This window comes from Macaca mulatta, chromosome 4 (assembly GCF_049350105.2).
Source record: "Macaca mulatta isolate MMU2019108-1 chromosome 4, T2T-MMU8v2.0, whole genome shotgun sequence".
Taxonomy (NCBI): Eukaryota; Metazoa; Chordata; class Mammalia; order Primates; family Cercopithecidae; genus Macaca; species Macaca mulatta.
Genome location: NC_133409.1, coordinates 68827319 through 68971497, shown reverse-complemented (window position 1 = coordinate 68971497; position 144179 = coordinate 68827319). Strand labels below are relative to the sequence as shown.

Sequence of the window (144179 nt, the reverse complement as noted above, 5' to 3'; positions counted from 1 at the left end):
GGGGCGGGGACAGGGGCTGGTGAAATGCAGATTCCTGATCACCACCTGAGATCCTGTGGTCTTCAAGGCGGCATCCGTACAGATGACCCCGGGTGATTCCAGCATACACCGCACATTTGGGAGACTGACTGAGGAAGGTTTTTCAATACATTCTGACCATTCCTGTCTCTTCCTGCCTTCTTTACTGCCTCGTGGTTGCTTAATGGGCTTTCTTCCCAGAGCTGAAGGTGAGATCCTTGAGGACACATTTTGATTAATGAAAGAAAGAAAGAATCAGTCAACGAAAGAAGGGCAAAAAGGAGCAAGGAAGGAAGGAATCAATCACATGAACATGAATCCCAAGAAGAATTTCAAGCTGCTCTCGCTCAACAGCTTCCCCCCTCTCCTCTTAGGTGATACAGGAAATTCACATGCATCCTGGGTTCACATGATCCGGAATCACGTGTCTCCACCCTACATCCTCCCAATAGGTTCCAAGTCAAATCTCTCTGTGGCCTCGCCGTCTGCCTGCAGCCTTGTCCATATATTTCCACAGCACCTTCAGATATCTTTTTCCACTTGTGCCATGAAGTGGAAATTAGGAAACACCAAGATTATTCTGCTACAGACATATTTGCTAGCCTTCTCTTTAACTGCTTGACATGGGGAAGAGTGCTTCAGTTAGCTTGCTATTGAGTGGGACAAGAAAGCCATGTAGTCATAAGCATGTGCCTTTTAAAAATCAAATCCTACAGTCAGTAAGAGCCTAATGGATGCAAGGTCAGCGACTGCTCTGTGGCTTCTCTCCAGAAGGTGCTTTGTGTCCCCAGGCGTCTGAACGTCATAGCATTAATCGGTTCTCCAAACTCTCAATCTTAGGTCCCTCTCCTCTCTTCCAGTTTCTTTCTTTCCCGGCTCTGTTTCCTGGATGTCAGCAATAACAAGGACAAGGGTCGGGCAGGGGACCCAATGGGAGAAAGGAGTGTGGAGGAGGAGGAGAAGCGCTGGGGTGGCTGTTTCACCTTCAGCACTCGCTCCAGGCTGCTCTGATGAAAAGACCCAGGAAGGCCATTCACTGCAGACTTTTCTCACCCTGGCAAGCTGGACAGCTCGAGAGCAGAACAAGGACGTGGTTTCTCCCCTGAGACCATCATTTCAAGACCTATTTGCCGTTTGAGGCTACCCACGTTTGACCCTGGAAGATGTGTGTGGCTATATTTCACCTCAAACCCTAACCTCAGCAGCTGTGCTGTTTGGTTACTCAGCCGAGGAGCAGCGGGTGGCCTTCTGCTGTTACCCACGAAGGGGTCAAGCTAGGCCGGGCCTGCTGGGAGCCCAATGGAGATTTACTGGCAGTGATGCCTCCAACACTTCTTTTTCCAGAGTGAGAGCAACAGCAGGTGAGGCAGCCATGCCCTGCCTGTCACTTTCCTCGGAGAAAGAGAAAGGAAGCCATATGCTGACCTTTTGTGTGCAGAAGTAGCACAATCAGAACATATGTCCAGGAGCTGCAGAGATGCCGTACGCATAGCATAGCCTTTGTCCAAACACTTTTTCAAGAACAAAAAAGACTTCATTAATGCAACGCACTCCCTCATGTCCCCCAGACGCCAGCCAGCCTCTTGATGATTTCACCAGCCAGTCTCTTTGTTGTCTGAAGAAGGCTGTGGGCCCTTCTGTCTATCTTCCAGATAGTGGAGGCCAGATGGGCAATAGACTAAGAATAGGGGCTAGCACTGCAGTGGTTTTGTTAAGTTAGCTATACAAAATAGAATTATCTGGCTGGACACAGTGGCTCACGCCTGTAATCCCAGCACTTTGGGAGGCCAAGGTGGAAGAATTGCTTGAGTTCAGGAGTTTGAGACCAGCCTGAGCGACAAAGCGAGGCCTCCATCTTTACAAAAAAAGAAAAAGAAAAAAAAAATAGCTGGGCATGGTGGTGCATACTTGTGATCCCAGCTACTAAGGAGGCTGAGGCAGGAGGATCATTTGAGCGCAGGAATCAGGGTTGTAGTGAGCCATGATTGCACCACTACACTCCAGCCTGTGAAACAGGGTGAAACCCTGTCTCAAAAGAATAAAAGATAAAAATTTGCTGACGGAGTGATGAATATTGCAATAGAAAGCAATGATGTTATCCTAGGTTGAGTCTCTGCAAGAGAATAGATTTGTATCTGCAAGATGAGGGCCCCGCTCACATGTATGTAGACGTGGACAGACAGGCTGACTCATTCTCAGATTGTTTTTAAAAGCCTGTGGCTTAGGAAGGGAAAGGACAAAAAGAGGGAAAAGTGCCCAGATTTGACCGTGTGGGGTACAAGTTTAGGTGAGTTTTGTCTTTCTTCCTACGGGATAGATTTTCCAATATTCCTATAGGATAGATTTTTCTAGTCTCCCATGGCAAGCATTTGTTACCATTATAATCAGAAAGAAGATGACACAGTGTCCCAACACTGGATATACTATAGTCTACACCATGCAAATGAATTAACTCAGTGTCAGATGCCTCACCAAAGGTGGGGAGAACAGGCATGGTGGAGTCATTCCCACAAATCAAGCAGTTGGAATCCATGAAGAAACTGTCTTCTGCAGCATCAGAGCACCTTCTACCAGGAACGTGCCTGAACTCGCCTGGCCCTGGAGGTAAAGTTTAGAAGCAGAGACTGGTTAGGAACCAACCAGTCACACTGAGATACCAGCTAAAGCCGGGTTTCCAGAAACCTCTTTAGAAGCTTAGGAACCTCAATTTTATTGACCATCAACCATCCAGTCTTAGATAAAGGGTCAGGGAGCAACATTTGAAGAGGAAGAAAGGGAGATGAATGGGCTCCCTCTGGCCCATCTGATTCTGTGGCTCTGACCCAGAAAACTGGTCATTGCCAGCTCTTCTCTTGGGGCTTGCCCCAGCCTAGATTAGCAAGACATTTCTGCAAATTGTGAATGCCTTGAGTACAGATTTGCTGGGATGTGGGGTTTGGGGAGGAGGGTAGAGTAGAGGATGTGTGTTCAGACCTTTCTAGGTAAATATATTAAATCATGTCTGCTTAAAATAGAAAGCTAATGAGAATGTTCCCTCTTGCCAGCTTCCAGCATTGATCTTTAAGGGCATACACTAAATAAGGAATATCTAGGTCTTCTTCAGGGCAGCCAGTATTGTTACCAGGGCAGCCCTAATGAAGTCACTGGGAAAGTTCCTTTTTCTGTTTTCTTTTAGTCCCTTTATCTACAGGCACAGCTGCTTAATGAAACCAGAAGGCCTGGGATGGCACCAGAGCTTACTGACCCCTGACCAAAGAGCAGAGGAAGATAAGACTCCACAAAACCAGCACAAACCCGAATAGATGACCCCTAGTTGCCTTCAGATCATTAACATATCATTATAATGCTAAAATTTCCTCCCCCAAAAGAAAATCTCCACCATTTTGTGTACAGGTGATATATGAAGATATATATTTATGAATTAGGCATATCTGGAGTCCCGCCCTGCACATGCAAACACGCTTCTCCTGCCATGCACCTGGTCCTTAAAACCCCACACCTTCTACTGTTTGGGAAGAAGCTACCTTTCGAGTGAGAGCCGCCTTTTCCATTCCTTGGCTACTGAATAAAGCCTGATTGCTTTTTCCAGCTGGATGTTCTTTTTTTGTGACTGACACAAAGTGGTGAAAGAACCCAGTTTATCAGTGACAATATGGTGGCTCTTTATCGATCCCTACCTTCTGCTAAGGGCTTTCTTATATTGCAAACTGGATTTCCCAGACTCTCTTGCAGCTGAGGTTTCCTTTGTGACTGTGAATGGCCACCCAAAGGCACTCATGCAGCCTTGAATTAGGAACTCAGTTAAGTGGAAAGGGAGGCAGGGCTCACAGGAAGCTTTGTAGCCAACAGGTTTGGTGTTAGCTTTTAATTCCTGGATCACAGCTGGGTCAGCGTGTTCCTGGAACCAGCCATTGCAATGGCTTCTTCCTGATCCTTGGAGTGTGGCTAAGGAGTAGGACCCTGGAGCCCTGCAATGGTGCAGTGGCTTGCTGATCCCCAGATTTCTGGAGCTCCTGGTCACTGCACCACTGGGAAAACTAATCTGCCTCTTGCCAGCTTCCAGCATTGATTAACTCTAGAGAGTTAATCTAGAGATTCCTCTAGAGAGCTCAGAAAAATAAAATAGTTCTCTGGGGAGCAAAGTGGGGTTCAGAAGGCTTTGAGATATATATTTAATCCACTCAATCTCTATGTTTCCTCATATAGAGTAGTGCATTTGACCAATGAAAAGGCCTTGTCAGCAGCTGATCTGAATATACACTGAACATGGATAAATATTAATACCAAATTAGTGCAGGGAGACATATGGTTCTTAAATGAATGGAGACTTTTCTAGTTGGAATTCAATGGGCCTTGCTTTCAAAACAGACTCCTCTCTCATGCACCTGTGAGTCTCTCCCAGGGATTCTTCCTAGATGTCATTTATTCATCTGGATGCTCCCAAGACAGAAATGCCAGGCACATGGGGAAAGCATTGTTAGATCAAGTTTAGCCTAAAGCTGCCTCCTTACATTTTTAAGTTTAGCCAGGTTTCTCTGTACATGGTGAACTGTAATCTAGCTGGATGTACACAACTATAACCTTTGTGCCACGTACCGAGTTTCAGCCAATCACAGGTGGCCAAGTGTTTGAACCATGTTCAAATAAGGCATAATGCAGACCTGTAATCCATCCTGCTGTTTCTGTACCTCACTTCCGTTTTCTGTTTGTCATTTTTCTTTCTCTGTTCATAAATCTTCTTTGACCATGTGGCTGGGCCAGAGCCTCTCTGAACCTATTCTTGTTCAGGGGCTGCCCGATTTGCAGTTTGTTCTTTGCTCAGTGAAACTCTGTTAAACTTAATCTGTCTAAGGTTTTTCTTTTAACAGCATCGCAACTCTCTGATGCCATCAGACAGTCATTCATCACATTCTGCCAATTGTCAGCCTTCAGAGCAGAAGGACGTCGTGGACTTGCTCGTGTGCCAAGGCTGAGGTGGGCCCCATGCCCCCTGCCCCTTTAGATGTCCAGCATGCCTCCCCTTACACAGCACTCAACACACCCATAGGAGTCTCACGACCATCCCAGTCACATTACTTCCCTCATTTTTCTAATGGAAAAAAGAAATGAACTAATCAAACAACAGCAAAACCCAAGTCCAGAGTTAAATACCTTGGCCAAGGTCACACTGCAAGGTAGATTCAGAATCTGTCAGCTCTTTAGCAGCCCCCACTTCCTGCAGAATAAAGTCGAACTGCTTAACTTGTGTGCAAAGTCCTTCATGATCCAACCATCCAGCTTCCCCTCCCACCTCACCGGCACCCGCCCCGCTGCAGGCTCCAGCCCTGCTGGAGTCACTGATGTCTGAGACTCACTGTGCCCATTCTCAGCCAGACGCTTGACTCATGCCATTACCTTTGCTACATCATCCTCCTCCCACCTCCAACTCCACCACCTCCTATGCCTCCTCATGACTCATGCCACTCAGCCTTCGGGTCCCAGCACCCCATTGCTTTCATTGGTCAGTCCATCCACAGGCATTCTGCTAGGCTTATTCTGTGTGCATGGTACCGAGTGCGGGGAAGGCAGCAGTGAATGAGCAGACCTGTCCCTAACCACCAGAGCTTCCAGCTCAGTAGGAGATGCAGTTAAATGGACAGTGCTGAGATGCTGTAACAGGCAATGTGATAGAATAAGAACAGGGTGTGTGCAAGTCATGACTCTCCAGGGAAACAGGATGCGTGTGTGTGCATATAAAGCAATTCATTATAAGGAATTGGTTCACATAATTATAAAAGTGGGCAGGTCCCAAGATCTGCAGAGGGAGTCTGCAAGCTGGAGACCCAGGAAGTGTGGAGCAGATGCTTCAGTTCGAGTCTGAAGGCAGGAAAAAAGCTGATGTCCCAGTTTGAAAGCAATCAGGCAGGTGGACTTTTACTCACAGGGGGTTCAGCCTTCTGTTCTCTTCAGGCCTTCAGCTGATTGGACGAGGCCCACCTGCATTGGGGAGGGCAATCAGCTGTCCTCAGTCTCTTAATTTAGATGTTAAACTTGTCCAAAATCATCCTCACAGAAATACCCAGAATAAGATTGACCAAATATCTGGGTATCCCATGGCCCAGTCAAGCTAACATAACATTAACCATCATCGGGTGTTGGGGGGACACACAGCTAGAACTCCAACTTTGGAAATGCTTTCATGATCTCCCTGCCCCCATAAGACTCCATCCAGGGTCTTTTCCCTGTTTCCATAGCCTCATCACAGGCCATATGATATCATTTCATCGTATCATATCACATCATCATACCATATCATATATCATATCATTATACCATACCACATCATCACATATCACCATGCCATATTATATCATATATCACACCAAATCATATCATACATCATATCATCATATATCATATGTCATCATATATCACATCATATCCTATTGTATATCATACCATACCACATCATCATATATCATACCATAGTATATCATATATCATACTATACCATCATATATCATCATATCATATCATATATCATGTATCATCATATCATATCATATACATCATATCATCATATTATCATATATCATATGTCATATGTCATCATACCATATCATAGCATATACCATACCATACTGCATCATCATATATCATAACATAGCATATCATATATCATAATACCATACCATCATATATCATCATACCATATCATATCATACATCATATAATCATATATGTCATCATATAGCATACCATATTATCATAGCATACCATTTTATCATATATGATACTATATCATACCATATATCATACTATATCATATCATTATATATCTATCATACCACATCATATCATCACATATCATCATACCATGTCATATCATGTATTATATCATATCATCATATATCATCGTACCATGCCATCATATCATATCATATATCATCATTCCATACAATTTCATGTCATACTATATCACACCACATCGTATCATTGTATATCATGCCATATTATATCATATTCCACATCATATCATCATATATCATCATACCATGTTGTATCATGTATCATATCATATCATCATATATCATCATACCATACCATCATATCATATCATATCATATATCATCATTCCATACAATTTCATATCTCATACTATATCATACCACATCATATCATCATATATCACCATATTATATCATATTCCATATCATATCATCATATATCATCATATGTCATTATACCATATCATATTATGTCATATCATATATCATTCCATACCATTTCATCATATATCATACTATATCATACCATATATTCTACCATATCATCATATATCTTACCATATCATATTATCATATCATCATACCATATCATATTATCATACATCATTATACCAGATCATATCGTATATCATATCACACTATAATATCATACCATCATATCATGTCATATAATCCCAGCTGGCTTGTCTTTCTTTCCCACTGCACTGTGAACTCCTTGATGTCTTTGCAGACAGACCGACCTCGGAATCAGACCAACTCTGATTCCAAGATCTGAAGACCTTACTCTGGAATCAGACCAACTGGCTAACATCCTGGCTCTCCTGATCTTAGTTGTATACTTAAGCAACTTCTTTATGACCTGGAGCCTCAGTTCCCTTCTCTGTGAAAAGGCACAGCAGCAGTACTGGTACCCACCAGCCTCACTGGAATGTTGTGGGAATTAAATGAAGTAATGTATATGAAGCACTTACTGCTGGACCGGGACATTGTAGGTCCTCAGGAAATAGAAGGAATTGCTCTCATTCCCTGCTGAACTCCAGCCTCAGCACACCTCCCCGCTTAACAGAATCTTGATTAAACGCCCACAGCACTACTCTGTCCTGCCAGTAACTGGATGTGTCTGTACCCAACAGAGACTCAGCACTTCATCCTTCCAGAACTCTGCTGGCACTGCACAGTTCCCTACAGACAGGCTCAGGGGAAGGGAATGTGTCTGATCATGTCTGCAGGAAGAGGGTGACAAGATGGTCAGACATTTGTGGAAAGCTGGCGGGGGACTTAGAGCAGCTGGCCCAAGAACTGTTCCCAGCAGGGGCAGAACCAGTCATCTTTAGTGACCTGTGCCATCTGGCTTGATCTTTAGTTAACGGCAAGGCTGACTTCAATCAGGCAATTGATTTCTGGCCAATCTCTTTCAAAAGGAGGAGACCTCAGGACAACTCGTGGTCAGGCATTTGATCTCACTTCAAGGAGAAACATTGCAGAATGGATCCACAGTGAGTAACTCCATCTTTTCCCATCATTAAGGATTTTACTCTCTTTCTGAGAACTTTGGAACCAACTCCTTGAACACTCTGAACTCAGTGTTGTACACATGGAAGGGTTCTATTGTTCTCCCACGCTCTTCCACCAGAGGCCACAGCACAAACAGGCCCTGCCTCTCACTAGCCTCTAGCCTCTGTGTATCTCAGTAACTGCATCTACTTGATATAGTGACAGTTGCTTCCCTATACATTTCAGGGTGATATCTCGTGAAATGATGTTTCATCCAACGGAGCCACGTGTGAAGATGTGTGGGCGGGCATGCAGCATTCCCTAAGTGCTGAGCTGGAACGTTGCACCGAGGGACTCAGCCCGAAGTCCTTGCATAATCCAAAGTCAGTTTTACATGGAAATAAATGTAAAGAAGGGAAATAACTTCTCAGAGCATGTAAATCAATAACCATGTAATAATGCTTTGTAAAAATTATTTTGGCACTATCTCTGATATTTCACTGAGCCTCCTCTCCTCTAAAGGTAATAGTATAGTGTGCGTCATGGTGTTGGCCTTCATCATAGTTTTTTATTTCTAGTTTTCTTTCCAACCCATATTTTCCCACTAGCCTCACCAACTAAACGAGGACTTATTGTAAGATATAAAAAAGATGTTGAAATAGAACAACAGCAAATGTTAAAATAACAGCACATGGCCCTCAACATCAGTTGGCTAGAGTTCCTCTGCACATAAATACCTTGAAACCAGGAATGTATTCATCAGTTAAAGGGCATTACTTTGGGCCCAAGATATAAGCACAGTTTACAGTTCACTGGGACCAGTATGAAAGCAGGGTGTTATAGGTTGAACTGGGTACATCCAAAATATGTTGAAGTTCTAACCCCCAGCACCTGTGAATAGGACCTTATTTGGACTTAGTGTCTTTACAGATGATCAAGTTAAGATGAAGTCATCAGGAAGACCCTAATCCAACATGACTGGCATCCTTATAAGAAGGGGAAATGTGGACACAGAGATAGACACTCATGGAGGGAAGATGATGTGAAGACACAGGGAGAAGACACCTCTCTACAAGCCAAGGAACGCCTGAGGCTAGAAGCTCAGGGAGAGACATGGAACAGATTTTCCCTCAGAGTGCTCCGGAGGAACCAACCCTGCCAACACCTTAATTTTGGGCTCTGGCCTCCTGGACTATGAGACAATAAATTTCTGTTGTTTAACCACCCAGTTTTTGGTACTTCGTTTATGGCAACCTGCAAACTAATACACTAGGCTACTCATGATTGTTTTAATTTGGAGGGAGTCTTTTCCAGAAGACAGAATCTTATTAATTATTTATCAATCTACTTCCAATGTGTACAATTATTCCTGGTAACCCGGGAATCTGGAAAATATCTAAGGAAGAACAATCTGTGAAGTCTAGATTTCCTACAAGTGAAGAATGTGGGGCTCAACACAAAATAATTTAGGGCATATGTGTACATAATAATAGGACTAATAGCTTACAGTTATTGGGTATTTCTATGTGCCAGGCATTGTGTGAGTTAAGTACTTCATATGAATCAACTCATTCAATTTGTACAACCACCCTACGTAGAAACAATGATCACCTCCATTTTTCAAATGAAGGAAATGGAGTACAGAGAGGGCTAGGTACTCACCTAAAGTGGCACAGTTGGAAAATGGGGAGGCGATACTTAGAACCAGACAGTCAGCCCCAGAGCACATCTCTTATGGCTGGAAAGGCCTGGAAGCCACCGGTTTTACAAGTTATGGTTAATACTATGATGAGCATCTGTGAGATAATAAGGTGGGCTAAAACATATTCCTTGGACACATGGTTACTGATGACCTACCATAGCCAGGCACTGTGCTGGGTGCTGGGATCCAAGGCTGAATGTGATGCAGACCCACCTTCAAGGGACACATTGTCAATGGAATACAGACCATTGCAGAAATCTTCAGTTTCATTCTTATCCCTCTATGTGTTCATTCTTGGTTCTGCCAGCCATAAAATTAAGATTTTTTTTTTTTTTGAGTCTCACTCAGTCGCCCAGGCTAGAGTGCAATGGTGTGTTCTCAGCTCACTGAAATCTCCACCTCCTGGTTCAAGCGATTCTCCAGTCTCAGCCTCCCGAGTAGCTGGGATTACAGGCATAATTAGAAATCATGCCCAGATAATTTTTGTATTTTTGTAGAGATGGGGTTTCACCATGTTGGCCAGGCTGGTCTTGAACTCTTGACCTCAGGTGATTTGCCTGCCTCAGCCTCTCAAACTGCTGGGATTACAGGTGTGAGCCACCATGCCCGGCAAAAATTGAGACTTTTACTAGGAGAATTTCCATGGTATAGTTGTGGTGGTTAGCTTTATGTATCAACTTGGCTAGGCTATAGTACCCATTTAATCAAACACTAATCTAGGTATTGCTGAGAAAGTACTTTGTAGATATAGTTAACATCTATAATCAGTCAACTTTAAGTAAAGGAGATTAACCTCAGTAACATTGGTGGGTAGGCCTTATCCAAACAGTTGAAGGTCTTAAAAGCAGAAACTAAAGTTTCCCACAAAAGAGAAATTCTGCATCAAAACAGCATCATTAGCTCTTACCTGAGTTTCCAGCCTCCCAGCCTATGCTACAGATTTTGGACTTCCCAGCCTGCACACTCGCATGAGCCAATTCCTTAAAATAATATATTTTTATAAATACACACACTTGTGCCTATACAAATGTGTGTGTGTGTGTGTGTGTGTGTGTGTTGTGTCCTATTGGTTCTGTTTCTCTGGAGAACCCTGACCAATACAACCAATAGTCTAGTTAAAAAAAAACACACGATTAAGTAATTTTTAAGATTTGGGCCTGAGTCTCAGATTCATCACGTACCAACTCTAGGCTCTTCAGAAATTTCAGGAAGGTCTAAAATTGTCTTTGAGCTTTAAATTCTTCATCTATAAGGGGACAATAATTTTAAAAAAAAAAACAATATTTGCTTCACCTGCTTCACTGAGTTGATATCAAATGACTTAAAAAATTTAAACAATGAAATGCCACACTAATGTCAGTTATTAAATACCAAGGGTATGTTTTCCACAGATGATAGCCAGGGATTTCTTTTTCTTTCAGAGTTTGCAAAATTGGCCTCTAAGTGGAACAATAAAATGAGGTGCTCATCTTCAGGTGGATTGAATGCAGACCACACCCAGCTTGCGGACACTGTGGGCCAGCTCAGGAGGTAGTCACTATACTGCCACTGCCTGGGCTGTCCTTGCCCCTGGCACATGGAGGACTAAGGAAGACAGATACAGGGACCCGTTCCTGTTAGCTCATGGCTGGCATGGAGACAGAAGGAAAGGAGGTATTTTCCATTTGTCCTGCAATGTCTTTAGGAGGTGAGTGACCCGAGTCAGCATGGCTGCTCCTCAGTCCTTTGGTGGAACTGTGTCCAGGACTGTGGCTGCACAGAGTGTGTGTCCGAGGCTATTCCTTCCCAGCAGCTGAGCAGGCCACTGAGTGATTTGAGAGGCGAGGAAGGAACCACCTGTACCTACCACATAGCCTGAAACAGGCCTTCAGAGATGTGCATGCTGTTTGCTGAGGTAGGCACAGTGTCATCTGGGAGAAGTGGTACCCAACTGGTGCCTCCTTGTAGAGGAAGAGACGTGGGGAAAGTCAGAGACAGATCCAGAGCACAGAACGCCAGTGGAGCCAGCAGAGTGTGTGCCTGTGAGTGTGGCATCCCATGCATGCGGCATCCTGTTAACACAGAATCCTGTGCACAAAGCATCCTGCGCATGCCCCATCCTGTGCATACACCATTCTGTGCATGCGGCATCCTATGTATGTGGCATCCTGTGCACATGGCATCCTGCGCATGCCCCATCCTGTGCATACACCATTCTGTGCATGCGGCATCCTATGTATGTGGCATCCTGTGCACGTGGCATCCTGTGCATGCTCCATCTTGTGCATGCATGCAGGGGTGCAGGATGGAAGGGGTGGGTGTAGGCCAGTTGTGCAAAGCTGTCAAGCAGCAAGCAGCCCTCCTTGCTGTGTCTGGGACTTGCTCTAATTATCCCCTTGTCTACACGACCCAGAGGCCAACACTGCCGATTTTGCCAAGTTCCTCTGGCTGCCTGGTGGTGACTTTCCTGTTTGCTCCCACCTCATGCAGTACAGGGAGCTCAGCGGCCACTGTTTGTCAGAAGCCTTTGTGGTAGCAGCCTCCAGTCTACCCCTCCGCCTTAATGAAACCAATGACACCACACCTGTAGGGCCGTGGGGCCATGTCACATTTCCCTGGTCCTCCAGGATTCCAGGCTTTATTCAAACCAACAACTTGATTCTGAGAACAAGGTGCTTTCTTCTCTAATCCAAACAGAGTCAACCGATTCCCCTCCTGTTATTCTAATTTAAACATTGTCCACTGTGACCAGCATGAGCTTGTTGGAGGCCCCACTGCCAATGACCTGGATTATTTCATTTTTGAGAGTTCCTGACTATATATTTTTCCTTACAAATATTGATGCTTTATTCATGGCTTTGTCAACATTTTCTTTGTTTTTCAGGACTGCCTCCATTGCCCATACATTTTCTACCCTAGATAATCATAAAAACCAGAAGCCTTAATTAGCATCTGCCAAAAGTATGCCAAAGAATTCCAGCATGCCGTGACTATGTGTTCAGCGAGAGCTGCCTGTCACGTCTGTCCTGAAAACAGCATCTGTTCTGGAGCTGAAGCTCCTGGAGGCAGCACAGTTCCCACACTGGACAGCCTGACAAGGCCACACAGGTTTCTGGAAGCAGTGATGATCTCATTGTGAAGGATTTTTTTTTTTTTTTTTTTGAGATGGAGTCTTGCTCTGTTGCCCAAGCTGGAGTGCAGTGGCACGATCTCGGCTCACCACACTGCAACCTCTGACTCCCTTGTTCAAGCAATTCTCCTGCCTCAGCCTCCTGAGTAGCTGGGATTGCAGACACACGCCACCACACCCAGCTAATTTTTGTATTTTTAGTAGAGACAGGGTTTCACCATGTTGGCCAGGATGGTCTCGATTTCCTGACCTAGTGATCTGCCTGCCTCAGCCTCCCAAAGTGCTGGGATTACAGGCGTGAGCAACCGTGTCCAGCCTGTAGAAGGATTTTAAATGGAGCGAGTGGCTCTGGCATGCTGCTCCTCGAACATAATCAATAAAAACCTGAGTTCAGGCAAGAAGTGCTTGTAGTATAAAGAAATGGTGCAATGGGCAAACTGCATGTCAAAAAAAAGGCAGAGTGAGAGTGGTGGGGAAAATGGTCACAGACAACCATGGAGAAGAGGGAACTGACAGATTTTGCTGCTGCAAAATCACCTGGGAGCATTTGACAATATCTAGTCAATGTAGAGATATGGAGCATCTCATCTCAGCAATTCCCAGAGCAGGGTGAGCACACCGTGCAGGCCCAATCCAGCCAGCAGCCTGTCTTTGTATAGCGCTAGAGTTAAGAATAACTTTTAATATTTTACAGGGTTGTGAAGAAGGAGGGTGGGGAAGGGGTGACAGAGCTCGGATGAGACCGAAAGCTTAAAATATTTACCCTCTGGCCTTTTACAGAAAGCATTTGCTGTGGAGTTTCCCAAACTTGCAAGATCGTCTTAAGACTCACCTGTGGGCATTGAATGGCTCGTGGGTGGTAGATCCATCATGGAGTAGGCTCAGGGATCTGCGTTTTTAACAATGCCCCTCCCCACCCCCACCACAGGGGTCCTAGGATCAGGTGACTTTGGGAAGCACTGCCAGAAGGCAAATTCTCACTGCTGTGGATGCCAGGTGTCCCGAGGCCCATCCTAGCACTGTGTCAGGAGAGGCCAACACATCCATCTGGGAGGGATTAGGCCTCCCCCTTAGAACAGAGAAGGTGGTCACAATGCTCAACACAGAAGACTCACATGTAAAAAGCAAGGTGATCAGACGCATAAAGTATGATACTATTTTATGAAGTTTCAAATGCATAGGTACGGACCCCTTCAGAAGGAGTAAAAAGAAAAAAGATGCAAGGTAAGGATTCATACCAACTTCGGGTTAATAGTTACCTCTATGGAGAGAGAGGAAAGGGTCAGGGCCAGGTACCAAGAGGGTTTCTGTCTCATCTATAATGTTTCATTTCTTAAGTGAAATGTCAAGCAGAGAGACAGAAATAGAGACCTTTCAATATTATTCCCTAGATTTTTCTGTACATGAAAAATATTTTATTATAATAATTTTTTTAAAATTACTGCTTGCCTGGCACAGTGGCTGTAGTCCCAGCACTTTGAGAAGCTGAGGCAGGAGGACTGCTGGAGTCTAGGAGTTCGAGACCAGCCTGGACAACATAGCCAGACCCAATCTCTACAAAAACATTTTTAAAATTAGTCAGTTGTGGTAACATGCGCCTGTAGTCCCAGCTACTCAGGAGGCTGTGGTGGAGGATTGCTTGAGCTCAGGAGTTTGAGGTTACAGCGAGCCGCTGCACTCTGGGCAAAAGACCAAGACCCTATCTCTAAAAAAAAAAAAAGTACTGAGTAATTTATAGCTCTTAATTGCAGGAAGCTGGAGTCTTTTAGGGCTAATATGTGGAGTGCTGGAAAGAAGCTCCATGTTTTCTGGTGTCTTTTTAAATGATTGTGTATAAAGTGATGAAAATTTTGTTTAAATCAACTGACTTTTGCTAATTGATTTGGAGGAAGGGTCAGCAGCGGGGACGCATCCTCTATCTTTTCTGCAAGACCTCCTCTTATATTATAGGAGGGATCATCACTTCCATCAGGTTCTGGAGGACCAGGAAATGCCAGTCAGCATCTTTATTAAATACCATGGACAGGTGGAGGCAGATTCGGGGGAAAGGTAAATATCCAGGGCTGGTGAGAAGCAGGCGGTGGTGCTTTAAGAGAGAGAACAGGCTCTGCTCCTAGTTGCAATCCCAACAACAAAGACACATCAAGAAAGGAAAAAAATATGCACGCTGAGACAGCAGAGGAAGAAACGGTAGAGCGGGTGCTTCCAGACAAAATCGAACAGATTACAGCTACCAAAGAATGGTGAGACCTGCAAAGAAAGCCTCGGGGCCAGGAACAAGGATTCTGCTAATTGGAATACAGAATTTAAGAGGTGAACACAGCACACAGCCCCAAAGGGACTGCCTGCAGGTTTAAATAAAGATGATCTTCCCTAACTTTGTCCTTGATTTAAAAAGCAGTGTCCCTGAAAAATGCTTGAAAAAAACACATGTGCCTCTGTAGGTGGGTTTCTTGTCCTCTGAATCTTAGATATGATAGGTCATTTTTCCCACCTATAATTTGGCCCTCTGGGATGGTTATTGGATTTTGGATTCTTGCTCAACTACCACTCCCGCACCCTGGCCAAATATGACCCCAAGAGGGAGAAACAATGAAAACACATTTCAATATCAAAAAGTAGAAAATGTAACACACAAACAACAAAGATATTAAAAAAAATTTTTTCCAGACCCTTCAAACTCTTGACTATGGAATTTGAGAGCTTGAGAATTCTGGGGTGCGAACACTTGTCCTAGGGGACAGATGCTCTAGTCCTGCTTCTAGAGACATCTAATCATGGCGTCACAGACTTAAGGTGTGCCGTCAGCTTCACTGAACTTCCTCTGGTTTCACACTCATGGTTTATCAAATCAGATGAATGATAGAAACAGCCCCATAAGGACAAAAAGGAGAAAAAGGAAGAAGGTCCTTAGTGGTCATTACTTTTCAAACTGAATATGAGAAAGAAAAGTATTCTAAGTAACTGCACGCAGGATCTTCCTAATTATGTAATAGTAGTAAGGTGCTTTATGTATCTATGCCCTAACCCACACATGAACTCTAATCTTGCTGTTGTTTACATTTTACAGATGAAGAAAACAAGGGGCAGATACCTAAGTCAACACTGGGAATCACATAGAAAGTAAAAGCAGAGCTGGAGCGAGATTCAGATTTTTTTTTTTAAGATAGGGTCTCACTGTGTTGCCCAGGCTGGAGCGCAATGGCATGATCTCAGCTCACTGCAACTTCCACCTTCTGAACTCAAGTGATTCTCCTGACTTAGCCTCCCCAAGAGCTAAAAGTGCAGCTGTGTGCCATGGTACCTGGCTAATTTTTGTATTTTTGGTGGAGATGGGGTTTCACCATGTTGCCTAGGCTGGTCTCAAGCTCCTGACCTCAGATGATCTGCCTAACTCGGCCTCCCACAGTGCTGGGATTACAGGTGTGAGCTACTACATCCAGCCCTAGATTCAGATTTCAAGATCACTGCTCTTGATTGACTGACTGACTGATTGACTGATTCATTGATCGGCAGGCACCACATCTTTGTAGCTACTCAAGCTTCCAAACTAATGAACATGACCTTTCCCCTGTATGTGTTTACACTGTGCCAAACCTTTACACATTAATTGCTCATTTGAGCCTTTCTATCCTGTGGAATTGTCAGGGTAAGTGGTCCTAAGTTTATAGGTAAAGAGAATCCCAAGAAGGCCAGACAGATTAAATCACTTGCTCAGATACCAGGCTGGGCTATAATAGGCCCAAGTATTCTTTTCACTCTGTCAGTCTCCTGTAGACCACTAGAGGCCCACAGAAAATCACAATGAAGATGATACCCTACTCCCCTGCCCCTAACCCCCTTGCAATGTGTTCTGGGCAAGACCCTTCCCTGCAATATTTGCATGGCTTGATTAATGTGTTCTGTGGAGGAAATATTCAGATCAGTGTACCAGAACCACAGACTGCTTCATCTAGCACCTAATTTAGGGCTTGCCTTAATACATATATTATATATGGTTTGGCTGTGTCCCATCTCATCTTGAATTCCCACGTGTTGTGGGAGGGACCTGGTGGGAGGTAACTGAATCATGGGAGCAGGTCTTTACTGTGCTGTTCTTGTGATAGTGAATAAATCCCATGAGCTCTGATGGTTCTATAAGGGGGAGTTTCCCTGCACAAGCTCTCTCTTTGCCTGCTGCCATCCATGTAAGATGTGACTTGCTCCTCCTTCCCTTCTACCATGATCGTGAGGCTTCTCCAGCCACGGGGAACTGTAAGTCCATGAAACCTTTTTTTATGTATAAATTATCTGGTCTCAGGTATGTCTTTATCAGCAGCATGAAAACGGACTAATACAATATACATATCACAAGATAGGAGGCAAAAGACATGATCACCCATGCCTCCCTACCCCAGGTAACAGTCTAACTTGGAGTGTAAGTTCCATATATAAGCACTAGCTATACACAGTTTAGCTGAATTGGCTTTGTAATCAGATTGCTGGCCTTGCAATAGAAGTTTTATCATCTACTGAACGTATGACCTTACAGTACTTAATCTCTCCAAGCCTCAACATCCTTATCTTTATAATGGGAATGACAGTCCCTTCCTGAGGCAAGGGTAACTATGAAGATTCTGTGGACAATAAACTCAAGTGCACAGTACCTGGCATGGTAAGTACTCAATAAAAGGTAGCTGATGGCCCCATTACTTGCAGCTTGAGCTTGCAGATTCTTTTCTTTTCTCTTTTCTTTCTTTTTTTTTTTTTTGTGACAGGCTCTCACTCTCTCACCCAGGCTGCAGTGCACTGGATCAATCACAGCTCACTGCAGCCTCAATCACTGGGCTGAGGTGATCCTCCTAGCACAGGCTCCCAGGGCCTCCCAGGTAGCTGGGATTATAGACATACACCACCATGCCGGTTAATATTTCATATTTTTTGTAGAGAAGGGGTCTTGCCATGTTGCCCAGGCAGGTCTCAAACTCCTGAGCTCAAGCAATCTGCCCACCTCAGCCTCCCAAAGTGCTGGGACTATAGGTGTAAGCCACTGTGCCCGGCTGGGAAGAGATTCTTGATAAAACCTGTGTGTAGTCATGTGAGCCAGACAGGCCAAATGGGTGCTGCATGGGGTCATCCAAAATTAATAGTAAGAGGGAGACCCCGGCTCTTCCTGGGCCTGTTCTTGCCACAACTGCTTTGGACCATTCTGCAGAGAAAAACTAAACCCGGCCCTTTTGTCAATATGTTACAGAGGGAAGACAATTCCACCTCAGCCCCTCATTCTTCAACACATCCTTATGGGTGTATTTACCACTCCACACTGTCAAGGGCCACCCTAATCTTTCCTGCTGGGGCTGGATAGTATTTTTGTCCTATTTTTTCACATTCCCCATAGTGACCCTTGTAGATCAAGAGATTGGGTTCCCAGAGGCTGCGCCTCAAGCCTTGTAGGTACTGAAACCTCATCCTGTGGGGGCCTGCTGACTTCTTCACTTCTAATAATCTGAGCTTATTTCCTCAATGAGGAAAATCAGTGGCACTACAGCTTGGCCTTGGGACCACAATTTAAAAAGAGTCCGGGCCTGCACTTTGGGAGGCCAAGGCAGGCAGGATTGCCTGAGCCCAAGAGTGAGACAAGTCTGGGCAACGCGGTGAAACCCTGTCTCTACAAAAAATACAAAATTTAGCCAGCATAGTGGTGCACGCCTGTAGTCCCAGCTACTCAGGAGGCTGAGGTGGGAGGATCGCCTGAACCTGGGAGGCAGAGGTTGCAGTGAGCCATGATTGCACATTTGCACTCCAGCCTGGGTGACAGAATGAGACTCCATCTCAAGAAAATAAAATTAAATAAATAAAAAGGGTCAGGGGAGAGATGGGGCTGCCACCGCATTATTACAAAAACCTGGAATGCAGCATTGTGGGCAAGCTTCATCCATCTCCTTGAGGAGACTCCTATCTGACAGCTACAGGTAATTTGAAAGCTTTTATGAAGCCCTGGGTGGAAAACCAATGAAACTTCCAAACTCAGGCAATTCAATAGAAGCGTCTGAACAGTTAGTCATAAAACATTCTTTCCTAATCCACAGAAGACATTAGCATTTATTTTTCCAATTACCAATGAATAACCCTCAAGGGCTTTTCCCTAAAACTGACAACACAAAAATAATTACTCTCTTAGTAATGAAGTGAGTATCCGAGGGAGACGGTTGGGTTGATGAATTATGATCATTTTAAAGCTCCTTCATTTCTGCATGGTTTTCGCCGGATTAATCATCACTGAACGAAACACTGAGTTTATTTGTTGTTGGCAACAAAATGGGAAATTCAGCTCTTGAAGGGTTTCTGCCTTCAGGCTCTGGCCTCATTAGAAACATGGCTTTGTCTGTTTCATCATATGGTTGAGTCATTCTTCATCTCAGGTGGTGAGAGGGTGAGCGGTACTTAAGCAACAGCAGTTTCTGTTCCTAAGGTTAAATGTGCAACTTACTTTCTCTGTACAATAGCCCTAAGAAGTATCTTTAGTGTTTCTTCCAAATAAAAAGCGTAAGTTAACGAGCAGTACCTTGGATCAAATGACTCTCATGATAAGACACGAGGAAAAAGAGGAGAAAGAGCAATTGCCTTCCTTCTAAAAGTTATATTTTATGGATTTTACATTTCCAGCCCAAATAAAATGCAACAGCTTTGTTTCCTTGCACAGCTATGACACAATAAAAGAATGCATGAAGTGTTTTGTCAAGGAACAGGGCATCATTCTTACTCTTCCCGCCTTCTCTTTTTCCTGGGGATAAGACGACAAAGTATGGACTTTTCTCCCATCCATTGCTCTGTATTGCACAGCAGTATTCACATGTCTGTCTTAATTTGTTTGTCTGATAGCTTAAACAAGATGATGGAGGCACAAAGGAGTGGGTTAGGGCGTTGGCAACTGAAGTTGACGTGATGCTCAATGGGTTGGAGGCAAAGCTACACCAAGGGCTCATAAGCATGGGAACCCACAGGCAGAGCAACCCAACTCGGAGCGCATGGAGGATGGAGGGAGCTGGAACCCACCTCCTGAACAAGCCAGTGTGTGCCTGTGAGCAAGTGGGAATGGGTCCATGCAAGGCTTTCTGCCAAGCAGGCTGTTACTTGCTGCTGGGGCGGTGTCCTGGGGAGAAGTGATCATCTATGGAAGGAATTCAGCAGAGTGAATGATGTGGGAAGGAAGGAGACCAGGAAATCCAACCAAGGTGAGGGCTGAGGCTGAAGATGGGAGGCAGAACTTGACCCTGGCTGTTCTTGGGACACCTGAGCCCTGGCTCCCTGGGTGGCTGCAGTCTACTATGGGTCTGGGCTCCAAGGCTCTGGGTCCTGGCTCTTCACCTGTTCTAGGTATGGATACTTTGAGACCCTCCCACACATGTTCATGCCTGTCTGCTGCTCTCTGGCTCTCTTCCTTCCAGCATCCTGTCTTGGGATCTCCATCTCTCTCCGTTTCTCTATGTGTGGCTCACTTCAATCTGTCTCTTCTTTCTCTCTCTGTAAGTTCCATCTCCCACACAGTTTCAGAGATTATGAGGACTTCACTAAGTCCACATGAACTATAATTTTAAGACCTCCTCGATTAAAGATTTAAGTAGGGAGTTTCCAGCTCTCAAAGGAGAACAGATGTTTGAGATAGAAAATAAGATTGGGGGAAAAAAAAAAAAAACCTATGCTTTTTTTTTGAAAATCAGTTTGAGAGGTTTTGGTTAATTCTCTCATTACCAATTACAGAAAGAGGTGATTCTCTGTGGCTCTGGGGTATTCTGTGAGGATGAAACACTATAGATTACACATATTGATTCCCCATGTTGAGATTACAGCCAAAAAGAGCAAGGTGCTATCCTAAGTGCTGTAGAAAGATATTTAAGAAAAGACAAATAAACGTATTTGTCCCTTATCCATGAGCTATCAGAAAGAAGGTCTGAGTCAGGAATGTTCCCTTTTAAAAATCCTATCAGCACCAAAGGAATAATTTTGTGCTACTAACAACAGAAAACCAAATAGTAAATCACTCACCCTCAAGCATCTTGTGACCCGGAGGGTGTGTTGGGTTACACTTTATGTAAATCATTTAGTGACCTGATGAGAATCAATCTGGTAGCCTCAGATATTCCCTGACTTCAATTTCTATTTTTGGTAACTGCTGGGTGGGCCGTGATACTGCAAATAAGTTCACAAAACTACTTCTAGAGATTAACTGGGGAATTTCAAAACAGCAAGTGACGATGTACTATTTATTACTATGTAGACACATATTTTAAACAGAAAGATTCAAGGCAAGAGTCTTTGTTTGTCCTCTCTGACTCACTCTACGGGGTAATTTTTACTGTAAACTCCTGGGACAGTCCATCACTCCATCTCTCTTTCATGAGCCTTTTCACCCCAGGCAACATTCGCTTCATGTTGCTAACAAGGAGGACAAGAAAAGATGACTTTTGTGAAAGTAAATTCTTTCCACAGAACGACCACTTCCAGGCATGAAATCTCTTTAAAGGAAACTTCTAACCCTATGCATTTGAAAATGATTAATCAAGTCAGAGTCTAAATATAAGAAAATGTATATTAATGACAAAAATGATTCAAGTCCTATTGAAAGAGATCAAGACAACTGACCATTGTCAAGACTTGTGTAAGGTCTAAGGTTTTACACTACTGTAAGCTAACAAATTAGCTTGTCAGTTTCATAGATGCTGGTAGAAGACGCTACACTCCTGAATCAGAGAGGAAGGACAGTTACAGCAATAGCAGTGGCTAGATTATTGGCATTTCTTGAGTCCCAGTTCTCCTAGGGTGTTGCAAAGAAGGACAGATGACACCTGTGCATGCAGTGCGTCACATCCCAGGAGAGGGGCTAAGCACTTAGGGAACTCAAATATTTTATAATAGACAACTCTGTTCTGCAAGGAGATACTATCTCTAACTTCCAAGGCTGTTTGCTATACATATAAATATTCTTGGAAAGAGGGTCTGGAACAAAGGCAGTCTCTGCTCACAAGACATGCAAACATGAGACCCATGTAGAAATGTCTCCTAACAACTTGAACACTGAATTACGATTAAGTCTATACAGCGCCTATGTTTAGAATGCACTCTTTACCCCCTGTGCTTGCTGGAACTAATTACCTCCTAGAATCCACTGGAACAAGGTGAGCCCAAAGAAGGCCACCCCACTAGTTTCATTTACGCCCCACCGAGGAGACTGAGAGTGAAGGAAACACACACCAGACACTAATCTGCCCTTATTTATCCAGTTGACTCAATAAAACAACAGAAAAGCAGGTTTCTCAAGGACTTTGTTTGTAGCTGTTCTAGTATCAGTACCTTATTGAAACGTCTGCTAATGTGTTGTGATGGGAACACCCACAGGGCCACGAGAGGTAGAGAACAATCCAGTCTTGAAAGAACAATCCATCCCCAGGCAAGATGTGCCAGTCAACAAGAGAGAACTGGTTGGCCTTCATGGCCGCACAAGAAGGCTATTAGTGAATCATTTCCAGCATTTGTTCCTGAGTGGGGGTGGGAGGGAACTCCAAGAAGCCTGCACTGTTCTTTCTCACTCATAGAAGACTGAGAAAACACTCCATTTTTCACAGGCAAATTACAAACACACAGTGGGTTGTACCCCAAGCCCACAAGGATATGAGACTAGTTTCTGAGGAATAATTCTCCAGGACTATTTGGGTTAAAATTAATTCAAGCAAAGAGAAACCAGTAAGGGAAAATAGTGGTATGCTTGTGTCCAATTTGAAAACGGCTTTCAGAAAGTTCCAACTACCCGATAGGAGTTTTGTTTTCATAGACAACAGACAAGGGTCCCCGCCATCCACAGCACTTCTCTCTTAGGCTATGCAGCAGCATTGAAGGGTGCTGAGTCCTTGACCCTGAGCACCCAAAGACAAGAGTCAAAGGAAGAAGTAGATAGGGGCCATAGTGGCACAGATACGACTCATGGCTACACAGGCTCACTCTCAAAGTGGCTAGATTCCAGGGAAGGTTCCCAAGAAGCAGAGGGACGCCCCAGAACCTTTCATTCAGAGGCAAAAATGGGGTGGGAGAGTAGGGATGGGGATGTGTCCAGCAGCTGTGGGCCTGCCACTCTCTTGCTAAACAGCAGTCATGTCAAAAACAGCTTTTGTTTCCAAAAGCTGATTCTGCACAGCAGACCATCTTTTATGGAGACTTTAGGTGATTGTCTTAGGCTGTTTGTGTTACTATAAAGAAGTACTTGAGGCCAGGTCATTTATACAGAAAAGAGGTTTATTTGGCTTGTGGTTCTGCAGACTGTATAGGAAGCATGGCACCAGCATCTACCTTTGGTGAAGACCTCAGAAGTTTCCAATCACGGGAGAAGGAGAGCTGGCTTGTTACATGGCAAGAGAGGAAGTAAGACAGAGAGGGGAGGAGGTGCCCAGTTCTTTTTAACAACCAGATCTAGAGGGAACTAACAGTAAGTACTTGCTCAGTCCCAGGAGAATGGCACCAAGCCGTTCATGAGGTATCTGCCCCCATGACCCAAACACTTCTCACCTCCAACACTGGAGATCAAATTTCAAAATGGGATTTGGAGGGGACAAATATCTAAACTATGGCAGTGATAAATAAGTGAAAATCCGTTTAATTCCTGTGTTTCAGGAACTGAAAATCGCCTTGTCCTGAGCTGCTCTTTCTCAGGAAACTGATGACTGGATACTCCTTGCTCAGCTGCTAAGCCCAAGTCCAGGAGCTTTACGTTATGGGAAAAGGCAAGAGGACTCTGGACAAGGAGGGCCAGCATCACAGGGCCTGGCTGCACTGCAGGCGGGGAGCAGGGAGCCCCTCCATTCCCAGGAGTGAGGAAGAGCCCCACAGGTGGCTGGGACCTCCTCCATCCGCAAAGCCTCCACCCCTACCCTGTCAGCTCAGGGACCTGGCTCATTTTAAATGTGGTTACCAGGGTTCACTCTTGTGAATGGGACTAAGAGTAATCCCCTAAGAGTGGCAAGAAAGCCTAATTTTTATGGGACTTTGGAGCCAAATAGGTTTGGGTTTGAATCTCAGTGTTGTAGCTGTGTGGACTCAGGTAAGCTGCTAAGCCTGAGTTTATTTTCTTATCTGTAAAATGAGAATAATGGTACCTGCCCCGTCAGGTTAATGTCAGGATTAAATGAGGTGAAGCATGCACTTAGCACAGTGCTAACTTTTATTATGATCGTCACAAATGGAAGCCACTCCATGAAGTTTACATTGAGATTTCCCAATGTTCAAGTGAGCACAAAGTTGGCACTAGAAGTTGGATAATTTGGAGCCATCACCCTAGTGAGGAGACTCTGTAAGAGAAACAGCCAATGTGCTAACGTCACAGCTGCCACCTGCTGTAATAGCATAAACATGGAGAGCTGAGGTCAAGCTAATGCATCTGGCCATCCAATGGCACAAGAGTGACCCAAAGGCCCAGTGATGCGCAAGCTGGAAAGTTTGAAAACAAACACCCCAGCTCTTGTCCTAGAGATGCTGATTTCACTGGTCAGAATTGACTGAGGCCCAGGCTTCCAACGTTTTTAAAGCTTCCCAGGTGATTCAAATGTACACTCAGATCTAAGAACCAAAACTCTAGCTGGGAAGAAAACAGTGGAGTTCTTGAATCTTTTGTCATATTCATTCAATTGGCACACACACATCAATCTCTTTGATGGGCCAAGCCTAGGACCAGATGCTTGGAGAAGTCCAGATCCTCAGCCTCAAAGATCCTAGATTCTAACAGAAGACACCAACAAATGGATAGACAATAATGATACTGTGGATGCGTCTACAATGGGGTATAGGCTGGAGCTGAGGGGGAACACACCTAGGAGGGGATCTAACCCAGCTCTCTGGACAGAGCCTGTTAGCAAAGAGGGTGTTCGGGGCCAAGGCAACAGATTTTACAAAGCATCAGAGAAGAAAATACATAGAACATGCCAGAAACTCCAAGGAATTTGGCAGAACTGGGCATGAGTACAAGGCCAAAAGATGAGGTGGGAGAGGCAGAGACAATATTTCTCATAAGGCATGCAGAGGGGTTTGGTTTCAAGCAGAGGGTGGAGTTATCAGACTATTCTGGCAACTGGGTGGAGGATGGATCAGAGGGAGACAAGCCTGGACATGGAGAATCCAATCCCAAGGTGGTGGCAGCAATCCAGGAAAGTTGGACACAGGATAGATTTGAGACATATTCACAGAGGACAAGCTGGGTGACTGGGAGCACACTGGGGAGTCAAGGAAGAGGCCCAAACTTCTGGCTGGAGCACTCACAGGGATCAGGGAATGCCGGGCCCTGACAATGGCAGGAGGGAAGGTGGCGAGGGGGTGTGTGGTGGGAGCAGAGGCCTTTGGATGAAAAGTCTATTCTAACTTCATCTGAGACCATCACACGGGCTGGTCAATTAAGCCTAACAGAAATCCTGCCCATTCTGTATTTTTCTGACTTCCATGGTGCAAGGCATTCTAACAATAAGTGAAATAGTTTACTAATTTGAAATGTTTATGAGGGTTCTTGTCAGACGAGAAAGGGGAGTTTTAATTAAATGAAAGGAGCTTGGCCTAGGAGAGTGCCAGGCTGAGCACACAGAGCTCATCTTCTTTCTCAGCCCAAGAATGTAGCCCAGCTCCTTTGGGTTCACCACCTGATCTGAAGATGCCTGAGGAGAGGGCCAAGATTACATGCCTAGAAATACTTTGAAAATGAAAAGCTAGATAGACACAGGTGCTTGGTCTTCACCTCTGCAGAGAAACTGACAAAGCAAAACCATCATGTTAATGTGTTGTGCAAGCCACACATGTCAACAGGCTTGTAAGCAGCTCCATTTATTTGAGTAAATATCTTGTAAATAAATCATTGGTAAACAATACAAAATTAAATACATTTTCAAAAGCTTGCCAGTATACGCAAAATTCACAAACATAGTTTTTTTAAAAAAATTAAATATGTTCAGAGCACCCTTGATATAAAATGCCTGACCCCCATCCTTGGACAAGGCCATCTGGAGACATCTTATGGTAGGTGGGTTTCTGTGGGAGGCAGCAGGGAATTCCTGGAGGGAAGGAATTTCTACTCTCACCTATTACCCATCCCACATCCCATCTGAATTTTGATCCTTCTCCGAAGAGCTGATAACTGAGAGGGCTAGAACATACCACCAGGCCTAGCTCCAAGCACGGGGATCAGGGTGCACAATTAGGGCCAGGAGCACCCAGAGTCCTCAACACAAGCCATTGAGAGAAGCCAGAAATGCAATCTCCACACTTCCAAATCAGCAACGTTGGCTCCTAGAGCGACTGTCTTGAGAGAATGTGAGGCTTTCTCACCTTGACACTTAACACTCGGTTTACACCCACTGGTCTGATGCTACCCAGGCACAGAAGCTACCAGAATGTATTTCTAAGGAAGAAGACACTCGATCTGCTAACTTTCTTTTGATCTGCTTTCCTGGAGACAGAATAATACACAGTACCCGGTGGAAAGCAGACGATTCATTTCCACACAATGCTTCCTTTTTCCAATGCAAAATATCACTTAGCTAGAGTGGGCATTTCTCTAGAAATCAAGTTAGTTCTTCAAATTAAGGGTTCATACAACTTTAAAAGACCACAAATGAGACAATAAGCACATGACGTGGCAAAGCATTCCAACCAATGAAATAATAGAAATTCCATAAATTAAGCCCTTGACCAACTTAACATTTCTGTAGTGTAGCACATTAAAATAACGGATACACTGAATTCTTTCACTTTGGTGCATAAAGTGAATGTTGAAGTCAGCAGCACTCAATGAAGAATGCCTAGTGACCTCTTGAAAACACGTGTGCTGGGACCTCCAGTTAAAGGACGACCACGGGTTTATTCCATCCATGTGAAATATAACTCACATCAACATTTTAACTTAGTTGTGTGTAGATATATACAAGTATGAGAAATTTGACAGCTGAGTCAAATGTACAACTTAAGAAAAAAATATTACCAAACTACTTGTAAGAAAACTATCTTCCCTGTATCATAAGGTACTAAACATCTGAGTCCTTGCAGAAAACGCAGCCTGGCACGGCCCTTCAAGTGTCCACCTGCTTTGATAACCCTTGGTTGGGCTGTGGCTAGAGTCATGATATCTTTGCTATTAAAATATTACATTAACAAAAACCTTTAAAACCAAAAATGGAACGCTCTTGAATAAATGTCTAATAGAACCCCCCACCTTCACACCAAAAAAAGAAAAAAAACAAAAAACAAAAAACGTTGTTCATAAGGACACCTATTATTTCACAAAAGTCTTCATGAAGTACAAATCCCAGGACCCTTTCTTCGTTTCCAGGAGAGTTCCACCCTGTTCCAGAATCATACAGTCTTCTTCTGTGGAGGGCTCAGTTTCCTCATGCCTCTTATCCGAGAAAGCAGCTCTTTGATAAATTCCTAAAAGAGATCAGAAGAAGTTAATATGAGGGTCACTATTAAAATTCTGTGTTTAAAAATCTGCTTAAAGTAATTGATGTCAACCACAGTTAACCTTAGTTGATGAATTTGGTTGAATGTGTTAACCCCCACTGGTATAATACAGGAGTTTTAAAAACAAGAGTACTAAAACTTCACACCACAATGCCTTCTTATTGTTCTACTTTCTTCAGGGGGGAAACCAGGCTACTTTCACTACTGACATGACCTACTTGGCCCCCGAGGCATTTTTGTTGAGATCAGAGCTATTTAACATTACCACGAAAATAAATTACCTGGTGATCTCACAGATTCTGAGTGAGCCTGTCCAGGTTGGGGTCTGAGATTCTGCATTTCCAACTAGCTCGCAGGTGATGCCAGTGTTAGTCTTTGAACCTCACCAAGAATAGCAAGGCTGGACTAGTGGCTCTCAAATTTGAGTGTGCATCAGAATCACCAGGGGGACTGCTATGGTTTGAATGTGTCCTCCAAATTTCATGTATTCGAAACTTAATCCTTGAATTAATATGTTGATGGCATTTGGAGGTAGGGCCTTTGGGAGGTAGTTTGGATTAGATAAGGTTATCAGGGTAGGGCCCCCAAGGTGGGACTGATGACTTTATAAGAAGAAGAAAGTCCTGAGCTGGCACACATTTGTCCTCTCACCATGTGATAACCTCCACCATGACATGACGCAGCAAAAAGGCCCTCTCCAGATGCCAGTGCCATGCTCTTGGACTTCCCAGCCTCCAGAACTGTGAGCTAAATAAACCTCTATTAAAATAAAATACCCAGCCTGTGATATTCTCTTACAGCAACAGAAAATGGACTAAGACAGGGACTCATTAAAACACACAGTGCTGGGATCCACCACCAGTTTTTGTGATTAAGTAGATCTGGGCGGGACCTAATAAGGTACATTTCTGACAAGCTCCCGAGTGACACTGATGCTATAATCACTGGAGAATACTGCACACCACTGGTGTGGATCACACTAAGAGTCTTTGGACTTTTTTGACAGCAAACTATAGGTAAAAAACCAAATGAAAACAAAAACACACTTTATGTCACAATCCAGTACCTACAAACACATATCTGAAATTAAAACTTACAGGATACTTACTACATGCCACGCACTCTGGCATTTCTATTCTACTCTAATTTCATTTACAAAGTAATGCTAGAGAAGACTCACTAAAAGGATTTCATGACCTCTAAATTGATCAGAACCTAAAGATTGAAAAATGATCCAGAATGGTTCCCACTTTACACAATCAGGAATCTGTCATTGTTGCCTCCTGTTTTAAAATGTTTGGCCGCCAAATAAGTCATATTTATTAGGTAACAACTACCTGGTCTTCCTGTTTTACATCTGTCAAATACAAAGCTAACAGCCAGTCAGACTTTCTGATCAGCAGTGACAGTCAGTAAGTGACAGAACTGAGCACATTAGGGACTATCTGAGAGCAAAAACACCAAGAAACTTTGCTGTCCATGGAGCCATCTGAAAAAACAGCTCTCAATCTCCCTTACCAATTATAACCCTCACTCATGAGCTCCCAGACCAAATGAGCCATGCACTACTCTCTGGCTCTAAAGCACAGTAACCCTAAATATTTAATATTTTATTAGCATCAAAATTTCTTTTATGAATAATCTTTTCCCTATTATAAAAGTAATATGGGTTTTTTCTAGAAAACCTGGAAAATACAACCAGCAACAATGCAGTCCTCAAAATTAACTACTATTAATATATTTTCTTCTATGGATATTGTTTTCACCTAATTAAGATCATGCCATATAAATATATCCTTTTTCTTCACTTAGCATTATGTCAGAAGCATTTTCCCACATTAAACAATCTTCCTAAAAATTAATGTTAGTGGTTATATAATCTTTTTGTAAGGATGTTATACAATCTACTTAATTCCCCCCACTACTGGATATTTGGATGGCGCCTGACTTTTCAAAATTATAAACCATGCCATAACTAATGTCTTTGTGCATAAATCTTTGTCTGTAGCTTGGATTATTCCCTTTGGAGAGCTATCCCAGAAGAATGTAAAGTGACTTAAATATTTTAATCACCACCATTTCTGAACTTGTACAGAATGGAATACAAGTGAAGTAAAATGGAGGCCTTATTTTAACTTTCTGAACACTGTCTATTCTGATTTAAATAATTTTCTAGGATAAAATCATGCCACATTTTCCTATTTATATTCAATTTTCATTTTGCACATGTAAATGCATTTCCTATTGCCTTCTGTGTTATGTAGTTTAACCAATACATAGTATTCTGCACATACAGTTTCAGTTTTGTTGTTTTCGGAATCTGTTATGCAAGTGACTACTACAAAAAGTTTCAGTATTTGAATGTAAGCTTGTTTTTTGTTTGTTTGTTTTTGGGTTTTTTTTTTTTTTTTTTTTTTTTTTTTTTTTTTTGAGATGGAGTCTTGCTCTGTCACCCAGGCTGGGGTGCAGTGGCATGATCTTGGCTCACTGAAAACTCTGCCTCCCGGGTTCACGCCATTCTCCTGACTCAGCCTCCCGAGTAGCTGGGACTACAGGCACCCGCCACCACGCCCGGCTAATTTTTTTGTAGTTTTAGAGGAGACAGGGTTTCACTGCATTTGCCAGGATGTTTTTTCTTTTCTTTTCTTTTTTTTTTTTTTAAAGCAAAGGTCAAAAATCACAAACCCTATAATTTATTTTGTTAATAACTTGTAATTTTTCTGCACTATCTTAATAACACATTTTCACAAAGTAAAGACTAAAATTACATAAGGAATAATCGACCCTACAGACCTTTCTCTTCACAACAATCAAATTTAAATTTGGATAATTAAAATCAAATTTGGTAACCAAAATCAAATCAAATTCAAACTTTCTCATAAAGCTAACCATGATGTACATAAATCTCAGAGATTAAAAAGTTTAAATAAATGCTATTTGCCTTGTGCATATGATATATTCACATTAATGAAATACTCATTTTAAATTTTATATTAACATAATTTATACATCTATATCTTAATACACTATATTGTACATAACATGCATATTTTAAACTGTTCATTAAATTTGCATAATGGGGTGTTCAGTCGAGTAAGTTAAAAAATAGCAAGACCAATATTTATTCTTCATACAGAAACTTGGCAGTATTACTTGCACAGAAGGATTTTGTTGATTACAGATGATTTGCAAAGAAAATTCAAGGATCTCTAGTCAAGAATACTTTGATGGCTCTTGGCTCCTATTACTCAAAAGCACTCTATTTCAGTAACAATGTATCTCATTTGCTCCTAAAATACTATCACTCTGACTTGGGTTACACTTACTCATTTAGTCAGAGAATGGCTGCTCCTTTGAGGAAGTCAGCTCTGAGTTAAGACCTGAACTAACAGAGAGGGGCCATCTTGGGAAGATCTGGGGGGCCTAGGTCACAGCACATGTGCAGAGTCCTGCAGATAAATAAGCAAGGAAGTGGAAGTCCCTGGCACAGAATGACCGGGGTGACTGTGGTGGACCAATACCAGAGGGCTGGGCCCAGTCACCAGGGCCTCATAGGCACAGTAAGGTGACAACAGAGTATCGCAGTGGAAAGCTCTTGGACGCTCTGGAGTAGGGCAGCAGCAGCATCTGATTTATGGCTCTGGAAGATTCCTTTGGCCACTGTGGGTCTTATGAAGATAACAGTGAATCACAGACCAGTTTAAAGCTACAGCAGTACTCCAGGCAAGAGACGCCAGGGGCTTAGAGTATGTTGATAGAAACCCAAATGGAAACAAGTGGGTAGACCTGGGACCCATTTAGGAAGCAGAGCCAACAGACCTTGCTGCTGGACTGAGTGTGGGAGTAGGGTGTGGCGGGGAGCGGGGACAGGAAAGCAGAAAATTCAGGTCACTGTTCCGCATCAACTGGAGGAAAAGATAGTGCCATTTGCTGGGACGTGGGATAACTGGAGGGAAAAACAGCACACTTACAGATTTGTGATGAGATGTCAGGATGACAAATATGACTTTGGACCTCAGCTCATGGTTGAAAACATTAACATGGACATCATCGGCATCTAGATCAGTACCTTTCAACTTACATACAAAACCAAACCAAAAACAAAAAACAAACAAAAAAAATCTATGTGTGAATGTGTGAGCCCTAGAGATACCAGCCTGAAACAAATATTTTGTGAAAAATAGAACTTATTTTATTCTGAAAAAATAAAAGTCAAGACCACCAAATGTGTTCCTACCCACAGCTTGTAAACACACAGTGATCTAGACCTGGACTATTCAATACGGTAGCCACTAGCCATATGTGGCTATTTCAATTGAAATTAAATTAAATAAATAAAATTTGAAATTCATATGTTAGTCATGCTAGCCACATTTCAAGTCATAGCCACAGATGGCTAGTGGCCACCATGTGGACAATGCCAATAGAGACTCTATTATTCCAGAAAATTCTGTTGGGATGTACAGATGCTGCTGCTTTAAATTATAGGACTAGGTGGGATAACCTTGGAGTTGAGTAGAGTATAAATAGAGAGGAAGATAGGGTCAAAGGCCCTCTAACAAGTGACATTTGCTAGAGGAGTTGCAGCCACAAGAGCTAGGGGAAAAAACCCAAGAGAATGTGCTGTTCAGAAGCCAAGAGAGAAAAGTGTTTCTAGCAAAAAGAGGTGCTCACCTAAGTCAAGTGCAATGAGAAGTTAAGTAAATCAAGGACAGAGACAAATATATTGGATTGGGCAAGAAAGGGTCAGTGTGTCTTAGATGAGACAAATTTGAGTAGAATGGTTGGGGAAGAGGCTACAATATTCCCAGTGATTTTTTTTTTTTTTTTTTTTTGTAAACAGCTTTATTAAGGTATAATTGAAATGCCATAAGCTGAACATATTTAAGGCAGACAACCACTGCAAGCATACTATCTGCATGATCAACATCATGGACACATCCAACACTTCCAGAAGTTTCTTCTTCATGCTTATGTGCAATCCCCCTCTCCTCCCATTCCCAGGAAAAACTGACCTGTTTTCTGTCACTCCAGATTAGTTTTCCTTCTCCAGAGTTTTACATAAATAGAATCATAACACTGTACTTTTTAGTGTGGCTTCTTTCACCCTGCACTATTATTTGGAGATTCAGCTACACTACTGCATGTGTTAATAGTTCATTTCTTTTTTGTTGCTGAGTAGCATCCATCATAAAGATGTACCACAATTTATCTATCCACCTGTTGGTAGAAATGCGGGCTGTTTCCAGTTTGGGGCTATTATAAATAAAGTTATTTAAAATATTCATGTACAAATCTTTGTATGGAATATGCTTTCATTTCTTTTGTGTAAATATCTCTGAGTGGAATGGCTGAATCACTGATCTATTTATTTGTCTATGTTTATACCCACACCACATTGTTTTGAAAAGTATGGATTTATTTATAGTAAATCCTGAAATCAGGTAATGTTAGTCTGCCAACTTTGTTGATCCTTCTCAAAATTGTTTTGGCTATTCTAGGTCCTTTAAATTTCCTGAAGAACTTTAGAGCTGGGCGCGGTGGCTCATGCTTGTAATCCCAACACTTTGGGAGGCCAAGGTGGGTCAATCGCCTAAAGTCAGGAGTTCAAGAACACCTGGACAACATGATGAAACCCTGTCTCTACTAAAAAAAATACAAAAATTAGCCAGGCATGGTGGCAGGTGCCTGTAATCCCAGCTTCTCAGGAGGCTAAGGCAGGAGAATTGCTTGAACCTGGGAGGCGGAGGTTGCAGTGAGCCAAGATTGTGCCATTGCACTCCAGCCTGGGTGACAGAGTGAGACTCCATCTCAAAAAAAAAAAAAAGAGGAATTGTAGAATCAGCTTGTAAATTTCCCTGTTTGGGTTTTGATTGAGATTGCCTTAAATCTGTAGATCAATTTAGGGAGAACTGACATCTCAACAATAATGAATCCTCTCACCCATGAACATGATTTATCTCTACTCTCAGTTAAGAACTAACTTATCTCAGCAATGGTTTATAATTTTCAGTGTACGAATATTGTTCATCTTTTGTCAGATATACTCCTATCTAATATTGTTGATGTTATTGTAAATATTTTTATTTCCAATTGTTGCTGGTATAGGGAAATACAATAGATTTTCATATATTTATCTTGTATCCTGCAGGCTTGCTGAATTCCTATTAGTTCTAGGAGATTTTTTGTGGATTCTATTGAATTTTCTACACAGTCGTGTTGTCTATGAATGAAAACAATTTTACTTCTTCTTATTTAGAAGCCCTGTATTTCTTTTTGGCCTAACTGTACTGGCTAAAAGCTGCAATACTGTGTTGAATAAAAGTGGTGAGGGTGAATACCCTGACCATGTTACCAAACTTAGGGGGCAGCACTCAGTCTTTCACCGGTAAGTATGTTACCTGTAGGTTTTGTGCAGATATTCTTTACCAAGTTAAGGAGGTTCCCTTCTATTTCTAGTGTGCTGAGAGTTTGTATCAGGAATACAGGCTGGGTTTTCTCTAATGCTTTGCATCTACTGACATGATTAAAGGGGTTTCTCCCCCTCCTAGTTTTTTAATGTGGTGAATTACATTGATTTTCTAATGTTAAACTAATCTTGCACTCCCGGGATAAACCCCACTTGATCATGATGGCTTTTTTACATATTGTTGGACTCAATTGGACAGAATTTTCATATCCATGTTCATGTAAAATACTTGTCTGTACATTTCTTTTCTTGTAATATCTTTATCTTTAGTATCAGGGTATTGCCAGCTTCATAGCATGAGTTGGGAAGTATTCCTTCCTCTTCAAGTTTCTGGAAGAGTTTATGTAGAGTTGGTAGGATTTCTTTCTTAGATATCTGGTAAAATTCCCCACTGAAGCCATCTGGGCCTATAAGGCTTCTTGTTGTTGTTGTTGTTGTTGTTGTTGTTTCGTTGTTTTGTTTTGTGTTGTGTTTGAGGGGAAGTTTTGTATCAAGTAATTCTCCAGAAGACATCAACAGAGTGTCCTACGATCCTACGATTCGATTCAATTCTGACCTTTTTTTTTTTTTTTTGAGACAGAGTCTCACTCTGTCATCCAGGCTGGAGTGCAATAGCATGATCCCGGCTCATTAAAACCTCCACCTCCCAGGTTCAAGTGATTCTTGTGCCTCAGCTTCCCAAGTAGCTAGGACTACAAGCACATGCCACTATGCCCGGCTAATTTTTATATTATTAGTAGAGACAGGGTTTTGCCATGTTGGCTAGGCTGGTCTCAAACTCCTGGCCTCAAGTGATCTGCCTGCCTCAGCCTCCCAAAGTGCTGGAATTACAGGCATGAGCCACTGTGCCTGGCTGATTCTGACACTGTTTACCTGGAGTTGGAGTTATAGTTAGATGCCACAGGTTAAAGCATCAGGCCCACAAGCCTGACTCCAGCTTCAGATGCCAATTCTAGGTCCCAGGTTGTCACCTATACTTCTGGCTGAACAGCTATAAATTGGGGTTCTCATGACCCTCTCTGTGGGTACAATAATTTGCTAGAGCAACTCCCAGAACTCAGGGAAACACTTATATTTACTTATTACATTAATAAAGGATGTGATAAAGGATACAGATGAACAGCAAATGAAGAGACACACAGGTCAGTGCTTGAGGGAAGGAGCATGGAGCTCTCATGCCCTCTCTGGGCTCCTCTCCTAGCACATACATATGTTCAGCAACCCAGTTTTCTGAACCCCATAGTTCTTCAGGGATTTTTATGTGGGCTTTATCATATAGGCATGATCAATTATTAACTCTACCTTCAGCCCCCTTCCTCTTTTTGGAGGATGGCGGTAAGGTTGAAAGTTCCAAGTTTCTAATTGTGGCTTGGTCTTTCCGGTGACCAGCATCCACTTAGGCACCCACCAAGAGGTCCCTCATTAGAACAAAAGAGACTCCTATCACCTAGGAAATTCCAACAGATTAGGAGATCTGAGGTCAAAGAACTCAGTCAAGAACTGAGGTCAAAGATGAAATATTAGAACAAAAGATGTACATAGCACCTGATTGCTCAGAAATTATAAGAGTTTTAGGAGTTTTGTGCCAAGGACCTGGAGCAGAAGGCGAATATGTATTTCTTATTATATTACAATGTTGAGGCAGGAGAATAGGGTCTGGAGGCAGGGAACCTAAGGCTGATTTGCACAAACTGACTAGAAGTGAATCAAAAGGAAAACCTTAACTTTCCACACTCAGGTAACAAAAATATCAGAGGCTATTCTCTTTGCAACCCTCCCCACTTTCTGCATTGCAGATGAAAAACGGAAGGTACCTCTGATAGGTCCCCTCCTGCAACCAATCAGACTGGTCACAGGCCTAGTCTTCATCTGCACAGGGGTGTAACTGAAAATTCACTTCAGGCTCTGATTGGCTGCCTTCTGCAACCAATCAGACTGGTCTCAGGCCACTACTTCATTTACATAGGGTGTAGCCAAGTAACCAATGGGAAACTTCTAGAGGTTTCTGTAACCAGCACTCCTGAGCCACTTGCTCCAGCCCACTCCCACTCTGTGGGGTGTACCTTCGTTTCAACAAATCTGTGCTTCCATTGCTTCATTCTTTCATTTCTTTGTGTGTTTTGTCCAATTCTTTGTTCAAAACGCCAAGAACCTGGACACCCTCCACTGGTAACAATATCATGCCTATTTCAACTAAGTTGTCAGATTTACTGGCACAAGCTTATTCATAATATCTATAGACTCTGTAGTGATGTTACCTCCCTCATTCCTAATATTAGTAATGTGTCTTCTCTCCTTATTTCCATTTATCATTATGGCTACAAGTTTATCAATTGTATTGACCTTTTCAAAGAATCGGCTTTTGTTTCACTGATTTTCTTTATTGGTTTTCTTTTTTTCTTCTTCTTCTTTTTTTGAGATGGAGTCTTGCTCTGTTGCCCAGGCTGGAGTGCAGTGGCACAATCTCGGCTCACTGCAACCTTCACCTCCCAGGTTCAAGCGATTCTCCTGCCTCAGCCTCATGAGTAGCTGGGATTACAGACATGCACCACTCCGCCCAGCTAATTTTTTATATTTTTGGTAGAGATGGGGTTTTACCATGTTGGCCAGGCTGGTCTCAAACTCCTGACCCCAAGTGATCCATCCACCTCAGCCTTCCAAAGTGCTGGGATTACGGGTGTGTAATTACACTGCGCCTGGCCTGTTTTTCTGTTTTCTATTTCACGGATTTCTGTTTTTTTCCTTTATTATTTCTTTTCTCCACCTTGCTTTGGGTTTAATTTGCTCTTCTTTTCCTGGTTTCTAAGGTGGAAGTTCAGGCCATCGCTTTGTGACCTTTCCTGATGCAGACATTTACTTCTATATGTTCCCACCATCCCCCAACCCCACCAGGAGCACTAAGCATTGTTTTAGTGGCATCTCACAATTTTTGATATGATGGGGTTTTATTTTCATTCAGTTTAAAATAGCTTCTAATTTCCCTTTTAATTTTTTCTTTGGAGTGGGTTATTTAGAAATGTGTCATTTAGTTTCTAAGTATTTGGAGATTTTCCAGATAATCTTTCTGTTACTTATTTCTAATGTAATTCCACTGTAATCAAAGAACACACTTTGTATGGCTTGAATCTTTTTAAATTTGAAAATTGCTTTCTGTCCCAGAATATGCCTGTCTTCGTAAAATTCTGTGTGCATTTTATTAATAACCAGTCTGTCTCCAAGCCAATGTTTCACCACTACCTTTATACAGCCTCCTCCCATGTAACTTGTACATGCACTGAACATGCTGAAAGGATGAACACGAGTGTTCCCCTGTTGCAGGATATTCAAGTGAAAATGATCAGTTATTTAAGGCAATTTTCTAACCACAAAGGACATGATCTTTTGCAATATTCTAAAAAGGGAATCCATTCTTTTTTGAAGTTTCAGTCCCTGGCTAAAAGGATGGGTGAGGATCAACGAGGAACTCCCTGGTGGATGTGGTTTCTGTGTGGGGATCTGACATTGCTTATGCTCGACTGCCAAAAAAAAGAAGGAAATCCTGATTGAAGGCCTCCACTTTGTGGCCTCTTTACATGTTCCCATATTTAATCCAATGTAGTAGAGGTTTTACAGTTCAAAAATACTGATATTCTAGTTCATTACAAGTCATTGCCTAAGATCACAAAGCGAATATTTGAATCCAGGCTTCTTGATGCCAACTGACTTTGATAAGTATGTACTGAGCCCACACTCTAATCTAAGTAGAGTCTATGCCAGACTCTACTCAAGTGCTGAGATGCAGAGCAGAAGGTGGCACAGGCTCTGCCTTCCAGGAGCTCCCAGGCCAGCTGGGAAAGAAGACACAGAACACAGGCCCTGCCACCATATGGCATGAGGTGCAGCTGGGGGTGCACGGGTGCCCTGAGGGCAAAGGACAGCCCCAGTCAGGCCAGTTCAGGCTCCTCCCACACTGCCTCTCACAGTCAAAGACTGCAGAAGGCAGCCAGAGCTCTGAGAGCCCTCGAAAGACCTCTGTGTTCATTTAAAGGCTACAGAATCCAGAAATGACTGCTCTGGAAGGTCCAGCTCCCTCCCCTTCCTTCCTCCCTCCCTCCCTCTCTTCTCCTTCCCCCATCACTCCTTCCAAGGAAATTTTTATTAACTGACTGCCTCTCCACCAGTTTCTAAGATCTGGCCATTCTAGCTTCCTAGCAGTTGAAATACAATTTCAGCTAACTGCCATAATTTTTAAAAGACAAACAAACATTTGCCTTGACCTAGCTTTCAAGACAAGTAGTATCTATTTTCCACACTGCCTTAGTAGCTTTTGTCCAGATATGTCTCAAAATACTACCTAAGAGGTCCTGGGTCCACACCTTAGAATCTACCTCTCAGCAGAAGCATTCTGTGGGCTGCTGTGCCGAGCCCTGGGCAGGGACAGAACTGCAGGTGGACACATTGTCACATGTACTGCTTGTGATGAGGCTGGGGCCGTGTCCTGAGGACTATGGATCATATAATGGTGCAAGAAGGAGAGAAACAGAAGAGAAAGGTTTGCCTTACAAATATAGGAGGACCCTTTGAAACAGATGCCTAAAAAAACCTAATGGGTTTGTTCCTATCAGGAAGGAGTCATCCAATCCACACATACATGGTAAGAAGCAGTGTAGCCACATGCCTACGAGAGGGACTCTGGAGTCAGATGACTTGGGTTCAAATCCTTCTGCACCACTTAGAGATGAGTCATTTTCTCCATGCCTCAGTTTTCCTCAACTATAAATAGGAGCAATGACAATAAGACCTCACCTCAAGGATGCTGTAAGGATTAAATGATGAGATGAATTTTTGTATGCTACATGTTTGGAAAAGTGCTTACATAGTAGTAAGTGCTGTACAAGTGCTTGATACTGTCATCATCATTATCATCATCATCATCATCAGACTACACTGACCTTTCCAGTCTACACATTCAAATCAAGAATATGCTACTCTGGGCCAGGCATGGTGGCTCATGCCTGTAATCCCAGCAGTTTGGGAGGCCAAGGTGGGCAGATCATCTGAGGTTGGGAGTTCGAGACCAGCCTAACCAACATGGTGAAACCCTGTCTCTACTAAAAATACAAAATTAGCAGGGCATGGTGGCACATGCCTATAATCTCATTTACTCAGGGGGCTGAGGCAGGACAATCACTTGAACCCAGGAGGTGGAGGTTGCAGTGAGCTGAGATCACACCATTGCACTCTAGCCTGGGCAACAGAGCGAGACTCCGTTTCAAACAAAACAAAACAAAAAAGAATGTGCTACTCTGACCACAGTAAGAAAAATGTAGCGTATTTCCCCCCTGGCCCACCCCTGCCCATTTTCACCATGGGGAAGGTTTGACATTGAAGACAGAGGAGAAGTATGTTGTGTGACACCAAGTGAGACCCTGGGTGCTCAGGCTGGGGCACGGACATCACGCTGGGCGCAGCACACATGTGTGTCTTCTAAGGAAGCTGTCAGTGTCCTGCCAGTGTTTCTCCCTCAGTGATTGTCAGTTTTCCCAGCTTAGACAACAGAGGCTCTAACCGCTGAGAAAATCCACAGCAGACTCTCCATCCCGCCTGGCCAAGGGCCACAGTCCCTGTAGCTCCTTCCTCAGATTCCTGCCTGGGACCGCTCCTCCCCACAGCCTGAGCAACAGCCCAGGACCAAAATCAGCCACTCCAGAGCCACCCAGAATGTTCTACTTCCCCTCTCAAGGGACTACAAAGGAAAGCATATTTATTCTTCACATCATGAAGTGCTCGAATTGCACTTGATTAGGTGGCATTTCCCAACAGCTCCCTCCTGGCTAAACACACACACACACACACACACACACACACACACACACACACAGTGGCACCAACCACTTCCCTCCGCTTTCAGCTCCTCCTCCTCATGCGGGCTCCTCTGAGTCTTTGGATGTGGCCGCTGTCACACTGCAGGTGAAGTTTCACCCTCCCACTGAAAACAATGAAAAGGTCCTCTCTTCAGTAAACTCCTGGGCCCCTACCTCTCACCTCAGTCCTGAGCACTATTTTGGTATCTGAGAATGCACCACATGTACCTTTTTAATGCATTCACTCACCTGAGACTTTTCTTTCCCATGTGTGTGCATTTCTAGTTTGTTTGGCACAGTACCGTGCTCTCACGGGTACTGAATATATCTGTCAGGGATTCAGATACAGCACATACTTACTAGGCACCTTTCATGTGACAGCCACTCTCTTTATTTTCACATACTGTCTCATTTGATCATTACAAGTATTATAAACCAGGCTCAGAAGGGTTTAGAGGTTTGTCTGAGGTCACACAGCAGCTCAATGGTCAGACCAAGATTCAAACCGTAGGTTAATATAAAGGCCAAAGGGACCTGGGATCAGCGCCCTGGGGTGGAGGGCACAATTCCCTTTGCACCATGCTGCCTAGGGTGAATAGTCTTTATTATTAAGCAACTGGGTTAGGTAATTGTAGTCTAATTACAAACTAAACTAAAATGACCGAAAATGCGTTATGATAAACACAGCAATCCTTCATTTTCCAGCATTGGAGGAGGGACGAAAGACGTGCAAAGGTAAGTGTCCACAGCTAGACTGGAAATTCTCCCCTGAGTACGACAAACCTTTTCCTCCAGTTCTGCCCACAGCCTCTTCCCAAGGGGACCATAAAAATCTCCAGATCCCTCAGTAGTTCCCTTCTATTCTAGCTGTCTTATAAATCAGAAAAGAAGAAAAAAATGAGGCAAAGCAGGGAAAAAAAGAAGAAAGAAGGAGGGGAAGGAGGAAAGGGAGAAGAGAGGGAGTGGAATGCTGACTTTTCTGCCCACTGAAATTCTACCCAGACGCCCCCAGAATCATCAAGGTTCTCCTCATTGGCACGTCCGGTGTGCCCAGCCAGGTCCCTTGACACTGCTAAGGACCCCTTTCTTTCCTTTTGTCTTTAAGTTATCAACTTCATTGAGGAGTAAGTTAAGAACAATAAACTCCATCTATTTAAAGTGTATCGCTGAGGAGTGGCAATGATTGGTTATACCCAGGAAATCACCATCACTATCAAGATGCAGCACATTCCCTCCCTCCAGCTGGGTGCAGTGCCTCACACCTGCAATCCCAGAATTTTGGGAAGCTAAGGCAGAAGGATCACTTGAGGCCAGGAATTCAAGACCAGCCTGGGTAATAAAGCGAGATCCCATCTCTACGAAAAATTTAAAACATTGGCCCGGTGTGGTGGTGCGCACCTATAGTCCTAGCTACTCAGGAGACTGAGGCAGGAGGATCATTTGAGCCCCAAAATTTCGAGGCTGCAGTGAGCTACGATTGTGCCCCTGCACTCCAGCATGGACAACAAAATGAGATCCTGCCTATTAAAACACAACAAAGAAAAAACATTTCCATCACCACCGAAGATGTCTTATTCCCCTTTAGAGCTCATCTGGTCCCAAACCCAGTTATCTGTCACTATAAATTAGTTTGTGCTTTATATAAATGAAATTATTCCTCTTATGTATTCTTTTTACTTTCACTCTATTTCTTTCACTCTATTTCTGAGATTCACCAATACTAGATACTATTGTGTGCATCCATAGTTTGATTCCTTTTTTTTTTTTTTTTTGGAGACAGAGTCTCACTTTGTCACCCAGGTTGAAGTGCAGTGGCACAATTTCAGCTCACTGCAACCTCTGCCTTCCAGGTTCAAGCGATTCTCTTGCCTCAGCCTCCTGAGTAGCTGGAACTACAGGTGTGAGCCACTACGCCTGGCTAATTTTTGTATTTTTAGTAGAGACAGGGTTTCACCATGTTGGCCAGGTTGGTCTCAAACTCCTAACCTCAAGTGATCTGCCTGCCTTGGCCTCCCAAAGTGCTGGGATTTCAGCATGAGCCACCACACCCAGCTGTCTTGATCCTTTATATTGCTGAGTAGTACTCTATTGTATAGCTAGACCACTATTTGTTTATTTATTCATCTGCTGATAAATGTTTGGGGTTCTGGTCATTGCAAATTAAGTTGTTATGAATATATTTGTACAAGTATTTTTATGGTCTTTTGTTTTGTTTCTTTTGAGCCCATATTCAGTAGTGCAATGACTGAGTTGTGGAATGTGTATGCTTACCTGTTTCTGAAATCCCCACACAGTTTTCTAAAGTGATTGTGCCATTTTACACTCCCACCAGCAGGGAACGAGAATTTCAGTTCTTCCACATCTTTCCCAACACTTGGTGTTGTCAGTATTTTTCATATTAGTCATTCTAGTAGGTGTATAGCAGTAAAATTTGAGGGGGAGGTTTTCAAGGAGCTTGCCTACTTCCCTCTGCAGCAGGGTCTCCAAGAACATTGGTTTGTTCCACATTGTTTTGTTATAAGGTAGGGGAAAAAATAGATTCCCCCCAGAACCACTGTCTGTGTAGGAGTTCGCACACTCTCCCCATGTCTGCCTGAGTTTTTTCCCGGCACTCTGGTTTCCTCCCACATCCCACAACTGTGTGTGTTACATGAATTGCCATGTCTACAACGTTCCAGTGTGAGTGAATGTGGGTGCAGGTGTGAGCATGCCCTGCAATGGGGTGGCTTCCTGTGCAGGGCTGGCTCCTGCTTAGTGTGTGCTCTGAGCTGCCAGGATGAGCTCCAGCCACTACCAACACTGAAGTGGAAAAAGGGGGTGGAAAATAAATGAATACAAATAGTTATAAAACAAAAATCATAAAGAATATGATGATCACTCAAAGGCATGACAATAAATAATGCAGTCCAAAAGTGCCTGGCCAGCCTCCCATACTGGTTACTGATTATTTTGGAACCATGTGATGGGAGGGGGGCACGTCTTACAATTTTCACTTTGCACACATTTATTCCTGGATTTAACCCACTACCGCTATGATCACTATCACTCACAGATTCACCACAAATGGGGTGACTAATTATCGAACTTGATTTTATTAGTCTTTCTTAAATGTCTATATAGCTCACATTTATTTCAATGTTTAATATTAGTAGTGTTTGGGGGTCTTTATTTAGAAGTTTGGAAATGTTTTTGAGACCAGAAATAAGCTGTAGGAACTTAACTCTTGTGTATGTCAATTAGCCTATGGGTCAAATTGGTTTTGTTTATATGTAGTTTCACTTAAAATCTCAGTTTCCAGGAACCTACTGACGATGTTAAGTGAAGACTTGCTGTACATTCTCTACCTGGGTCTCTAACCGCCCCTCCTCACTCCCCTTTTTGCACTCCCACCACCCACCAGCTGATTAAATGCTGGCCTCCAAAGCTCTGTTTCCAGGCCCCTTGGGGCACTCTCTTTTACTAGCCACACTAGTGACTCAGATCATCTTTAGCTCTGGTTTCACCCTGAGATCCAGACCCACATTTTCTGGGGCTACCAAAGATCTCCATGAGATGTCCCATGGGAAGATTGGTCTCAAATGACCAAAAGTGAACTAACTCACTGTTACCCATCCCTTCCTCCAACCTGTCCCTGCCCTTCAGGAAGTTATAGTGTCCATTTTTGTGTGTCCTGAACAAATCATCATCAAGATCTCTTCTCTCACCAAATTAACTTATACATTTAATGCAATTCTGGTCAAATACAAATATTCAAGAATAGTTAAGACACTCTGAATAAGGAAATTGTAGGCTTACTGGACCCTTATTAAGAACTTATTATAAAGCCCTAGTAATTGAGACAAAATGCAGGGGTAGACAAATAGCCAGAAGTAGTACCTACTTATAAGGAAACTTGACATACAACAGAAGTGGATTACAGAGCAGTGAGAGTACACTGAACTGACTGCTCAATAAATGGGACTGGGACAATAGGACAAACCATAATTAGATCCCTACCTCACACCATACACAAAAACAAATTCAAGAGGGTTTGAATACCTAGGTGTAAAAAAGTGAAAGTGAAAGCTTTCAAAACAAAATATAAGGAAGACTGTATTTAAGACCTTAGAGTCATGAAAGATTTCTTTCTTTCTTTTTTTTTTTTTTTTTTTTGAGACAGAGTCTCACTCTGTCACCCAGCCTGGAATGCAGTTGCACAATCTCAGCTCATTGCAAGCTCTGCCTCCTGGGTTCATGCAATTCTCCTGCCTCAGCCTCCCAAGTAGCTGGGACTACGGGCGCCCAACACCACGCCTGGCTAAACTTTTTTTATTTTTATTTTTAGTAGAGACAGGGTTTCACCATGTTAGCCAGGATGGTCTTGATCTCCTGACCTCATGATCTACCCGCCTCGGCCTCCCAAAGTGCTGAGATTACAGGTATGAGCCACTGTACCCAGCTGCAAGATTTCTTAAACAAACCTTTCTTTAAAAAGCACAAGCCAAAGATGTTGTTAATAAATTTGGCTTCAATTAAAATTTAAAACTTCTGTACACAAAAGATAACACAAGTGCAAATAAGCTCCACAGTTTGGGAAAATAACTTTGCAACCTATATCAAGGTCAAAGGACTGTCTTCTAGAATATATAATTAACTCTTAAAAATCAACAAGAAAAACACCAACAACTCAAAAGAAAAGTGAGCAAAGATTTCAAAATGGAAATTTCCAGAGAAGGAAACATGAACACCCAATAAGCAAGTAGGAAAAAAAAAAATGTCTCAACCTTACTAGCAGTCAGGAAAAATTTTGTTGAAACAATGAAATAGCATCAGATTGGCAAAATTTTTAACACTTAGCAATACCAGGTGTAGAAATCATGAGTTTAACAGGGAATTCTTAAATCCTGTTGGTGGGCATGCACGCTGGTGCCAACATTTAAGAGCAACCCCATTTCTTATATATTCCTGGAGAAAGTCTTGTACACAAGGAAGGCAACAGGTCAATAATAGTTATTTTATTGCACCGCTGTTCATAATAACGAAAAACTGAATACAGCCTGAGTATCAACAGAAGAATGGATAAATACATTACAGTATATGAATAGAAAGAAATACTGTACAGTAATAAAAATGAATGAACGACAGCTTTCTGTATTAACATGGATAAATGTCAGACGCCTAATGTTGGGCAAAATACACAAGCTGAAAAAGAAAATTTGCAAAATATTCTTCACACAGTTACAGTGCATACAAAATAATCCATGTGCATACTTGTCACTCCCACGATTCCAAAAGTCTTACTCATCTTTGTCTTCCTAGCATAGTGAGTGCTTAAGAAATAAGAGGAGCTGCTCAAAGTTTTGCAGAGTAAAGGATTGTACGAATGAACCAATTAATTCCTGTAACTCTGGCATAAAAGTGAAGAAAATGAGAGAGGAGACACTGAAATTTTTAAATGTCAATCGAGGAGAAAAACTAGACAAAGTGTCAACTGGCCCAGCAACTATGAAGGCTCCAGACATGCCCCTTCGAGCACTGGAAGCTAGCCAGACTTGGGGAGTGAGGGAAGACACAGAGCATTAGGGGAGGGGTAAGCTAGGATGTTCCTTTACACTCACACACACTAATACAGGGGAGACATCGAAGAAGCAATAGAAAGACATGCAACGTTTCCAGGGAGCTTGGAAAACTGACTTTATACAACATGCTGCTGAGAGATTTCTAAGAAAGAAAGAAGTCCAAACATGTTTCTGAGGGGATCTGGCAATGGCCATGAAAACACAAGGTCCTTTCTCCCCCTGGAGTTTCTACCACATGGCCCTGTCACAGGGGCGTGGTATCACAGTGGCCACGCTCTACTCTGAGCTCTGCCTCCTGCACTAATCCATCTTGGGGCCCATGACTTTAATATTCCACCCCCAGCACCCCACCTGCTCTAGCCAGTACCAGCAGCGGCAGATGGACACACATTTTGTAATTATCACCACAGCCAGCTATCTGGTAGCCTTCCCTAGTCATTCAAAGTAATTCATCTGTTCCTCTCATTGATGATAATGTGCTGCTTTAAAAAGATGGGCCCATTGGAAAGCAGGAAAAGGGGAAATCACAGTATCAATGCAAATCCCTGTTCTGTGCATTACCTGTACTTTTGTCCTTCTTTTAAGAATTTTGAGTCATTTAAAAAGCTAAATGAGATAAATGGGTATTATGCAGTAGCCCTTGGATTGGAAGTATTTCCTGACAAAAGAAGAAATGCTTAAAATCCCTGCTCAGGAAACAGTCTCACCAATGGCAGTGATTATGTACATTACGCAAGCTCTAATAAAGGGTGCGCAGAAGAAATCCGGATGCTGACCCAGCTTTTCCAAAAACAAACAAACAAACAACAACAACAACAAAAACCCATCCACTACCTATGCAGAGGATCAGGAGACAGGGGAGAGAAACAGCAGATGAGGATTCCAAAGACTGGGATCCACATGGGTCATGCAACTTCCCATGTGTTGCCTCTTCTTTGTGCCCCTGACCAGTTACTTCCTTCAAGGTGCACATTCACAGGGGCCATCTGCCCCAGGCTTGGGGGTGGCTGCCAACTTACAGCAAATGAGTCAACTCCATGGTGAGTTTCCTGTGAAGCAGCTACCAGACACTTCTTCCAGAAAGCCTGACATTAGCAGACGGGTGGGAATCAGGCAAAGTGTGAAGAGGGTGGTGGGAAGGGAAGAATTTCCAGATCCCCAAAGTTTAAATGAGTGAGGAAAATGAGCAGGTGGTGTGTGCCTCTTGGAAAAGGTGAGAATAATACCTGCAAATTGTTCCAAATGGCAAAATGTCCTCACCCAAAGAACCAGCTAAGCATTTAAAAATCACACTGAAAACTCCTGGATGAGGCCAAACAGGCAGGCAGTTGACTCAGTATTGAAGAGCTCAGCTTTGGGGTGTTCCCCAGCTCAGAGTGACAAAGGGATTTGCTCCCAGAAGTCACAGGCATGAGTCAGCTCCACAGCAAGCCCTATCGCCCACCATCACTCACCACTGACACATTTAATTTCCCCCTTCTTCTTGGGGAGCAGGGGGTGTTTTTTCTTTTGAGAGGTTCATTTGCTGCTAGGGCACACCAGAACTTATCCTATTTTTCATTATCTGAAAAGAGGCTTATGGATCTGTTATGGGTAAGGGTTCATGGCTGCTGTTGTTAAAATGACTTCTGCCAACATAAATTCCTGAAGGTCTTAACTACATCCTGGTTTTTTTTCCCCCTCTCCTTTAACTTAAAACCACTGACACAATGTTGTCCATTTATTTTCTTGACTATCTGCCTTTAAATAGTAATTTGTTCCACTGTGAGAGAAGTCCCATTAATCTATTTTATAGATTCAGTCCATTGTTCTTGGGCTAATTTATTTTTTTACCCAAATTCCAACCTCTATTTGTATGCACCAGAACAGTTCATTAACCCTCCCCTAGATTCAATCCTACAGCATTTAATTATCCCCTCACTTACTAACCAGTGTCTCATAATCTTTACATTTTCAATTTGGGCAATATAAAACAAAATTCACATATATCATCCAGCCACAGTAAACAATCAATAGAGTAAATTTGGCAAAATTATATCTCCCAGTTTAAATCACTGAGGAACTAAAGTATAACTTCACCAAGATTCTCATTCATTGTCAATGAGGGAGCATATTATTTGCTACAAATACCTGAATTTTGCCTAGATAAAAGAAACCTATTTCCTGACTTTTGGGGACTTGTTTTTTATTATAACTCTGTTATAGACATAGAAATTAAAGTCATGTGTCATATTGTCTATATTTTATATTCTTTCTTTTGTCTAGATAAGTCTAAGTATAGGAAGAGAGTGTAGAGCTGTTTTTAATACAGGGTTGGCCACTCTGAGTTTAATGAATAAGAAAAGGCCATAAAATCACAATCAATCATTTGAAAATGCTAACCAGGTCCACTGCCCTTTAAAGCTTGTGCCTTCTCTATTGTGTCTCTTATAAAAATAACAATTATTAATTATCAAGAGAAAGAAGGCATCCAAAAGCAAGGCCCACAGGGGTTTTCCTATACTACCATCTAGTTTCTTCTGATCACCATTATTATTAGTGTTATTATCACCATCTCATGGTCATCCTGCTTCTAAGAGTGTATAGTGAAAAATTTAATTTGCCCTCACCTCCTGAGAGGCGAGTTCTAAGCCCTTAGAATATCTGCCTAAAAAAAAAAAAAAAAAAGCATCTTCGTTTACTTGGGGTATGGTGCCAAGTTAGATAGTCTAACAATGTGATTTAGAGTAGACACTTTGGGTCAGGTAGTACCAGCTAGAGACAAGGTCAGCCACATGGGTAGTCAACTATGTCTATGTGATCAAGCCCCAGTAAAAACTCTGGACACCCAGGCTCAGGTTAGCTTCTCAGATTGCTAATACTTTCTGCATATTGTCACATATCACTGCTAAGAGAATGCTGTCCATTCCACAGGGAGGAGACACGTGGAAGCTTCACATTTGCACTTTCCTGGACCCTGTCCCATCTGTCTCTTCCCTTGACTATAGCCTTTCCCTGTAATAAATCAGAACCATGAGTATAAAAATTTGAATTATTCTTGAAAATGATCAAAGCTGAAGTTGGTTTTGAGGACGTGTGAACTTGTAATTGGTGCCAGAAGTGAGAGCAGTCTTTTGGACAGTTCCCTAACTTTACAAAGAGTGCTGAATGAAGGCCAGGAAATAAATGCAGAGTTTTGCCTCATGACTGCATGTCTTCAGCAAGCTTACCTAACATTTCTGGGTTGATTTTCCTCAATGAAGATAATCTTAATCAGCTTTATAAATATTCTAAAGTAGAGCTTGTGCTCAATTAGTAAAAATTCAGAAAAAGGCAGTGAGGAGTTGACAGAGCATAGGATTTGGACTCAAATGTGGGTCCTATTCCAGCTCCAGCATCTATGGCTCTTTTACTTTGAGCAGATGAAGTCTGGTGCATAGAGTCCTAATGAAAGTATGTGAGCAACTGTAATAACGGGACCAAAATTCTTTGGGCTATTAAGTAAAGCTACACATGTTTCTGGCTAATAAACCTCAATCCTTTAATACTTGCCAGCCCAATGACACTAAAACATTATAAGGCTTTTGTAGCCAGTGGCTACAACCATTAAAATGTAGTTTTCATCTGATTCTGGTCTGTCTTTCTCAATTTCTTCTCTATTCAGAAACATTGTTCTAAATGTGACAACTTCTTTTTTTTTTTTTTTTTTTTGAGACGGAGTCTCGCTCTGTCACCTAGGCTGGAGTGCAGTGGCGCAATCTCGGCTCACTGCAAGCTCCACCTCCTGGGTTCACACCATTCTCCTGCCTCAGCCTCCCGAGTAGCTACGACTACAGGCGCCCGCTACCATGCCCGGCTAATTTTTTTTGTATTTTTAGTAGAGACGGGGTTTCACCGTGCTAGCCAGGATGGTCTTGATCTCCTGACCTTGTGATCCGCCTGTCTCGGCCTCCCAAAGTGCTGGGATTACAGGCGTGAGCCACCGCGCCCGGCCGACAACTTCTTAAAGGTGTCTTTTCAACTCAGGAATCTAGCATTCAAGCTCTGTTCCTCATCCCAGCCCAAGATTGCAGTCTTTTTCGAGGAAACCCCATGAGAGGCCAGATGAAAAGGGTCTGACATAAGAAAAGAGTTCCCCTGCCTATGGACACACACTCAGATCCACTGAAATGAATAATATGACTGCTTCCTCTAGCAAGTGCAGATGCCCTAAAAAGCGCATTCTGTCAAGCAATTTGGTTCCTAACTTAGGGAACCATCGAATAAGCTGACAGCCTGACATTTTTGTCCTTTCATTCCTAAATATTCTTTGAGCATTTAAATTCCCACCATAGTTTACTGTGGCCTTCCAAGAGGTTGCTTTAAAAATGGATGTAGAAGTTCCCTGCCAGGTCTCAGTTCCTAGATTAGTTACAGGCACACAGATATTCAATACACATTTGTTGAGCAAATGAATAAAGAAAAGATTGTAAAACACCAAGCTGTGTCTCTTTCAGTCACCACATGGTTTTTCTGTGTTGTAAACACCATTTACATTCTCTTTGCACTGTAAACAGCTCAATGCAGAAGGAATGTACCTCCATGTATCCATAAACTGAACAATGATTTTAAAAGATAGGTTTGAATGCTAAATAAATGGTTGACAATGGCCATCACCAAAGCTAGTCAGAAGGTCACAGTTGCCATGAAATCATGGCAGAAGGAAACTCTGCCTTCTTACTGCCAATATGAGAAGAACAACAGAGCAGGCCTGCCTTTTAGAAAATACTGCTTGATTTCTACTTACAAACCAGATCACACATGGCTTTCTGGCACCAGTGCGTGACCATGACATTTCCATTACCTGGTAGATTACTGGAACCCAGAAATGCCTCTTGCCACCTACTCTCAGACTTAGTCATCCTAGGTGAATGGATGCCTGTCAATGTATAGGCTTTGATATCATTGTATAATTTGATACAATGATAGGTTCTATCAAAACCTCTAGTTCAAAAAATAAAATAAATGCATGGAAAGAAAACCTGATGTTTATCAAAGAGTAATGGCATAGGTATCTTCAACTACAACGAGAGATTTTTTTATAAAGCTCATTGACTAGACAACTCCCCTAACAGACGGTAAGGCAGATGCCCTCCAGCCCACATTAAATCCATTTTCTGTTCATCCTCCCAGTACAATGGAGGTTCTGTTTTGTAATCCCAAAATTGGAAACTGCAAAGAAAGTGAGGAAAAGGAAAAGAAGCTCCTCCTAAGTCTGGTTAGCAGGCTTCCAGACCCCTACCTCTGATTTTTACCATGCCCACTAGGCTAACACTACTGATCATGCAAATACAAGTAATATCCAAAATAAAATTACTCTTTTGCCTCTTGCATTATATGGAAACATCCTTTTGCTACCCTTAAATCAGATCTATTTTAATATTCACTACATTAGAAATGGCATTTACTTAAGGAAAAAAATGAAATCACCATTCTTACTAATCAATCACTTATACATTAGTGAGGTGCCCACAATTATACTTCTGTGTTTCCCAGCAATCAGGAAGATTTACATGACAAGAGTTCACAGATTGAATATGAATCAGTCAGGTCAGCTATGGATTTGGGGGGGAAAATGAATATGAATCAAAATGGGGGCACACAAGTCCCTTCCCTATTGACCAGTGGCCCATATAGGATGAAGCCATAGACCCAAAGTATATGACAGAAGGTGACACACCAAAAACAGTATCACTTCTGGGAAGTTAGGAGATTCTTTAAAGTCAACTCTTTAAATTTAATAATCCAAGAATATCATTATTGGTAAACTTGGACATCTTGCATATTTAACACGTGATAAAGAAGCATTACTTTATACAGAATCAGATTCAACTAGCATACTAAGGGCCTACTATGTGTGAAGCTTTATGTCATGTGCTTTAATACATACCCTGACTTCACTCATTAACTGTGTGAATTTAGGCAAATTACAGAACATACTTCTATGCCTCAAATTCCTTAATGGACTATAATGGTGTCAATCTATTAGCTTTGTTGTGAAGATTAAATGAGACTTCCTGTGTCCAGTCAGGTACGTAAGAAATTTGGAAATCGCCACTGCATCTTAACAAAAGTAAAAAGCTGAACAAACTCAAAAATCCATAACTCTTTCTAGATCCACAAGGGAAGTGAGGTCACTGAGCAAACAAATGCCCCAGAAGTAGAGGGACTGACAGGTGAATACAGAAAATCACCAACTTCCTGGAAGAGAAACTCAAAAGTAACAACCTTTGTGGGAACCAAAAGATGAGTAGAGAAACTTGAACTGGAATTGACAAATTGCTAGTCTCAGAGTGGACAAGTTTTAGAGATTAAAATTCCATGGGGATCCAGTCACGGGCAGAGGTAGGAGCATATCTTTGTAGGACCTTTGTATGAGTTTCACCTCTAAGAATTCTACCAGGTCCTCACAGTGAACACTGGAGAAGAATTCCCTTGAACTTCCAGCAGGATGAGATAAAAAGGAACCATTTTGAAATATACCAGAGCATTCTCGTCTTCTTTCTTCCTTCTCCTTCTCCTTCTTTTTCTTCTTTTTTTTTTCAAAGTCTAAAAGTTTAGATCTGTCCTGAGGAGAAACTATTTAACCAGAGTCTAACCTGACATGGTTTTACTAGAGCCTAAGTGACCTGGGGGAAGGGAAATACCAAACTCCAGCTGGCTCTGGCTATCTACTCTACCTAAAGGGGAATGGGGGCGAACTGAGAAGCACTTGTGAAGTTCACAGTTCAAGGACACAGGCTCCCTACAAGACTGAGAACTAATCACAGGACTGTGGATGCTTCCCTTCTCCTCACACCTTACTACCACACTACTTAAGGCCCATTTACAGCAGTTCCTTTTACCTAGTTCATCATGTTCAGTTGGCAAAAAAATTATAACACACAGTAAAAGGCAAAAAAAAACACAGTTTGAAGAGACAGAGCAAGCATTAGAACCACTCAGATAGAGCAGGAATGTTGGAATTATCCATCCAGGCATTTAAAACAACTCTGTTTAATATGCTAAGGGCTCTGATGGATAAAGTAGACAGCAAGCAAGAACAGATGGGGAATGTAAGTAGAGAGATGGAAATTCTAAGAAAGAACTAGAAAGAAATGCTAGTGATGAAAAATACTATAACAGAAATAATGGCTTTGATGGGTTCATTAGTAAACTGCACATAGCTGAGGAAAGAATCTTTAAGCTTGAGGATATCGTGACAGAAATAAATGGAGAGGTATTCTATGTTCATAGATAAGAAGATGCAATATGGTCAGTATGTCAGTTCTTCCCAACTTGATCTACAGATGCAATGAAATCCCAATAAAAATCCCAGGAAGCTATTTTGTGGATATCAACAAACTGATTCTAAGGTTTATATACAAAGACAAAAAACCCAGAACAGCTAACACAATGTTGAAGGACAAAAAACAAAGGTGGAGGACTCACACTACCCAACCTCAAGGCATACTTGAAGCCACATAATCAAGACAGTGTGGTATTGGTGAAAGAATGGACACATAGATAATTGGAATAGAATAGAGACCCAGAAACAGATCGACATAAATATCAACTGATCTTTGATAAAAAAGCAAAGGCATTCGAAGGAGCAAAGGTAGGCTTTTCAACAAATGATTCTGGGACAACGGGAAATCCACGTGCAAAGAAATGAACCTGGACCCAGACCTTACACTCTTCACAAAAATTAACTCAAATGGATCACATATGGACCTAATGTAAATTGCAAAACTATAAATCTCCCAAAGGCAATATAGGAGAAAAATCTAAATGATCTTGTGTTTTACAATGATTTGTAGATACAACACAAAAGCCATGATCCATGAAATAAAACATTGATAAGGTGGATTTCATGAAAACAAAAATTCCTGCTTTGTGAAACACCCTGTCAAGAGAATAAAAAGAGAAGCCACAGACTGGGAGAAAATATTGCAAAAAACATGTCTGATAAAGGCCTATTATCCAAAATTTCAAAGAACCCTTAAAATTCAACAAAAAGAAAACAAACCAATTAAAAGATGGACCAGAAACCCTAACAGACCCCTCACTAAAGAAGATATAGATGACAAATAAACATATGAAAAGTTGTTCCAAATCATACATCACCAGAGAAATGCAAATTAAAACAATAATGAGATACCACTACACACCAATTAGAATGGCCCAAATCCAGAACAATGACAACACTAAATGCTGGGGAGGATGTGGAGCAAGAGGAACTCTCTTTGCTGGTGAGAATGCAAAACGGTACAGCTGATTTGGAAGACAGTTAAGCAGATTCTTACAAAACCTAAACACATTCTTCTTACAATACAGTAATCCTACTCCTTGGTATTTACCCAAAAGACTTGAGAAGTTATGTCCACACAAAAACCTGCTCAGGAATGTTTATAGCAGCTTTATTCATTAATTGTCAAAACTTAGAAGCAACCAAGAGTATTTCAGTAGGTGAATGAATTCATAAACTCTAGTATATCCAGACAATAGAATATTATTCAGCACTGAGAAGAAATGAGCTATCAAGCAATGAAAAGACCCGGAGCAAACTTAAATGCATATTACTAAGGAAAAGAAGCCAGTCTGTAGCTGTGAAATGTTGATATCAAATTTTTTAAAAGCCATTTTGGGCTGGGCACAGTGGCTCATGCCTGTAATCCCAGCAATTTGGGAGTCTGAGGTGGGCACATCACCTGAGGTCAGGAGCTCAAGACCAGCCTTGCCAACATGGCGAAACCCAGTCTCTAGTAAAAATACAAAAATTAGCTGGGTGTGGTGGCACACATCTGTAATCCCAGCTACTCGAGAGACTGAGGTAGGAGAATCACTTGAACCCGGAAGGCAGAGGTTGCAGTGAGCAGAGATCATGCCACTACACTCCAGCCTGGGAGACAAAGCAAGACCCCACCTCAAAAAAAAAAAAAAAAAAAAAAAGCCAGTTTGAAAAGGCTACAAATTTTCATGCTATGGCTATTCTGAAAATAGAAGGGCTAAATACTGTATAATTCCAACTATATGACATTCTGAGAAAGGTAAAACTATGGAGACAATAAAGAGATCAGTGGTTGCCAGGGGTTGGGGGGAAGGAGAGATGACTAGGCGGAGCACAGAAGATTATTAGGGCACTGACACTACTCTGTATGATGCTGTAGTGGTGGATACATGTCATTATGAATTCAGTCAAATCCATAATGTACAGTACCAAGAGTGAATCCTAATGTTAACTGTGGACTTCGGGCGATAATGATGTGTTAATGTAGGTTCACCAGTTCTAACAAATGTACCTCTCTGTGGGGAGATAGTGACAACTGGGGAGGCTGTGTACATGTGTGAGGTGGACGAGAGTGAGCATATTGGAAATTGGTACCTTCTAGTCAATTTCACCGTGAACCTAAAACTGCTGTAAATAATAAAGTCTACTTAAAATTTTCTTTTAAAAGCTATGAAGAATTTAACAAATGTTAACATTTTTCTGGAAAAAAAGATTAAATCTCTTAATACATGAGATGTGATGAGACCAGTGCCTGGCATCTACTAAGCACCTAGTGATTTTTTAGCCACTATCATTGCTGTTGTTACTATCACTAAAATTATCACTGTGGGCCAGGCTTGGTGGCTCATACCTGTAATCCCAGCACTTTGTGAGGTCCAGGAGGGTGGATTGCTTGAGCTCAGGAATTCGAGACTAGCCTGGGCAACATGGAGAAACTTTGTCTCTACAAAAATAACAAAAATTAGCTGAGTGTGGTGGTGTGCACCTGTTGTCTCAGCTACCTGGGGGGACTGAGGCAGGAGGATCGCTTGAGCCCAGGAGATAGAGGCTGCAGTGAGCTGTGATTGTGCCACCACACTCCAGCCTAGGCAACACAGTGAGACTCTTTCTCAAAAAATAAAATAATTTTAAAAAGTTATCATAGCAAATAATCCTTACAAACATGAGGAGAGATGGTTAGTATTACCCCATTTTATAGAGGAGGAAAGGGAGACTCAGAGAGGTTGAGAACATTGCTTAAAGTCATACAGTTGGTGCTAGCATTGGCACAAGACTTTGACTCAAATTCCAGTATTCTTTCCACCACTCACCCTACCTCTGCAATGAGGGGTTATAAAATAAAAGTACCTAAATCAGCAAAGATATCTTCCTTACATTTCTAACTTCCAAGTGGCATAACAGTTGTAAGTAAAATAATTTTGACCAAAAACAGCACCTTTAGAGATCCCTACTTAGAAAAGAACACCTTAATTGATAGGCATTTAGTTCAGATAAGACAAAGTCCTATAAAGTTCTAAGCCTCTTGCTGAGTCAAGTAGCTTAGGAAGACTAGCAGATTGGAAAGAAAGAGTACAAGATTAGGCGTCAGAAACTTGGGTTGAGTCCTGACTCTCTTGCTCACGACTGTGACATTATGGGCAAGCTACCCAAACCCTCTCTACTTGAAATGACGATTGTGAGGATTAAATAAAGCAATGTATGTTAGTGCAAATGTGAACTACAGAGCTCTGGAAAAAATAAGCTATTGATTGTCATTATCACAATCCAGGTGCCAGTAAAATCTGTTTCCTAGGAACATACGCTCAAAGGCAAAAGTGTCCAGCCTTTTTGAAATGATCCATTAACAGATAAGGGAACTTGAATGAAATTCCTCAGCATTTTACATCATTTCCATTCCTAGAAACATGAGCTAAAAAAAGAACAGAGATGTTCACTTAAGGACTCCAGCTCCTTTTTCTGCTTTCAGAACTCTGAAGAGTGTTCAAATATTATATTCTTCATCTCCTGACCCTCAGTATAGAAACCAGATGAGAAATATTTTTGCTCCGGGGACAAGACCCACCATTTTCATTGAATGGCATGGCTCTCAACTAATGTAAATATTGGTTCCCCAAACATTACAAAAACTAGGGAGAGAACGGGCTCATTTCCATGAGAAAATGCAATGCATTTCACTGTTGGCTGTGAAGCTGGGCAAAAGAGAAATCTGCAAGTCCAAACTTTCTCACCCGAATAACCAAAGCATGAATTTCTTCACTTAGGTGGAGAACTGAAGAAAAAGGGCTTGATGAAATGAGTGAACGCATGTCTGCAGTGGCCAATGGGGCTTCTTCTCTGCAGCAACCCCTTCCACCCCCACATTACATGTTCATTCATCTGCATCATTCATCATTTTTCTTGACTACAATTCCATTATTCTTGTCTAACCCATCACACAACTTAAAATCGCTTTCCTATATTAATTCCCCAACTACCTATTAATAAAGAAAGTTTAGTCCCCAAAGAGCTAAATGGTAAAGTCTCCTGCCTTCTCCTCTCTGGGAGGAAATTTGAGGGTCAAACCCTAAAAATCCTGACTCTCTCCAGAGAAAAAGAACCAAACATCGACATTTTTGAGGACCCATCCCCTTCCACACATAACAGATTAAGAAAATAAATCTGGCTTGCAACGTGGTCACTCCATAGTGAGATCCAGCAATAACCAAGCAGCCCTGGCTGGGTGCAGTGCCTCTTTCTTGTAATCCCAAAACTTTGTAAGGCTGAGGCAGGTGGATCATTTGAGACCAGAAGTTTCAGACCAGCCTGACCAACATGGCAAAACTCTACCCCTACTAAAATTACAAAACTTAGCCGGGCATGGTGGCCCACACCTATAATCCCAACTACTCAGGAGGCTGAGGCATGAGAATCGCTTGAACCCAGAAGGCAGGGTTTGCAGTGAGCCTACATGGCGCCACTGCATCCCAGCCTGGAGGGACAGAGCAAGACTCTGTTCAAAAACAACAACAAAAAAACAAGCTGTTCTTATACACACAAATGCAAATCAGCTTACTGTCTCCCCATATTCAAATGTGACTATGCCACCAAAAATCAGCAAAGACATGAAAATAGGCAGAAAAAGGTAAGATTCAGAGAAAACAGAGACGATGCAGAGAGCAGAATAATTTTAAACATAAACACAAAGAAAAATTTCTCCAGATTGTTGTATAGGGGCTCCAGGAGAAAAGTCTGGGGGCAGGGGGATGGTAGTGATGTGTTTGAGCAGTCAGGAAATATATTGCATGTTTGACAAACACACTAGAGAGTTCAACAAAAAATACCAATTGGTATTAGACAAAACTAAAGACAAGGGTTATGGCCGGGCACGGGGACTCACGCCTGTAATCCCAGCACTTTGGGAGGCCGAGGTGGGTGGATCAGTTGAGGCCAGGAGTCTGAGACCAGCCTGGCCAACATGGCAAAACCCTGTCTCTACTGAAAATACAAAAATTAGCCGGGCTTAGTAATCCCAGCTACTCAGGAGGCTGAGGCACAAGAACCACTTGAACCTGGGAGGCAGAGGTTGCGGTGAGCCAAGATTGTACCACTGCACTCCAGCCTGGGTGATAGAGCGAGACCCTGTCTCAAAATACTACTACTACTAATAATAATAATAACAATGACAAGGATTGTCAACTCCAAGAGAAACAAAAGGCTATACAAAAAGGAACCATGATCATATTTTACTGTTGGCTTAACAGTGAAAAACATCTGTTTAAATCATAGTATTATAAACCTTGACTACTAATTTAACAAAATACTGTTAAATAACTTTGATGAGGGTATAGATGAAAAGGAATTGTGTGGAGAGTGAGAGAGTGATCATCTTTCTCCTAAAGTCAATAAATGAAAAAAAAATAGTAAATGCATATTTAAGAACAAAAGAATAAGTAGGCCAGGCACAGTGTGGCTCATGCCTGTAATTCCAGCACTTTGAGAGGCTGAAGCAGGAGGATAGCCTGAGGCCAGGAGTTCAAGATGAGTGTGTGCAACATAGTGAGATACAGTCTCTATAAAATAAAAATAAAAATAATTTAGCTGGGTGTGATAATGCATGGCTGCAGTCCTAGCTACTCGGGAGGCTGAGGAAGGAGAGTTGCTTGAACACAGGAGTTCAAGGTTGCAGGGAATTATGACTGCACCACTGCACTCCAGCCTGGGTGACAGAATGAGCCCCTACCTCTAAAAGAAAAAACAGAAAGAAAAGAGCAAATAGCAGGGAAGGGAAGCAGCCAAAAAGTGCAAAAGTGTTGCTTATTAAAATATAGAAATATGATACATAAATATAATATAAAATAGGGAAGGGGCCTAAAAGGTGGAGAAAGTCACTGTTACCTTTTTAAAATAAGCCTCAGAATTTTTTGGGGGGGGAGGGTTCAGATGTATTAGTATGTATTTGTATTACATTAACTTAAATATATATATGTATAATTTTTTTTTCTTAAGAGATGAGATCTCGCTTTGTTGACCAGGCTGGTCTTGAACTGCTGGGCTCAAGTGATCCTCCCACTTTGGCCTGGGATGACAGGTGTGGGCCACCAAGCCTGGTCTAAAAGTATATATTTTGATGGCTAAAATTAAAATTAAAAATCTCTATGACTGCAAGATATAATCAAAGCTGGAGGTTGGAAGAATAAAGCTCAAATAGGTAACTAGTCCCAAACCAAGTCACTGAAATCAGATACTTGTCAAAGCATGCTTTCCTCCCCCCTTTTAATTAGATCTCTTCAAAAATCAGAAGTCTTACCACTATGGCTTTGATGTTACAAATAGACTTCAAAACATCTGACGGATCTTATAATTTCTCCAGTTTATCACAGGAACAAAGTACTTCTCTTGCTAATATTTTCATAACTGATTAAACCTTAATTTCTACTCTATGCTGTCAGTCATGAGAGTCTACATTAAATGCTTTAGTCTAATCACATTAATACCCATTTTTCTGCTAATGTTTATACATTATACTTCATAAATATCTAAACAAAGCATAACATTTTTTTTCCCAATAAAGGTAACTCTTTGGAAAGACAGAGCTGACTTTAAGCTTTTAAAAAATACATACCAATAAACTAATAGGATGTATAAACCAGTTATAAACCTAAAACTTTTACTAAAATGATTCCAAACCCTTTCACAATTTCCTTTGAAGTCTGGCTTTTATCTAACACAAGCAACACACTCTGCTCCATTAATTTTAAGTATTTAGAAATAATGAAGTTAGAGCTATTCAAACATATGCACTCATGGATAATAATTGCTAATTGGTATACACACACTCAAATCCACTTATTGTGGTTTGCTTTAAAAATAGACAAATTGATTTAATAAAAACCAGTTCAAACATGGCATTTAGGAAAAGTGATTTGTTTACCTCTGTTGGTTTGTAGCAGTCTACAAGAGCTTCCTAGAATTAAACACACAGAAGATCAGTTTTATTATCTTAAAATTCAGTATTATTTTTAAGGCAAAATTAAACATCATTTTATATTCATAGTATTATTTTATAATGGTAAAGCAAGATTTCATACTATCTAGAAACACACTTCATTTCAGCACCAGTTGGTTGTCTGAAGATACAAAACGTTTAACCTTCATAAATTCTTCAGCCTGCACACACACGTGCTACATGAAAAAATTTTTTGAACAGGAAAATATTTATTTATTTATTTATTTATTGCTACCATAGCATTGAAAACAAAACATAACCCTTGACCAGTTTTTTTGTTCGTTTTTTGTTTGTTTTTTTTTTTTTGTCTGTGTGTTTGTTTGTTTGTTTGTTTTGAGACACAGTCTTGCTCTGTCTCCCAGACTAGAGTGCAGTGGTATGATCTCAGCTCATTGCAACCTCCGCCTCCCGGTTCAAGCAATTCTCCTGCCTCAGCCTTCCGAATAGCTGGGACTACAGGTGCACACCACCACGCCTGGCTAATTTTTGTATTTTTAGTAGAGACGGGTTTTTGCCATGTTAGCCAGGCTGGTCTCAAACTCCTGACCTCGCGTGATCCACTCGCCTTGGCCTCCCAAAGCACTGGGATTACAGGCATGAGCTACCACACCGGGCCCCTTGACCACGTCTTGAATGCCTTGCTGAGGAACAGTTTCTTTTAAAGAAGGACAGGGACGCTCAAGCATCCATTAGGTTGGAGACTTCAGAGAGATCTGGACTAACTCAGTAGCTCAAATCCAGGATGGCCTTCCACAGGAACCAAATCCCCCTCTCCAGTTTTCCTTTAATTAACTGGATATAACCCAGCAAGATCCAAATGGTTTCAAACCCACTCCTCCGGTCAATGACTTTTTGCCTCCTCTGTGTGCACACACGCATGCACACACCTTTCCTTTGGCTGCCAACTTGGTGGATATTCAAGTTGAGCCAGCCTGTGCAAGATGGTGGCACCCACACTGCACTCAGAAAGCAAAGGGTTTAAGTGCAATGTAGCCATAAACTAGCTTGGGTCCTCACCTGGGAACTGGGAGTTGGGGGGTGATGATAGCTTAAAAACTCCTTTCAAGTTCTCAATGTTAAGAAAACTTTGTTATGTCATTACATTTTCTATAGAACTGATACCTGCATTATCTTTTTAAAATTTTATAACTAGGATGCTATTTTCTCCCAGCTAAATCTACTAAGAAGAACTAATTTTCATAACTCAGACTGTTCACCACTCAAGGGACACTAGTAATGACTAATGCATTAAACACATTAATACATTAAAATGTGCCCTTTGATTGCCGTAGTGGCTATTTGCCATTTGTGGTCACCAACAGCCATTAACAGTAATTATCAGTGGACATTAAGAACAATGGCAAGTCAAAAGTCAACTGGTTTTAGAAACTCCCAAATGTAGATTTAAAAATGATAGATTTGACCTACTGTGGGAAGGGAAATAAGTACTGTACTTTATTGCTGTCCACTAAAGAAATACTAGACATCTCAATATCCATCGTTGTACTGCAATGCTATGAGGTGAACACTGTCTATGAAGAGATCGTCTACTAAATAGAATTATGTCATAAGCAATCATATTTAGAAATTAATTTCATGAATGATACAGTCCACAACTGTGATACCGGAGCCCTGGGCTTGGATATTCCAGTGCTAGCTCAGTCCTTCTCTTTCTCATGCAACTGTGGGGTATCAATTTCCTTCCCTGGCAAGTGGATCTTTGGAAGCAGAATCAGCTGTTTCTCCCAAGAAAATGGGGCTGGAGAAAGTTACACCCATAAGGTACTTTGAGAACAGACTATAGTCAAGAGCTGCTTTATCCTCAGAGAGGCAGTTTAAGAGGGCGAACACTTAGCAGCCCATTGCCTTCCTCTCTGCAAACAGCCATGGCCCAGGTCCTGGTGCCAACTCCACCACAGGGCGGAATCAGTTCATGCCAAGCTCTGGAGACCCAAGTAGACTCCCGAGTATCCATGATTAGAATTTTGAAAACTGCTTACCTGTAATTTTGAAGCTCTCTCTTCATCACTGTCTGCATCAAGAAGATCATCAATGTCAATTTCTACCTCTGGCATTTCTTCTTCCTGGGGGACAGTGGGAGGATATGAAGGTGTTTAATTTAGTAAGAAACCTAACTGTACCCCACCAGTTAGATTAAGTTGAACAAACAACTAGATCATCAATTGAGAAGGGCTGACGGATAAGAGGGTAAGGAGAGGCTAGGAGGAGAGGAGGGAAGGAAAGAGAAGAAAGGGGAAACAGGATGAAGGGGTAAAGAGGAGAAGAGGGGAGAAGAAAGGAAAAGGGAAGGAGGGATGGGGACAGAGGAAGAAGAGAAATGAAGGAAGGAAGGAAAAGAAGAGTGGGGGAAAAGAAGGGGGGGAGCAAAGGAGAATTAATAGTCACAAAGCCATAAAAGTAATCTTTCAAAAAAGTGAGAATTTTCTACTTTCTAGCAGAAAGCTGCATCTGTAAGTATATAAGGGGAGACTGGCAGATGATAGAGCTGGGAGATGGTAGTTTCCTATCTAAGAGCTACTCTTTGCTGGGCGATTACCCCAATCTTTATTTGGGGGTCCACATCTTCCTTCACAGCTCTGGGTCTATGGAAAACCTGACTCCACCATGGGATTTAGGGCATCAGCATTGCTTTAGCCCCAGTTACTGACGTAAGAGAAGACACGTGGTCCAACTAAGAACTGAGGGGGCTCTGGGAAAAGGTGCTCTTTTAACAAGAACGTCCCCTTCACTCCCTCTGAACCAAAGAAGTGTGGCACCAGAAGTTACCGGTGGCCACCATACAACCCTGAAGAGAGGCTGAGTTTAGGATGAGGCGCTGACTCCACAGTGGGCGGAGCTGAAGAGAATAAGAAAACAGGGCTCTAGGTAAAATCACCACATCCCTGCATCAAACCACCTCTGAAGCCTGCCTATCGGTGAGTGAGTCAACCCCTTTCATTGTTGCAGTCAGCGTGGGTCTAGTTTAATATTCCTGCCACCAAAGACATCTAGTCCCGAAAAGAGGGAAGAAGGGCCAGCTGGATTTGGTGCAAGACCTCACTAACTTGGAATCTGAACTTCAGAGGAGATCTTGGCTACTTCTCATCTCTTCTGTTACCTAAGTCTTCTCTATACCTCTCAGAATAGCATTTTAAAATGTCAAAATAAAAGAGCATTTAAGAGAGTCCTGCAATTTTGCATTTCATCAGGAGTCACCGCAATCCAACTCCTTCCAGCCACAGGGATGGCTGAGAAGCATCTGCAGGAGCTAGAGAGAAAAGTGTGCATGGGGACACTGGGGACACCTGGGCATTCCCTGGGTGTGGCCTCTCTGTGTCTTGGCTCCAAGAGCTGTTTGTCTTGGCTTCCCAGGAGAGGCTGACTTTCTGAAAGTTTCCTTCCTACTAAAGTGCATTTATTCAGTAATACTACTCAACCTCTTGCGTGTGTGTTACAACACAAAAGTGAGGACCCTAGTATACTGAGGAAGTCAAGGAATATGATACACTATCCTTGCTGACATTAGCTCCATGGGCAGGCGCTCAATGGACAGGAAAATTCCAGAAACAACCTCTCTAGTGATTTATTCCTGTTTCTGTGGAGAATTTCTGTTTTGATCCTTTGCTTGGCTCTTATGGGGAAAAATCCACTTCAAAAGCAGTATTTATCAATGTGAATGTTTTAGATCTCATCTGTGCGGTTCTGCCTAATGGAAGAAAGATCTTGTACTCCTCAACATAATTTTCATATTTATACTTAACAATCCTGTAGCTATTAATAGAAGCTGATGATGTAGAAACAGGAAGTTGAAATGCTTTGATGATAATAAAGCTGAAGGATGACCTTTCGATGGCTAGGAGCATTGTTGTGCAAGCATCACAGAGTGAATTTACACAAATCTAGATGACCTAGCTTACCACACACCCAGGCTGTATGGCACAGCCTATTGCTCCTAGGTTATAAACCTGGACAGTATATTACCATATGGAATAATGTAGGCAACAGTAACACAGTGGGAAGTATTTGTGCATCTAAACGTAGAAATGGTACAGTAAAAATAGGGTCTTATAATCTTATGGGACCACTGTCATATATGCAGTCCACTGTTGACTGAAATGCTGTTATGCGGTAGGTGACTGCACTCACAAGCTATACCACTGTGGGTCCTTAAATCACAACTAACGGAGCTTGGTGTCTGCTATTTTTAAAGGAAATGAAAGAACGATTAGTAACTAATGCCCTCCTCAGAACAGCACAGCAATGGGTTTTTCTGCAAATATTATTCAAAACGTTTTGATGCCAGCCAAGTTTGGCCAAACAGGCTTTGACTTGCACAGCAGTGTAGAGCCTCGCCCTACGCAGTAGGCATCTTCAATTAGGCATCTTCCCATTAGCACTGCGCACGGCTCTCTGTTAGGTATTGCACTGACCCATTTTCCCCAGCCCCTGAGATTTGGGCTGTCCCATATGGTAAGCACATGTGGTAAGCACATTTGAATACACTAAAATGAAATACAATTCAGTTCCTCAGTCGCAATGGCCACATCTCAAGTGCTCAATAGCTACACGAGGCCAGTGGCTACTGCACCGGAGAGCACAGATGGAGAACGCTTGCATTGTGGCACAAAGCGCTATTAGACAGTGCTGCCCTGGAGTACACTCGCCCTCTGGCCCAGAAGTTGGGAAGCAAAGCTCCTTTCCCTCTCAAAGGGGCTCGACAGGAGTAAAGAAAAAAAATGCCAGGCATCTCAAGGTCGCTCTCACTACCCAAGGGCATGTGATAAGAAACCCTGAGCTTGGTTTTGCAAGCCAGAAAGCTGATGCAAACAAAGCCCAGATCTCAAGGGTTGGGGAAAACCTCAAGTGATTGAGTCATCACAACAGTCATTAAGCATCTGCGCTTTTTACCAACCTATGCTGCTTCTCAGAAATCCCACCCGGATTTATCAGAGGCATAGGAGAGGACAGGCATCGTGCTCCCAGCTCAGCATGCGCTCCAGGTGTTCTGAATGTCAGTGGGGCTGAAACAAAACCCAGGTGAGAAGAACACAGAGACCCAGAGGCTCTTGGGAGGGAGAGTCCTGGGAGGCAAAGACAGCACCTAGTACCAAGTAGAGAATCCTGTAGATTTGTACTTAATATTCTGAATGAGAAGTATGGAAATATTCTAAATTTCACTGAAGTCCTATTTAACTTTCTTTTCTGTATGCTGATCTTAAAGCAGTATCGCTGAATGACCTTAGTGACAGATCAAATCACTTACAACGGAGGGAACACACCCATGGCCTACCATGATGTCCCAGAGCTTAGTTGTGTTTGGGCATTTTCCCACATTAAAGATGTGTCCCTAAACAGTGGCTCTGGTGACAAAAAGGGAAACAACCGTCTTCAGAGCTGCTGGGGAAGTTATCAGCTACACCCTGCCCCACATTAGTGAGAGGCCCTCCTATTGGTACCCATAGCATGAGGCCCTGGGTCACCTCTACACACCTTTCTTGTCGTAGATTTGTTGAGAACCCACAGTCCACAGTGAGCAAGGCGCTGTGTGTCAGCCACAGTGAGGCCCTGGCCCTGGGGGACGGGCCGTCTAAACACAGCTCTGACAAACACAATGACACGCAATGGCCCCAAAGCCACAGACAAACCTGGAGTGCTTTAGTAATTCAGGGAGGGAGAAAACTCTGCCAGCGGCAGGCAGGGAGGTTTCACATAGGAGGGAGGAGGTGAGCTGGCCTTGTGGAATGACAGGATTTGAACAGGTTTAGGGGGAAGGGAGAGAACTCCCAAGAGGCAAAATGGTAGCAGGAGGCAAAAAGACAAGATGAGTTCTAACTATGGGTGTAGAAAGGTCCCTGACCTGGAAGCCAGTCAACTCTGGGCTACAAACATGCATGTTGATGGGGGCCAGACAGGTGACAGAAATGGGGCAGGCTGAGGGGCTATACCATAGAGTGAGGAGTGCAGCAAACTGCAGAAAACACGGCCCGAGGGGAAGGAGCAGGGAACACACCATTCCCACCTCCTGTCACCTTCTAAGAATATGTGCTCAGTGCTGCTGGATTGTCTATGTTTTCAGGAATAACTGAAAGTAGAGTTTTTTAACGTAGAAAAATCCAGTTTTTAAAGCTGTCTGGCAACTTCTTAAAATATTGTGTAGGATAAACAAAACCCATTGGCCCATAGGCTGCCGGCTCCCCTTGTCCTGCAGAGACTGTTCTCACTGAAGGTTCCACGGCTCCAGAACAAGTGAGGGGAATGACAGAAGGAAGAGCTGGCCCCGCTGCGGAGCGCGGGTAACAGGGAGGGGGCAGGAGGCAGTGCAAAGGCCATGCATCAGGTGCGAAGCAACAGGGCTTGAAGATGATCCCGGCAAGAATAAGATTTTAAAACAGTGATAATAGGGAGGAATAAACAGATGGAGTTTGGAGATGAACTGGATGGGGGATGAGGGGGAAAGAAAAGGTAAAGATAAGATCCAGGTTCTGAGCCTGAGAGGTTTTGGAGAAGGACAGCAATGACAGGAGCACACCGGAGCCCTGAAGACACCTCACAAACCAACACGCAGTGCAGGCTTGGCCATCACCAGCACCCCTGCCCCAGCTTGCAAGCAGCAGCGGTACCCCACACTGCCACCACACTGGGAAGCGCTGCAGAGCCTGGTGCTGGGCATGCCACGGATGGAAGCTCAGAACAGGCTCAGGTACCAGGATGCAGAAATGCAAGCAAAGCAGAGTCCTGAAACACAGCTGGCCTGCAGTGACAACACACACACACACACACAAATATATACACAAACACACACACACATGAATACACAAAATTCATGCCACTCATACACTCACAAGCACACACACACAAATATATACACAAACATACACACACATTAATACACAAAATCCATACCACTCATACACTTACAAGCGCACACACACACAAATATATACACAAACATACACACACATTAATACACAAAATCCATACCACTCATACACTTACAAGCGCACACACACACAAATATATACACAAACATACACACACATTAATACACACACTCCATACCATTCATACACTCACATCCACACACACACAAATATATACACAAACACACACACACATGAATATAAACACTCCATACCACTCACTTACATGCACACACACACAAATATATACACAAACATACACACACATTAATACACACACTCAATACCATTCATACACTCACATCCACACACACACAAATATATACACAAACATACACACACATGAATATATACACTCCACACCACTCACATGCACACACAAATATATACACAAACATACACACACATGAATACACACACTCCATACCAAACACATGCACACACACACAAATATATACACATATACACACGAATACACACACTCCACACTAATACACTCACATGCACACACACACACACACAAATATATACACAAACATACACACACATGAATACACACACTCCATACCACTCACATGCACACACACACACAAATATATACACAGATACACAGATGAATACACACACTCCACACCATTCATACACTCACATCCACACACACACAAATATGTACACAAACATACACACACATGAATAGACACACTCCACACCACTCATACACTCACATGCACACACAAAAATATATACACAAACATACACATAGATGAATACACACACACCACACCACTCACACTCACATGCACACACACACAAATACACACACATACACACAGATGAATACACACACACCACACCACTCACTCACAGGTACACACACACAAATATATACACAAACATACACACACATGAATACACACACTCCACACCACTCACATGCACACACACATACAAATATATACACAAACACACAGATGAATACACACTCCACACCATTAATACACTCACATCCACACACACACACAAATATATACACAAACATACACACACATGAATACACACACTCCACACTACTCACATGCACACACACACACAAATATATACACAAACACACAGATGAATACACACACTCCACACCATTAATACACTCACATCCACACACACACACAAATATATACACAAACATACACACACATGAATACACACACTCCACACTACTCACATGCACACACACACAAATATGTACACAAACATACACATACATGAATAGACACACTCCACACTAGTCATATACTCACATGCACACACACACACAAATATACACAAACATACACATAGATGAATACACACACTCCACACCACTCATACACTCACATGCACACACACACACACACAAATATATACACATACACACAGATGAATACACACACTCCACACCACTCACAGGCACACACACACACAAATATATACACAAACATACACACAGATGAATACACACACTCCACACCACTCATAGACTCACATGCACACACACACACACAAATATATACACATACACACAGATGAATACACACACTCCACACACACTCATACACTCACATGCACACACACACAAATATATACACATACACACAGATTAATACACACAATCCACACCACTCATTCACAGGCACACACACACACACAAATATATACACAAACATACACACAGATGAATACACACACTCCACACACAATCATACACTCACATGCACACACACACAAATATATACACAAGCATACACACACAGGAATGCACACACTCCACATCACTCCACATGCACGCGCGCGCACACACACACACAAATAAACACACAGATATACACACACACTTCTAACTAGCCAGAAAGTTTACACTGTGAGCCCTCTCCGATGTCATGTTAGCTTCCAAAAAATACAAATGTTACCCCTGCCCACAGCAGTGAAGGTGGCGGGCAGCAATGTTTAAGCTAAAACTTCACCTGAAAAATGGATCATGGTCTCCAAGCTCCAGGAGACACAGCTTAGCAGCTCCCTGAAAATGACCGTGGCTAACAGCTCTCATCTGTCTCCATCTCAAAATATGGATGGCGACGTAACATGGGATCAAACTGCTGTGCAAATTGCGGCAGCTGACAGAGAAACGTGGGGTGGCAGGGGTGGGGAGGGGCAAATGCCAGTTTATTATGACCTGTTCAACCACTCATCTGAACAATAGCCACGATTTCTTATAGCTCACCTTTCTATAGGCTTATGGGAGAAAACCGGCACAGGAAGCATATAAAAAGAACCAAATTCCTCGGGATTATGTGAGCTCTCTATGAAAACATTTACATTTCATGTTTTCGTTGTAATGACAATCCAAAATAATTCCTGTAAGCAAGCACAGTCTAAGAATAGTCTGGACAGCCGTGCTATAACCACGCTGTGCCGGGCTCCTCTGTGTTTACACATTGGCATCAAGCAGAATTATGTTAATTATTGTGGCTAATGAGAAAAAAGCCACAGGGTAGATTTAATATATACATGACTCATTCACGCCAAGTGAAGCCAAACGTTATCACTCAAAGGACACTGAGCGACGGCAATCTGTACCTAATTCCTGTGACAAAAGGAGTGAAGCCAGCCATCACAGCAAAGCGATGTTGTGCATTTGAGTTTCATTAGCTGGGTACTTCATGTTTAATTTGCAATTTGGATGTGATTTTTATAACCATAGCATAAGGAATTTATACCCAGTTTTAAGTGGTATGTATTTAAGTAATATAACATTAAATATTTAAATCAGCCCTGGAATCTGCAAAAATATATGTTCCCACTTAACAAGGGGCCAAACCTACCCCATGACACATCACTATACAAAGTCAGAACACCGGGGATAAAGGGAGGATCCTGGAAGCTTTCAGAAGAAAACCAGGCCACACATGGAAGATAGAGAATTAATGTCAGTGGGTTTCCCTAAAGCAACAGAGCGTGGAAGCCAACAGCAAGGATTCCAGAAACCCGAGAGGAAACCATTTCCAATCTCAAGGCCTACATCCTCCCTGCTGTGGTGTGGATGTGGTTTGACCCCTCCAAAACTCAGGGTGAAATTTGGTCCCCAGTGCAACAGTACTGGGTGAGAGGTAGTGGGAACTTTCAGAGGCAATTAGGTCATGGGGGCATGCCCTCATGTGTGCATTAACACCGTTCTCCAGAGACTGGGTTGGTTCCCATGAGGCTGGTTGTTATAAAGTGGGTAGGCCCCCTTTGCCCCATCTCTTTTCTCAAGCACTCGCCTGCCCTTGCAGTTTTCTGCCATGCTATGACATGGGATGAAGGCTCTCACCAGAAGCCAACCAGATATGACCCCTCAACCTTGAACTTCCCAGGCCTTGAGGTTGGAAATTGTTTCCTCTTGGGATTCTGGAATCCTTGCTCTTGGCTTCCATTGGGAAGCCTGCTGACATTGAGCTTCCTCCAGAACTAAAAGAAATAAATTTATTTTCTTTATACATTACCTAGTCTGTAGTCTTCTGTCACAGTGACAGAAAATGAACTAAGACATTCCCAATCTATCTAGAAAGAGTAGAGAAAATACGACAGATATTTTAAGACACATTGGGCCTTGCATCTTCATATATTTACCTCCTATTTTGGAAAGGAGTGCTCCAGCAAAATAGAGAAGCAAACTTTGATTTTCTTATAGCCTCTACAGTTGTGGCTCATGAAGGCCAGAGGGCATGTTCCTAAATCCAGATTGAGGAAGGTCCATGGGACGCCAGAGTGAAGAACAAAGCAGATGGAGGCTTGACAAGCTGGGGAGCACGCAAGGCATGCAGATGAACCTGCCTGATGCCAACCAAGGGCCCAGCCCCACCGGGTACCCATCTGCACAGGTGGCCAGGCCATTTAGAGTGGTTGGGGTAGGATGGCCTCACCTTGTGCCTTAGACAGAAGTAGCATGGGTAAACAAGCACATGCCTTTCCAGTGGGGTCCCATATTACCAGTATTTCCCGAATACACATTTGTTTTAAAAGTTAAACAAATGGCTAAAGCTTGCTTAGAGCCAGAGAGCAAAGTCCTCCCAAAGCCCTTTTTAAAAACATCAAAATAGGCCAGGCACAGTGGCTCACACCTGTAATCCCAGCACTTTGGGAGATCAAGGCAGGCAGATCACGAGGTCTGGAGTTCAAGAACAGCCCGACCAACATGTTGAAACCCCGTCGCCACTAAAAATACAAAAATTAGCCGAGCATAGTGGCACGTGCCTGTAATCTCAGCTACTCAGGAGGCTGAGGCAGAAGAATTGCTGGAACCCGGGAGGCAGAGGTTTTAGTGAGCCAAGATCATGCCACTGCTCTCTAGCCTGGGCAAGAGAGCAAGACTCTGTCTCAAAAAAAAAAAAAAAAATCAAAATAGCCTGACTGAACCTGACGCCATGGTGAAGTGAAGGAATGTTTTACATAATATTTACAGGAATTGCTGTTCTTGTCACCCAGGAGAGCAGGTCCTGACCTACCTATATCCTATGAAGGTTCACTTCTGGGGCACTGACACAGACGCAAATGACAGCTGTGTGGCAGAGAGGAGAGCTCCCAGCAGGGGCCATCCCCACGCCCCATATAGAACGCCTCCCTTTCCTCCTGCTCATGAAGACACATTCCAACACAAGTGAGCAGGAATGGCATTATCTCACAAATCAACACTGTAAAACAAATACCAGCGCTCACACATGAAGATTCACATCACGTGTTATGTCAGATTATTCTAGAACTAGGCACATCTACATCAGGATCTCAGGACACCAGGCAAACCCCTGCAGCACCAATTTACTGAGCATCTACTACCTGCCAGGTGCTGTCCTAGATGCCAGGGATGAAGAATAAACAACTGACAAAAATATTTGCTCTCATGGGGATTAAACTCTAACAGGGGAAGACAGACAATAATCAAATAAGTACCATAGGTAGCATGACAAAGGGTGATAAATACTTTGCAGAAAAATTAGGCAGGGGAGAGAGATAGAGAGTAGCGGGGCCTGGAGTTTTAAATCGGGCAGTGACAGGGTAAGGTTCAGCGAGAAAGGCGTCTGATTAAAGACACTGCATCAGGGGAAAACACATAATGCCAGGCTGTGTCTGAAAAGCTGCCAGGAGCCCCAGGGTCACTGTAGCAGAGGTGGGGCCATGGCGGGGGAAGGGTCAGAGCATATGGAGACTCAGAGGACCCTGTAAAGCCTCTAACTTGACCATGAGCAAGAGAAAAGCCATTGGTGGGTTAGGACAGAGGCACGATGGGTTATGGTTTCCCTGTAAGAAAGGAAGGTATACACGACAAGACCACTTAAGAAGCCACAGAAATAAGCTAGGAGGAGATGACACTGGCTTCAGCTAAGGGGTAGCATGATATATATTTCCTTTTCTTTCTTCTTTTCTTTTCTTTTTTTTTTTTTTTTTTGTTTGTGAGATGGAGGCTCGTTCTGTCACCCAGGCTGGAGTGTAGTGGTGCTATCTCAGCTCACTGCAATCTCCGCCTCCCAAGTTCAAGGGATTCTCCTGCCTCAGCCTCCCGAGTAGCTGAGATTACAGGCGCCTGCCACCATACCCAGCTAATTTTTGTATTTTTAGCAGAGACGGGGTATCACCATGTTGGCCAGACCTGTCTCGAACTCCTGACATCAAGTGATCCGCCCACCTCAGCCTCCCAAGCATGATATATATTTTGTTCTTACAAATGAACTCTTATCTGGGTCACTGCTGATCCAAACCTCAGAGAGCAAACGGGTATCTCAAGAGCTCCACCAGGTACTGTAGTTGGGTGAGCCACTGAGCACGTTGCGAGATGACAAGTACCAAGCTCACGCCTATGCAACAGCAGCAGCAGGCCAGTGTGATGGCTCTTGGTCCTAAAAGTTCAGTGAGGCTGCTAGACGCTGACTAAGCCCAGGCTGAACTGCCTGGGGGCGGCAGCAAAGCAACAAGGAACTAGGCTGAGGAGGTCTTTTCCAGGTCCTGAACCCACCCACCAGGCAGGTTTCTCTTTCCCACCCACCAGGGAAGCTGCCAGTATCACTGGCACCCATGGCAGGCTTCAGTCATGCCCCCAAAACTCTCTCCTACATTTAGCAATTCATTTTAGCAAACGAATATCTCTGGAGAGATTATCAAAGTGCTCCAGACACAGTTTAAAAAAAAAAAGACTCTGAGTTTGAGCCACGGTGGTGTTCTATGCCCAGCCTTGATCTCAAAGGGCTCAAGAGGCCACTTTCTCCTGTGATGGGAGGACCCTAGGGAGTCTGGTGAACAGAGCACAGCATGGGAATAAAGTGACTGAAGCCTCCGACTTCTCATGTATGCCCCAGGCTGCCCCGCTTCTCAGCACAGAGGAGGTCCCTTGGGGAGGGGCCAAGTGGTGTTGCACCCAGAGCATGGAGTTTGGAGAGAGGGAGGCCCAGGTTTCAATTTCATCTCTGCCTCTCACAACCCATAAGAGTTGGGCAGCGTAACGCATCCCCTAACCCTTAGTTCCCACACCTGTAAAATGCAGACTTCTTGCTAATTCTCAGGGCTGGACAGAAATCTGGCATAATCATGCCCAGGCATGTTGTGCAAACTCAACAAATGGCGACAGGACCTCAGCGGGTGCTAAGTTGACTGGGCACATCTGATTCCTCTTCAAATAAGTAAATATTCCATGCAAATGTCTCTTCCAGGGAATCTTGTACTCCTGATGCCTGAAAATCGTAAGTGAAAACTGATCACATTACCAACTTGTTCAAAACCACAGCATTCAAAGAGAAAAAAGGAAAAGTAAATGTCAGCAAAAAAACCCAGATGCAGAGCGTCCCAGAGACGATCACACTTTGCTCTGCATATGAACACTAAATACGCACAGCTGGTAGTTAACAATGCCCCAGTGACGAGAAAGTCAGCAGGTTGGTCCCCATGAGGAAAGTGAAAATAAGTGATGGCTGAGACAGTTCATAAAGATGGCAAGGACAATCTTCTAAGCCATGGCATAAATGAGGACACTGAGGACACCTTGAAAGCACTGGACATAGTGGCCAAATGGCCACCACCCTCATGGCTCCTGTGCTGACAGCAGCCTCTCCTCTCAGCACCCTTCTTTCCCCGTGCAGCACCTACATGAAGATCCCCGGGTGGGACAGGAATGCCACGCAGAACCTACAGGCTTGGTGCTGGTCCTGGGCTACAGGCAATGGATAAGGACACTGGGAAAGAATAAAGGAAGGGCTGGCACAACCCAAGGACAGAGCAGCAGCAGTCCAGCCTGTCTCTAAGAAGTCACACTTGCCTATGTCTTGCTTCCCATTAATTTAGGGACTGAGCCTGAACTGTCTCTGATAGAAGATGGTCCACATCCAGATTTGCAGTGGAATTCTCTTAGACTGGAAACACTCAAATTACCTGATGATGGAATAAAAGCAGTGGGCAGAAGCCTGTTCTAGCCAGTTCTTGGAGAGAAGACGGTTGCCCTGCACTATCAACTGCCCATGAACGAGGCATTCGGGGTTGCTGCAGTGTTAGATTTCCTAATACAGAACATGAAATCCAGACCGTTTCACCACCTGCCTTGGGAAGGCTCCTAGATCAGCAACAGCCAAATATGTCCAGTACTGGCAGGTGCACAGAAGCCTGAGAAGATGATATGGAAAAGCTGCTTGGAAGACACTGAGAGGAAATTGTGAATCCCATGGCAAGGCCTCAGCTGGTGAGCAGACACATTGCACTTGGGAGTATGAAAGACCATTGTTGATATGGGCCATCAAGCATGAAAAGACACGACGGACCCTTAAATGCAGATCCCTAAGTGAACGAAGCCAAACCGGAAAGGTACCCATACTGCATGATTCCAACTACAGGACATTCTGGAACAGACTGAAATATGGAGATAGTAAAACCGTCAGGGATTGCCAGGGGCCAACAGGGAGAGAGAGATGACTAAGGCAGAGCACAGGGCAATGTTCGGGCCAGAAAACCTGTATGATCTTGTAAGGGTGCATCTATGTCATCATACATTTGTCAAAACCCAATTAGAGAAAAAGGACACACAACCCCAGAATTCACAGGATGTACAACACAAAGAGTGAGCCTGAATGGAAATGAGGCGCTTTAGTTAATAATAACATAGCCAGATTGTCTCAGCAATAGTAACCAAGACACCACACTAATGCAAGATGTTAAGAAAAAGGGCAACTGGAATGGAGGGAGGAGAAAGAAAGGGGTAGATGAGAATTCTCTGTGCTTTCGGCTCAATTTTTCTGTAAATCTAAAATGCTTTAAAAAATTAAGTTATCAAATTAAAACAAAACAAAAGTCCAAGACTAATATGTTGGTGGTGGCTGAACCTGGGAAGGTAAGGGCCAGGACTTCCTGTGACTGGCTCTGCTGGTTCTTCTTACAGTCGAGGGCTGGGCAAAAGGTCCAGGTGTGAGTCGCACAATGACGTTCGGCCAACTGAGGCACACCCAGGTCCTCAGCTTCAGCCCTGAGACCAAGCCAGGCTGTGTGGGAGGGCACCATGGGGAACCTCCCAGAGAAGAGCCTGCAGGGCTGTCCCAGCGGCAAAGGAGCAGCAAAGTCAGCCGAAGCCTCTTCTGCCCAATGGGGACTCCAGTTTCTGGTTGAGAGGAGCCAGGGTTGCTGCTGACAAGACACGGGCCTGCCCCAAACCTAAGAACAGCAAGGGTGCCAATGAGAAAGGGAAAAGCAAAGCCAGGCGCCAGGACAGCCTGAGGCAAGAAGGCATGGGCTTGATCTGGGAAAAGCCAGCCGGAGCCAGGCAGTACCTCTTCCATGGGGCCCAGCCTGCGTGTCAGAGTGGGGATACAGAGGAGGGACACAGAGACTCACAGAGACTCAAGGCTGGCAAGCCTTGTGGGGGGGCTGGGCACCCACCAGGGATGTTCTGCATGGGGATGAGAAACTTGCTAGAACATTCCTTGCACTACCTCCCTCACACCACACAGGAGAGGGGAGAGAGGAGCTCAGGCTTGATGCAAGGCTACACCAGGGTCAGAGGGCAGGCCCCCTGGGCACACGGACCCAGCTGCCTTTGGTCTTAGGGAATGTGGCCAGTCCAAAATAAAAAGTCATTTAACCAGAGCTGCCTTATGAAATGAGCAGACCAAAGGGCATGCTTCTTTGTAAATTATTACCATAATCGTTTATGTGTAATGCACGTTTATGCAGGCAATGTGACGGTTCATGGAATACTCCACTCCTGACACCTCCTCTCCCTGTTCCCGCCATCCAGTCCCTCACCATAACTATCAGTTCTATGGCTTAATGTCTCCTAAACCTGCACTTTGTACCGCCTCCACTGCCCCCCTAGTGAAAGCTAAATCATCTTTTGCATAAGCTATAGCAGGAGCCCCTTAACTGGCTTCCATAAACCCACCTTCATTACTCCTCCATCCCAGTTTCCACTCTGTAGCCAGAGTAGCAACTTTAAGAACACAGATCTGTCATTCACCAGCTTAGAACCCACGGGCGGCTTCCTACTAGTCTTAGGACCGACATTCTTACCTCCGCCTGGAAGGCTTCCCCTTCTGGGCTCCCAGCCTCCTCTCCGTTCAATGCCTCACCTCGATTCCCTGAGCTCTAGATCTGCTGGTCTCCTCCGATCCCTCAGGACATTCCCCAGCCAGGCCTCCACGGGGCCTTTGTACATGCTAGGTGCATGTACAGGACACTCTTCTCATTATCTCACATCAGCCATCACTTCCTAAAGCAAAATGTCTTCGCCAGACTTGTGATGAGGTCAACCTCCCAGCCCTGGAAACTCAGAATGCCCTGCACCTCTCTTTAACTGTACTTTCCACACACTTCCAATTTACATTTCTCAGTCTCCCTCCCTACACTGGAGGACCAAGAGCAGTGCCTGGGACCCTGCCTGACACACAGCCCTGATAATCATTTTGTAAATAAAATGACAAACAATTCCCTGAGGTGGGTATTATCATCATCTCTATTTACAGATGGAATGTCTGAATATCCTGCTCAGTGGGGCTGATCGCTTCCTTAGTTTCAAACCTGGACAATCTGACCTCAAAATGCATGGCGCCTACAACTTGTGCTGTGTGCCTTTCAGGATGCAGCATGGCTGGGGAAATCATTTCTCCCTTTTGACTTACGTGACTTTTGGAGCAGCAAGGGAGGAGAGCAGAGCCCTTTCAGACATGTGGCTCCAGGAACCCAGCACTTTAAAGAAGCCCTGGTATCCACAGCCAGCTGGAGCCCAGGAAACTCCATGGACACTTAGAGGATGACAACAGCTTTCACACACTCAGGGGACCACACTCCTTGTGAGGCAGCTATGAATGCATTCAGGCTCTCAGTGAAGACTTGGAGGAAAGAAGCAAGTTTGGGAATAAGTAGCCATTTCTGGAGAACATGTTAATCCCCCAGCTGGAGGTCTGGGCCTCTCCTGTTACAAATGTAGGGTCTATGGCTGCTTCTTATCTTGCTCTTCTGCAGATCTGTTACAGAGGAGGCCACAGCTGCACCTCGGGGTGTGTCCAAAGAGAAGGGAGCCAGGGGCAGGGCCATGAGATGCATCACTGTCTCCTGCTCCGGTCTCCGCTCAGCAGTGGAAAAGGAGCACTCCCCAGACTGAGAACGGGAGCTGGCCGATTCACCTTAGGGTGAGAAGGACGAGCCTAAGTCTGCAGACTTGGTTAAGGAAACGTTTGATGCAAGATCACAAGGGAGGGAGAAAAGGCAGCTTCCCAGAGAGGCAAGTAATTCAGACCCCGGCACCGTGAGGGGTAGCCGAGACTACTGCCAATCTCCAGGGCTCAAACAGAGTCTACTTAAGATCCTGTACTTCGGAAAGTTAACTGGTTTTTCATTGTACGTCCTACAGGGGTGTGTGTGTGTGTGTGTGTGTGTGTGTGTGTGTGTGTGTCCTATAAAAGCCCTCAAATATTAATATATCAACTGGTTTCAATAATGCTACCAAAAACGTAAGGTGTACCACAAGGTTAATGTTCAAGTGTACCTAGGGGATTACACCAGGTGTGACAAAAATTAAAGTGTGAAGCACCCCAGGTGTAAGAAAGTGGAAATGAGACAGAGTTACCTTCCTCATTGTTTATTCTTCACTTGGAAAATCCTTCCAGAGCATGTCTGACTTAGTCCATCTGTGCTGCTCTAACAAAATACCAAAGGCTGGGTAATATATAAAGAACAGATTTTTTTTTTTCTTTTTTAGAGACAGATGCTCGCTCTGTCACCCAGGCTGTGATATAGTGGCACAATCATAGCTCACTGTAACCTTGAAATCCTGGGCTCCAGTGATCCTCCTGCCTCAACCCACTAAGGAGCTAGAACTGCAAATGCGTGCCACTAAGCCTGGCTAATGTTATAAAATTTTGTAGAGACAGCATCTCACTATATTGCCTAGGTTGGTCTTGAACTCCTGGGCTCAAGCAATTCTCCCATCTTAGCCTCCAAAGAGCTGGGATTACAGGTGTGAGACACCATGCCTGATCATGAACAGAAATTTTTTTCTCAGTTCTGGAGTCCAAGATCAAGAGGCTGGTGGCTTCATTGTGTGCTGAGGGCCAGGTGTCTGCTTCCAAGATGACGCTTTCCTGCTGCACCCTCCAGAACACTGTGTCCTCACACAGATCAGAGGAGAGTGAAATCGAAAGCTGCATGAAGCCTCTTTTACGGGGGCCTTGATCTCATTCATGAGGGAGGAGCTCTCAGAGCCTAATCACTTTTTAAATGCAGATCCCTAAAGGGCCACCTCTTAATACTATCACATTAGCCATTAAATTTCAACACCTGAATTTTGGAGGGGACACATTCAAATGATAGCCGTGCCTCAGCTGAAAGCCTGAAGTGTTCTTTTTCAAGTTATGATTCACATTCACAAAACACCTGCCCCAGAATCACCCCCATGAACTTGTAAAAATGCAGATTCCTGAGAACCCCTTCCAAGCCACTGACCCATCATATGGTCATATCGGAGTGAGGTGTCGCCATAGCTCGGAGCCACAGGCATTAACCTCTGAGAGCCACTGCTTCCAAAGATGTTCAGTTTAAGTAAAGGATGCCATTCCATTACAGAGGGTGACAATAAAAAAAATAAGGAAGGCCACCACTTCTGTCTGCTCACTGATTTCTGTGCATCTTTTGGAGAAACAATCGTGCGTGCTATGTTTCCTGGCTATGTTACCCCTACTGCAGGCAGGGCACTGTGCTAGGTGCTGAGGATTCAAAGATCTGCAAGACATAAGAACTACCACTTGGCAGGTAAGACAAAACCATCCCAAGTGATGATGAGCGAGGCAGATGGCTGCTACAGAAAGACACCCTGCTCCCTGGCTGTGGAAGCCAAGCTCAGCAGCATGAGTGCCGGCGGGGCTGCCCGGACTATGTCGGGGCACCATTCCTCGGCCACCACTCATCTTTGCTTCTCCTGAGCCCCTCTGAGAACAGATGGCATTGCTAAGGTCCCTCCGTGTTTCTCAGCCCCTGCTGGCACCTCCATCGCAAACAAGAGTCGAGAAAACCATCTTCCACAACTTTTGTAATCATCCAGGTCTTAACCCATAGGACGTGGCAAGACTGGTCAAAATGTCAAGGAATGCGACATTCTGGCAGGGGAACGAGTCACGCACACCCTCCGTCAGCGAGGGGCAGCTCTCCCCTCCCTGGAGAGGATGGTCACCTGACAACCATGCAGCCAGAGCAGGGGCACACAACGCCGGGCATCCAGGCCCTCCTCCACTGTGGCAGCCAGGGGCACACAATGCCAGGCATCCAGGCCCCTCTCCACCATGGTGGGCAGGGACACAGATGTCATGGCCAGATTGCCTCCGCATTGGAAAACAGGAGGCGCTTTCTCTCCACCCCGCTACAGCAACCTGGATACCCACCACCAGCCTTCCCACAGCAGCCTGGAAATCAGCAATGTGCCAACCATAAAGCATCCCATTAGCTTTGACGCCACCTGTTCCCTTCTCACTAACCTCACTGACCCCAGGCCGGCAGTGAATATTCAGTTCAACTCAAACATTTCTTACCTCTCCATGCAAGACAGGTGCCCTCTGGAGCCAGAGCTCTGAGGCCGCCTCCAGGGAGTGACTGCAGTGGGTAAGAGGCCCACAGTTTAACTTACTAGACCAACGACAGCGGCTAGAAAGTCCAGCTGTTCCCATGAATTGGACCTGCGGCAGGTGCAGGGAAGTGCTGCAGGCGGGAGCTGAGCCTCTCACACTGGGCTCCTCCCTTAGTTCTTTCCTCTTCCACAAAGACTCCCTCATCCCCCACCTCTGGGAGGCCTGAGGAAGGCAGGGGCAGAGACAATCCTTGTAACCTTCTCCAGTCCTTCAACAGAGACTTCAGCCATCTCCCAAACTCGGGGATCTAAAGGGGTGAAGCAAGCAGCAGCTGGAGCCTAAGGGGAGGGTGGAAGGTTGTGTTTACTGGAGGGAGGGAGAAGGGAGGACAAGCACATTCCAGCCTTCCTGAGACCCAGGAAGTTCTTGGCATCTTCTGCAAATGCCATTGGCACTGATTAGGCTAGATTTCCACCTTTACAACAACAGCTTTGTAGCTTAAGACTCCAGACAAGTAGTGTAGAATAAAATTCCAATTAATTTTGAAAACCCCAATTTTGTTATTCTGACTCAGCCATAAAGTAGGTTTGCATTGAGGCAGTAAATTGTTGTCTCATCTACCTCTGTTGCTTCTGCTACTAGAACAGACACTCAAATCAGATCACAAGTGACGGCAGATGGACAGGGAGAAGGAGAGGCCGTGCTTTAATTTTAACAAATGAAGTGATTGAACCACATCTTTATTTTTCAAAGGAAAAACAGTGGCAAATACTAACGGGACAAATTATTTATGCTATCTATGTTTCCATTCCCAGAAAGAGATGTTAAATGGTACATGGTTAAACGGTTAAGCCTCTCCCCAGAGCTTTATTTTCTCCTGAGCAGGGAACAATTTGGATTGAGGAGGACATACTCAAAACAACCTTAGAGATTCAAAAAAAAAGTCCTTGGAAGAGAAACTAGATTCAAGAATTGGATGCCTTGCTACTACTACTTCTGCTAAATATTGACATAAAAGAAAGGAGAAACAGAATGTCTCACACCTAGTGGGCGGTCCATAATTATCTGCTAAGTGACTGACTGAATGATTTACTTTGAGTCCCAGTGGCTCTGAACCAGCAAGCTTACACAGACGCTATAAAGGCAAGCAGGGTTGAAGATTTATGGTTGCCCGGTTGCCCCCAGTGACCATAAATCTTGCCAGCTTCTAGGCTGTTCCAGGCAGTCCAACTAGAAGCTGAGAAGGCTTAACAACAGTGTATTGCAGTGACTTCCTTTGGAAGAACCTGTTGATGCTCCTATTTATAGAAAGGAGTGAGAGGTCAAGTAGGACTACAGTTTTAGTCTCTCTAACACAAGAGAGGAGAATCCCAGTTCCCCACTCACTGAGACAGGTTCTTCAGCCCAGACAGTGACCAGGCTGCACAGTGGCAGGTCTTCAATCCTTGGACACAGCAGAAGATGGGCAAGGGGCATTCAGGCCAATTGCTGCCCGTGACCTGACACTGCCTTAGCACTGGGAGTTTCCTGTCCTCTGGCCTCCCATAGCTCTGTGGTCCTAGGCATATTAAAACTCATCAAGAATGGGCACAGTGTCTCAGATTGGGAAAATGAGAAAGTTCAGGAGAGGAATGGTGGGGATGGTTGCAAAAAAAATAATAAATGTACTTAATATAACTGACCTGTACACTTAAAAATGGATAAAATGTTAAATTTTATATTATGTGTATTTTACAACAATTAAAAAACAAAACAAGGGGCTGGGCATGGTGGCTCATGCCTGTAATCCCAGCATTTTGGGAGGTCAAGGTGGGCGGATCACTTTCAGCTCAGGAGACCAACCTGGGCAACATGGCAAAATCCCATCTGTACAAACACACAAAAATTAGCCACGCATGGTGGCAGGTGCTTGTAGTTCCAGTCACTCGGGAGGCTGAGGTGCGAGGATAGCTTGAGCCCAGGAGGCAGAGGTTGCAGTGAGCCGAGATCGCACCACTGCCTTCTAGCCTGGGCAATAGCGACACTCTATGTCAAAAGCAAAAAACATCAATCAAGATGTGTATCAGTTGTCTCCACTAGCAAACTAAGAGCTCCTTGAGGGCAGGAACTGCATTTCATTTTTTTTTTTAGCCCCCATGTATAACATGGTATCCACACATATACATACTGCAATTTGTTATTGAGTGAATAAACTGGAGCTCTCTGCCATGTAAAATGCTTAGGCTAAAAACTACCATAAAACGCATTTTCTGAAATGTTCAAGTTAAGAATAAGAGTAACCCATATAATTGCATGAGTATTTAACTTCCTCTTGAAATTGGCACAGATTTGAAGATGGTCATACAGGTTATATTAAAAAGGCAGTAACTAGGAACTGCTCTAAGTATGTAAGCAAAGTACAAAGCAAAAGCAGACACATATTCTTTTTATAACTTTTGTCTTTATTTATCAATTTATTCCAAACAGAATGCCTCCTAGATCAACTGTCATATTGATTAACTGAGTCAATCTCACCTTTAAATCAGTGTCAATAACTGTATTCAACATGGGTAAGTACTCACACAAGTAGACTTCCCCTGTACTCACTGAGATGCTAAAGAATAACAAACATCAACCCCCAAATGGTGGTCAAATAAACAAAACAGGGTCTTAAACTGTGCAACAAATTATAAGAGCCTCTTTTACATTTTATAGCAGAACAAGAAAATCATTTTATCGGGTTCACCAAGGACAGAACTGTTTGTGCTAACTGTTTGTGAGTCAAGAGTAGTCAGAAGCCAAGGTGGTTTAATAAAATGTAAAATATTTTAAATAAAACACTAATCATTTTTGCATCCTACCGGTAAGCAATCAAAGAGCTACTCCTTTAATTAATGGAAAAGAATGATTTATAATTGGCATACAAATTGTGGTAGAACATTATTTGGTTCTCTTCACTAAATTACACACGCCACTTAAAATCCTGTTTACAGTATCATTTTGTACATACTCTCAAGAGACAAAACAAACAGGGGTTGCCGAACAAAGATAAATCTTGGCTCAAACTGTGTCCAAATCCTTATAAGGGTTTTGAATTTGTTGAGTAACCATTTCTTGGGATAAGTGGAAGGTAACAGAAATGGAAGAGGGATTTAGAGAAAAAAGGAAATAAGAAAACCATGACCACTGTATTAGTCTGTTCTCACGCTGCTGATAAAGATATACTCGAGATTGGGTGATCTATAAAGAAAAAGAGGTTTAATGAACCCACAGTTCCACACGGCTGGGGAGGCTTCACAATCATGGCAGAAGGTGAAACGCACTTCTTTCATGGCAGCAGCAAAACAGAAATGAGAACCAGACAAAAGGGGTTTCCCTTTACAAAACCAGCAGATCATGTGAGACATTCACTACCACAAGAACAGTATCAGGGAAACCACCCCCCAAGATTCAATGATCTCCCACAGGGTCCCTCCCACAAGAAGTAGGAATTATGGGAGCTACAATTCAAGATGAGATTTGGGTGGGGACACAGCCAAACCGTGTCATCCACATTAGGCATTAAATAAATGCCTACTGAAGGAATGGATGAAAGCTGGGATAAGGAGGCTTAGGACAGGGGGCTCCAAAGCCACATCCTATGAATGGCAGAAGGAAATGGAGAATGAGTTTTTATCAAGAGCAGCTGTTCAAAATCAGAATGCGCTTCCTTGCAAGGACATTCCAAATCTGAGTGACCCAGCAGAGGCAGATGTCATCTCCTCCCTCCTCCAGATGTATACAGCTACCTCCCACCCCTCACTCCTCCCCTTCTCCCTGGGCCTCCATCAAGCACTTTAGCATTTACTCATTATCTGCAAGATGCAAGCCAAGTTTTCCTTCTCATTTCCTACCTCTTCCTCATCATAACTCTCTTCTTCATCTTCCTATCTCTTACTCACTCCTGGAAATTATTTTGAAAATGCAGACTCTGATACAGACATCCACACACTCCAGTTCTAATACAGAAAATGTATTTTTTTCTTGTTTTCCTGTTTTCCTGAGTAGTGTGGCATTTGGGGACCACTGACATAGCCAACTTTCCGTCTAGTGTAGCAGTCTCTGAGATTTTCCCACATATGAGACATCCTTGTCTCCTCCTCTTCTTTTTCCTCCTCTTTTTCTGCTTCCTGTGTCCTGGAGATTCTGATTAAACAAGCCTTGTGTGACTTTTTAAAGCTTCCTCGGTGATTTGGATAATAAGGAGATTTGGGAAGCACTGGTCTTGGTAACCTCTAAGCTTCCTTCTCTCAATGAATCAAAGCTTGGCCCATATCTGCCAGGAATAGCCTATACAAAAAATGATTTATACTCTGTATTTAAACAACAGAGTAAGAAAAAGACAACTGGGAAAAGAGAACTGATCCTTCAGAATATTCCAGGGTCTATCTCCCTCCCACTAAAAGGCCAGCCAAATGTGTGACTGCCATGTCATCCTCTAGCACAGGGGTCCCAACCCCAGGCCATGGACTAGTACTAGTCCTGAAAGATGAGAGGCCCTGAAAGATGAGACACTGTGGAAACAGAGAGGGCAAGAAAACAGGCCTGTAGGTGAAGGAACCAGCTCAGTCCGGTCTTCAGATGATTCCAGAGCCAGTCACCATCTGACTCCAACTGTGTAAGAGAGCCCAAGAGGGAACCACCCAGCTGAGCCCAATCAACCCCCAGAACCATGAAATATAATAATACATATTATGTTAAGCTACTGAGATTTGGGGGTGTTTTGCGGCATTCAACAACAGACACCTGGAGCAGATAGGTAATTTGCCAATCTGAATCTCCTTTAAAGCATAGTGGTACTGGTCCGTGGCCTGTTTGGCACCAGGCCACACAGTAGGAGGTGAGCATAGACAAGAAAGCATTACCGCCTGAGCCCCGCCTCCCGTCAAATCAGTGGCAGCATTAGATTCTCATAGGAGTGCAAACCCTATTGTGAACCGCGCACGAAAGGGATCTGGGTTGCGTGTTCCTTATGAGAATCCAATGCCTGATGATCTGACATGGAATAGTTTCATCCCAAAACCATCTGCCCCCAACCCCCTGGTCTGCGAAAAAAATTGTCTCCCATGAAACCGGTCCCTGGTGCCAAAAAGGTTGGGGACCACCGCTCTAGCAGACTCGAGTACAACACAAATAATCAGGGTCAGAATTTGGAGACAACAAAATAACCAGGCAGCCCAGCCGGCATCCAAATCAAGTCCACAGAATGAATGGGAAAAGTCAAAACGGGCCAGCCTAAACCTGCAGCCAATCAAATCTCATGCATAGAATTTCATGCTCTGTGAGGACCCTGAGAAGAAAATTCAGTAGTACCCTTTAGGGGGACATTGAGAAACAGAATCTGGAATGGTGCTCATTCCCAGACACTGAGTCAGCAAGCTCCAGCCTCTGCGCACAGTCATCTGCACCTGGAACCCTCTTCTTTCCCTATCTACACCTCAAATCCCAGTTCAGAGACCACTCCGGTGCCTGAAATCATTTCCCTCATGAATAGTCAGCAGGGTAAGGTCTCCCTCCTATAAAGTCTCACCTTTGAATTTCATGTCAATAACCACATTCAATGTGCATAAGTACTCAAACACACAGATTTCCCCTATACTCTCTGAGATGCTAAAGAATAGCAAACATCCACCACCAAGCAGTTAAATATACAGGTACTATATTGCCTCCAACATAAAAGATAACTTGATACTATATTGCAGATGAGACTAGAACATTTCCCCAATCTTCCACAAGGAGAGCAGAATGTTTTCCAAATTCAGTCAAGGATCTATGATGCTTAAATGAAGATTCTAAGAGCAGGTGTTATGGTCTTTGCCCCTGTCACACTGTTGCAGACGCTCTGAGAGACATACCGACATCTGATGTATTCATGTCTCTCCCAAGTTCGAGAACTGTTCTTTGCACACAGTCAATATATAAACATCTGGTGGATAAATTCACTCCACAGATACTTACTGAATGCCTGCTATATGTCAGGCATTATTCCAGATGCTGGGAATAGAGCAGGAAACAAAATTGACAGAATCTTTGCACTCCTGGCTTTTAGATGTGCAAAATAATGTTAGTAGGAGATAAGTGCTATAGGGAAAAGCAAAGTAGGAAAAGGAGCCAGAAAGTGTGGAGGCTGCTGACACTTCAACAACAGTTGATCCTAGAAGGTTCACTGGGAGTCTGACATACCATAAAGTCCTGAAAGAGGTGAGGGAGGGAACCATGTAGAACGTTCCAGACAGAGGGAACAGTAAGCTGCAGAGCCCAGAGGAGAAAACATGTGAGGACCAAGGAGGCCAATGTGGGGAGCAGAGAGAGTGAAGGGCAAAGAAGTGGGGGATCAGAGAGGTAACCGTATGGGTAGGGTGGGGGAATCAGATCACACAGGTGGTATAGACCAGCGTAAAGACATAACCACTGTACAGCATTTGACTTACATTAACAGGATCACTCTGGCATCTAGGTTGAGGATAGGGAGCAAGAGAAGAAGAAGGGAGGGCAGGTAAGGGCTGCAAAAGTAATACAAGCAAGAGAACTTGGTGGTATGGACCAACGTAGAGGAGGCCAGACTCTGGGTCTATTTTGAAGGTAGAGCCAATGGGATTTGCTGACAAATTGACTATAGAATGAAAAATATGGTGGGCGTGGTGGCTCACGGCTATAATCCCAGCACTTTGGGAGGCCGAGGAGGGTGGATCATGAGCTCAAGAGATCAAGACCATTGTGGCCAACATTGTGAAACCCCGTCTCTACTAAAAATACAAAAATTAGCTGGGCGTGCTGGCGCGCGCCTGTAGTCCCAGCTACTCGGGAGGCTGAGGCAGGAGAATCGCTTGAACCTGGGAGGCGGAGGTTACAGTGAGCCGAGGTCATGCAACTGCACTCCAGCCTGGTGAAAGAGAGAGACTCCATCTCAAAAAATAAAAGAAGGCAAAATACAGAGATCTAGGATGACTTTGAGCAACTGTTAGGATGAAGTTGCCATTCTTGACATGCATAAAGTGGGGAGGAAGAGCCGTGGAGAAAGGAGGGTTGAAGATCAGGAGCTGGGTTTTGGGCAAACTAAGGCTGAGCTTCCTACTAAGCATCCAGATGGAGACATTGAAGAGGAAGTTGGAGATATAAGAATGAAGTTTCATAAACGGGTCCAGGCTAGAGATATACATTTGTGATTTACCAGTACATAGACAGCATTTTAAGCCATGAGACTAAGAACCTCAAAAGATAGCATGTAGAAGGATAAGAAAGATGACATGGTTTGCCCTGGGTCAGGCATCAAGGGAGAATTTGACCAAAACCATCCTTTTCTCACCTTTAACCTAGAAGTTGGAATCAAGGACAGGCTACGTGCCTAAGAAAGCCTTGCTGAAGGGTGACCATTGGCTTTCACCTTCCTGTAGACGCCTGGAGGGGTTCTGTGTTGGGGGGTTGAGGGACAGATTTATGTGACTCATTTAAAAGAACAGAAGGTAGTAGAAGCTGCTGGATTCAGTTAGAACTACTCAGGGTCAAGATTCCAAACTGTGGCTGTTGATGCCAAGGAATACACAGTTTTATCCAGAGGTGTGCTTGATAAGAAAGCATTCTATATCAGTCTGAAGAAATGTTTCAAAGGTTTCAAATGGGAGCAATCCTAGAATGTAAAGTCAGAAATGTTCCCTACTGAAAGAAAAGCAAAAACATCAATGATAAGTTTAGCCATCAACAGAAAGCCTCCAACATAAAATCTGACTTAATACTATATTGAAGATGAGACTAGAATATGTCTCAATCTTCCACAAAAAAAGTAGAATGTTTTCCAAATGTAACAAAGACAGCCAGGTATCTTCCTTATCCAATCAAGAGGCTAGAGTCTGGCTCAAATCCAATAACAGTGGCCCTGAGAAATGGGACTAGAATGTAGAGCAAGTCATGCAGGAACACTAACGTCTGCTCTATTGCATTATGATCCCTGTCTGGGGTGGTGCTGTGTCAACAGAAATAGATTAAGAAATGGGGTGTGAGGGGTAGAGAGTGCTATCAAATAGTTCAAATGCATCACTGTTCACCTGGTGCTTTTGGGGAGAAGAAAGTACACAGCCCCTCAAGGATTGATCTCAATGCTGTTCAGAAAAAAGAACTTACAAGAAGGAGGAATTTAGTGAGTGAACAAAGGTTAATTAAAATATCCTATAAGGGACAGGCGCAGTGGCTCACGCTTGTAATCCCAGCACTTTGGGAGGCCGAGGCAGGCGGATCACCTGAGGTCGGGAGTTTGAGACTAGCCTGACCAACATGACAAAACCAGTCTCTACTAAAAATACAAAAGTTAGCCAGGCATGGTGGTGCGTGCCTGTGATCCCAGCTACTCAGGAGGCTGAGGCAGGAGAATCGCTTGAACCTGGGAGGCAGAGGTTGCGGTGAGCCGAGATTGCGGCATTGCACTCCACCTCTGGGCGACAGAGCGAGACTCTGTCTAAAATAAATAAATAAATAATTTAAAAAATTAAAAATCCTGTAAGAAAAAATGGCCCATAAGAAGGTAATTCCTGGCCGGGCACAGTGGCTCACGCCTGTAATCCCAACACTTTGGGAGGCCAAGCGGGGCGGATCATGAAGTCAGGAGATCAAGACCATCCTGGCTAACACAGTGAAACCCTGTCTCTACTAAAAACACAAAAACTTAGCCGAGCATGGTGGCGGGCACCTGTAGTCCCAGCTACTCAGGAGGCTGAGGCAGGAGAATGGTGTGAACCCAGGAGGCAGAGCTTGCAGTGAGCCGAGATCGCGCCACTGCACTCCAGCCTGGGCGACAGAGCGAGACTCTGTCTCAAAAAACAGCAGCAACAAAAAAGAAGATAATTCTTGTTCTTCTGTTCCCACACCAATCAATCTTCCGCAGGACCCGCCCATCAGGAAGGCATGCCCTGAGCACAGAGGGGTCTTTTTAAAATGCCAATTCACCCTCGACCTCTTCTGAACAAAATGTATGATTTTAGAATGTGGTGTACAAACATTTGTCTGATCATTTAATTAAGCTATTACCAAAAGAAGATTCATGAAAATACATTATTTCAGCATCAAACCAGCAAATCTAGAAGACTAATTAATCTAGAAGACTAATCTGTTCTAAATTAGAGATCCTTAATGTTTTAAGCACATAAATACAAAGCTAAATTTGGACAAAACAACAAATTAGAACAACTACCTAATAAAATAAAGAAATCCTGATAACAAACAGACCTTTCTCAACAGTGACTAAAACTATGTTAGAATATAATATTCTACTTCAGTTTTTTTTACATTGTTGAGTCTTCTGTGTAAGTGAAAAAATATTGAAAAGGATCAGATTAAATGTGATATGGTTATTTGGTGTAACATATATCTTTGGGTTAAAACAAATATTGTGAAAACTAATCAGTTGTAGAAATACAAATCATGCCAAGAGGTAAAGCATGTTAAAAATAAAAAACAATGATTAAGTGAAGTACAACTTAACTGGGGTCAAGGAATGTAAATCTCGTCAAGATCCTGTAGTCAAAAAATATAAATAGTTCTATTATACAGACAGTGCACGTGTATATTGACTGCAGCACTCTTCACAATAGCAAAGACATAGAATCAACCTAAATGCCCATCAACGATAGACTGGATAAAGAAAAGTTGGTACATATACACCATGGAATACTACACAGCCATAAAAAGAAAGAGATCATGTCCTCTGCAGGAACATGGGTGGAGCTGGAGGCCATTATCCTTAGCAAACTAATGCAGGAACAGAAAACCAAATACCACACGTTCTCAAAAGTAGAAGCTAAATGATGAGAACACATGGACACATAGAGGGGAACAACACACACTGGGGCCTTAAGGGTGGGAGGAGGGAGAGGATCAGGAAAAAATAAGTAATGGGTGCTCAGCTTAATACCTGGGTGACAAAATAATCTGTACATCAAACTCCCATAACAGAAGTTTACATATACAACAAACCTTCACTTATACCCCGAACTTAAAAGTTGAAGTTAAAAGCATGCAAACACACACACACACACGTGCGCGCGCACACACACACACACACACAGAAAAGCCAAGGTGGGAGGATCACCTGAGGTCAGGAGTTTGCGACTAGCCTGGCCAACATGGTGAAACCTTGTCTCCACTAAAAATACAAAAATTTGCTGGGCATGGTGACAGGTGCCTGTAATCCCAGCTACCTGGGAGGCTGAGGCAGGAGAATTGCTTGAACCCAGGAAGCAGAGGTTGCAGTGAGCTGAGATCGCACCATCGCACTCCAGCCTGGGTAACAAGAGTGAAACTCCATCTCAAAAAAACAACAAAAAAAGACTAAGCCAGGCATAATTTAAAAGAAAAGTCAAATCTGACCGCCCCACACACCACTGCTTCCATGGCTCCTCACTGAGCTGAAAATTCTGACTCCCTGGCTTGGCCCACAAGGTCCTCCTAGTTGGACCACAGAAACTTCTCCAGCTTTGTCTCATGCTTAGCAGCCACCCTGGCCTGGTATCCATTTCCTGAACATTCTCCCCCTTTCTCCCCCAGGTTCTCAGTGCTCAGTCTTTGAGTCGGCCACCTACTGGCCCAGGCCGTTCCCAGCTTCAGGTCATCCCCCACCTCAGGCCCTGACCCCATCTTGGCCTCTGGCAAACACTGTCAGTTGGTTTCTCCCTCTCTGAGCCGTCGTGATGTTTATCAACCACTCTGGACCCCCGGAAGCTCAGGTCCTGACACAGTGCACAGAGGCGCTGCTCCCCAAAGCTTTCCATGCTTCCAGCTTCAGATTGTCAAAATCAAGTAGACAGGATGTGGAGCTCACCTATACAATGACAAGCCTATGGATCAGTCAGTATTGAAGGTCACATAAAGTCCAAACACACAGCAGGGCTCAGCAAAAGCCCAGTGGAATCATTGAGTTCGCTGAGGGCACTGTCTGGCAACACACTCCCCTCTGAGGCCCAGCTCTAAATTACGCAGGGCATTTGCTCTTCAGACCAACAGTGGAATTACATCCCTTCAAAATGGATGGGAAAATTGCTCCTGAGGGCTTCTGAAGACCATACCACGAGGAAAAGCCTGTTTGCTAAGCTTCCTGGAATTAATGTCTTTTCTCCCTGATTAAATAAAACAATTAATTATCTGAACTGAGGGTGGAGATGTGGCAAGGGGCATTCCTTTATAGAAGACCCGAGAACAGTGGGGCCCCACTCCATTTATCGCAAGACCAGGCACGAATATTCCGGTGGCCTCCTTCCAGAGACAGGGTAGGGCTGGGCTTTGCTGCCCCTCTGGAGCTGGGTGTGACTAAGGGACTTGCTTTGGCCAAGGAACTCCGACATGAAGTGATGTGTGCACTTCCTGGTAGAAGCTTTAGGAGCCGACAGGTGCCACGCCTGACCCTTGCCTGCCTTGCGAGTCATGGCCACACATGTCCACACAGAGCCTCAGCAGCCTAGATCCCTGAGTGATGGTGAGAATAGAAACCCACATCAGCCAATATAAGCTACACAGCAAGAGTGAGAATATGACTTGCTTAGTGTAAGCCACTGAAATTTTGGGTCACTCCTGAGTGTAACATAGCCTTGCCTATCCTCACCGATACACAGAGCTGATTTGTCACTGCTTGCTGGAATGATAAATGATCATCAGCTTCCTAATAGAGACAGGGAGGCCACAGAGCTATTATGCAGAGGTAGCCTTCACTCTGTGGAGCCCTGAGCCCTGCACCCAGCAGCAAGGGTAGGCAGAAACACAGCATCTTCCAATCAAACACATTATCTGTCAGAATCTATGCTAAGTGCTAGGAATATGGTAGTGGACTGTTGCCGGAAACTCCTGTGGTTAATGCAAGGGTGGTCCCCGTGGCAAGATGAGCAGTCAGGAAATCGGTGAGGTAGTTGGCAAGGGCAAAGAGCAAAGGGCAGATGACAGGGGCCTTGCAGGTCTGTGTGACTCTTTCATGAGACACAGTCGGTGTCAGGCTGACCATTGCTACACACTTTTCTAAGTGTTTCACCTGCACTTAACCCCTTCATCCTCACAACTACCCTGTAAGAGAGGCAATACCATCGTTGACATATTATAGATGAGGAAATTGATACAGAAAGAAGTTGAGTAAATAATGGACCCATGCAACCCAGCCAAACTGAAAAGCAGGAAGTGAGAATGCTACTACATCAGAAATAGAGTATAGTTAATAACGGCCAGGAATGAAAAGGGGGAAAGACCTGTAACTAAATATGATAGCCAGGAGCCAACAACAGATGGTATGTTTAGGTGAGAAGGTCCTGGTTGCCCAACCATGGACATGAGGGTATGAAGGGAGAATTAGTCAATCCCACTGCCAACGGATGAATAAAGCCATAACCTCATGATCAAGCGTATCTCAGTCAGGCTATGCGGCTACCCATGTGTGCCCAGCTTTGGTTTGTTCAAATAGATAATTTTATTCATTCACCAACTAATTCACAAATCGTTTTGGGCACCAGCCCTGTGCAAGGCACTGTCTTACACTCCGGGACACAAGAGTAAACAAAATCGTGTGGTGGCTGCTTTCAAGAAGCCTTTCAATCAAGGGGAAAAACTAGACAGACTGGGAGTAAGGACCCACTGAGGGCAAAACAGAGGCTACTTGTCCACATTTTTGGCAGACAGAAGTCCAAAATATGCTTAAAAACTGCTGTCTCCAAGATATAGGTACAGTAATGACAAAACACACCACATGGCCATGAAGAGGATGGGATGGGGGAAGGGACAAAAGGGATATGTTCTGAGAAATGCATCCATAGGTGATTCTGTCATTGTACAAACATCATAGAGTGAACTTACACAATCTAGACGGTACAGCCTACTCCATGCCTAGGCTGTAGGGTATGGCCTATTGCTCCTTGGCCACACACCTGTGCAGCATGTGACTGTCCTACAAGATACTGTCTACCAGGAGGTGGCTGGATACCCTCTTCCAAGGGAAGTGAGGCTTGCCGAGGAGCAAGAGGAGGTGGCAATGATGGAGACGGCCCCTCCATACTCCATTTGTGCCTTGGCACAAAGACATGATTGGTCACAGACTGAGTCCCTCCTGTGTTCACATCACATCCTACCTGGGATACTCATTCTCCACGCACACTTGGATGTGTGACTACACCTGCAAATTAGTTGCTAAAGAACCCATATATTAACTTCTGAATCTATGACAGAGAAGAAAACAACATTCAACTTGCCCGATTAGCTCACGGGGTTGTCACAACTAATCCTTCTTCAAAAACCAAAAGAATCACTGACCCGCCATCAACAGGAACTCCTTAAAACTTGGGAAATATGTGAACAGTCGGAAAGTAGGTGTTACGTGATAGCAAGTCTCTGCTGTTTCTCTCAGATGTTTAAAATAAACATGCTTATAAATATACATCAGCACGAGATTCTACATAAACCACTGAAACTTTTGTTTGACTTGCTCATCTTAAGAAATGTCCCAGTTTGGGCCGGGCATGGTGGCTCATGCCTGTAATCCCAGCACTTTGGGAGGCTGAGGTGCGTGGACCACAAGGTCAGGAGTTCAAGAACAGCCTGGCCAAGATGGTGAAACCCCGTCTCTACTAAAAATACAAAAAATTAGCCAGGTGCAGTGGCAGTCGCCTGTAATCCCAGCTACTTGGGAGGCTGAGGCAGGAGAACCACTTGAACTCGGAGGGCGAGGTTGCAGTGAGCCGAGATCGTGCCATTGCACTCCAGCCTGGGTGACAGAGTGAGACTCTGTCTCAAAAAAAAAAAGAAAAAGAAACGTCCCAGTTTGGTGACTTGGTAGAACCCGCAGTCAGATATTAATCAGGTTCATAACAACTCTCTCTGTGCTATGACATTTGGAAGCATTTTTCTGAACACTGAATTTCCCTGAAGTCCTAACACAAAATATGTTTATTTTTTATTCTACTTCCTTTTTGTACAGGTGGAGCAATAAAGTTGAATTTACACACCCATTTTCACCAACTCATTTCCTCTTTATAATTTCAGGGCTGACTGTACTAAAGAAAATTCAAGTAAAGTTTATGACTAACATCAGCCAGAATTGCTTGCTAATAGTCCAAGATAACTCACACACATACCAAAAAAAAAATCCCCTTCAAATATGAAAAGTCTAATTTGCTATAGTAATCATGAAAGATAGAATTAAAAAACAACAGAATCTTTGCACTATTTGTATCGAGTGGATATTTATGGATTTCCAGCATAATAATGTTTCCACTAACAGTGGACCACATATACAACAGTGGTCCTATAAGATTATAATACCATATTTTTACTGCACCTTTTCTGTGTGTAGACGTGTTTAGATATACAAATGCTTCCATTGTGTTACAGCTGCCTACAGTATTCAGGATGGTCACATGCTGCACAGGTTTGTAGCCTAGGAGTAATAGGCTGTACCACAGAACCTATGTGTGTAATAGGCTGTACCATCTAGGTGTGTGTAGTTCACTCTATGATGTTCACAAATCAACAAAGTCACCGAAGGATGTATTTCTCAGAACATATCCCCATCACTAAGCAAAGCATGGCTGGCTGCTGTACTTACTTGGTGACAGTAAGTAGTACTGTGCATCTCACATGTATTATCTCATTTAATCTTCACAACAACCTTATAAGGTAGGTCCACATCTTTATTATCCCCATTTTACAGTTGAGTAAATAGAGAGTGCTACCATGGACTGACTGACTGTGTTCCCCAAAATTCACATGGTGAAGCCCTAACCCCCACAGTGATGACATTAGGACGTGAGACCTTTGGGAAGTTATTAGGCCATGAGAGTGGAGGCCTCATGAATGGATGATCTCTATCTCTCCATGTGAGGATACAGCAGGATGACCGCCATTTGCAAACCAGGAAGTAGGTCCTCACCAAACATCCAATCTACTGGTCCTGACCTCGGACTTCCCAGCCTCCAGAACTGTGAGAAACGCATCTATATTGTTCAAGCTACACAGGCTATGGTATTTCGTTATAGCAGCCTGAGGCAGTTAAAACAGAGAGGCCGAATAATTTCCCTCAAGGTACACAGCTTGGAAATAGGGAGGTCAAATTCAAACCCAGCAGGTCTGGACACAGAGTGCATGCCCTTGACCACTACACAGTCTAAAGCTGTTCTGCTGCTGACCATAACCTGAAAATCTATAATTGCATGCCAATTTCATGAAAATGGCTGAATTTAGTCAAACGACAAGATTAAGTTTTATGGTTTTTAAATATCCTTTACACACAAGTTAGTTAGCTATATAGTCAATTAGAAATTTGGCATATCCAAAAAAACTAATTCTTATTCCACCACTGAATCCTATTTCCCACTTCAACTAGCAGCTGCTACGGACGAAGAAGAAGGGGATAAACATACTGCAAATCATTTACTGCAGTAAGTAATTCTATTTCAAGGCAAATTTGAGAAGCAATGAAAAAGAAAACCTGTCCTAGCTCAAAACCATAAATAAATCAAGTCACATTTAATGAAAGATCTTAACACATATACACAAAAGGTATGCTGTGTTTGTCAAAAAGATGACTCACACACACTCAAAGCAAACCTAACAGCTTAGCTCTGCAGCAAGGTACAACTAAGGCGAAGGACAAAGGCATCTTACTATGTTTAGAAACAAGAAGGCTAGGCGCAGAGCTGACATTTTTCCTAATTAAGGTATCAGCAAAAAAAAATTTTTTTGAAAACATTATGTGCAAGCAGCCAATTTGAGAAGTGGATTGCTTGGGGAACAAGAAATAAAGTAAGCGAAGAGACAGGGCAGCAGAAAAGAACATTGATAGCCAACAGTTAAATACTCAAGAACATTTTTTTAATGTTCTACCAGATTATTCGAATTTCTCCTCTAAGGACAACCTGAATCCCAGAGCAGAAATGCCCACCACTGTCCACCAACTTCCTGAAAAACACCCTTGAATAATAATAACCTCTAGAGAAAGATTAGCTGGGCGTGGTGGTGTATGCCTGTAATCCCCGCTACTCAGGAGGCTGAGGCAAGAGAATCTTGAACTCGAGAGGCGGAGGTTGCAGTGAGATGAGAGCTCACCACTGCACTCCAGCCTGGTGACATAGCGAGACTCCATGCCAGGAAATCCTTACCAAGAACACCTCGTAGAATGCCAGCCTAACATGAAGCCCCCAGCCACTATGGATAGACAGACTAAAGGGGGGATAAACACCGCACTTTGAAAGGCAGCTCCACTAAATTTCACATTTAAAAAAAGACATCAGTAACTACTCAATTTAAATCTGACCTAAGGGAAGAGCTGTAGTTTCTCTACCTTTCTCTCACCCAAATAAGCCTACACTTTGACATTCTGTCCTTATTTTGGATGCACTATAAGAAGAATGTGGACACTAATTTTTCCAGTAACTATGTAAATTTGCACTAGATTGTCTCTTACTTTGTCCAGAGCCCCTGTTAGACCTGCTGACGTAGTCCAGGCTCATCATTCAGCAATAAAAAATCATCTCTTCAAATGACTCAGCACCAGGCTCCCTTCAAAGTCACACAATCTGAGGCTTTCACTTCACTCGCCCCCACCCCAGCCATGCTCTTAGGGAGCTTCACAGACTGCCTCTCCTGTGTCGCCCACTACAGTGCCCACAGGAAGGACCTCAAGACACACGCCTAAAACAACTCTTCCAAGAACAGCTGTGACAACATGGACATCAGAGAAAACAACAGGAGGCAAACTGAGGAGCTCATGACATGTACCCACGGGTGCAGAGTTCCTTATACAATGCTGGATGAAACATGGAAGTATTAAATCTTACAGTGCTTACATTTCATTAAACTACTTTCCCCAAGCCCTGCCATGTACGGCTCTCATAGCCACTCTTTCATGCAGATGCAACTAATATTCCCATCTTACAGATGAAGTAGCTGAGACTCAGGGTGTTATTTGCCCACAGTCACGCAGCTAGAGCTGAAGTCAACTCTTGTAGCAATCCATACTATTCTGTCTCAAATATAATAATAGCAAACATCCACTGAGTGCACCCTGTCCACCAGACACTATGCTAAATGCTTTATCGCATGGATCATCTGAGTTAATTCTTTTTTGGTTGGTTGTTTGTTTTTTGAAATGGAGTCTCACTCTGTCACCCAGGCTGGAGGGCAGTGGCACAATCTTGGCTCACTGCAACCTCCATATCCCAGGTTTGAGTGATTCTCATGCCTCAGCTTCCTGAGTAGCTGGGATCACAGGCACATGCCACCACTCCCAGCTAATTTTTGTGGTTTTAGTAGAGACAGGGTCTCGTCATGTTGGCCAGGCTGGTCGCAAACCCCTGACCTCAGGTGATCTATCCCCCTTGGCCTCTCAAAGTGCTGGAATTACAGGCTGGAGCCACCATGCCCGGCCCATCTCAGTTAATTCTTACAACATCCCTTTTGTCACCTGTTCCCCCAACATACACTTTACAAATGAGGAAACCAAAAAACAGAGAAACTAAGTAACTTCCCTAAGATCACACAGTCAGTAATGTGGCAGAGTTGGGACACATGGATATTATTGTTCAGTTTTGTCACAGCTGTATTTGGAAAGAATGTTATTTATGTCACCCGTGTAAGACAGCCATCACGGATATTATCCAATTTTTTTTAACAGCCCATAAACCAATGGCGGAGATTTAATGAGAGACAGGTGTTTGGGGATTCAGATTCTAATGAAGGGCAAGTCTGCAGAGTTCATTTCCATTTAAAAACATAGGCCAACATGGAAAAATCTAGACACTTATCTGGACTCTCTACACCTGGGCTATCTGTTATAGATAAAGGCTTCATGAACGACCCTCTCTCCCTCCGTCCTTTCTTTCTCTCTTTCTCTCTCTCTCTTTCTCTCTTTTTCTTTCTTTCTGTTAGTGTCTCACTCTGTTGCCCAGGCTGGAGTGCAGTGATGCAATGATAGCTCATTACAGCCTTGAACCCTTGAGCTCAAGCAATCCTCCTGCCTCAGCCTCCTGAGTAGCTAGCACCACCACACTGGCAAATTTTTAGTTTGTGTAGAGACACGGTCTCGCTATGTTGTCCCAGCTGGTATTGAACTCCTGGGCTCAAGCAGCACCCCCATCTTGGCCTCCCAAAGTGCTGGAACTACAGGTATGAGCCACTATGCTTGGTGACCACAGTCTCCTTCCTCCCTGGGTCTCCCCAGTGCCTTCCCAGGTTGGTTCTAATCTCAGGACAGGCAGACACCACAGGCCTCCCTTCCTCCCAAAAGGAAATGCATTATAAGGTATTTTAGGAAGTAGAACAGAGCTTCTAAAAACACTTCCCTTATTCGTAGTGACAGGGAGAGTACAGAAAGCAAGTAAGTGCAGCCACCGAACTTTCCCTAGAGAGCTCCCTTCACCTCCAGCATCTGTGTATTGAGCCGGTCACCCAAGAGCTACACAAATCCTGTCTATTTCCTCCTCTGCAGATGAAGAAATTAGTCCCCTGTGAGATCTGAAAATCTACACCTAGATGTTTCCCTATTTGAGACAAACTAAGTCCATCTCTTCACCTTAGATTGTCATTTTCATTCCAAGTAATGAAATAAACAATAGTATAAAGACCCTCGTTACTATTTCTGACGCAGTATCTTATGTCATCGTGGCAATTGTGATGACTGGGAGTAATTTTATCTTTAATGATTCAAAAAAACAAAGGGAGAAATAAAATAGTTGGAGCTATGCTTAGGTTAGAGATAAACATCTCTTTGGTTGAGATACTTCGTGTAGGTCTACAGGTCTAGAAAACAATTGTATTGACTTTACCTGAACTGAAGAAATGAAATTCAAAGGCTGCCCTGCATATTAGGAGAGGGACACAACCTCACCTGCTGTGACCGCCCTCCTCTCCAATCACACCCACCATCCCCTGACATGCTCTAGCTGGTCTTGCTCCTCAGTCGGCCCACAGAGCCAGTGTCCACTGTCCCCAGGGGCCTCTGTGACAGGCTCCTCTGCCTGCATTCAGGGTTTCCTCCAGCCTCTTACACAGGCTAGGTTGTGGGAAAGACCCGTTGGACCCCTAGGTCCAGACCTACTCCCACTGCTCCCAGATGGGCCCAAGAAAGGTCACGGTAAACCCTGCTGAGGTGGCACCAGCAACTGACGACAAGATGCAGATGGAGTAGGAGGGCACACACAAGGGCAAGGCTCTGCATAAAAGGCCTCACGGAGGCTGCATGGGGGGTGAGGGCCAGCCGCGGCTCCAGGAGACACACGCACAAGCCCTCTAGGAGACTGTAACTATGACACACAGCTGCCTGGGAACAGCACATTCTCATGCAAGGTAAAACATTAACCAGTGAACAGCTGGATAATATTTATATCCCCGCCGGGGCTAACCACACAGTGACGAGGGGAAACACACATGCCACAGGGAAGCCCATCTTCCTCGTCTGACGACCGGGCCTCAGAAGATGAGTCTGCCCTGGCCCCTTGTTGGGAGAGTTGCTGGGGCTCTGCTGCAGTCCAGACTGGCCCAGAGAAAGCGGCCCACGCCCCACTCCCACTGCCTGCCTCCCTGACAGTTGTCAGGAGTGGAACCCCAGGCCTCACAGGATGCTGAATCAAACGGGTCTCCAAGAAGGACACAAGATTGTGGGACTTTGGGGACAACAATGAGGGAAAGACGACTGACTCAGAGCTGCTCATGTATTTGCACCCACAGATATGTGTATGTTGGATCCTACCAGGGAGAGACAGACAGAGAGGGACTGAGAGGGCGAAAGGAATAGTAAGGCTATCGGTGACCACTGGATCTGCATGGAAGCTCCACAGGCCCCAAAGCCAGGCCTGAGGACGTGCTACACATGACCCTTCACGTGCCTTCTCTGCTGTCAACAGACAGGTTCCAGCCTTTTGGTCACACCAGCAAGAGTTTTCCCTTTTTATCTACCAAGATAGTTCCCTTCCCAATATAAACCTGGCCCCAACACTCACTCCACTAAGTGAGGTCCATATATGGCTCTGAAACTATCACTTCATTTTTTGCCTCTTCTCCCCAGATCCTTTCACAGAAACAACAGGAAAAGACACGGTCTATCTTAGTTTTTTCGGAATTGTCAAGGGCACCCCTGTTTTCAAATGGTCACATGGTACAGAGAAGATCTGTGCGGCTTCCACTGAGAACAGGCTGGCTGAATTGTGCCCAGACAGGTGCTCCGTGTCCACCACATCTGCCACAGAGCTACACAGCAGGACGTCTGTCAGGACCTAGGGCCAGGCTGAGCCATGGACATTAGGATTTCTGGTATGGAAAAGGCAGCAAACAGGACGTGGAGTTAGGACACAGGCATGCTAGAAGGTAGAGAGAGAGACACAGTGGGAGGCCAGATCACTGGCGGGTGGGACCAGCCCTAAATAACTGGTTCTTCCTCGTGATCTCTCCTCCCTCTTCCTTGAGTGTCCTCCTCCGTATAAAACCCATCTCCTTGCCCACAAGGTCTCCCACATGATGAACAGGACTGTCCTGTTTGAAGCCACTCCTTCAGGCCCTCTGCAAAACCCAGACACCTGCAGCAATGGCAGGACATGGCCCTTACCTGGGCCTTACTCATTATAACAGCTTGAAGGAAAAAATCTTACTTCTGTGATCCAAAAGGGATTTGTCTGAATGTGGACTACTTGAGGATGATAACAAAATTCTTCTGGCCCAGGGACACCAATCCACAAATCCACCAAAATAGCAGTAGAAAGACGCAGATCATGAATTAGACTAACAGCAATTCCTTCAAATAAGCTAAGGACGGTCTCACCTTTATTGAACCCTGAACTAATCTGGTATTTCAAATAAGATGGCAACAAGATGTTCCTTCTTTGTCCTCTCTTTGACGCTGAGACATACAATGAAGGGGAAAGTTCAGCCTAATCCTAAAGGCATTGACTGGAAGCAGGAAACAAGACAAGAGGTAGTTGCCAAGGAAGCCAGACACAGATTGTACCACGGGCACCCTGCCTCCAACTCGATTGTTAGAAGCAATTTCCAGTTTGGTAACTCATGGAAGCCATAGGCACTCCCGTTGAGAAGACAGGAATCCCTCCAGGGCTGGCCTGCCCAGATAGCCAGTAGGGCTGGCTCCAAGTGCTGCCTGGGTTCTACTGCAATGCCCCACACTCCCCCATCCTGTGGTGCCCACTAGGGCCCTTCTGTTCACCCCAATTATAAGAACACTCTCTCTCCAAAAGACAGGTAATTAACCAAGGGATAACCCCCAAGAAAGGGAAAATAACACAAGACCACATCATCTCACTATTCGAAGTATCCCCAGTGGAGCTCTGAATTCTCCTTTAGTGGAGTCATTATGACAGGTGTGGCCGGTTTACAGATCCTGTTACCAGAGAGAGAAGTATAAGATATTCAGGGCCCGCTGAAGAAGACTGGCCAACCAAACAGTGTTATAAAACACCACAGGTAGATTGGGCTTGTGGTTCAAGCTGCATTTTCCAAAACAGGCCAGTCTGGGGTATGACATCTAGGTTTTATTTTAACTGGTTCTGCTGAGAAAACACCAGCCTCATACCTGCACAGTCAAGAGCCATGGGTTATGTTACCTGGTAACACTTGGTTAGATGCTGTCAAATGATTAAGCCTTTGACTAGGGAAATCACACAAAGCAACAGTTCTGGTAATTACCCACGTCTGTACCTGGGCTGACCAAGGCACCACCAGGGAGATGTCAAAGTAACTTCCTTGCATTTGGAAATGTCCTCACCAGCCCCGTGCTGAAGGAATTCAACTTTATTTGTGCTTTTCATTGTTGAAGTAATATTTTACAAAGGAGATTATTTACTAGTCATAAAGAGCAGGGAGTTAAATATTTATAAGGATTCACAATATTAACAGACTCACTTTCCCCAAAATAAATTCAACATATCAAAGCTCTGCATCCTTAGTAAATGACCACTGTAATTCCACACACAAAAAGAGGCAAGCACTGGGTCCATGTGCTCTCTGCTGAGAGATCCCACTGAAGTAGATCCAAGAAACCCAGCTCAGACGGGGCCCCTTCCAACTCCACCACCTTCTCCACGGCTCACAGCAAGTTACTGGACTTCTTCTTACCTGGTTCTATCCCTACAATGGGACCAGAAGTAGCATCCACCTCACAGGTTTATTAAGAGGATGGAAGGAGTTAACATGGGCAAGCCGTAGAACAGAGCCCAGCACATAATAAGCACTATGTGAGCTACTACTGTCATTGTTGTTTCTGGTTTTATTATTTGGTCAACACGGATGAAATGTCATAGTGGTATCATAAACCGTGTTCAAGCCAAATGAGCATACGTTTCAAACACGAGAGCAAAAATGGAACATCCTCTTCATTTTTTTTTTTTTTTTTTTTTTTTTGAGACCGAGTCTCCCTCTTTGTCCAGGCTGGAGTGCAGTGGAGCGATCTCAGCTCACTGCAACCTCTGCCTCCCAGGTTCAAGCAATTCTCCTGCCTCAGCCTCCTGAATAGCTGGGATTACAGGCATGCACCACCATGCCAGGCTTTTTTTGTATTTTTAGTAGAGATGGGGTTTTACCATATTGGCCAGGCTGGTCTCGAACTCCTGACCTTGTGATCCGCCCACCTCGGCCTCCCAAAATGCTGGGATTACAGGCGTGAACCACCGCGCCCGGCCTTCACTACTTATTATTAGATTATCTTCCAGAAAATTATACTTATTTAAAACACACTGTTGAACACCGAATATCTGCCAGGCTTTCCAGAGGACACAAATATTATAAGCCAATGTTCCTACCCTCTAGGAGCTTACAGTCGAATTGAGAAGATAAAAATGCACACATGTAAGAAACCATACCACAGGCAACTATGGCAAGTGCCCAACAAGATGCCATAGCATTTTTTGTAATTGATTTATAAATACCAAGAAGTATGTAAGGTAGTAAGCGTTCTCACAATTTAGAAAACGGTATGTATGTGAGGTGATGGATATGTTAATTAGCTTGATTTAATCATTTCACAACGTATGCACCTATGAAAGCATCATGTCTGTACACTGCAAATATATATAATTATTACTTTTCAATAATACTTAATAAATCTGGGGGGGGTAGGGGGAGATGTGCTGAGTAAGCAAATTGATTTCAGCCTAAAACAAAAGACCTCATGGAGATGGGGTTCAAGTTGGGCTTTGAAGGATGGACAGGACTGAGAGAGAGGAAGTTTTGAGGATGGGGGATCCTGGGAATGCCATGAGCAGAACTCACGAGGCTATCCTGAAGTTGAGATGAGAGAGTGGGGTGCCTAAGAGCCTCAGGTCTGCAGTTTTGGGCTCCCACGTCCTGGCTGAGTGACCATGGGCCAGTTCCATAAGCCTCTGCGGGCCTCAATTCCTAGCACTGGCTGGCATCAGCATTATTCTAAGACTGAACAAGATAAATAAAGCATGTAAGGAACACACAGGGAGAACTAGGCATCGTCAGGTATTAAGCAGAGTTAAAGAGACTCATCTGTCTGCCAAGAGACCCATCTGTCTGCAGAAGAAGGCTGAAATTGGAAAGTAGTGCAAGACCAAGTTGGAAAGTTACAAAGAAGGGCTGTAGGGAGCTCAGACTTCATTCAGGGAGAGATCTGAGGCCCCTGAGAAGAGTCATGTTTATGATGGCCTCTCTGAGCAGCACATATACAGCAAGATGGGAGAATCTGGGGGAAGGGAGCCCAGGAGAGGGTGCCAAAGGCTCCACATGAGTGGAAAAGGCTGGGCCCGGGCACTCACCATAGGGATGGGAAAGAAAAAGGGTGGTGCCAAGTGTGGGAGAAAATGAGAGGAGCTGAAAATGAACTCTACTCATGCAATGTGGTTTCCTGGAAGACATGCTGGAAGAGACATGGTATTTGTGGAAAAAATGGGGAGATCTCAATAAAGATTGTCATTAGCTACCTTGTACCATTGCTGATTTCTTAGTATCGAGAAATACACAAGAAAATGTCAACATTGGAGGAAACTGGGTGAAGGGTACATGGGGAAAACTATGTGCTTTCTTTGCAAATCTGTAAATTAAAATTACTTCAAAACACAAAAAAACTCCATGTCTATTTGGGTGGTTCATCACATCATCAATGAAGAGGGAGGCCAGGCAAGCAGCAGTTTGGAGGTGGATGGGGAGTGGACTGAGCGGCTTAGAAGACAGCACAGCTGATAGGAAGACCAAGGCCTTGCTCACACCTTGACTGTGAGAGCGACCTTGTAACCCACATCCAGCCACACGAGGCCTCTAGATGCATCCAGCCTCCTGGGGAGGAGGTGTCATCTCCTGTTACTATCCTCATTCTTTGTCTCCAGTCAGTCTCCCCACGTCAGTTACAGCACCCCTCAAACCCCCTGCTTCTGGTTTCAGCAACTCTGCCCATCAGGAGACGTGTCAGATGGCACTTCCAAAGAACTTCATTTTCAGGCTAAGAAGCTTCTGTTCTGAGGCCCACAATAAACCAAGGCTCCATAAGAAAAGAAAGAATATGCCTAACATCAGCTCTCAATATCTAAATGATGAATTGAATAAGTCACACACCTAGTGATGCTCAGAGCTGGGAGTCTGCACTCAGCTGTACCTCGCTCTCTATTTCTACCCGCCTCCCCACCTGCATCACAGGGCCTCGCACAGTAGGCCAGGAATGGTCTGGTGCATTAACACACACACACAAAACCACAGCTTTACAAAAGAGCTTCGCCTTGTCATAAAAGCACCAATGCTGGGGGTTACAGAGATCTTCTAGAAAGCTGTCCAGTCTCCCTGGTCTAGGGAAGGAATCTAATGTTTCCCATCTAGAGTGACTTTAACCATTAGTTCTAAATGTCAATGCCACATAACGAATATATAGAGAGATTATCTATAACCTATCTAATGATGAATTACCCATCTGCAAAGGGTTCCCATCTATAATTCTTTATAGACAGGTGATGAATAAATAGCATAAATTCTTTAGCAAAGAAAGGGAGAGATTCTGAACACTGATAAACATTTGTTGATTTTACTTAGTGACATGGTTCTGTGATCTTTAAATTCATCCCTATTTAAATAAAATATGTCTTGTGCTAAATTATGAAATCAGAAATCAGGCTGTTTGCATGAGAATAAAATTAGAGAGGAACGAGAGAAAGCGATGAAATTCCAGTCCCGGTTTGCAGCCTGAAGAAAATCCCTTAACTTTCAAATGTGTGTGTCAATCACGGACACTGTGTGGAGACGTGAGAAATCTGAGCAGCAGTGGCCCTGAAAGATCCTTTTACCATGCTATAGATGGAGTCAGTGTGTCAGGCAGAGAAGTCAGGACAGAAGATCTCTCGGGTCTCTTTTAAATGTGAGCTTCTGGGATTCTCCTTATAATAGAGTTTAGATTGTTGTTATGCTCATACAAAACTACAGAGAATCCTGCAACTATAAGACGTTAGGTATGTGCAGTGGTATGCTAGATGGAGCTGGCTTGTACCAGCTCACTAGAGACCACTGTTAAATTTTCAGGAATTTTATAAGCCAGCTGTCAAACATGATAATGAGAGAATGTTCAGGTCAGTGGAACTCCTCTGTAACATACCATGGTGGATAAACGTCATTACACATTTGTCCAAACCCATGGAATATACAACACCTTGAGTGGACCCTCACGTAAACTACGCACTTTGGGTGATAATGGCGTGTCAACGTAGGTTCATCGATTGTGACAAATGTACCACTCCTAGGGAGTGTCACGCTGGGGGAGCTGGTGGGGAGGCTGTGCTGGGGGACTGGGCAGAGAGTACATAGGAAAGGTATCTTCCTCTCGATTTTACTGTGAATCTAAAACTGCTCTAAAAAACATTTAAATTTTTTTAATGTATTTTGAAAAAAATGTTAAATAAAAGTTAACTTTTATAGTCATAAAAAATAATAAGACCATATCACTTCCCTGCATAAAAGCTATCATACTTGGAAACAAAATTCAAATTCCTTACCATTAAAAAAAAAAAAAAAGAGTCGTACTGTAACCTCCAAGGCTCTGTTTCTTCTAACCTCATTGCCTATCACTCTTCTCTCTCATTTCCCTAGAATGTAAAACCCACAAGGAAGGGAAGTGACTTTTGTCTCTTTGGTCTACTTCTACATCATGGGTGCTTAAAAGATAACTAGCAGCCAGGTGCGGTGGCTCATGTCTATAATCCCAGCACTTTGGGGGGCCGAGGCCGGTGGATCACGAGGTCAGGAAATCGAGACCATCCTGGATAACACGGAGAAACCCCGTCTCTACTAAAAATACAAAAAAAAAAAAAAAATTAGCCAGGCCTGGTGGCGGTCGCCCATAGTCCCAGCTACTTGGGAGGCTGAGGCAGGAGAATGGTGTGAACCTGGGAGGCAGAACTTGCAGTGAGGCGAGATCACGCCACTGCACTCCAGCCTGGGCGTCAGAGCGAGACTCCATCTCAAAAAAAAAAAAAAAAAAAAGTAACTAGGACATGACAAAAGTGTAATGAATATGTGTTGAATTCAGTTCTCATCACCCATATTTTCTTATTCTTTCTTGTGTGGCAGATTGTATTTTCCAAAACTGGCTTCAACAATATTTTCCATTCCACTTCCCTTCCTCACAAGGTGATCTCACTTGACCTTCCTCCCATCAGAAGGTAAAATCTATGTTCCTTTTCCTCGAAACCTTGTTAGAACCGTGACTAGAACAGAAGCGATACTATGTGACCTCCAAGGAAAAGTCATTAAAAGCAATACAACTTCTTCCTGATTGTATTGAGATGTTTACTCCAGAGCCCAGTCCCCATACAGCAAGGAAACCGAAATAGCACATGGAAAAGCCTGCATGCTGAAGAGCTGACACAATGGCCCATGGCCCTAACAGTTTCCTGAATGCGGGAGTGAGTCATGTTAAAAATACATACTCAGGTCCTAAGTTTGCCATATCAATTAATTCCCCATGAGACAGAGATGAGTCACCCCCAACAAATGATGCACAAATCGGATTTGTAAGCAAAATAAATGATAGGCATTTCTTAAGCCACTAAGATGTGGGGCAGTTTGTTGCATGATATGGGTAATTAGTAAAGCTTGGTTCATTCTACTTTCATCTCCTTCCCGCTTGGGCCTTTTCATATTTGATTTCATCAGCCTAGAATTTTCTTCATTCACAATTCACTTGTCCTGTGCCTTCACCTTATACAGGTCTCTGCTTATGACACCTTCTCTTTTATTCAACCATTGGGTTTGGCTGCATGTAACAACAACAACAACCTTTTAACAGCAGTTTGGAGATGAAATATGATTTTTTTTCTGCCATATACAGAGAAGTCCAACACAGTTGGATATTGGCATTTGTTCAACAGTTCAAAGACGTCATACGTAAGTTCTTATTTTATTGTTTCTATTTTTAATTTTTTTTCCTCTTCTACTTACATTTCAAGAAGTAAGGAAAAGGACAAGTTTCCCATGACAACTGAATCAATTACCATTAAATTATTATTCAGACACTCCATGCAGTGAATTCATTTCCCTGGTCAAAATTTGTCATAGAATCACCTCTAACTATAATGGAAGGTTATATATTTTTAAGGAGTGTAAAATATCTTATTGATAATTTTATATTGAGGCTGGGCACAGTGGCTCACACCTGTAATCCCAGCACCTTGGGAGGCCATGACGGGTGGATCGCCTGAGCTCAGGAGTTCAAGACCACCCTGGGCAACATGGCGAAACCCCATTTCTACTAAAATACAAAAAATTAGCTGGGCATGGTGGCACGCACCGATAGTCCCAGCTACGTGGGATGCTGAAGCAGGAGAATCACTTGAGCCCGGGAGGCAGATGTTGCAGTGAGCCAAGATTGCACCACTGTACTCCAGCTTGGGCTACAGAGTGAGACTCTGTCTCAAATAATAATAATTTTATATCGATCATATGTTAAAATGATAATATTTTTGATACATTGAGTTAAATGTTACTAACATTTTTAATTAAATTATATAATTGTATAAGAAGAGTATATAATAAAGTTGTAAATACTCAAAACATGACTTTCTAATTATTTGATGACATTTTCCTATTCTTACGCTCTTAAGGTTACTTCCATCTCCTGCATCTGTATGGAGGAAGTACTTGTCCCTGCTCCTCCCCAGGGACCTCACAAGGGTCACCTGAAATCAACCATGGTGAGAATTTACACCAAGGAAACTGGGCTGCTGTGAATCAAGGAATTTTTTTCTCTCATAAGAGCCAGTTGTTAAACTTTCACCAGCAATTCACTGCATATATGTGAACCTCAAAGACGAAAAAAGACAAAAAAAAAAAAAAAAAAAGGACACTGTATTGTGTTAGGGAGAAGGAGTAGGCGAGAGGAAAGTAAAAGGGGAAGTTAAAACCGAAAGGGAGAAAGCAAGGTGGGGGAGGAGTGGGGGAGAGGAGAGTTAGGAGGGGAGGGACCGCAGAAAGGGTGGGAGAAAAGCAAGGGGGGAGGGGAAGGGGGAAGGAGAGAAGGAGAGAAAGAGGGGAGGAGAGAAGGGGAGAAAGAGAAAGGGGAGAAGGGAGACATGGAGAGAAAGGGGGAGTTATTTTATGTTTAGTATCCCAAGGAAAACAAGGGTTCTATATAGGTAAATTATTTCAACTCTTTTTCTTCAAATCTCTCTAAAGGGATTCCTCGTGTGCCTGCCTTTGGGGTCTGAATGGCTCAGGTCACTCCTATGGCCAGGCGTCCTGCCACACTGCCTCTCGGGACACGCTGCAACAGGCTCAGAGCTCTCTTTGCCTTATACAGAGTATAAGACGGCTCTGGTCTTCCAAGCTTTTTATAGATGCTCCATCCCCTCCCTTACTGTCAGGCTGTCAGCTGTCACTTCTAGATGTTCTCCCAGGATGTATACCTAGCAGCCTAGTTTGCTGCTTCTAAATCTAGTGAACTAAAAAAGCAGAAAACCAAACTTGTTAGAAATGTGGCTAAAGTAAGAGCACAGAAGCTCTACGTGGAAGCCCAAGGACCTCTGTGATAAATCAAGAACATACCCCAGCATACCCGAGAATATCATATCTCTTTAGGGTCTCAAAGCTACGCTTTCTGCTTTCTTTTTTCTTTTCTTTATTTTTTTTTTTTTTTTTTTTGAGACAGAGTCTTGCTCTGTCACTCAGGCTGGAGCGCAGTGGTGCGATCTCAGCTCACTGCAACCTCTGCCTCCCAGGTTCAAGCAATTCTCCTGCCTCAGCCTCCTGAGTAGCTGGGATGACAGGTGCCCGCCATCATGCCCAGCTAATTTTTTTGTATTTTTAGTAGAGACGGGGTTTGCCGTGTTGGCCAGGCTGGTCTCAAACTCCAGACCTCAAGTGATTCGCCCACCTCGGCCTCCCAAAGCGCTGGGATTACAGGTGTGAGCCACTGTGCTCGGCCTAATGTTTGTATTTAGAGATGAGGTTTCACCACGTTGGCCAGGCTGTTTTTGAACTTCTGACCTCAAGTGATTCGCCCGCCTCCGCCTCCCAAAGTGCAAGGATTACAGACGTGAGCCACCGCGCCTGACCTCTTTCTGCTTTCCTTTAGGTTCCTTCACTCGGTTCCAAATGACTGGAGTTACAAAATTCATGACTTCAAGGTTGGTGAGGTTTCACTAAATATATAAAATATTCGCCTGAGACAAGCTGAAAAGGAAAATGGACATGACATTAACTAAATAGAAAAGAGAATCACAGTCCCATCACGGAAGTAACATTAAGCACCAGCCGCCCTGTTCCCTTAGCAATCTGCTTCCTCCTCCTAAGGAGGGGAAGCTACGAGGCTGCCTCTCCCAGTGGCTCCAAAAGGCTTCAGAGCAGCTCAAACTGCAGCCACCGGACATGGGCAGTGGTGGACAACAAGTGCTGGCGGAGGCAGCCCCATTTTCCAACAGCTACCTCCTGGAGCTGGCCCCACTTTGAAGATCTGCTTGTCCCTTGCCCCTCTTTGTTCACATCCATCCCCAGAGGAAAGGAGGAACAAAGAGACCCTGGGACATAACCCCAGGCCCTGGTGTCACCAAGCAAGATGGCACCATGGGAGAAGCCTCTAGGGCTCTTCTGTTCCCCAGGGGGCAGTTACCAAGAAGAGCAGCACTTGGCCAGGCACAGTGGCTCACGCCTGTAATCCCAGCACTTTGGGAGGCTGAGGTGGGCAGATCACGAGGTCAGGAGATCGAGACCATCCTGGCTTACATGGTGAAACCCCGTCTCTACTAAAAATACAAAAACTTAGCCGGGCATGGTAGTGGGCATCTGTAGTCCCAGCTACTAAGGAGACTGAGGCAGAAGAATGGCATGAACTTGGCAGGCAGAGCCTCCAGTGAGCCGAGATCATGCCACTGCACTCCAGCCTGGGTGACAAAGCGAGACTCCATTTCAAAAAAAAAAAGAAGAGCAGTATGCAGCATGTGACACATGGTATGTGGCACGTGGCCCACTCACAATGCGATCTGGTGTACTGGCACTGACTGGCACATCCAGAGTCCACACCAACCTCCTGAAAATGCATTCGTCTATTTTTCTAAACTTGGTCTTTGGTCTGGCACTAAATTTTGAAAATGAGAAAAGTACTTAACTTCCCGCTGAATTCACTGTATGAAATACTGCACTTCACATTTATTTTCATCTCTTTTTCTTTGTAGAGTTTTGTTTGTTTTAAAATAGTCTGATAGCAACATAAAAGTTCTAATTCTTAGGCCTGTTGCCTGTTTATCCAGGCTGTCACACACAAAAATTTTAAATAACTATAATAGAACGATAAAGCTACCTCAGATATGGAGGAATATTCTCAAAATTACCCTCCTTGCACTGAGTGTTTAACTTGTAAAGAAAGAAACAACAAATGTTATAAAATTAAAAATAGAAACTCCGGAAATAATCCTATTATTTCAGTTCTACTTTATGCCTACCACATAGTAGGCCCATAAAAGATATTTATTGTATGACTGGCTGGATGGTTAAATAGATGCAGTACTGCCAACTGAACAATCTGAGGTCAGCCAACCTTCCCCAAGGACTTTAGCCAAAAGAGCTGGTCCAGAAACATATTTGGGCCTAGAGAAGAAATGTAATTAACTAGGCAAGTCGAGTCTTCTCTAACACAAAACCTGAGCATCTTTTCTTGGAGTAGGAGCCCAGATATTTTAAAACTCTTGCCTAAAGGCAAGTTCAGACCTGTCCACCAACTAACTGATGTTTATTGAATATTTACAGCACAGGGGCCACTGCCAGGAAATGCAGATGGAGTATAGTGAGCAAGACAGAAAGGCTCCACCTAATATTCGAACATACTCACTAGAATCTATATAGAGCCACACATATAAGGTCTCCTGTCTTAGTTAGTTTGGGCTGCTTTAACAGACTACCACAGACTGGTAGTTTAAACAACAGAAATATATTTCTCACCATTCTGGAAGTTGGGAAGTTCAAGATCAAGGTGCCACAGATCCCATGTCTGGTGAGAGCCAACTTCCTGGTTTGCAGATGGCTAACTTCTCAGTGTGTTCTCCCACGATGCAGAGCAGAGAAAGAGAGCTCTCTTGTGTCTTTTATAAGGGCACTAATCCCATTCATGAGTGCTCCACCCTCAGGACATAATCACCTCTGAAAGGCCCCTCTCCCAGTACTATAATATTGGGGCTTAGGATTCCAACATATAAATTTTAGGGGGATATAAACATTCAATCTACAGTATCCCCTGATTTTTAACTACAGTGCAGTGAGAGAAGATGATCTTTAAATGAATGGTACTGGGTCAACTAGATGTCCAAGTGGAAAAAGAATTTTTTTTTTCCAAATTCAGGGCAGATGGGTAACGTGCCAATGTCATAACAAGGTTCAAGGCTGGTACATCTCACACACGCGTGTGAATACCCAGTCATCATGCTCATGTACTACAAAAGTACAGTACTGCCAACTGAACAATCTGAGGTCAACCAACCTTCCCCAAGGACTTTAGCCAAAAGAACTGGTCCAGAAACATATTTGGGCCTAGAGAAGAAATGTAATTAACTAGGCAAGTCAAGTCTTCTCTAACACAAAATCTGAGTATCTTTTCTTGGAGTGGGAGCCCAGATATTTTAAAACTCTTGCCTAAAGGCAAGTTCAGACCTGTCCATTATACCACACATAATCTTAATCTTAATCTCTACATCATACCACACATAAAAATGAATTTCAGATGGATTACAGATCTATATATAAAAGGTAAAATAATGAAGCATCAAAAAGGTAACAGAAAAACATTTTCATGACCTTGTAGCAGACAAGGGCTTCTTAAATAGGTTGAAAATATACCAAATATAAAGGAAAAAGCTGACAAATTGGAAAATATTAAGATTAAGAACCTCTGTGCCTCAAAAGTCACCATTCAGAGAGTGAAAAAGGCAATTCACAAAGTGGAACACATATTTCCAACAAAGGGCTCTTATCTAGACTGTAAGAGATCAATGTCCAGGATATATAAAAGACAACCCAAACCCAAAGTTGTTGTTTTTTCTCTTTGAAATGGGCAAAAGAATCAAACAAGCACTTCACAAAGAGGATATCCAAAGGCCAGTAAACATATGAAAAGGGGCTGGACTTGACTAGTCATCAGCTAAATGTAAATCTGAACCATAATGCAACACCACTATATACATAATGGACGGCTAAATGAAAAAGCCAGAAGATAGCAAGTGTAGGTGAGGATGGAAAACAATCAGGACTTTCACATAGTGTCGTGGGCATGTACATTGGTGCAGTTACTTAAGAAATCATCTGAGAGTACCTAGCAATGCTGAATATATACATACTCTATAAACCAGCAATTTTGCAACTCTGTATATAAGCCAACAGAAATGCAGACATAGGTTCACCAAAAGACACATGCAATAATATTCACAGAAGCGCAATTCAGAATAGCTCAAAACTGAAAGCCTTCCAAATGTCCATCAAAAGTAGAATCAATAAAAAAACAACTGTGACGTATTCACACATGGAGTACTATGTGGCAACGGAAATGATCAAACCTCAAATGACATGCAGCAATGTGGGTATCTCACACATCTAATGTTGAACAACAATAACAACAAAAACAGACATAAAAGCTTTTAAGAAGGCAAAATTAATCAGATGACCTTGGAGGGAGGACAGGGGGCTAATAATGGGATGAGCATACATGAGGGACCCCTGCAGTGCTGGCACTATTCCATTTCCTGATCTGGAAGGTGGGTGGCTTCAATTTGACAAAATTCATCAACTGTGCACTTGCACTTGGGTTTTGTGTATTTTGCATGTTATACTACAATAAAAAGGGTTTTTTTGTTTGTTTGTTTGTTTGTTTGTTTGTTTTGAGATGGAGTCTCGCTCTGTCACCCAGGCTGGAGTGCAGTGGCGCGCTCTCTGCTCACTGCAAGCTCCGCCTCCCGGGTTCATGATTCTCCTGCCTCAGCCTCCCAAGTAGCTGGGACTACAGGCTCCAGCCATGACGCCTGGCTAGTTTTTTGTACTTTTAGTAGAGACAGGGTTTCACCGTGTTAGCCAGGACGGTCTCGATCTCCTGACCTCGTGATCTGCCTGCCTCGGCCTCCCAAAGTGCTGGGATTACAGGCATGAGCCACAGTGCCCGGCCTACAATAAAAAGTTTTTAAGAAAATACTCTCATTCACATCTTCACCTCTTTCTGTTCCTAGTCCCTTGGTCATGCCAAGATTCATCCTGCCACAGGGTGTTTGCATTAACTGAGTCCAGTATGTCCCCCCAGGGCTTTGCACACCGCTGGTGCCATCCCTCATCATGCAGACCCAGATACAAATGCAATGAACTTCCTCAAAGAAGCCCTTCCTGGCCCCATTAACCTGGCCACAGTCTCTCACTCATTATCCTATTAGCTTTTTTTTTTTCCTAGCACTACTCAGGAGCTGAAGCCATTCTGATTTACTCATTTGCGTTTGTTTTTAAGATTACAGGGACTCTTTCGCTGTTGTATCTAAGCACCTGTGTCCCTAGCACCTAAAAGTGCATGTGGCATTTTGACCTCACTAATTTCTAACATATATCCAAACAAAAGTCCACCCACAAGTGTTTATACCACGCTTACTCGTAATCATCAAAAACTGAAGCAACCAAGATGTCCTTCAAGAGCCAAGTGGATAAACTGTAGTACATTTATACAATGGCATCTTATTCAGCCATAAAAAGAATTGAGCTATCAAGCCACAAAAAATACCACACAGATGAATCTTAAATGTATATTGCGTAGTGAAAGAAGTTAGTCTGAAAATGCTGTATACTGTATGATTTCAATTATATGACATACTGGAAAAGGCAAAACGATAGCAATAGGAAAGGGATCAGTGGTTCAGGAAGAAATGGCAGAGGATGGGCTGGCACTGTGGCTCTTGCCTGTAATCCCAGCACTTTGGGAGGCCCAGGTGGGCAGATCACCTGAGGTCAGGAGTTGGAGACCAGCCTAGCCAACATGGCGAAATCCCGTCTCTACTAAAAATACAAAAATTAGCTGGATATTGTGGCGCATGCCTTTAGTCCCAGCTACTGGGGAGGCTGAGGCAGGAGAATCGCTTGAATCCAGGAGGCAGAGGTTGCAGTGAGCTGAGATCATACCACTGCACTCCAGCCTGGGCGACAAAGCAAGACTCCGTCTCAAAAATAAAAGAAAACAAAACAAAACGAAAGAAAACAAAATAAAAGAAAAGAAAACAAAAGAAAAGGAGGAGGGTAAATGGGTAAAGCACAGGAGATATTTTAGGAGGTGCAACTATTCTGTTTGATACTGTAAGGGTGGATACATGACACTATGCATTTGTTAAAATCCATAGGACTGATTCCACAAAGAATGAATCTTAATGTACAATATACACAAATTTAAAAAATCATTTAGGAGATTGCGGGATCCCAGGATGGAATGTAGAATGTGATAAAACAATCTATCTATATTACAAATGTATGCAACAACCTCACTGAAGGGGATAGGGGAAAAGGGTGCTAACCGAAGTAACTAGAAATAAGTAGAGTCTGTTAAAATCAAATGCAAAAGGAGTGCACATAAGCACCATCTTCTAGTTGATAAAGTTGTTTCCCATAGGGATTGAGTTAACAATTCTGATATTGCTGTACATGTACACTACAACTGAACAATTAAGGGAATGGTTACGGGTGGTGGGAACCACAGGTTTGTGTCTGTTGCAGTAGGAGTTTAAAGACAGGGAAAGAAAGGGGACTAGCACGACCCATGTGGTAATGGATTAGAATCGAAGACATCAAATGAGCTGATGTTTAGCTTGATATAGATGCTGATGGTTACATATGGAAATATTTGTAGATATATATACACAAATTAGAATATACATATATCTTTTCTTGCTGTCATGTGAGAGATCTTAGAAACAATGGCATTTCAGTAGCAACAAGTACACCTGGCATCCCTTATGTTGGTTTTCTTGGTTACTTTTCTTTTTTTTTCTTTGAGACAGAGTCTCACCCTGTCACCCAGGCTGGAGTGCAGTGGTGCCATCTCTGCTCACTGCAAGCTCCACCTCCCGGGTTCACATCATTCACCTGCCTCAGCCTCCTGAGTAGCTGAGACTACAGGCACCCACCACCACGCCCAACTAATTTTTTCTATTTTTAGTAGAGACGGGGTTTCACCATGTTAGCCAGGATGGTCTTGACCTCCTGACCTCATGATCCACCTGCCTCAGCCTCTCAAAGATTTGGGATCACAGGCTTGAGCCACCGCGCCCAGCCCTTTTTTTTTTTTTTTTTTTTTTTTTTTGAGACAGAGTCTTGCTCTGTCACCCAGGCTGGAGTGCAATGGCATGATCTCAGCTCACTGCAACCTCCACCTCCTGGGTTCAAACGATTCTCCTGTCTCAGCCTCCCGAGTAGCTGGGATTATAGGAGCATGCCACCACGCCTGGCTAATTTTTGTATTTTTAGTAGAGATGGGGTTTCACCGTGTTGGCCAGGCTGATCTCAAACTCCTGACCTCAGATGATCTGCCCTCTTTGGCCTCCCAAAGTGCTGGGATTACAGGCACGAGCCACCGCACCTGGCCATATCTTGGTTTCTAATAACAATCTCTAATAAAAGGAACCAGGGGTCCTTGGAGAAATGACTGGCTCTAAATCTGGGGCAGAAGACATACAAGATGAGTATTTTATAGTGCTAGAAAGTAAAGAAGTACTCAAGTATTGTAGTGCTAGAAAGTAAAGAAGTATTAAATACACACACACACACATGATCATGGGGGTATGTCAAAGGAACACAAGAACCAATAGAAACAGCTCCCAATAGCCAAAACTGGAATAATATGGGCCACAAAATAAAGTAATATTGAATTATAATCCAAGGCAAACAAGAAATATCCATGATCCATAGTGACATAAATAAAGCAGACTAAGTAAACAAATGAGGAAGAAGAGACAAATCTCCCATGCAAAAGAATTCCATATACATTATGTAGCTACACAATGAGGCGGAACATAACTTCCCATTACTTAAGAATGAGCTACACATAGTGATTTTCTTCCAAAGAATACAGTGTGGAAAGAGAGGGAGTAACTGTACAGTGAAGAAGCCTGACAGACACTATCTCAGCCAGGTGCTCAAGGTGAATATCAACAGGTGAATATATATATATATAAAATATGTACCTAGAAAAGAGATTCGAATGATACATGATAACTATTAGTAGTGTTTTTTAGTATCGATATGGGTAATTTATTTTGTTTATCTGTTTTGTGCAATGCGCATATTGACAGGATGTACCTTGACAGAATGTGATAAAATGTTTCTTTACCTTTTGGGTCTTCCTCCCTCAAACCCATAAACACAGTCTAATCATGAGAAAAATATCAGACAAATGCCATTTGAGGGACATTCTACACAATACCTAATAAGTACTCCACAATAAAGTCAAGGTCATCCAAAACAAAGGAAGGCTGAGAAACTGGCCTAGCCAAGGGAGTCTAAGGAGACATGCCAGGTAAATGCAACGTGGTGTCCCGGATGGGATCCTGGAACAGAAAAAGGACTCTAGGCAAAAACTAAAGAATCTGAATAAAGTATGGACTTTAGAGAATAATAATGTATCAATATTGGTTCATTGATTGTGACAGATGTATAATTCTAACACGTTGCTAACAGGTAAAATCTGTTGCAGAATATATGGGAACTGTGTTCTGTCTTCGCAATTTTTCTGTAAATCTAAAACCATCTAAAACATAAAGCATATTTGTTGGAAAAAAAAAAAAAAGAATGCCTGGCAGAGACAGACGAAGGGACTAGTAGGTGGATATTGGAAGGAGGGACAGAAGGACAGTGCCTTGTATGATGGAAGGATGGACCGATGCTGGGATGGCTGATGGACGGATAATTGACAGAGTGGCTTAGAAAGCCGAGAGCACACAGGCCGGGCGCAGTGGCTCACACCTGTAATCCCAACACTTTGGGAGGCCGAGGTGGGCGGATCACGAGGTCAGGAGATTCAGACCATCCTGGCTAACACGGTGAAAACCCGTCTCTACTAAAAATACAAAAAATTAGCGGGGCGTGGTGATGGGCACCTGTAGTCCCAGCTACTCGGGAGGCTGAGGCAGGAGAATGGCGTGAACCTGGGAGGCGGACCTTGCAGTGAGCCGAGATCGCGCCACTGCACTCCAGCCTGGGCGACAGAGAGAGACTCCGTCAAAAAAAAGGGGGGAAGGGAGGCGAGTGGGGGGGAGGGGAGGGGAGGGGAGGGGAGGGGAGGGGAGGGGAGGGGGCTGAGAGCACACAAGACAAAAACTGGAACAGGCACTTGGAATTTAGCAACATGGAGGTCATGAACCTTCTGGGTGGAAAAGAAGGACAAGCCACACAGCAGTGGCTAAGAAGGTCACAGAAGTTGATAAAATGCGATCAAAGAATATAGACAATCTCTCTGTCAAATGTGGCTGAAGAGAGGAAGAGAGAGAAAGACTTTTGTGTGTATTTGTGTTCTAATAGTCTACTGAGGTATAATCTACATATCACAAACTGCACAGATCTTCAATATACAGTCTATGACTCTTGAAACAAAGGAACAGCTGATGATACAGAAGTCAGCCCCTGAGCAGTTAGAAGGGGCTGGGCTCCAGAAGGAAGTTGAAAAGTGATCCAACCTTCCTTTTAACTTTCCTTCCGTCCTGTGGGTGGTGGTACCATCCTCATCCTCAGAGACTGTCTTTCCTGCTCCCCAAAAATGAAGACACCAAAGGAGTCTTCCAAAGTGTTATGTGTTCTATCCAAAGTGTTAAGGCTGCTTCCTCTGAAAATATAAAGAATCTAATATAAACAAATTTACTGGCTTTTTCTTCCTTATTTATAATTTTTTAAAAATTTAAAACCCATCTTCCTCAAAAAGAGAAGATGGAAAAAACACCAATCAAGCTATTCCAAACATTGTAAAGCCCTGTGGCAGGAGAGGGCTTGTGCCCCTTTCTCACCCATGACAATAAAACAGTGGGATACTCATGCCCGCCCCTTCTAAAAAACAACTTTGAAGTTATTCTCTTATAGGAGAAATACATGTGCATTGCACAAAACAGATAAAATAAATTACCCACAATTATACTAAAAAGCACTACTAATAGTTACCACGTATCATCCGAATCTCTTTTTTAGGTACATATAAAAGATACCCTATGAAAAAAGAGTTTTACCTAGAATACATGTTATCTATTATTACTTAATTCAATGTGATAGAGCTCCTACTACAGAACAGTAATTCTCTTGAAGCAATCCAACAAGAGTTTTCATTCTGGAGTGTTGATTAGATTATTTTACATTCATAAAACCTGGTGTGTGACCAAATTTGCAATCAAGGTAGAAACTCCACCAATATTCCATAATAAAAAAATCTCATAAGCCTCTGCCCCCCATTGGGTCAAAGAACAACCTTAAATTTGAATACACAGATTAACAAGGCAGAATTAGTTATAGCAAAATTATAGTAGATGTTGCTAATAATACCTTCATAAATATTCTGAGCTTTTAGGGGGATGGTTTTTCATATTATTAATCCTCAAAATTTCTCTGAAAGGATTAGATCATTTAAAAGTGGAAATTAAAGTTAGCCAAGGAATGATGACTGACAATCACTCTTAATAAAGGTAGGTAGTGGGCAGCCTGCTCATCCTTCTAGACAGACCAAGCCAGCTCCCCTACCCCAGGAAGATGGGAGGGTCTATCTTAGGAGGCAACGTCTCTGTTACGTTTTGAATGTCCCCATCAAAAGGCATGTTGCAACCTTAATTCCCAGTGCAGCAATGTTGGTAGGTGGAAACTTTAAGAGGTGGAACTCAATGGGAAGAGCTTGGGTCACAGAGACTCCACCTTCTGGGCCTAGGTGTCTTGGCACAGTTCTCACTACAGTGAGTGAGTTATTGCTCTTGTGAGACTGGATTCATTCTGGAGGTGACAGATTAGTTCCCACCAGGCCAGGGTCTGTTTTGATCCTTCACCTGTATCCACTTCCCCTTTGACCTTCCATCATGTTATGACATGGCATGAGACTCTCCCTGGAAGCCCAGAAGCCAAACAGATTCAGTGCCATGCTTGTGGGACTCCCCAGCCTCCAGAATCATGAACCAAACAAGCCTCTTTCTTGATAAATCACCCAGTCTCAGGTATTCTGTGACAGCAACACAAAATGGACTAAGACATCCTCTCAATCAGGGCATAAAGGATGTGAAAAGAACCTGTGTGTGTAACCAGTAGGTATCTCTGAAATGAGACAATGAGACAAACTTTTTCCCACCACCAGTAAGAAGCCATACTTAGGAGCTTTTCTGTTTGTTTTGATTTTGTAAAGTGGCGCTAGAGGTAGGAAGACATTCACAAGCATGGACTCCTGGAGCAGAAGGCTGAGGTCCACACCCACTCCACCCCTCCTGTGTAGACCACACTCTCTCACATCCTTGGAGTTGTGGTTGTAACAGCTGACATGAGAATTTCATTTTACTAAATATTTTATACATTATCTGTATCTCATTCTTTGCCCTCCTTCAGAGTTTATAGTAAGGTGTCAGTAATTAACTAAGTAAACTAATTCCTCATTTTGTTCTTCAGAGTGATGAGTTAACTCAACCTTGGGATCATTCACCATTGAATACAGCCCATCACCTCTTTGAACCCCTAAAAGGGTTCTTAATCTAAGTCTAACATGGGATGTTCCCAAGGTTTAAGGCATGACTGGCAGCTAAATGCTTTGGAGTCTCTGGCTAATTTAGGTGGCAACCTTTCCATAATACAGACAAGTTTTCACTATCTAAACATCTCTCCATGTAAACTGCTTCTGGTGTAAGATTAGTAAATGCTGAACCGTAGGATATAAAAGATATCCTATGAAAAAAGTTTTTTCTTTTTGATGAAGAAATGGAATATTTTAACATAACAAAAGGCACTTGTCTAACAGAGATAGTACGTGCTGTTTTCTTAGTTTTAATATTTCTAGGGTGCTTTCATTATAGCAAGCATAATCATGTTTTAGCACCAAATCAATGACTCATTTTCTTTTGACTTGTCAGAGAGCGGCCACAACCCAACACAAACATGAGAAAAACCAGTTGACTAATTTGAATTGTTATGTAGAGTATTAGCTCATAAGAACCAAACAGAAAAGCCACCTCTGTCAATCTGAAACTCAACACCTCACCTACCTGGCTTGAAACAGATTTAATTCCATTAATATTAGCAGAAATGAATGAAATGGGCTTTGCCAATTGCACTATTGACATATAAATATAAGAGAAAAATATTAATAGATGATTGGCGGCAGCAGCTAAGGACTTGAGCAAAAACATCATTTAGCATAAGCAAACCAAGTTATTAATAGTTTTTTACATTGTACTTAGGAAAAGCATTACTTTACTTCTGCCATGTCAGTGATAATATCTGCTGCCTTCAAATATGTAAGATAAAATATACACTCGTATCCCTTGGCTTATTTAAAGACAGTTTCTAACTTTTAACCTCAAAAGGCATTCAGCATGGAGCCAATTCCATCTAAATAGATAGACCAAGAGCGCAAGGACTCCATGACCAACTGCCCATGCAAACCTGGCAAAGAAGGAAAGACGTAGCTCACTCACTGGGGTGTCTACTTCAGAGATAATGGATTTGAATTTTTCTTTTTCTTTTTTTTTTTTTTTTGAGACAGAGTCTCACTCTGTCGCCCAGGCTGGAGTGCAATGGTGTGATCTCAGCTCACTACAACCTCTGCCTCTCAGGTTCAAGCGATTCTCTTGCCTCAGCCTCCCGAGTAGCTGGGATTACAGGCGCCCACCATCACACTTGGCAAACTTTTGTATTTTCAGTAGAGACGGGGTTTTATCATGTTGGTCAGGCTGATCTCAAACTCCTGACCTCAAGTGATCCACCCGCCTCAGCCTCCCAAAGTGCTGGAAGTACAGGCGTGAGCCACCGCGCCCAGCCAGGATTTGCATTTTTCTTAAGAAATGGCTGACTCCTGTAAATGGTTCACTTATGAAATAACAGAATCCTATAACTTGTTCAACTAAGATGAAGCATATTTGAAAATGTATCAAGTAAATCAAACAAAAAAGATTTGCTCAATCTATTGGCCAAACATGCTAGAATACATGGAAGGTATCTGGGGGGAAATGGTGCAACTGATGTTCACAGTTTCCAGGAAGCAAGCCTTTTAAACAGCAAGGCAGTTTAAACTTGGGCATGTTCCTAAGACTCTTGGAGCCTCCCCGTTTTCTCATTTTAAAATGGAGTAACTACTTATGTCACAGAGTCTTTATGCGGGTCAAATGGGATTATCCAATGGTGCTTTATGATTCTATCATTATACCAAACAAATATTACAAAGAGTAAGTTTTGCTTTTCACTTCCTGCCAGAACTGTCCATAAAAAATCTTAAGTTTTTCTTGTTATCCCCTCTTATTAGTCCTAAAACTAACTATAAAGTGACACTCCAGGAATAAACTCCCCAATAGAAAGTAATTTGCTCAGTATAGATTTAGTCATGCTCTTATTCAGGCTAATTTGTACAATTCACCTTGTTCAATTTTACTCCTGAAAACTGCTGTGATTTTCCCTCTCAGATGCTCATTTCATATCTCAAAACGAACCTCCCTCAAGTTAAAATAAATACCACCATTAGTTAATTAGGAGGTGCCAAGATAAAGGACAAATAATAAGAACAGAAAAGCACCCCCCAAAGTCAATATTATAGGTTATATGCCTAAAATCTTAAGTCAAACATGCTAGTTCTTAAAGGTTAACCCAATTAAATGCAAAGAAAAAGCAGCTACGGTGGCTGTAAGTGTCTGTGCTGTCAGATTCCAAACTTAACTTGAAAGCCAGTAGTTAAGGAGAGGTTTCAGAAGAGGAAAAGATGATTTTTTTAAAAAGTTCTTAAACTAATCCTTACATTCTAGTCCCTATCCAAGCCACTCACACAAGACATCATGCCAGTGCAGGATGGATACGCTCCCACTTCAGCCACAGGAAATTAGCTCTGCAAATTTGATGGCCCTTTGGTGAACTAGTCTAATCCTTGTCTCAGGTTTGCCTTGAAGGGGAAGACACTTCTATTTCTCCTGCTTTCAATATCACTCTTTCTTTGATACATCTCACTTTCGCCAGTGCAGCCCTGGCTTTAGCATAGAACGTCTAAAGGTTGGAGCTGGAAAGCCCCAGACCTCCCTCATCTTTTTCAGATGAAGAAAGAAAACCTGAAAACAAACTCTGTGACTTGCCAAGCTCCTCTAGCTGGTCAGCAGTGGCCCGACTAAGACGGAACTCACAGGCAAGGGCCATTCCCACTACCTCACACTGGGAACAGCCGACTGGAATTAATCTCATAGTTGCCAGCAAGGTTCCCACAGCCACAAAGCATACATCCTGCCCTGGCTTATTCATTTCTGAAGCCCAGCTCTTAAGAGATTACTTTCTCTTACTTAAGATCTGACTTCCTATTAAAATGAAAGATAACTAAATTGTTTTTAGTCATTTGCATTATAATGTCAGTGAATTTATCATATCCTTTCCTAAATGCAGACTTTGAGTAAAGACATGTGCAGTCACTATGTACTAAATAACTGTACTGAATACACTAACACAGCTGTGAACAGGATAGAGTCCTTGCCCCAAAGAGCTTTCAATCCTATAGTCTCCTCCATTCTTCTGTCATAATGGGAAGGATTCCTTGACTTTTTCTATTTTTTCCCTGACACAGTTTAAAAGCGGTAAAGCTTCTTATAACCCCTTTCCTTCCCTATGTTATCTGTTGAACAAGTGAATGAATGAGTGAGTGAATGAATAGTCCAGCCCTCCACAGCTCCTTCCACAGTTTTCCCCATGGATTCTTTCAAAATGAAGAAGCTGTTTCTTAATCACTTTATTCCTCAACCATAAAGTGATTATTTAGAGACCCACCTACGCTCTGGTCTTCTCTTTTTTCTAAGCTTTTACTCAGTGGAACAGATTTCCAAAATGCCAGTGCTGACTAAGAAAAACCTGGTGAGAATGTATTGGCCCTAACTTTTAAGCAGAGGCAGGAATCCAGGCTTTCATTCTTGTTCTATGAAGACTTGTGTGAGCCTGTTGCTCCGAGTATTATCCACAGATGGAAAAGCACTTGCTACTTCCTTGCACAAGCATTTCTACTCGCATAGAAATAAGCAATTCCTGTTCAAACAAAATTCTTGGACATGCTGAAGACTTAAAATTATAGAGAATGGCAGTAACTCGTGATCCCTTTCTTTGAAGACTTTCATTACCCCATACATCTGTGCCTTATGCCACAACTTCCTTTTAGTTCAGATGTTCAAAGGACTCCATAGTTATAATTTATAACCAGGAAAAAGAACCATAACTTCAAGTTGACAGTGAAAGAGCAGGTTTTCAATACAGGCAGAGCCAAATTATATTCACGTGTTTAATTTTGGGAACACATTTCTGAAATGCACATCACGAAACCAGAAGATGCAGCCACTGTCACTCACTGACAGTCAAATAAATAGCACAGACTGAGTGGCTCAAACAACAAGCATTTCTGTCTCACCGTTCTAGAGGCTGGAGGTCTGAGATCAGGGTGCCAGCATCCTCCTCCTGGTCTACAGGTGGCCGTCTTCCATCTTCTTGCTGTGCTTTCATGCTGCGCCCTTGCATGGCAGTGAAAGCGAGCTCTGGTCCCTTCCTCCCCTTTCAAGGGCATTAATCACATTCCAGGACCTCCACTCTCTCACGACCTCACCTAACACCAATGACCTCCCCAAAGTCCTTCCTCCAAATACCATCACTCTGGGGACTAGGGTTTCAACCTATGAATCTGGGGGGACACAAACATTCAGTCCATAGCAGGGACACCCAAGCGCAGCCGGGTGTATGAGAATCACCAGGGCTGCAAAGGTACAAGATTCTGCCTGCAGGAGGCTGCAGTGAGGGTAGGAGACAGGATTACAGAAAGAGGGGCCCTGGAAAGGCCCCAGAGGCAGCCTGACAGCAGGAGATGGATCAGAGAAGCTCCTGCGAAGGTACTGCCAAGTGCCAGGCTGAAGAACAGGTGCGAGCTAGACAGCTGGGAAGTGGCGGCAGGGGAGTGAGTGGAGGTGATTCTGGCAGAGGGGTTCCTGCTGAGCTGCCTTAGGGACTCAGCTGATAGCTGAAGCAGCAGGGCCAGGGGTGGCCAGAGACAAGTCCAAAGACTGGGGCAGGGAAACCCCTGAGCCCTGGTCACGTGCTAAAGGGCTCCTGCTTTATCCTGAAGGCTGTGGGGAACAAGATCCCACCTGGATTTTAGAAAACACACCAGCTGCAGCACATGGAGGTGGCTCTGAAGGACCATGGGGAGCTGGAGCAGGGACAGAGCGGGAGCCCCAACCCAGGAACCAGAGACCCTGCCACCTGCCAGCCATGTGGCCTCTGACGGGGAGCCGCAGCTCAAGCTCTCTGTACTTCAGTTTCTTCACCTACCTTGCAGAGCTACAGCAAGGATTAAATTAGCACCCATGAAGGACGAGGTTTGCAATCAGCACTTCTTCAATGTAGCTATCAGGAGCAATGGGAACATCATAGCTAAGTGACTTTGGAATCAGTGTGACCTTGGACAAGGACAAGCGACAACTCAGATCTCAGCTGCTTCCTCCAAAAAATGAAGACATGAAGATAATACTATCTCCTTCATAAAGCTGTTAGGAGGATTGATGGTATGAGGTAGGATGCATAAATCTCCTGGCTGTCATCTGAGAGCTGGGTTAGTCCCAGAAGTAGTAGAAACAATAGCAGCAGTGGTGGAGGGTGCGGTAGCAGGAGTAGTTGCCGTAATTTGAAAGAAACCGGACTACAGTGACCATTGCTATTAGACAGGTGAGAAGTTACAAGGAGCTGGATTAAGGCAGCAGCAGGGACCAGTGGAGACTCAGATTCCAGAGCTGTGGGAGCATCAACAAGACTTTGTGACTCCTGGGTGTGACAGCAAGGAGGAGGCAAGAGATAAGCATGCCACGTAATCTTGGGCTGGAACAACTGTGGACAGCAGCACCTGCCGCCCACTGAAGGAAGTGAGGAAGAGGAGCAGGTTTGCTAAGGAAGATGAGAAACACATTTTCAGACCAGTTGAATATGAGGTTTCTCTGGAGTACTATGTGGCACTGTCCATTTCAAAGCTGTCTGAATACATCTGGCACACAGAAAACAGATCAGGGCTAAAAATACAGAGTTACACATTGTCCGCATATGGACAACAACTAAAACCACAGGAAGGGTCCTGTCATCCAGAAAGAGCACGCAGGAGTGAAGGAAAAAAAAAAAAACAGAAAAGAGAGCCAGGGCCCAAAGACAGAGAAATGTCGTCATTGAAGAGCAGGCAAGAGAGGAAAAACCCAGAAAGGAGGACAGGAAGGGCAGACAGAACACAAGGAGTAGACCAGGAGACCGGATGGCCCACAGGGCCAGGGGACAGGGATACAAAAGGAGAGGGTGAGGAGTGCCTAAGGCTGCTGAGGTCGAGTCAAAGAAAGGTGCAAACATGGCCATGGGATTGAGAAACAAGAAGGTCCTCAGGGAAGTCAGTTGGAGCTGACATGAGTTTGTGGTGGATAAAGGAGGAGTGTGTCCTAGGGGGGAGAAAGATCTTCTGGGAAAATAGTAAGGGAAGGAGGAAGACAGGGTGGCACGTGCGGTGGGGGAATATAGGGCGGAGGAGGGGAAGCTATTTGTGCGGTAGTGGGGGATGGTGGTGGTTTAAACAGAAGAGAAAGATTTCAACTTGTGTATATGCTGAAATGAATGGGCCAGAGAGGTTGAAAACTCAGCCAAAAAAGGAGTGTCATGAATGAAGTGCCTGGAGGGTGGCTGGTCTAGCTTGCACAGGAGGAGACTGGGAGGTGCCTTGGAAAGGCAGGTGAAGGCTTGAACTAGACCAGTGCAGGAAACAAGAGCAAGAGCGCGCACTACAAACTAAACCATGTGGCCAAAGCACATGGCACATGGAAAACAAAATTCAGATTTGATTCTTCCCTCCATCTAGAAAGAGACTTCTTGGCAGAGAGCTGTGGGCTAGGCGAGGGAGGCCAGGGGCTGCCAGGCTGTTTTAGGCTGGGAGGAATAGGACAAACAGAAGACAGCAAAAGCACGCATGTACCCACAGAGATGAGAACAGCAAGCAGAACTAGTGTGGCACAGGCACGTTAGGAGCAAAGGAAAAGACAGTGGACAGGACTCAGGGAAGATCACATTTGCAAAAGAATTTTCTCAACCTAAACTTCAAAGTCAATTGGCTACCATTACCACCTTTCAGTTCCGTTTGGAGCAAGTAAGTCAATGAAGAAAGGTATATTTTCCAACAGCACTGACATAAAGCTGTAAGGATGCAAGAATGTGATATGACTATAGTAACAAAAACACAGATTGACTTTTTCCCTAGCCATGTCTATGATAAAGGAATACCACCAACTAATTCAGATACGAAAACATCAGTGACTTTTAAACACTTGCTGAGCATTGATCCTTTTACATTCATTCAAGCAAATGCTTAAGGGTTGAAGAACTGTGTCCTGCTACGAACTTTTAAATGATGAAAATTAAGACAGTTCCTTGCCTTCAGGTTGTTACAGTCTAACTTCCCTACACATACGTAAAAATCCACTGAAACATAGAGAATGAGGAAGGCTCTAGAAACAGGAGGAATAGTTTAGAGAATATTTGCCCATGTTCAAGTTCAAACACACGCCAACACCCCTGACCCTAAAGTAACCACATACTCTTCTCCAAATTATTGCACCAAATAGATGTGAATACCTTGTTTTCCTTCCCCCCTTTCCTCTCTCTCCACATCACAGAGAATAACCAACAGTTAGTGGCAGCTTGTGGCTCCAATAACACTGATGTGCTATGTCCTAAGTACTATGCTTGGTGTCTCACCAGTCAGTCCTCCTGACAGCCCTGCAAAGGCACCAGGATGATTTCCTTCAACATACAGAGAAAGTGGCCAGGCACGGTGGCTCACACCTCTAATCCCAACACTTTGGAAGGCTGAGGCTGACGGATCACTTAAGCCCAGGAGTTCGAGACCAGCCTAAGCAACATAGTGAGACCTTGTCTCTACAAAAAAAAAAAGAAAAAAAAAAAAAAAAAGAGGTGGGAGGATCACTTGAGCCTGGGAGGTCGAGGATGCAATGAGCCATGATAGCCCCACTGCACTCTAGCCTGGGCTCGCACTCTCTCTCTCTCTCTCTCTCTCTCTCTCTCTCTCTTTCTATACACACACACATACACACACACACACACACACACATATATATATGGAGACAGTGAGGCTCAGAGGGGTGAAGGAAATTGCCTAATCACATACCCCCACTGAATGACAGGGCCACATGTAAATTCAGGTTCATCTCACTTCAAAGCACACATTGTAACCACTGCTTCCACCCCACATTTCCCTAACCACTGTTCCAAAGGGAATGTGTTAAGCAGTTTTCTTTTCTTCCTTTGGCAATTTAGAATTCTTGTATCTACTGACTTTTTTTTTTCTTTTTATTTGAGGCAGGCTGTTTCCCAGGCTGGAGTACAGTGGTGTGGTCTTGGCACACTGCAGCCTCAACCTCCCCGGGCTCAGGCGCATGCCACCATCTTTGGCTAATTTTTGTATTTTTTGTAGAGATGGAGTTTCATCATGTTCCTCAGGCTGGTCTCCAACTCCCGGCCTCAAGCAATCGGTCAGTACTGAGATTACAGGCGTGAGCCACCATGCCTGGCTTTATCTACTGACTTTTTGCATGTGTAATTTACTCCTTAGTAGTTTACAGGTTGAGTTTATGGAGTTTTTGGGTTTTGTTGTTGTTTAAAAGCCTGTCCTCAAATACCTGAACAAATGGGGATTTACCAAACAATCCACAAGACGAGTTCTAAGCAGCAGCTTCTACCTTCCAGCTTGGTCACTAATAAAGTAGCAAAGCCGGCTGATGCGATACCGTACCTAGAAAGTCTATGGAAATCCAGGACCTGCACGTAAAAGGAGAGGCCTCATCCAGGTACAAGAACTAACCTGCTGACAGTGTGTCCCCCACATGCACTCACATTTACAAGGTACGACAACAGCATCTGGAACACGCAAACCATGGGGTTCACATAGGTGCCAGGCTCTGTCCTGTCTCAGGAGGCAGGACAGGGCATTCGCTAAGGTGCTCCTGACTCCCTGGCCACAGCCTTGCTCTGTCACATCCCAGCTGAGAGTCCTGGGGCAACTTCTTAACTTCTCTGTGTCTCAGATGGGTCTCAGAGGTTGTTGCCAGGATTACACGAACCTTGCCTAGTACATGCTAAGTACTCAGCCAGTGCCTGCTAACTCTATTACACACGTTTAGGCTTCTCCCTTTCAGAAGCAGTATTTTTAAAATTGCAGGTCACAACCCATAAATGCATTATGAAATAAATTTAGAAAAATAAAATCATCGTCAGGCGCGGTGTCTCACGCCTGTAATCCCAGCACTTTGGGAGGCCGAGACGGGCAGATCACGAGGTCAGGAGATCGAGACCATCCTGGCTAACATGGTGAAACCCCGCCTCTACTAAAATTACAAAAAATTAGCCAGGCATGGTGGTGGGCGCCTGTAGTCCCAGCTACTCGGGAGGCTGAGGCAGGAGAATGGCATGAACCCGGGAGGCGGAGCTTGCAGTGAGCCAGATCACACCACTGCACTCCAGCCTGGGTGACAGAGCAAGACTCCGTCTCAAAACAAAGAAAAAGAAAATCATCATTTTTCAGAAAGTGAGGAATAAAACATTGTATTTAAACATTAATGACATTGTATTTCAGATTACTTTTATAATATTTTTCCTTAGCATACATAGTAAGATTAAGTGGTGCCCTATGACTCTCTGTTTCTATGTATCCATGTGTCAGGCAGCAATCTATACATCCAGATGTATCAGGCAGCAATCAACAGGATATTTATTTCTGTGTCACCACTAACATCTCTCAGAAGACAGTTTTTATAAAATGGGGGTAACGGGGAGTCAGGGTAGACTGAAAGGTGTAGTAAGTCAGGAACCATTTTATAAAAAGCAGACACTAGAAGCAAAGGGAAAGACTACTAAGTTGACAGTCAGAACAACACAGCAAGTACCCGAGGCACACAAGCTTGTTTATGGCTAGGATGCTACGGGCATTGCAATCATCTGAGCTCAGGAACATGTTTTTATTTCCAAAGCAAATTGAATTGCAAAACTGGAAGTACAGATGTTATCTTGATGCTGGGCAAACTTGGAAATATTCATATGACTTATCCAGTAAGTCATCTTGCAGTACTTGTTAAAGTAGATATTATGCCAGATTTCAAATGCTCTTAAAAACCACCAGGGTTGGCCGGGTGCAGTGGCTCATGCCTGTAATCCCAGCACTTTGGGAGGCCGAGGCAGTCAGATCATGAGATCAGGAGTTCGAGATCAGCCTGGCCAACACAGTGAAACCCTGTCTCTACTAAAAATACAAAAATTAGCCAGGCATGGTGGCACGTGCCTGTAGTCCCAGCTACTCGGGAGGCAGAGGCAGGAGAACTGCTTGAACCCGGGAAGTGGAGGTTGCAGTGAGCTGAGTTTGCGCCACTGCACTCCAGCCTGGGCGACAGAGAGAGACTTCATCTCAAAAAAACAAAAACAAACAAACAAAAAAAAACCCACCAGGGTTTGGAAGACATAAAAAAAAGTCTTTAAACAGAAATCCTTAAATGTGGATACAGATGTAGATTTGGTCTAACAGTTACGTTATAATCATATTCCTAGCTGAAAATTTACCTGTATAAGCCGTCCCATGAGAAGATGAGATGGAAAAGAACTATAAGCACATAACAAATCATTTTGGAATCCAATAAAAGCATTTATCTATGTATTCAAAAGGCTGTTTGGCACGATATTTTATAATGTTGCCCTTCAGCTAGGTAAGAGGGGGCCACATCTCCGGGCCCCACTCCTGCCACACATAACCTGTCTTCCTGAAGACTTCGTACGACAAAGTGGACCCATCTATCCAGAACCAGTGTCCCTCTACCTGGTTTTAGTCTGTGATCCAGGTCCCCAGAATTCCCTTCTCAAATCCCAAGTAGCTTCTGGGGCATGAACAAGCTCCTCCCAGATCTGTCCTGCCCAAGGGGGACATCACCACTGGTGTGTGCAGAGGCATCATGGTCAAGGAGTGGCAGGTGCATACCAAGACTGGGCGTGCAGGTGGACACAGTGTCCTTCACCAGGTACGACTATACCAAGGATGGGAAGCAAAAGGAAAGAAACCTGGGCCAGGGCAGAGTCTCCCAACTGCATTTCAGCTCATGACTCTGGGAAGTTACATTTTGAATTCAAAATGCAAACCTAGCCTTCCAGGTCATTATGAAGATGTAGCTGTCAAGATCAGTGGATAGAAGAAATTTTATACAAATGTTGTTAGTTTAACTCATAAGTTGTAAGCATTTAGACAGATGCCCTGTAGACCTTCATTTGTTCTCTTGCACGGTACAGACAGGCCTGGTTATACAGTTATACGGTGGACTCAGATTCCAGACTGGGTTCATCCCCAACCCAAACCCACCCACCAGCTACATGAGCTTGAAGAAGCCTTTTAATCCTCCCTGAGTCTTCATTTCTTTATTTACATTTAAACAAGCATAAAAAGAACATCTTCTTTATAGTGTTGTTGTGAAGACTAAATGAATTAGCCCAAAGCACCTAGAAGAGCACCTAGTCACCTAGTAGGTAGGTAATAAATTCCCCTATGACATTATTCTCATACAAAACTGATTAGTCACTGCATACTTCCAGAAAAAAACCACAGACAGAAAGTGGTTCTGTGTATTTCTTCTTTCCTCTTCCTCTTTCCTTTTAAATACATTGCTTTATGCTGCTCCAAAAGATTATTTTCTATTCTGAAAAGGTCAGGTCATCTGACTGCTGACCTGCCTGGATCAAGTTCTTCTGAAATTAAAGATGTGTTCATATTCTACCCCAACTCAGCAGATAACTCAAGCCTTTGGCAGGTTTGAAGTTTGAAGCCTGGGAAATTGGCTGTGTCACTTTCATGGGCTGAACATTTGAAAGAATTACCACTTTTAAGTGTAAAAAGGACATTTCCTAATCTTCATATGCATGAGGTTCAGAGCTACAAGCCAGGGTATGTCCTTCTTGATTCACAAACCAGAGGCTGAAATACTTGAAGCTATCAACAAAGAAAGGATACTCAACAAGAGAACCCAATGCTAAAAATAGAGCCCTATCAGCAGAGAAATAGATGCAAAGACACAAGACTTTATTTGGCTACCTATTTGCCCATGTTTCTTTATTATTAAATGGAGGTACACCACCAGCACAGTGATTACAAATTGCCAACAACCTCCTAATGATTTATACTCCTTCAGCCAACAATGACTGAACAAACAACTTGAAGAGAAATACTTGCCACATATTAATAACATGCAGGCAGCATATAGCATCTTGTATTATTTCACCACAAAAAAATCTCCCTTTCAAATGTCTAGCTGTTTGCTATGGGTTGAAGATTTAAAACCCAAGAAGAAAAGTACAATACAAGGAAAAGATTCAAGCTCATGTTTACCCTTTAAAATATATACCTAACCTACATGTTCCACACAGCAAACAATCAAACCTCCATTTTTTCTAATTACTCTGAAGAATTTTTTAAAATATATTGTTTATCAGTCTACTCAGGGGGAAGAGCTCTTTCTAGTTTCCCAATCTACGTCTAATTAGTCTCCCACAAAGAGCCATGCTGGAGCATTGTTAATTTCAACAATACTTTTTCTATTAACTCAAATCTTCTCCAAATGGAGAAAAAAAAAAAAAACAGTATGAAATAAATGAAAATTAACTGTATTCTATAGAGGCAGGACTGAGCACATCCATTCATCCAACAGTAATCCTATCTACATCAAATAATGTTGTTTCTTTACCGAGTTTTGCCAACTTCCTATAAAAATCTCATGAGCACTTCTTATGTTTGCCAGTTTTTATTTATGCAATTAAATTGGCTTTTTGTAAGAGCTGGGTTGGAGAAACAACACATTTTTACAAGCCCATTAGTCATACAGTCGAGCTTCGTTATATTATAATCATTCATTGGTAGTAAAGAGTATGCTGTTTCCTTGTGCAATGAGGGTGTTTAAGAACATGTGTCTTCACAACACGCCATGAAATGTGTCAAATACAGAATACCCAACATTAGTGGTAAAGCCTTTGAGTTCATCTGGTTGTCATCTTTGTTGAAGAGCACAACAGTTGAATGAACACAAACCTAGCTTTAGATTAGAAGCCACATCCTTAATTATTAACCCGTTCATGCTTCCACCCTTTCCAAACTCCACTCCCTTAAGAGGAGGACACTTCATTTAGAATTAATTACTGTTATTCAAGATGCTCATGAGGGATCATTTTGGCTTCAGTCGTTTTGCTCCAGTTTATTCTACATATTTATCCCTATATCAAACATATACACGTCCCTGAGACTTGTGTATGACCTTAATCCCTGGACTGTGGGAAGTCACGATGTCGTGCAGGAGAGGGGAGCTGGGAGCCTGAAGCTGGCAGATCCGGGGATCCCGCAGGGGACCCACAGGGCTCCCGCCCTTCCACCGAGGCACCCGTCGAGGTTGCCCCAGATGCTCGTTCTGCGCCCATCAATTGGAATAACTGAGCTTAGAGAGGAAAATCTACGGCTTCAATAAAGCACAACGAGTGCAGCTCTGATAACGCAGGAACGAATTATGGAGACACCGTCGGGGCTGGCTAGAAAGGGGAAAGCGTTCCATCTCAGGATTTTCACGGGGAATTTCAGGAACCAAGGGGGCCTCTGAGATCCCCAGAACCTCTCCTTTCCACGAGACAGCTTCCTTCCTTCCCTGCTCGTTCTCCACAAAAATCAGGGCTGCTCGGATCCCAGCAGTGAGCGCTGCTCTCTTTGGTTGCTGTTTCCCCAACGGCTGCTGAGGCGCAGCTGGAGCGAGCCCCTCCGAGTCCCGCTTTGCGCAGCTGCAGCTGGAGCCCAGAGGCACCCGGAGCTGGGAGAAAAGCACTGTGCTCCACAAGACCCAGCCCTCCCCACGGCCACCAAGGGAGCCTGGGCGCCGGCAACCGAACCCAGACAGGGGCGTCCCAACCGCTGAGCCCGACGCCAGAGGGCACCGCGGGGGAGAGAAGGCGCCGCGCCTCGCTCCTGGCACTTGGTCCCGGGAGTCAGGGACGTGCGCGCCCCAGAGCTGGAGCCCTGGAGAATTCCTGCGCGGGCACAGAGGAGCTAGAGAGGTCCCCGACCCTCCCAGCCCCGCGCCCAGGTACCTCGCAGCCGTAGAGCTGACCCAGCTGCTCCACGATCCACTCCTCCAGCACCAGCCGCTTCCGAAGCTCCTTACGATCGTATTTCACTGTCACTTTTCCCTGCTGGTGTCGCCGCTGCTGTTGCTGCTGAACCTGCCCTGCGGCGGCCGCCGTGGCCACGGGCGCCGAGTCCTCCCGGGAGGAGCCCGAGCCGCTGCTGGAGCTGGGGCTGCCACCGGCGCCACCCCGGGGGCTTTGGAAGAAAACCCGCGCGCCGCCGCCGCCGGCCCCTCCGGCCGCCTCGCTGCTGCCCGTAGCCACCGACATGTCTCCGCACGCCCGAGCCCGAGTGCAGCCCGGAGGAGGGGCGGGCGGAGCGCGCCCGGCGCCGCTACCACCTCTGGCCCGGCAACCGCATGCGAAGGGCTCCCCGGCACCTGCTCCGCGCAGCGCGCGCCCAGCCGCCCGGCTGCTCTGGGAAGGCGGGAGGAGCCGCGGCGGGAGGAAGGAGGGCGGGGAGGACGGCGGGGCGGGGACCGCAGCCTTAAAGACGCCGCCGAGGACCCTCTCAGTCCAGCCACCGGAGGCGGGATCTGGCGCCTGCGGGAGAGAGGGCCCGGGACGTGGGAGTCTCCGCAGGGTGGAAAATGTGTGCGCCTAGACACTGGCGGTCGCCGGTGTGTAGACTCTGGAGGGACGGGCGTGGGGCAGGGTGCCAGGAGATGCTCCTGCGCGGGTGAACGTGGCCTCTAGTCTCAGAGACAGGAACTCGCGCTTCTCCCGCAGTCCCGGAGCGTAGGAAAGGCGCCGCCTCTCGGGACCTCCACCTGGCGCAGCCCTGGGCAGGACCCGCAGCGAAGGGGACACAGGAAAGGACTGCGCCGCAGGCTCCCCTTGGAGGTTTTCCTAGCCCCACCGTCTCCTCGGTTGGCTGGGGAGTGTCCCCTCCCCTCCCAGCCCCGCCCCGCGGCTCCAAACACACATTCCTATTCATGCCACGATGGATGCCACTTCCTCTCTGGCTTGTGAGAAACATCGAAGAGGCGATGTTTGTGCAATAAGGCAGTCACGGCGCTTGAGAAATTATTTCCAGACCAGTGTTTTCTTTCCTTACTAAGCATCTGCTTAATCATAGGCAGAGCATTAGGATATCTTCATATCAAAGGGCAGAAAGCGTGACGGCGCTCAGGCAAGGCGGCTGGGGGCATCCAGACAGTAAACGTTTCTCTAAAAGGGTCAGCGACAGGGCCCTGGTTTCACATTTCTAGCGTTGCGTCCCCTGCACTGCCAGCTTTCTCTCAATCCCATTCCAAACAGCCCCTTCCACCCAGGAGGGCAACAGCACTGCCTGACTCTACTGTAAAGCATCACAGCCTAGTAGTTACACATGAAGGAGCTTATCAGAAGGGTTAGGACAATAAGGTGGGTAGGGAAGTTGTAAACAGAAAACTGCATGTGAAAAATTAGGGAGACACTAACATATTCTTCTTGTACATAACAATACATTCCTGTACAGGAACTGATAGAAACCACAGAGACGTCCGAATGAATACAAATAAGCGGCTTTTATGAACGGTTTGGTTTTGTTTGTTGAGACAGAGTCTCTCTGTCGCCCAGGCTGGGGTGCAGTGGTGAGATCTCGGCTCACTGCAACCTCTGACTTCGGGGCTCAAGCGATTCTCCTGCTTCACCCTCTTGAGTAGCTGGGATTACAGGCATTCACCACCACGCCCAGCTAATTTTTGTATTTTTAGTAGAGACAGGGTTTCACCATATTGGTCACACTGGTCTCGAACCCCTGACCTCATGATCCGCCCGCCTGTGCCTCCCAAAGTGCTGGGATCACAGGTGTGAGCCACCGTGCCTGGCCATGAACGGTTTTTTTGTTTTGTTTTGTTTTGTTTGTTTTTAATAAAAGAGCCCTAAAGGTTACTGGCAGCTACTCAAAGAAGTTTCTCAGAGATAAAATAGATACCAAGTCAATTTCCTCAGAACACTTTCCTATGATGGGGAAGATCCTGTGTGGGGTTCTAGACTGACACTTACAAAGACAGAAAATAAAAGGAAGTAACCAGCAGGTTTCTCCTGGCGCTTCAGTCTCTGCGATCCACCAGTGCCCAGCTCTGCTCTACTCAGGCTTAGGATGGACCGCCTTTGTTCCCTCAGTCTGGGGTTTTCCAGTGAAAGCCTGAATAGGGATTTTCCCAAAGTGTTCCACACCTGTGACTCTTCACAGGGACATGTCAAGCCTCACAATGTGAAGGGGAAGGGTCTGTAGGGGTTGAAATAGGGTGGCTGGTGTGGACCCTGGACTCCTGCCATGATTACAAAGGAGTCAAAGCTGAAGGATCTCTGGCCTAGAAGAGGCCAGCTGTCCTTTAGAAGATGGGCTTTGCACCCAGCCTATCAGGAACAAGGGAGACGAATTACCTTGATTGCCCCTGGAGACCGATGACCAGTCTCTGCACCACCTCTGCCCCTCTGCCTTTAGGGTGGGTCATTGTAAACCCCGAACACACAGCCAAGAGGGTGAGGGTGACCGCCTCAATAAAATGGAACTCTGTCTGCAAGGAGGAAGGGAAGGGAGGGCGGGACCAGCTCCAGCGTCTCCCACACAGAATCAGCTTGTGTGGCTCCAGACATCTGGCTCAGTCCGCTAGCACCAGCTTTGACCAACTGCACTAATCAGGAGAATGCAAATCAAAACGAAAACAGCTTAAATGTTATTAACAAAGGAGAAACTACATAAAATCTCTGCCTCATTCTGGCCCTGGGACCTGACAATACCTATTGTTTTAAAAATTGTACCTGCCATCTTGCAGTTTAGCGAAGTCTGGGGAACTCCAACTCCTTCCTTTAAGTCTTTGGACAATGAAATCAGTCACTCAAGGACAACATCAAATAATTTATAAAAATTCACTAAGTTCTTTCTGAGAAATTCTGACGTCAATTTTTTTCTCACTGCATAAGATGCTTTTTCGTTTATGCTTAAAACTCAGTTTTTCCTTACAACTCCAGAAATGACAGATACTAAAAGACATGGGTTTTAGGCATCTTCACTTACAGAAGAATATCCAGAAAATAGTCTCTTTCCACAGGTACGCTGGCCTTCAGATGTTCAAGTGAGTCACCCTGACTGGCAAATAGAGTTGAACCAGGGTCGCTCTTTAAATCTGTTTGCTCCACCCAGTACATAATTTATATTCAAAGTGAACTCCATATCATCTCCTCTACCCCCAGACACACACACTTCATTCTAGGTTTGTAATGGCCTCATTTTGACAGAGAGAAATACTGCTTTTGCAGATTTCAAATATTGAAGCCAAAATATTTAGGAATAAAGGAATTTTTCCTAGTCCAGAGACCCCTTACATAGCTATTTAAATTCAGCAAAACCAGTGATATTTCTCATCTACAAGAACAATATATGCATTTGTTCAAGGAAAACTTTTTTTTTTTTTTTTTTGAGATGGAGTCTCGCTTTGTCGCCCAGGCTGGAGTGCAGTGGCGCGATCTCGGCTCTCTGCAAGCTCCGCCTCCCGGGTTCAGGCCATTCTCCTACCTCAGCCTCCCAAGTAGCTGGGACTACAGGCATCCGATGCCACGCCCGGCTAATTTTTTGTATTTTTTAAGTAGAGACAGGGTTTCACCATGGTCTCAATCTCCTGACCTCATAATCCGCCTGCCTCTGCCTCCCTCCCAAGGTGCTGGGATTACAGACATGAGCCAGGGCACCCAGCCGGAAAACATTTTTATTTCTAGCCTATTTAGTCAAGTGTTTTTAGGTGCTGGCTAATCTAAGACAATGAAGAGTTTTCAGTGAATTGAATGGTCTGGAATGTACTTTTACCTGAAGGCAATTACTCCCGGCTATGAGAGGGCAACCTAAGGATGTTTCATTTGCCAGTATCTTTTTCTTCTTAGTTTTATGTTTTCTTAACTTGGGTATGTTTTACTTGCTTCCTGAATTGGACGAAGTTGTTTGTTTGTTTGTTTGTTTAGGAATTATATAGCTCTTTTATCTCTGAATATGGTCTTTATGCCCAAAGGTTGTTAGACAAGATGGATGACTTAATCAGGAGTCCTAGAACTTTTGTCACCCCCAGGAAAACAATTAAATACACATGTTTATACTCAGATGCAAATTTCCTTAAATGTCACAATAATTATGCAACACCTGGTAATCCACTTTGACAATGTTATAATTACATCCCGGAGGCCCACAAACCTGAACATAATCTTCTTATCTTGAGTAATAAATGTCAAATGATAAGGTGCCTATATCCAAATTCTCTCCAAGATTTGATAAAGCAAAGACAAATCAAAAATAATTTTCAGTCTGGTTTTCATTACAAATGTTGAAGAAACTTATTCTGTCCTTTGGGATTCCATTGGTTACCCACAGCATTTTCCATTTTCATTCCAGTATTTCATTGTTCTTTACAGCGATAACAGCACAGCTGTTGACAGTAGATCAGTGAAGTTTTTCTTTTGGCTACTGTTTCACCCTCTATTTTTTCTCCCTCTAATTCTGGACCTTTGATTGTATCAGGCTGGGATCAATTTAGGATCGTAATTCCAAAATAATTTTGCCATTGCTTGCATTAAAAAAAAAAAAAAAGCAACAGCCATCATTGTTGCAAGTCTCAAATTTTGTCTCAGAAACTAACAGAAGGTCTCACCTCACTGTTCAGACATGTTGAAAAATGGGTGAAAAAAAAATCCATGGCTTTATCTATCCCTTTTAACAAAGATTACATATCTCTGCCCATTTCAATAAGCTTAACATGTGGGGTATATTGTCTCCTTCTGAAAAACTAGGTTCAAATTTGTTTCTAGAGGAGCAAATTATCCTCCCTTCTAGCCAATGGCCTCTTGTGCTCCTCGATTTACCACCAAACATTCTGGAAGAAGTGTCCCTTCCCCCATGTCTCTAGGTCTTCCCATCTCATTGTGGAGCCCTGCGCCCTCACTGAGGTCACCAGCCAGCTCTGTGTTGCTCAAGCGCAGGTGCAGTTTTAGCGCTTATAAAACTTGACCTCCTGCCACATTTAACAATCTTGAACCTTTCCTCACTATTCAAACTCTCTCCTGTCTTGGCTCCGGGTACCATCACCCTCCTGGTTTTCCTCTTACCTCTTTATCTATTGCATCACAGTGAGTGTTTTTTGTGAGCTCTTTTTCCTACACCCCTGCCCTCAAGGTAGGTGTTACCAAGTTCTGCCCTGGGCTCTTTCCTTGCTCATTCACAGCCTCCCCAGGTGCTTTTGCTAGAGCTCCAACTTCCTGCAGCTTTGACTCCCACCTACCTGCCACAGACCCCTCAAATAATTACCTCAAGCAGATCTAAGGCCAGAGCTTCAGATCTGTGGCATACCACATACAGTGCCAATGCACTCCACAAATGTCTTTATATTTAAAGTATATCAGTACATAGATATAGCAATTCATGAGAAAACAAAACATTACTATATATATATATATATATATATATATATATGTCATGGGTGGCCAGCACAGTAAAGAGTACTCAAGCCCAATGTTTTTCAAACATTTTTTAAAACTACAAACCACAATAAATACATTTTATGCAATGACCCAAATATATATCCACACACATACACTTACCCATTGTATTAGTCTGTTCTCACACTGCTGTAAAAATACTACCTGAGACCAGGGTAGTTTTTGTAAGGGAAATGGATTTAACTGACTCACAATTTCGCATAACTGGGGAGGCCTCAGGAAACTTACAATCATGGCAGAAGGGGAAGCAGGCACCTTCTTGACAAGGCAGCAGGAGAGAGAATGGGAGAAGGAGGAACTTGCCAAACACTTATAAAACCATCAGATCTTGTGAGAACTCAATCACAGTCACCAGAACAGCATGAGGTAAACCACTCCCACGAACAAATCACCTCCCACCGTTCCTCCCTCAACACCCGAGGATTACAATCCAAGATGATATTTGGGTGGGGACACAAAGCCAAACCATATCACCCATGTTTCATGTGATATACTCTGACACTTCCCACTCAATCTACTCTGTGTCTTTATGTTTAAAGAATGCTGGTCCCAGCATACTAAAATGAGTCCTAACCCACTAAAGGATTGCGACTCACTCTTGCAAAAAGCCCACTGTTCAAATCACTGCTGGCAGCCTTCAGGGCACTTATGAACATGAATCCCAGTTCTCCTTCATCTTAATGGCACACTCCAGGGTGGTTATTGATACCCTTGATATTCTGGGTTTTTTTCTTTTTAAATTTTTTTTTTTTTTTTTTGAGACAGGGTCTTGCTTTGTCACCTAATCTGGAGTACAGTGGCTTGATCATAGCCCACTGCAGCCTCTAACTCCCAGGCTAAAGCAATCCTCCACCTCCCAGCCTCCCAAAGTGCTGGAAGTTGCACACCACAATGCCTGGCTAAATTTTTTGTTTTGTAGTTTTTGCTTTTTGCTTTTTGCTTTTAGTAGAGATAGGGTCTCCCTATATTGCAAAGGCTGGTCTGGAACTCCTGGACTCAAGCAATTCTCCTACCTCAGCCTCCCAAGTGCTGGGATTACAGGTGTGCGCCACCATGCCCAGCACCCTAGGCATTCTCATTCTACCATCATTAAGTTATTCAGGGTTCTGGTGAAGAACTTTGATCCCAAATGGCTGACCAAGGGCATGCATGTGACCTCCTGGAGGTGCCACAGAAGAACCAAAGAGAAAGCATATTCTTGACATTAAGAGGCACCTTGGCCGGGCCTCCAGCCTCCCTCAGGAAATGCCCTCCAGAGTGCCCAGAGGATGAAGATGAGAAGACAGCAACTGGGAGAGCCTCTAGCTTGAGAACAAGTGTATTGTGGTCACCAGCACAAACCCATATCTCAGCTGCCTAGATCAAATTTACCCTCTGCCACTGAAGTACGGGGTGACCTTGGCAAGTTACTGAATATCTCTGTACCTCCACTTCTCCATCTGCAGCATGATCAGTGGTGCTTGTGTGTGAGTGTGTTTGGGAGGGCTGAGTGAGTTACTGGGAATAAAGCACCTAGGTCAATGCCTTCTGTTGTCTGCTGAGGAACCACAAACACAGAAGGGAGGACTGGCTCACTATGGTTCCAGCAATTTCCCAAAGGAATTATGGCCAAGGGCACACCCTGACTTCAGGGATGGGAAGAGAACAGTGGAAACCATCTCCATGGGGGTCCTGCTCCAACTCTCTATGCAGCAAATTCAATTATTGCTCCCATTAACAAGCCCCAATAAGTGGGAGGTAAACACGTATGTCCAACTGCCTACTCAGGGGGCACTAACACCTGGATGACTGCAATCACCTCAAATTTAAAGCAACCCAAATGGAAATTACCATTGCTATGATCTGAATGTTTCTCCCAAAATTCATCTGTAGAAACCTAATCGCCAATATGATCGTATTAAGAGAGAGGCCTTTAGGAGGTGACTAAGCCACGAGGACAGAGTCCTCATAAGTGTATTGGTGGCCTTATGAAAGAGGTACAAGGGAGCTGCCTCTCCCCTTTTGACCTTTCATCCTTGCCACCTCATGAGGACACAGCAAGAAGGCCCTCACAAGACACAAAATGCCGGAACCTTGACCTTGTACTTCCCAGTCTCCAGAACCATGAGGAAATAAATATCTGTTCTTTATAAATCACCCAGTCTGTGGTATTTTCTTATAGCAGCACAAATGGACTAAGACACCCATCTGCCCAGGCTGAATGTGCTCCTCACCTCCCTGACAAAGCTCTCCCTGATGTCCCTAGTTTTAGGGCGGTATCCCCCTCATGCTTCTTATTGGCCACCACCCCTGGCTCTATCATATCACCCACCAAACCTGTGCGTGATCTGTTCTCTGCTCAAATGTCCCCTCCACAGACCTTCTCTCTGCACCCTCTATGTTCCTGCCCTGTTTATTGCTCTTTCTCACTCTTATGACAGCTTGGAAACTATATATGCATTTATTCATTGTCTTACTCTCCCCACAGAAGGCAAATTTCATGAGGACAGGATGCCAGTGTTCACCTCAGTATCTCCACTTCCTAAAACAGTGTAGACAAATAGTAGTACTGAGCGTCTCACCGTGGACAGAAGGAGGCTATCATCTGTCCCTCCCATTAGATTGCAAACTCCTGAAGACCAGAATGCAGCTAATTGGGTTATATGTTTAGGAAGAAGAATGATGTTTAGCACATAGCAGGTGCACCCAGATTAGTGAATGAGTGAGACCATCTTCACTTCTAGCTGCACACGTTTCTTCTCTTGAGTCTACAATACAAATATACAAAAATATAGGTCTCTTTCCTCTCTCCCCAATATAGTTCCAATCTGGGAGTGGTGGTGATTTTAAATCATAGGAAGTCACACTTTTGCTCTCTACCAAGACGCTCCTGTGGGTTTTACTATGTTTCCATAGTAAACAAAAGGACGATAGTCACCAATTCCTCTAGGGCCCTACACATGAGCAGAATCTCAGCCAGATGCAGTAGCTCACACCTGTAATCCTAGCACTTTGGGAGGTCAATGTGGAAGGATCATTTGAGTTCAGCAGTTCAAGTACAGCCTGGGCAACATAGCAAGACCTCACCTCTACTTAAAAAAAAAAAAAAAAATTATTATCTGGGTAGGGCGGTACCTGGGAAAATGAGGCTTCAGTGAGCTGTGTGTGCCACTGCACTGAACTCCAGCCTGGGTGACAGAGTGAGACTCTATCTCAAGCAAAAAAAAAAAGAAGAAGAAGAATACCTAATCACCTTTTCCTCCAGTATTTGGTTTCAGCTTTCAATCCTTGTGAGTTGGAGCCACTCATGAAATAGTGGCTGAGGAATCAGGTGTAAAATGAAATTGTAATTCCTGCTCTACTCTCACCTGGCTGTGAGCAGTCATTCTCAGATTTGCAAACGTAGGGATGGTTCTGAAGGCTCCCGCCTAAGGCCATCTGTAGTGAAGGACCAATTTTGTTGTTTTGCAGTTCCTTGTGAAGCAGGGCGTGGTCCTAGAGCACAACATTATTGTATGGCCTGTGCCTCCCTCAACTCACCACGTGAGTCTACAATGCTCAGGCTGGTCTGAGCCCTGTTCTGTGAGGCTAGTTTCACCATTGGTCTCATGACAATGTCACATTCCTCTAAAACTTTCTGAACACCTACTCTCCATTTATGAGCTTACCTCACCATGGACTAATTATAAACCATTCACCAACTGGCAGTGGTTCAGGACGAACTCTCTGGAAAGCACTGTGCTAAAAGTCTCATTGTGTAAATTTACAACTGGCAATAACTATAATAATAGCAATAATAATTGGGCATTGCCCTCCAGCTTGAGCAAATGACACACTGGTTTTAATTTCCTCCTCCAGAAATCTTTTATAAAAATAATGCTGATCCCAGTGACCCAGGAAGATGTGAACCTTCTGACTGAGGCTGTGTGGTTTTCCCACTGTTTGCCAGCCATGTGGTCTGGAGGATTTCTCAAGAATCCTTTGAAATCGACATCCTTGTTCTACTGGGTCTCTTAGGACTGTTGGGGTGGTCCACTGTATTAAGGTGCTACAACGGCCTCTGTGCCAGGGAACAGGGGGCTGGGTATCCATGAAGGGCCTAATATTGCCAGTATCATTTATCTGGAGATCTAAGAGGCCTTCTGGAAGCTGGAGCTCCTTAGGCACCAACAAGGGGAGGTGGGAGAAGCGACTTTACTGCGTGGCCTCATGATTAGACTCACAGGAGATGTCTAGACCCAACTATGCTTGTGTGTGATCTCCACGAGGAAGTTGGCCCACAGCCAGGGTGAGAAGGTCCTGAGCTGGGCTCATCTGTAAGCAGTTGACCCAGACTGGTAATAGTTAGGGTCTAGTAATACCAAAAGCTGCCCATCACTGACACCTCTTATGTGTCAGGCACTTTATTATAAATGCTAGCTCATTAAATTCTCCCACAACCCTGTAAGGTAATCCACCTGTAGGCTGGTTTTTATATTCACTTGCAAGATAAGGAATCTAAGCTACTAGAAGCTATGTGGCACCCTAACATCACCCTGAAGTTTTATGAGTAGTGGAGATGGGACCTTATTTTTAATCTGCTGGCCTAGTTGTTTATAAAATCTTACCTACATGTTTCAGCCCCTCTCAGTTCTGAGGCAGGGTCTTTAGGGCAGGGCTGTGTGTTTATGGCGGGGTATATGGGCAGGTAGCAACCCCCACCCCCCACCTTCCATTCTAGCTTGGCTTGGTGGAGTCTGGGAACATCGTAGGACAGCATCAGGGGACAGACAGCTTCAAAAGGAACGTGCGCCCTCCCCTCGCAAAGACTACTATTTCAGTCCCAATTCTGGACTTGTCAAATATTGTTATAACTAATGAAGGCAGTTTTTCCTTTCCCTTTCTCTGCTTTAAGAACTAAAACCTGGGCCAGGCGCGGTGGCCTGTAATCTCAGCACTTTGGGAGGCCGAGGTGGGCAGATCACGAGGTCAGAAGATCAAGACCATCCTGGCTAACATGGTGAAACCCCGTCTCTACTAAAAATACAAAAAAATTAGCCAGGCGTGGTGGCGGGCACCTGTAGTCCCAGCAACTCAGGAGGCTGAGGCAGGAGAACGGCGTGAACCCGGGAGGCAGAGCTTGCAGTGAGGCAAGATTGCGCCACTGCACTCCAGCCCGGGTGACA

The 144179-nt window shown here is 43.8% G+C and overlaps 1 protein-coding gene, 1 long non-coding RNA gene and 1 other non-coding gene across 3 annotated transcripts; 1 reads left to right on the top strand and 2 right to left on the bottom strand.

Moving 5' to 3' along the window:
- The first annotated feature begins 7893 nt into the window (after positions 1–7893).
- On the top strand, positions 7894–9311 carry LOC144340653 (uncharacterized). The gene is made up of 3 exons (XR_013416898.1): positions 7894–8281; positions 8526–8662; positions 9210–9311. It is a non-coding gene; the product is annotated as an uncharacterized LOC144340653 (long non-coding RNA).
- Positions 9312–25905: 16594 nt separating this feature from the next.
- PPP1R14C (protein phosphatase 1 regulatory inhibitor subunit 14C) lies at positions 25906–133985 on the bottom strand. Its single transcript, XM_015137129.3, has 4 exons — positions 133531–133985; positions 61697–61780; positions 59622–59654; positions 25906–27520 (listed from the first exon to the last, which is right to left on the bottom strand). Exons 1-4 carry the CDS (start codon positions 133834–133836, stop codon positions 27446–27448), a joined length of 498 nt encoding a protein of 165 aa, XP_014992615.1. The 5' UTR covers positions 133837–133985; the 3' UTR covers positions 25906–27445.
- Positions 111502–111605, bottom strand: LOC114677903 (small nucleolar RNA U13). The gene has a single exon (XR_003729329.2). It is a non-coding gene; the product is annotated as a small nucleolar RNA U13 (small nucleolar RNA).
- Positions 133986–144179: the final 10194 nt, after the last annotated feature.

Bases quoted from the DNA above. Each gene is read 5' to 3' on its own strand.
- PPP1R14C (XM_015137129.3), bottom strand. From the start codon at position 133,836: ATGTCGGTGGCTACGGGCAGCAGCGAGGCGGCCGGAGGGGCCGGCGGC. The intron at 61,781-133,530 runs GTACCTGGGCGC...ACTGTCCCCCAG, and splicing joins GTCAGCTCTACGGCTGCGAG to GAAGAAGAAATGCCAGAGGT. The intron at 27,521-59,621 runs GTAAACAAATCA...GATCTCTTTTAG, and splicing joins ACTGCTACAAACCAACAGAG to GAATTTATCAAAGAGCTGCT.